This window comes from Mercenaria mercenaria, chromosome 5, assembly GCF_021730395.1.
Source record: "Mercenaria mercenaria strain notata chromosome 5, MADL_Memer_1, whole genome shotgun sequence".
Classification (NCBI taxonomy): domain Eukaryota; kingdom Metazoa; phylum Mollusca; class Bivalvia; order Venerida; family Veneridae; genus Mercenaria; species Mercenaria mercenaria.
The window spans coordinates 26,019,250-26,163,428 of NC_069365.1; the positions used below are offsets into that span (position 1 = coordinate 26,019,250).

Sequence of the window (144,179 nt, forward strand, 5' to 3'; positions counted from 1 at the left end):
TTAGTTTAACCTTAACAATGGTGAATGTTATCAGAAAGCTATGCATAACTAAGCTAGAAATGTTTGTGTCCAGTACATATACATGCTTTGACTAAGACCTCTTTAATTATTTTCACATATAAAACGCTCAAATTTAACAAAATGATAACATATGTCCCTTAAAAATACAATTTTTAAAATTCTGATTCCCTGTTCATGCTTCGAGAAAAAAAGCTTGACTGGAAATAGTAACATGTTTATAAATGGTTTCATTTGGTCAAGTGACCTAAATGTTATATACTATTTCATGATTTAACTCAATTAAATATTTTCTTCTATGCATTTGAAATAAATGAATTTTACCGTTTTTCGAGAGAAGAGGGTTTGCAACCGTGCTCAACATAAAGATAAAAGGCACGACCTCCCAAAATAAGTTTTGAACTTTTCCTCTCTTCGGAAGTTCCTAACTCAATAAACTAATTGATGAAGATTGTGTCAATATGAATCATTATGACATCTCATAAGCATTTTTAAAATCGCTAAAAAACAGACGGATTTGAAAATAATGATTAAATTCAGTCTAACTAATATTGCTGTGTCGGAGACATAACAATCGTATATACTGTACTGTGCCATTCACGCTTCGACTTGCTTTATTTCAGGTTACATTCTTTTCCCTGACAATGAATGAAACAAGTTTGTTACTCAAGTAAGTAAGTAAGTAAGTAAGTAAGTAAGCAAAGTAAGTAAGTAAGTAAGTAAGTAAGGACTTTATAGAGGCCACACATTGGGTTTATCAAATATTTATCAAATTCGCTATTTCAGAAAAGTTCAGACACTGAATATAGTGTATATTGGCAGAAACATTATTGTATTAACAAAGGTCTTCAGAATAATCTTCACATCAAAGCAAGCTGGTTTTTAACAGAAAATGGGTTGTTGTTGTTGGATTTAACGTCGCACCGACACATGTTAGGTCATATGGCGACTTTCCAGCTTTAATGGTGGAGGAAGACCCCAGGTGCCCCTCCGTGCATTATTTCATCACGAGCGGGCACCTGGGTAGAACCACCGACCTTCCGTAAGCCAGCTGGATGGCTTCCTCACATGAAGAATTCAACGCTCCGAGTGAGGCTCGAACCCACATCGATGAGGGGCAAGTGATTTGAAGTAAGCGACCTTAACCACTCGGCCACGGAGGCTCGAACCCACATCGATGAGAGGCAAGTGATTTGTAGTCAGCGACCTTAACCACTCGGCCACGGAGGCAGAGAAAATGGGTGGACCGGTGGTCTAGTGGTAACATGATTGACTGTCAATCCAGAAGTCCGTGGTTCGAATTCCGGTTTAGACACTGGAAATTTCTGAGATAATCTTGAGTGTCTCCCACCTAACTTTGGGGACTGTACTGGTTCTTCCCAGGAAAGACGGTTTCGCGTGTATCGGTGCTATAAACCGGGCACGTTCAAGAACCAGAGTGTCTATCCTCAAAGAGCTAGGCAAAGTTAGCCGGACAAGTCTGTATCTAAAAGTTCTGGGGGCTTTATCTCACTCTGTCCTTCTGGTCAGATCAGTCTGTGTCTATGCTTGTAGAGGTTAGATTTCGCGCCCTGTCTGGCTGCGTTTGCTATATGTACATGTTTATCATTAAAAGGGCGCTATGTAAATCTGGTAAAATAATAATAATAATAATAATAATAATAATAATAATAATAATAGTAATGATAAAATAAAACTCAAGCATACATTTAGTTGCAATTATAAGTGTACAAAACTCGTATATGTTTGAATAAAACAAAGACAGTTTATCTGATAAAATCAACTCAATCTAATATTTATTTAATATATAGAATGAAAAGTTAAAGCGAAAGATATATAATAACATTTAACGATTGCTTGTGCCCTTGTAAACAATGTTTGTTTATAAGCAATGGTTTATTCAGACACGTTTTAACGAAAATGACCCAAGCTTTTAGGTACCCTGGAAACTTGTTGACTGCTTTCTGCGCAAGAAGCAGTTAGAGCCAGCTAACCTATCACAATTAGCCCTACGAGACTCTGTCTAAATGCAAGTTGTTTACTATCGGTAGTATTGCGCGGTATATATGCCTATTCACTGTGTTTGAACATGAATTACAGTCATAAGTATAACGCCAGTTGAAGAACAAATTCTAAATCAAAATCAAGGTTCATCTCATATATGGGATTAATTGTTATTGTTTTTATTGATTTGTTCAAGAAGTTATTTTACGTATTTACTGTTTATTTGTGCCGTGTTCCTTGTCTTTAAAGTGAATTCGGGCAACATTACGCAAAACGAGAGATCTTCAATCCCATTTAATTTTAACCGGGCAGTTGACTAGCTTTTAAAAATCATAACCTTATAATATTTGACTATCACATTCGTTTCTTACTATTCCCAGTCACACGATTGGAGCGCTTGACCTAGTATGTTGGAAATTTTAGTTACAAAATTGACAAAGCGTTTCATTGCACTGAAATAAAGCGATGCAACACATTCTGCAGATGAGAAATGATTTTTTGACTTTGAGCGTTTTAGAACGAAACCCGACAACACATTTTGCAGCTCAATTCATCACTTAGCTTTTACTCAGATTTTAATAGCTTAACCTGACCACGCCAACACATAGCACTTAACTGTAATGTTTTTATATATTTAATAAACACCACTGCTATAGTTTCATACAGTTATTTACTATTACTCTCGCTGCGCGACTATATCATTAGGCGGGAAAGCATAAGGTATATAAGCATGTAATATGATACAACACTACGTAAACACTGATACGCTGGAACAAATACAAATTACGATAATCACGAATTGTAAGCAGACTGACATACTCTTTAAATCAATTTAACACATCGACATTGCCTCGGGTAAACGGATTAGAAAATTGTCACTATTCTTTAGTATGTAAATGAAACAGATTTATTTCATTTTGTTTGCCTAGTTATTTGTAGAATATAATTTACCTTATAATTATCACTTGTTATGGTTGTGGATTTGAGTATCCGGTTCGGTTTTGGAAATTCGGAGAGATTCCTTTGAGCCGAAAAGTTCCATTTGTTTCTAGAAAACTTCAATAAACAGAATCCATTTTATTTCCACTTTAACACCGAGGACCAAGAGAAAATCATTTCATTTGTGGTATGTATTTTATCTACAAATAGACACTTTTCATACACAATCCTTTTAATAGAATATATATATTCTGATAACTATCCCGGAAGTTTTACATTTCCACTCCTCTGACACGTTTAAATACATTGTGTTTTCGTATTTTTGTATAGTGTTTTCGGGCAGGGGCCGAAAGTGCGACATTACGATTGCCCTATAGGGACACCAATGTACGTGTTTATCATGAAATAGGAGATATATTAAACTGCTATGATATAAAATGATACATCAAAAGCGGGAAAATTGTAAAGGTGTTTCTTAAGCTTTATTTATTTATTTGAGTTTTACGGCGCACCAACACAGTATAGGTTATATGGCGCCAAACAGGACTACAAATTTTGGTTTCACATCTCATTTACATCGAAATAAAAACATGAGACGTGGAATCAAAATTTGCATACCTGCTGGAATCACAGAGTTAGACCCTATTAGTCGCATCTTACGATCATGTAAGGGTAAGGCAGTGGTTCCAATTATTTCAGACACAGTCCAAGAACCACAAGGCTTAATCTACCAAAAATGGAAAACAAACATATTAAATATAAAGGGGATTTCACTTTAACTTTGAAAGGGGTTAGTTTCAGGGCAAGTTTCTTTTTATGCCCCCGAAGGTGGGCATATTGAAATCGCACTGTCCATCCATCCGTCCGTTCGTGCCTCCGTGCGTCCGGTATTCTTGTCCGGGCTGTCACTCTTCCATCCATAACGGGATTTTGAAATAACTTGTCATAAATGTTCACCATAATGAGACGAAGTGTCATGCGCAAGACCCAGACCCCTAAGGTTAACATGGTCTGTTTCGTGCCCGGTTCATAACTTTGCCATCCATGAAGGGATTTTAAAAGAACTTGGCATAAATGTTTACCATAAGTCGACATGTCTTACGCAAGACCCAGACCCCTAGCTTCAAGGTCAAGGTCACACTTACAAGTCAAAGTTTAACAGGGTATGTTTTGTGTCCGGTCCATAACTCTGCCATTCATGAAAGCATTTTGAAATTACTTGGCATAAATGTTCACCAAAATGAGACGACGTGTCATGAGGTCAAAGGTTAACATGGTCTGTTTCTTGTCCGCTTCATAACTCTGCCACTGATGAAGGGATTTTGAAATTACTTGGCATAAATGTTCCCTATAATGGGACGACGTGTCATGAGCAAGACCCAGACCCCTATCTCCAAGGTAAAGGTCACACTTAGAAGTCAAATGTGTTTATTGTCTGGTCCATAACTAATGAGACGACGTGTCATGAGCAAGACCCAGACCCCTATCTCCAAGGTAAAGGTCACACTTTGAAGTCAAATGTGTTTATTGTCTGGTCCATAACTCTTTTATCAAGGGATTTGAAAATAATTTGACACAAATGTTAACAATATTGAGAAGATGTGTCACACTTATGACCGAGGTCTCTTAGGTCAAGGTCACAAAATAATATGTGAGTTTTTGCGAATACAACTGTGGCATTCTTGGGCCTACTTCGGGGGCAATTGTCACCAATAGTGAAAGCTCTTGTTTCATCAGCGTTTTCCAGTTGCATGAGTTTTGATTGAGATATTTCCTATTAAATGTCCCAGACACCTACATCACAAATACGTGTATTTACATTTTGTCACATTTAGAACAAAATATAGTAAAATATTCAGACCATAATACAAAATAAAGCTCTGTTTTAATGATTAGTAAATTCTATTTATCTTTATGCATTGTGTTGAGCCTTCTTATGACAGCTCGACAGAGCCGTCAAAATGACTGGAACGTTATACCTGCGCTAGGGATGACATTGTGTCAAGAAGTAACATCAATAAAACTTATTAGCAAAATACTCGAACGCTTATATAAGGTCGATGACTAACAATCAATTGCATAACATAGCTATGGGGTTGAGGCTGCTCCGGTATTACGTCAGAAAGCCATCAAGGCCAAACCTGCACAGATGACATTTAAAACTCATGTGCGTATAATAATTTTGCATAACAGTACTCGTCTCGAGTAGGCACAGGGCATTGACGGAACTAGGTCATGATTATATTGGCATTTTTCTGTCGGTGTCTTGACTGAAGCCGGCGGAAGTAGTCCTGAAAGGGCGAATGGACCCTTAATGAACATAAACAAGAACAAACGAACGAACGATTCTTGCATAAGATTAAGAATTCAATCTAGGTCATAAGAATGATTGGTTGTAAACAACTTAAAACTATTACATAGCACAACCTAGTACGGTGGGAGTACTATTTGTTATGTAATAGTCAAGGAAAGGAAAACTATACTGCAATTGTATAACTGGTGGAATGGTGAAATAAGATGCATAATAAATATGTTACACAAACATATAAAACATGACTAAACTGATATTCAGATAGCAAATAACTTGGAACAACAGGTATAAAACAAATAGCATCTATAAAAGTTCTCCATAACACATATTCACTTGGCGATAATTTATCCAAATTAGATATATACTATAGCATGTTTTTTTCAAGAACATCGAAAGGTCTAAAACCGTGTTAAACTTGTATGCTTGCGATAATTCACATGTATTTCTTATTTTCTTCCTTGGGCAACACCCCTACACAACAAAGGTCCCCCTTCATGAAGGTACAAAGCAGGCCATACAATATAGTGCACATATTTCCCGCTTTTTGTGTAGGGTTTGTATATATTTGTATCAAAAAGAATGTTTTCAGTAACATCAGGAAAGTCAACATGTATAGGTGGTACGTGTCTGTACATTGACCAACAGATATTCATACACTTCTGAATAAACGCTTTTACAGACTCCATGCCTGTATCTATGTTTTGTTCCTCCAGTATGATCTCAGTTCCAACCTTAAGAAAAACAAAACTAAACATACGTTATAAACATAAAATCAGCAGAAGTACCTTCTTAATCTAAGAAAGAAACAGTTTATTTGTTTTACGAATGTTTGTTAAAAATTTCAGAACTTTAAAGAATCAGTATGATATTGTTAAGAAGGCTAGATAACAACCATAGAAAACGTCATAGTAGGGTTTGACGTCATTCACAGATCGTAACAATAACTTTAGCGGAACTAGTATACAGAAACATCAAATTGACTCCATGATTACAAACGACAAGAACGAAACAACACTGAATCCAATACCTTTTCTACTTCGCATGACAGCTGTTTTTCGAAAAAACGTCTTATTACCATGATAACATATTTCTGTTCCGTGTTTAGTTCCTGCTCAAAATTTATCCTGGCTTCCCTTTTCTGAAGTATTAAGTAAAGGTTTTGAGGTAATGTTCCCTACAGATTAAGATCACTTCATATTGATGTACAATACAGCGATAGATATGGTGAAATAAAACAATTTTTCAGATTGAGGAAATATAATTATGTGAACTATTATTAGTACCGCAAACAATAAAGGCTACATCGTATTTGTCATACAGTTGTCAGACATTTCTTAAGTTTATGCATTTAAAAAGTGATAATATATCATGTGAAGACCATTCCTTATTAAAATATAACCCGACGTTATACTAGTATTTTCAAAACAAACTATTAAAAGTCTTATATTAGTCTTTGGTACTGCCTTTGTTTCACCACTTGTATTATCCTGCAATATAGGAGAAGGACAATAATAATACGTGAATGTAACTGGACTTGGACTTGCGTGTCTACTTTCATCTCCGGTTAGTGTAACTGTTTTTTTTTTTAAAGTTTTCACTCGTGGATTTGTAAGTTTAGTTTAAACATATTGTTCTTTAATAATAATACTTGTACAAAATTTCTTATGATAATTATGCATATACATTATATGATAAATCAAATACAGCAAAAAGGTTGAACCACAAGTTCTTAAACCATCAGTAATCACTGTTCCAAAAGTATTTCACGCAGACATATAACAGCTTGACGATAATAAACAGAGTAATTACAAAGAAGGAAATTACGAAACAGAAAATTGTTATTGTGTTATTGTGTTATTTGCACATCAGCAACGTTATGGTTTTGTTTGATTGCTGACTTAAATATTTGTACGGCCTTATCTTTTGTCCTGGTATATATATATATATACAATGGTATTGACAAATATTTTCTATGTTTTAACCGAGAGGTCTAGTTCTTGATCTTAGTTTTTAAAGACAATTTGAAAAAAAGAATCCATAAAAACTGACGAAGTATCTAGATATGGTCAGTAGTGTTTTACATGTTTTTGTTTCTTTATTTTGATCTATCTGATAATAGAATAAATATTTTGTCATCAAAAAGATCTCGAAATAGTCGATTTTACTAATCAGGTTCAATTTGTCTCTTTACCTCCCATATTTGGCAAAAACAATGAAAACACAGAAAATTTTGGCAACCGCATCGAAAGATAAGTGTAATAAACAAATTATATTTCATCAATATTTGAAGTACTTCATCTGAAAGTGTATGATAAATATTAAAGTTTCTAAGTTATAATGAAAACAATTTATTTTTACCAGTGCAATTCTCCCCGGAACTTCATCACATACTTCTGACGTTTTTTCCACATCATTCAGTTCTTCGCAGACCTGAGTGTTGAATGTAAAAAATCAAATAAATTGCATACAGCATTGAATAATTCCTGTCTTTGCCTGCACTGCGTTCCATTCGGAAGTGATTTTCAGTTTGACAGAGATTTTTTAATAGTTTTCAAATTAGTACGTTTCCTCCTTTACATCTGTTTTGTGAAATGGGCTTTTTGCATACTTTCCGCATACAAAACCATTAGAGAAATAAAGGTCGTTGTCAGATTAATTTGTTTATCTGATATATTGATAACGCAATATATAAGCACAGATAGTGCTTGACTCCCTTTTCATGCTATCATTGCTATAATTATTGTTGAACTGCTCTTACGCGTAGTAATAGGATTTGGGTCTTTAGTGGCTGATTTAGGTTCATTATGTCGATAGCTTGATTCCAGCATCACACATTATGTCACATACAATAAGTTAAGGGAACCAGATATTTAGATATTTGGAAGAGCAAGTACTCGATGTAAAATATTATGTATACATTTGGACCAACCAGAACACGTTCTATAAATATCACCAATCAAAACGCATGTCTGCCAAGGTATAAATAGGTAGATGGATGACAAAGAGTTCATTCTGTATCCAGCGATCGAAGAAGACATATCGAGCATTCAACTAATGACTTATCCCAGTACGTTGATGAGGAAGTTACTGCAAGTACACTGTCAGGGCGGATAAATTATTAAAAAGGAAACGTTTGAAGTTCACAGACTAATAAAGAGCTGCAGAACTTCAACAAGGTTTCGATCTATAGGGCCAGCGCATAGGAGTTTTACCTTAAGGGTAGTTGAATGCTATAGAGGATAGCAAATATAGGCTAAGCATCGGAGAGCTGAGACAGAGACCCAGAGTTTGGTAATCTACTGAGATAGTAGGAGAGTTCCAGCTTATAGACGGTTCAGCATTACTGGCGAAGTACAGCCAAGGCATCGGGAATACACCTATATGGTAATTGAATGCTACATATGATAGCATATAGGCGCTTAGCATCCAGGAGTTAGGGCAATCATTTTGAGGCGCAACTTCAATTAAGAGGACAGAGGCCGAGCATCTATGCGATAGGACTCGTAAGTTGTTGATTCAAAGACATTGTCAGACGGGAACTTCTACAAAAATACTAGTCAAGTTTAGAGTCTCCAGCCTTTGGGAATTTGAGCTAATTATTATTAATTGAAGATTGTTAGTTTGAAACATTAGTGATTTGTCTGATCTAGTCACTGATGTATAGGATATGCCTGTAGTATTTGAAATTACCACTAAAAGATTTTATAACGCTTGAAGAAATAGAAGGGAACGAAAAACAGAAAATGACTCATCTACAGCGTTTGTCTTTTAGCTTTCTGCACTTAAATCAAGAAATATTGCATCTGGAATGGAATGTTATCAAATAAGATGCTCGAGGTAGCGGTAACCTATATTTTCTGACAAAACACAATGTAACCTAATATTCTCTCTCTATATATAGAGCAAATAAAACTAATTTTCACTAAACTGAAAATAGAAATGATAAAAATTGAGTAACATATTATCTCTCATCAATATTTCGAAGTATTTATTTGGAAAGTATGTAATAGATAGTACTATTTAGAAGTTAAATGAAAAACAAACTGTTACCACTGGTACACGTCTCCCAGGCACTTCATCACATACTTCTTCCGTTGCCCCGACATCATTCAGTTCTTCAGAGACCTTATTGATTATAAAGAATAAAATAATTACTTAGTTCAAACAAATCTGAAACTACCATGGTAAGACGGTAAATCATTTTCACAACATTAATAATAAGAATACTAGATCAATACTGCCTATCACATAAAGTATTTGTTGTAAACACACAGTGATAGTTCTCTATTTTGATCATGCGTTTGTTCTTGCTCGGCCATAGATTTTTTTTTTTATTAATTTCCCAAAGATCCTACCAACCATGTTATCAGTGTTTGAAAAGGGGAATTTTTGGGTTTGTCTTTGTGATGTATTATCTTAAGCAAAGCTAATAAAATAGTTCTAAATCGACACAATTGAAATTGAACGCGATCATTGCTAAACAAGCATAAATCTTACCAATGTTTGTCTTCCACTGATTGTAGCAGTTGCTCGTTTGATGCAAGTTTCTGTATTTTCTTTGACTACTTCTACGGCTGCCGTTGATTTGCAGAATGTAAGTGTGCAGAAACTTTGTTGAATTTTTTTCATGTGATCCGTACAAAGTTCATCGCAAAGTCGATTTGCACGCTGAAAAAAAAAACAACATATGACACATTAACCAATTTCGCAGGAATAGTAAAAGGTTTACTGCAACAACTAAAATTGAAAATATCTGTTACCTTTATTTGACAAAAATGTTAATACAAAACACAACATTAACGTCACGCCGACTTGCTTTTTCAATTGTGTAAGACTAGTCAGGAGTTAGGCACCACTTCTTACTTAAAACACCAGAATCAATAAAATAAGAAAAAAAAAAAAACCAAAACATACTGGACGAGTACAATTCAGTGGAGCAATCAATAAAGGTGATCCATACCCCACTTAAAAAAGCTTCTTTGTTTGTTATGATCATAAATTATACTCACTGCATCCTTTGCAAACAATACTATGTGACGAATGTGAAAGTTCTTGTTTCATGCAATTTCTTTAAATGTCTAAAGTTTGAAATATTAAAAAATGAGAAAATGTAAGGTAGGATGACAAAAAGTAATTTTTCGGGATAAAATTATGTTTTCCCGCTCTTCATTTTCATTTGTTATCATCTTATGTTGTGTACAGTTATATTTAATTCTCTTCGGCCCTGTCAAAGATACTGCCTAAAGGTATAAATCTGACAAAATGCAGATAACTTCTTCATTATTCAGGGCAGATATTTTGCTAATAAGATTATTAACTGTACCTTTAATGTTTTCATTAGGGACATTCCAGTTTTAAAGTAGTATTCCATTCAGTATATGAAAGGCTTCTATCTCAAATAATAGAATGCTATTAAAAATGTGAAAAATTGAGTACCACAAGTGACGATGAATTCCCTTCAGTGGTTTTTATGTCATTCTCTTTAATATCAAAGATTTAGTACAATTAGAAAGAAACAGAATATAATACAATACAGAGTAGGCAGTCAGAGCTACATATATGTTATGTCAACTTTCTGTATGTTCCAATGAAATACTTTCATTGTTGTCTGAGCTACATAAGAAAAACAATATTTTATTTTCACATTGTCCAAGGAATAGCCTGAATTTAAGTTAAATGGAAATAATTTTGTCACAAATAAAACTAAATAAATTTAACTTTATGTGTGTAAATACAATAGGGTTATATTATTATAACAGTAGCTCGATCTTGGATGCTGTATTCGGCTCAAGTGGATTTTGCTAGACTGGATCTCACGAGGCGCGTAAGTGCCGAGTGTGATCCGTCTTTGCAAAATCCTCGACAGCCGGATCTAGCTAGTGTTGTAATGACCCTTTTATTATATACCTCGACCCTTTTTGTTTGTTGTTTTGTAATCGCACAAAATCTTAAATGTATGTCGATGTTAGAACAGAAATAAGTGACTATGTCGTGTGCGCTATTTGTAGACTGTGTCAGGTCATGCATATCAAATGAAATTCGTTCGGAAACATACAATACAAAAGGTACTATACGTATTTTTTCTGCATATTCATATTTACTTGTGAAATACCGGCTCTTTTTTGACAGGGTTTATATAGGCACTGTAAAATCATTTAATTTCGTGGGCACGAAATTTCGTGGTTTTGGTCAAAACGGCAATTTCAATGGGGATATTATTTCGTGGATTTCAACTTTTGAACATAAAATAATTGGGAATTGTACTTGTTCATTGGGATTAAATTTCGTGGATTGTCTTAACCACGAAATCCACGAAAATTGGTCCCCCGCGAATATTTATAATTTCACAGTATGTTATAAATTATCATCCCAAATATAAGTATTAATCCAATTCATGAATATTTTTCAAAAATATTGAATGGATTTATGTTTTCGGGACATTTTCTAAGTGCAAAAAGGGAAGTAATTTTATGAAAACAAAAGTCAGAGTTATTGTATCGACCTTCTTTGTATACATGGACCTGTTTTAAAGGTACACTGCAATATCTATATTGAATTGTAGTCAAAAAAAGGGGAAATACTGTTTGAAAACAAATGGCAGAGTTATCGAACTGGATTTGTATACTAAGATATTGTTCTCAAAGGTCTTTCTTAAGTTTCAATCACATACATGAATAGGTTTCAGAAACATTAAAAGAAATGACAATTTTGGGTCATTTTTTCAAGTCAAAAGGGGGACTATTTTTGTCAAAACAAATGCCACTTATTGAACATGGTAAATGAACTTGCCTTATGATCCAGCTAGCATATTTTTCACTTTAATGTAGAATCTATAGGGTTCCGGAGATTTATAAGGCACGGGACGAAACGGGACGGACAAGACGGGAAAAACTGATTCATAAAGGCCTGCACAAATACATTTTGGTTGGGGTATATCTTGTATTGACAGTACAATAATAGATAATCTTTTTATTGTATGCTTATTTAGTAGCAAAACGACGATCTGACGGACACGGTACCGTTCTTTAAACTTACACAAACATATCGCTTAAAGCGTTTGCTGGTGTTGATTTTCATGTTGATACACTTATATCGCTGGGTTAGAGTCATATGTGAATATCTTACATTTTTTTTTTAATTTTCTTTATTTGGTTTTGCATTTTTCTCTTTGTCCTGTATCATACCTTATTATGTCAAAATTTTGGAGCCATATTTCAAACACTTTTTTAGATATTAACCAGTAAGTTAACGCCTATCTCACAAACATCTGCTTGCCAGATATCAATAAATCCAGATACTAATCAGGTACATTTTGTCTCTTTATTTCCCCGAACTTTTACAGCAGAATTAAATGTGCAATTTGTTTGTTTTGTCTAATGTCATCGGCTTTTTATCGCACATAAAATATGCGAATTATAACAATTTCATAAGGATCATTGGAGAAACCATATGCTATTTGTAGCAGTACATTGTAAAAAGGGCATTACAAGTATATGCCGAGTTGTGCGACTTGATCCAGAAATATCGGTTTGTGTTGTATCCAATATAGAAATATATTGGACGATAACATGATACAAATGCGAATCGTTGATTGGAGGAGAAAAATAGGTATATAATATCAGTTAAATCACTCGAATACATTGGTTGATATTTAAATGGTTTCACTGTCTTAACTTAAATTAAATGGCATTTGTCTAAAGGCAAATAAAGTTTAAATAATAACAACACAGGATAAAGCCTTTGAAGACATCGATTCAGTAAAACACTATTACGTTCGAAATCCAAATGTGGAAAAATGTGAAATGTCTTTGGGAATGTCCAGTTATTTAAGCACTCAGTGGTTTCCATTCGCTTTTATGTTAGATTTTATGTCCATATGCACTTTTTCTCTACATAATACAAGCAGAACACATAGAAATAGAAATCACAAGCCAAATCTCTAGGAATCTAGTGCCTGTCGTGGATGGAATGAATACTGAAGCAAAACTTAATGGGTTCGTTGACGTTGATTTTTTTTCAACACTAAACGATTCATTGGTTCATATTATCAATGATTTATATATATATATATATATATATATATATATATATATATATATATATATATATATATATATAAACAAACAAACAAACAAACTCAGTTGTTAAACGTAATAAAGATAAAACCACTGACGTTTGTATCGGTAATTAAAAAAAAATAATCCGAAATTCAGTGAAATGAACAGGAAAAAGATTAATTCTAAACAATTAGAATCGACAATGACAATATTTAGAGTAAGAAATTAATTTAAAACAAAAGTTCGTGCCTTCAAGTTTGGAAGTGGAGAAATCTAACAATAAAAGGAAAAGTTCTTCTCCGTATTTATGTGCGAGATAGAAACAAAAGGCATACCTGAGAAAACGGAGTTTCTATGAAATAAGAAAAGATCGTTAGTTTCAAGAAATACAGTAAAAAGAAATAAAATACGTCTTAATGTACCTAATACAAAAGTCATATCTTTTGCCTTTAGTATAAAAAATAGCATATACAATTTTGAAATCAGACGCACAAAGCTGGAATATGTTCAATAAACATATTTTATCAGAGAAGGACATATTTTATAATCATTCTGTATCTACATCTTTTTTTAAATATTATGACAAAACATGTCTAAATACCCAGATTACCCGTTTTAACGTTCAATCAGCGGGTCATTTATTGCGTTTTTCTAAAGTGTTTTGAACCCTACACTGTCAAAGAGGTGCTAAAATAAATCAGTTTGGCAATCATAAGATACATTTTCGGCGCAAAACACTGTGTTATACGTCGTTTTTAAGAAGCAATTTTACTCTATTTAATGATGTAATCTATTCCTAAAGAAATGAGAAGAAATTTTTAATAAATTAGATATCAAAACAAATTGGTTAACGGAGAAGCCCACCCTGAAAAAAAAAGAGTATTCTGAATGAATACGAAAATATTCTTTTGCCGGGTCTTACGAACAAAGCTGTATTCATCGGAAATAAATCTTATGTCTTGTAATCAGTTGCGAACACGAGAAATCTTAAAAACATTTGCACAACATATCAGTTCAGAAAAGCTCAGTACGGAACTAAAATTGGAGAACGTATTAACTACAATAATAAGTGGAATGTTATCTGTAATAACATATATAGATCGTTTGCATCTTTAAAAGCGCAGCAGTTTTCAATGAAAATCACTACACAATTTTGTTGATTGAACCTAATGTGCAACTCTGATAGATAAACATTCATACATCTAATCTGGAACTGTATCTCTGCATTATGTGCAACACTGATAGAAAAAAAACTGACATATCAGTTTTGGAATTGTATCTCTGCACAATTTACAGTTTTGACAGAGAAATATTAATGCATCTGCTTTGGAACTGTATCTCTGCACTGCATAAATTGCAACTCTCATAGAAAAACACTGATAAGTCTATGTATTAAAGTGGGTTCTATATGACAAAATATTCAGAAATTAGACAACGAGAATTAACTGTCAAGCATATTGCATTAGGATATACATATTAAGTCTCAAATTTACCGCATACAATTACTTTTGACACAATCATATCTGGAAGTACCGTAATGAATTTAAACTTCAAAATCGTCTATTCCACTAAAATCATTATTCTCATTTTTGTGTAGAGGTATAAAATATCACATAATGTATGGAAGGAATCAGAAAGAAAACCTATATGTTGTTAGGTTAATGATGGATAATGAATTTTATTGATAATGCGTATGTGTATTTAAAGGGAAACAATTCGTAGATAATACTGAACATTCGCGTTGTACACTATGTGGTCTGACTGGTTGTATATAATGGATGTAATGATCATGTTTTTTTAGTTTTTTTAACAGTTCTTGTTTTACTTTCGCTACAACAGCAGGCCAAGGGAATATTACAAATAGTTTGAAGTATTGTGTTGCAGTTGTTAAAATCCAAATAAGTCTTCTGGAATTATTATAACCTTTATTTACTAGTATTAACAATAACATGTCTAGAAATGGTTCTATTTATATGCTTCGCACATATAGTGAATATCTATACATGTTCATTTCTTTAACTGTTGTATTGTTATAATAATTTTACTGAAAATAGATGAATATTGAAAAAATGATCAACAACAATATTTAAGTATTGAAAATAATGACAACAACAGCAACCGAATTTATTTATTAATTGTTTTGGAATAGTTGCATGGACGGAAGGACAGAGAGAGAGAGAGAGAGAGAGAGATAGCCCCAATCATTACAAAGGTATTCCAACTATCTCTTGAAACAGGTCAAGTCCCAAAAGACTGGAAAAGAGCAGTCATTGCACCAGTTTACAAAAAAGGTCCAAAATCCAAGGCTAGCAACTATAGGCCCATATTCCTAACATGTATTGTCTCTAAATTAAGGGAACATATTCTTGTCTCAAATATCATGTCCCACTTTGACAGAAATGATCTCCTTAGCCAATATCAACATGGCTTCAGCTCAAAGCATAGCTGTAAAACACAATTTATCAGCTTCACACAAGAGGTATTTGACAATCTTAAAAATGGCCAACAGACTGATGTCATCGTCATGGACTTCAGTAAAGCCTTTGACAAGGTTGACCACCATAAATTGACTCATAAGCTCGATACCCTGTGAGTCCACCCATTAGCATCCCAGTGGATCAGGTCCTTTCTCAAGGATCGTTCCCAAAGAGTAGTTGTGGATGGCTTCACCTCAGATGAACTTCCTGTTTTTGCCGGGTTCCACAAGGATCAGTCATTGGCCCTTGTCTCTTTCTAGCCTAAATAAATGATCTCCCAGAGTCTATCAAAAGTAAGTCACGTCTTTTCGCTGATGACACTATTGTCTATCTGATGGTTAAATCCTCCCTTGATTCTCAATCCCTTCAAAATGATCTTCATTCCCTGGAAGCCTGGGAAAAGGACTGGTCAATGGAATTCAATCCAGATAAGTGGGAGGTGTTTAGGATTACTCGAAAGAAAAAACCTATCATCTACAATTATACACTCCATAATATATCACTAAAAACTACAGAAACTGCTAAATACCTTTGAAAAGATCTCAGCTGGTCAAAACACATTGATAACATCACATCGAAAGCAATTAATTCACTTAGATTCATCAAAAGAAAAGAAATGTCAAAATAAACAACAGAGTAGTAAAAGAAACAGCTTACAACACCGCCCACAGCTTGAAAAGAGTTCCACTATATGGCACCCTTGGCAAAAGTCCCTCATATATATACAAAATTGAACGAGTACAACGATCTGCAGCTCGATACGTATGTAACAACGATGGTCAAGCAAGCAGTGTCACCCAAATGCTTAATGATCTCAACTGGCAATCCCTTGAACAACGCCGCATTAAAAATTCCCTTATTATATTTTTTAAAATAAGGTACAGTCTTATTGCAGTTGACCATAACCACCTCACACCTACAAGGAACCTGAACTTCTTGATCACACAATCTCACACGCAATACCATTCAAATTCCTTTTTTCCAAGAACTATTCGTTCCTGGAATGGTCTCCTCCTACATATACAGTCCAGCCCCAGTTTGATCCTATTCACTGAGAGGCTGGCAATTGTAACTTTCTAATCTCCATCTATATTTTATCTTAGTAATTGTAGTTCTCTTTAACTTTGCACCAAATGAGCTTGCTCATCTTTTAACAGTCCGTCCCACACAAAGCGCCTCCCAGTTATAATCAGAATTGATTGTTGGGTAGTTAAATGTAGATGTAGATGGTACAAAGTCATTTAGATGTAGCCCCTCCCCAACGAGTACGTTTGATTGGAGTAAAATCAACTTCAGTATATTTCTGAATTTGTCATATACTTACACGAAGATTCAGCCTGTGATTCAGCCTGTGACAGACATTTCAAAGATATCATGCTTCCAGAAGTAAGCTAATGTATTAATAATAAGAGTAAATGGAATATATCAAAGTAAAAGTAATTACGGTAGGCGAATGATGAGATACTAAAATATATCAAAAACACAAAAACACGAGAAACGAAAAATGAAAAGAACTATTTGCTTTTGCGTTTGTGGGTGGATTGGAGGGTAGACAGATAGACGGACACTCAGATGTATTAACAACGTTTCTATATTCCCCATTAGACTTCGCTGCAAGGAATAACAAAACATACTTAAGAAAGACAAAAAATCAGAAGCTTGCCATCTATTTTTTATGATGGAAGATACTTTTTTGAAAATGATATAACAAGCTATGAAATGCAGTTCGTACTATTGGAATTGTGATGTCTACGACAAGTGTAAAGTACCATCAACTTACGATATGTACTTAGTCTAACTGAAAAACAAACTCGGTGATTAGTACAATACGGGGCATAATTTCATCAAAATGACGACAAGAGTTAATGGACATAGGTCAGTTGATAATATCATGGCAAAGACGCGTTGTGATGTGTAGTTATTGAGATTCTAGCTGACAACAATAATTGTTTGAAAATAGCTAAGTACGGAAGCGGCCATAATTTTATCAAAATGACAGCAAGAGTTATGGAATCTATGTCACTGGGTAAGTATTATCTTGGGGACGTTTTGTGTGAAGTTTTAATCAATTTTAATGAGTAATACCTGAAATAACAGCTCGTTCAGAATCGTAATCAAGGCGTTTGACGCCAAAGTCACGATGAGCAAAAACTTGTTTCACTTTTACATTTACTTTAACTCCGATATTAAAAGTAAAAAAAAAAACTCTATAAAATCACCAAGACTCATACGAATGATTAACTATGTCTATGCGGGTGACATCTGGATAAAGACTGAATGAAATCGAAAGCAAATACATCGCCTTACCATTACAAGTTCGAGCATAAAAGTAGCCTTGTCTTCTTCTTTTTCGATCTGTAAGTCTTCAAAAGCATCCGTCCATTCGTTATCATACAGCTCTGCAAATTCCTCTGCTAATTGTGTTGGTCGTTTCTCATTACTGAGATCGGCTATGTTTGGATTGTTGTAAGTCAAGTTTGCGCCTGCTACTTTACTTAACCTAGACAATATAATTATTCGTAATTAGTTCACACCATTGTGCCGTATTTCCTTCTAGTAATTTGTAAATTTATTTAATATTTGCATTAATTTTAATTCTAAAGTATTGTATTGTTATTTTTTCATATGTAAAACATTGATGTTTTGTTTTAGTCGGTGGCACTATCTTAGTTCAAAACAAATGAAGACATCTGGGTAGAGCTCCTATGTTTAAGACAGATCAAATGTGTATGACTTAGACATAACATTCCTCTTTGACACCTTTCAGTAAATGACTGACAAATATGTTACTCCATTAAAAACCGTCGCAGTTAGAGCATGTTTATATATACCTACATTTTCATTTATTGTACTTTCATTGTAAAGAAGAAACTTTATTATCTTGATGCTCTGTCGAAGAGTTTTAGGACTTTTCAACTGTAGACGTAATCGGCATCATTATGTTTATATGAATCATGTGCCGAAGTACTATACACTATTTACATGGCAACTCTTTAATGTGTTTTTGTGTTTTTTTTTTAAATATATAGCATCTCATTAAGCTAAAATATTTTTTATCTGGCGTAAATGGGAGCAAATATGTACTGTAGCGTTACTAAGTACATTGTAAGAAAACAAAATGGACTTCAAAAAGTACCTGTCTGCTTTTAGAAAGACAAATAGATTCAAAAGTGTTTACATATTATACCACTCCAAAAGCTATTTACATCCTTTTATACCTTAAATATCTAAAACAAATTACGTACCTTAGTAATAACTCTTGTTTTTCTTTTGTAAGTGATCTGTTTTCTTCTTGCAATGACTGAATTTGTTTCACTAACTCACTGTACTGGTAACTTAATCTACCGAAATTATCACGTTCTGCATGTATCTCGCGACTGAGGTCTTTCACTTTCTTTTTATGTTCGCTTTCATCTTTTATTACCTGTTCTTTCGTTTTCTTGATATGTTCATGGAGTTTTATTATGTACTTTTCCTGGTCAGCATTGTTTTCTTCGACTTTTTTCTTTTCTCTGAAAATTAAACCGGTGTACAGTGTTTTGATGCCAAGAACATTATTATGTTATGACAGACTATGTGCTAGCCGTGCATATTGTCAGTCATCCATAAAGAATGCACCCGTTTAATTAATCCGCTCAAAGCAAAGATTAACTCTGTGCGACCTCACATGAATCAGAAGCATACATAACCTAAACGGCCAGCTTGAATGCAGCTAGAGTTAGGCTAGACGTTTCTTTATCATTGATAGAAATAACATAATCTAAATAGATGCAACCTACGGAATGGATTGATAATTCATCTGCGACGTTCATGGATGGAACTGTTTTTAAGCGCATGAAATTTTGATATTGTTACGATAATGATAAGCAGTTTGATTTCAGGACGCATTAGTGTAGTGGTAACACTGTTGGATTACGTAACCAGAAGCCGTGGTTCAAGTCCCCGCTCCTCCAACGAAAAATAACTCACACTGGGATAAGACGCTTTACACCAGGCCAGAACTGGGAAAGCTTCTGGAATTAGAGTGTCTTCTATACCTTAAACATACAAACAAACAGAAATATTCTTATAACTCGGGAATGGGTAAGCGGGCCTCCAAACATCTCGAAAAAATCACAGTGAATCGGAACAAATGTTTTAGCGACCTGTTGTAAAAACTAAATTCAAATACTCAAAAGTGTCAGTATATGCCTCGGATGTCAGATGTTTCCGTGTTTGAGAGCTGCAGACCTAGACATTTTAGAAATATTTTCAAAATGAATTTTGTATAATAAATGTTGATTCTACGGAAGCGTGAAAGGGCCATCAGATGCTAATACGTTTTATTACGTTACCTCCACGGAAAGGATATATTTCATTTCTTTGCATAAAGGAAGCTCACAAAATTGTTTCAACTTCTGTCATCTAATAACAAAATAATCCTTTTGAAAGTTTAATCTGAAGCCATTAACACAACTCATAAAACATAAAAATCAATGGCAAGGTTCCAGCAGAAATGGCTGATGTTCCCAAAACGCAGCCTCCCAAAACAAACCCAACAGCAGCGTTTGTTTGGGTATAGATGATAAACATATACATATAGATTCAGAGGCAAAGTAAAACAACGTGACAACAAGGACAATACAATCACGTTGAGGAACACAGCGGGACACCGGTTTGGAACATTAAACATTTATGTGCAATTCATTGAAAAGTCTCTTTCATTTTATGATCATTTTTATCACTGCACATCTTTGATCTTGCAAAAATATGTACACACTTTTTTATGATTTATGTTAAGAGATTGTGGATAATATTAAAACAATAAATACTTGAATTCTGAATACTTCTTAAAAAACAATATCATAGAATGTTCTAGAGAAAATGACACAATAGCTTTATGAAGATTAAAATTAACTGGGCTAGAATGCATAATTTTCTTCTGTGAAATTACAGACGTTTATCATGCCATGTCAGATGCAAAAAATTTGTAGGAGGAATCCGTTGTGATTATATAACAAGGGAGCCATGATAGCCCTGTATTGCTCACCTGACTCAAATGGGTACATGTTGCTTATTGCCAAATTGCTGGTTTGAACATATGATTTATGAAAAAAGAACGTTTATGATTTTACGCATTCCAGGATGTAACATTATGGAACATGAACTTACATCATCAATGCATGGTGCAGATATCATGATATCGTACGGCACAAATAACAAAGATTCAACAGCTTAAATTCCACTTCACGGGAAATATTTAGTTATAGACTAGTGATTCTATTATAGAAATTTTGACCTTGACCACCAAAACGCATGAAATTATTTTAAATTCGGACCGGTATATCAGACTTTTTTACCTTTTTTCTAGATGTGTCTAAGTAAAACAAGTGACCCAAGGACGTAGTAAATTTTGACCCAGATTTAAACACGTTTTGAAAAGCATTAGTAAACAACGTTGCTTACCAAATACCTCACGGCATTACAGATTAAGACGAAAATATTGTTTAATTTAGTTTTCTGTAAACGTCAATTTCTATCCCAGATGAATGATCTGAACAAGCTTGGTAGAGGACCACAACCCAATGCTACCCTCACCATATTTTAGCTCAAGGTCTTTAGTGATTTTAGACAAGAACATTTTTAAAACAAAATTCAAATATGTCTGTGTAAAGAAGTGAATCCCAGGCCTGTGCCAGTTTTGACCTTATGGGCAAGATTTGAAAAATAATAATTCTACATGCCAAACAAGCGTGGACAATTTTGACCTGAGGGGCATGATTTGAAATAAAACCTTATAGAGGACCACATGACAATGCTACATACAAAGTGTCTACGCTCTGGGTCATGTGGATTTAGACAAGAATATTTTCAAAATTTGTACTATTTTTAGCTATGGCAGCTAAGTTGATTAGTCAAGCAGAACCATAGAGATCTCGACAATCTGACTAAAGTACTTGATCTTCTAAACGAAGATCTGAGAACGACCCATTCACATTCGTCTTCTGTATATTTTGGATTTCCAGTATTGCTATTTTTATTTTATCAAATCAGACTTGTTCGAATGTCAAAGAGTAAGAAAAATGTGCAGTTATTCTAGGGCTCGAACCCGGGACCCCTCGCTTACAAAGCAAGTGGCCTACCGACTGAGCTAGCCGGCCATCTGATACATTTCAACATAAGAATTGTAAATATCAAAAGTCAAGGCTACAGGTAGATTTGCAAGATGTTGTAAGTTAGGCTCTGATTGGCTAGCTAAAGGGTTGTCAGAACGAGGCTATGAATAGGTCGTTCTCAGATCCTATGCGTAGCGTAATAGGAGATGCACTTCAGTCAGATTGGAGATCTCGATGTCTGGATGTTTCTGGCAAAGTGTAGTGAAACGAAAAAGCGGTTCATGAGAAGAGGTTCAAAGAAGCACATTGTAAAGGACGGACGGACAAATGGAAGACGGATATCTAGCGATTCTAAAAGCACACCATGACATGCTTACGTAGAGTCATAAAGTAACAGTATTTACCGTCTGAAGTTGTCTATCAAATGCCTTTTTTTCTTAAATTCTTCGTCTTTATCTGTCAGTTTCTGGTTAAGACTGCCAATTCTTCAATAGATTAAATTACAGAGTATAACATTAAACATCTTCTGTTATTTTTAGAGACATGGTTGTCTACTGATACCATAGGATTTAATTCTTTTTTAAGATGTTTATGCTTGTGTAAACCCTGCCGAATAAAGCACACATTGCATAAAGCATCAATGGGGTATTATGTTAAATGTGCGCGTTAAAGGTAGAGTTTACACATACTTGAACACTTAGAAAAGATCCTTACAACTCTAACTATACATATCATATTTCTGCAACAGCTTTTCAATTTATAATGATTTCATCATCAAAACTTTCAAAGTTTCCAAACATTGAATAATGAAACCAAGTATAAAACTTATATGTTGCGGATTAGGACATTAACAATTACAAGTCAGTCATATGATTGACATATTAACAGGGGCATATTCTCTGTGATTATAGCATAAAATCTGTGTTTTCTTATCGGAATCTGTATTGAAATGTCTGTTATATCTATCAAAATTATATCTAAAGTTATAGTAACCAGTACTTATTGCAATACATAGTTCACAGATAATACAACTTACACCTTATTTGCTTTTTCCATTTCCTTTATGTGTTTTTTATTTTCAAAATCATGATCTTTTTGCAGTCTACTTTTTTCTTGCGTCCATGACTTCTGTTCTTCTTTTAACTGGTTTTCCACTCTAGACTTCTGCTTTGCCATATCATTATATCTATTTCAGAGAATATTCAATGCAAACGTTAACGTTTTAAACTAATAAAAACTTCTAAATTAAAAGATGAACACTGCTGTTTACTAGGGAATACATTCAATTTATAACTCACTGGAACTAAACACTGATTCTCTGACTCTTTGATATATGTAGTTATGTACATGTATGATTTACGCCGGAAAGCAACATTTTGTATACATGCACTTTTGCGTTTAATACCTCTGCCTAAATTACCTTTGTCGTATTAATATAAGTGTTCTGTCGTCTATGAATGAATGATAAAACTGACTCTTAACCCCGTCTTACAACTCTTGTTTTCCGTTTGATTAACAAGTATTATTTCATGCACAGGGTCAATTATAACGCACCTTGAAACGATAGTTTAAATTTTTAGAATACTCAAAGCTGACTACAATAAAGGGGCTTACAACAATTATTTCATAATATTGCAAATTACTGATTTATTTCACTTGAGCTGAGGGGTAAAACTAAATGTTCATTAAACTCAATAACGAGTGTGGCCGCAGTTTGCGTCTACTACAGGTTGGTATCCTGTACTTCTACACGTTTATCAGTGCTTGCACTAACTGTGCCTTGTTGTGACGTCAATTGTATTCTTGCCGCTCGAGCCGGTACCATACATGCTCAATAGCGGTCAGAACTGGCGCACACGCTGGCAGGATTACTTTATTTGTTTGGGTTTAACGCCGCTTTTAACAGTATTTCAGTTATGTAAGGGCGGGCAATTAATATAACCAATACAACCCTGTTCTCCGAAAGTAACTGCCAACTTCCGCGCATGAATCAGAGGTAGAGGACAAATGATTTCAGACACAATGTTTTGAGCACAATGTTAGTGTCGCTTGACCCAGGAACTCCGAATGTGGCACTAAAAACAACATGATGCCACGATTATCTCGAATAAATGGAACGACAAACCGTTTCAAGATTCCGTAAAAGTATTGTCGAAGCGTCAGATTTCCTTCAACCACTGTTTTACGTGTTTTGTGAAGCCATGATAAACTGGCCCACATCATTACACTTCCCCCTTCAAAATGTGCACTCTGTCTGACGTAAAAATCCGCGTAACGCTAATTTCGCTGACGCTACTCCTTACGCCTCCCATCCAGGATATCTATGCAAAATCTTTACTTATCAGTTAAAAAAACACCTTTCCGTTGACTTTGCATCCATTGTGGATACTGACAACACCACGATTGACGGTCATGTCGCCTCTCTGGTGTCAATACGAAGAGCTCAGGGTTAAAATACCGACATCTTACAGGCCAGACTTCTGTGCATGGTATAGCGACAAATGCGTTGTTGGTTTATCCCCCATCTTCCTGGGTGTTTGAATGCATATGGACTAATTGGCTTTCATGTTGAAATGAAGCCACTCTTCGACGTTCTGGACTTAGACGGTCAGCAACAGAGCCGTTTGATTGTTATTCGACTTACTAACCGTACGAAAGCGGAGTGAGTACAATGCACATGTTACTTGCGACATGCTACGTACGATATCCCGTTACAATACCGTCGACTTCATGACGTTGGTCGTCATTCCAGAATTCCATTAAGTAAATGTAGTACAATTCTCTTGTTGGCGTTTTTATAGTCCAAAGCAAAATTGTTAACTGTCACCATATGTACATTTATTTATTCTATTATGTACATGATTGCCAGTCAAATGATGATTTGCAGGTGTTTCATAAGACTGGGTCAAGAGCAGCGGATTATCTTCAACATCGCCTCATGGTATTGAAAATCGTTCAACAAAATTATAATCAAAACATAAAAACGAGTTTACAGGGGTTATTTGAAGGCGCTATCTATGGTGGATAATTTCTTCCATAGTCATCCTATCGTTCTGTCACCATCGCTAAAAAGCAATATTTTACCGTTTTCATTTTGTTGTTGATTCGCTTTTTCGCTTCTGTAACATCATAACGAAGGAACCTGTTTTTGACTTTTTTGTTGCCTCTTCTTGTTCACCCGTACCAGCAACATAACAAGAAATGCCGCGCGACAGAACTAATTAAATGGTGATACTTATGTACACACTGAAACGGCGAGTTAAAACTGTCGTCCTTTCATTCTATTATAATGGCAGGGACAAAGCACGAGACTACAAAACAACGAAAAATGCTAGATGTTTCTCATATTTTAATTTATTCTTTCACCACATTTACACAGTCGGCTAGACCGACATACCGATATGTAACAAAATATTGATTTGTCAGTCTATTGCTCTCCCGTTACTGTGTGCAGGCAGTGTAAGGTAACATAATAATTATTGAAAGAAAGAACAATATGTTCTGAGGGTAAATTTGAATTTTAAGGCATTTACATATATGGGAAAAACATTCACTATGAATATATACCTAAATTGGTTAAAAAGACAAATGTGTCCTGACAATCAATAATGTATTTTTTTCAAATTTGTTAAATCACACATGTTTTGGCAGAGGCAAAAAAACAACAACAACAAAAAGACACAGCGATAAATTCGTCGCTTTAATCTTAAGTCTTTTTCTACAAATTTGATGTTTTCGACAATATTGGCTTAACGATTCAACGCACCACTCCTGATTGAAAAGAAAATGTTGAAACTTGTATGGATCGATGATAAAATTGTTTAATATTGTTCTTAATTTTTATGACACTGGCCTCCAGATCGCTCGACAATAAGAAAAAGAGATTTTTAAATATCTGGAAATTAATGATATATTTCTTAAGAATGCTTTGAAATTTCATTACTGACAGACTATATGTTATGGAAAGACTTGAGAATTAATTGTTTTTACTACTTTTTACGATGAAAATCGAAAGGCGTTTGTAACGCTTTACTTGAGCTAAACCGCATCGATTATAAATATCTATATTTAACGCGCATTGAACTCTAACTCTTCAGATATTTACTGGTAACGACAGTGGAAGTCTTTATTTTTATTGCCGAGGCAGGCCGTGTTCGGTTCCCGACGCGGTCATTGTTTTTTCCTTGATTTTGGCATTTTTAAAATAATTTAGAAACAAAACCTCATACTCTAATGTTCAAAAATTCAATTTGAAAGAAAGATAATTTTTAGCCAGAAATCTAGAGGTCAATGCCTTTAAAGAAATTAAAAGAAAAACAATTTGGACATAGAGCAGAATGACAAGATGATTAATTAAAAAATACACATCAAGTGTATTTATGCAGATAGAGCGACAGGCAACAAAAGAAGACTTCACCTGAGACAACGATTTGACGTTGTTTTAACGCAGTGTCAGTAGCATATAAAAAGCTCAGACAAAAGTAAATATTTCTTTTCTATACCGACCAAAAAACATAATGTGTCCGAAATCATCCAGAATACGTAGACATGTGATTTGATATAAAATAAAGAGACATGTGAGCGATTTACGTACTGATTATGCTATATCAAAATTGCTTATAATTCTGAATAATTTTCAAATATATATTACAAAATTACTAGCATGTGATATTGTAGATTGAAACGTACCTAAAACGTATCCATGTCAAATATTAAATTATAAACATGTCAAAACATGGGCGTCGCCATACTGAAATCGCACCTGCAACTTGTGACGTCGATTTCCGATTTCGTCATAAAGTACGTTAAAACATAATTCTCCTTGGCGCGGTTCATATATATATCTATAGCCATTCGCGGCGAAACTTTAAAAATGTAACATTAAGTAATTTCCTGGCGTTTCAAATAGTGAATGGTTTATTCAATCTTCCTGAGAAGCCATCCATCTTCCATACCTTTAAAGCCAAAGTTAAAGTTCAAGTGGTGACAATACATTTTTCTGTATTTCGGTGGTACTTACTTTAAAAGTCCTAAAATAATTAAACTATTATCGTCAGTCTTTAAAAATTTTCACATTTAAAACACAACACACGTGTATTTTTATGTTATTGATTGGTCATTGAGCTGTCACAACATTGCCGCATGTACTGGTGCATAATCCCCAATTTGTATACACACGCGACTTCACGATACGGGTAAGTATAAATTTCGCAATACTACAGAAATATTTCCGGATTTCAGGTTTTATTTACTTTGCAAGAGACTAGTATTAGATTGTTGAAAATATGAATGACATCATTAACTTTACCCAGCAGGTATCCGTTACTAAAATATGTCTAGATCCCATTCCATTATTAAATGGTGTAGTATTAACAAACCACGAGCAATTGTTGCATTACTACTCCATGATATGAGATATCTAAAGCATCAAATGACTTGGGATCTTAGACATTTAGGTTACCTTTATTCCTGGATGAAATGTATGGCAAAAGAATAGTTTTCGTCTGTAATAATAGTTTTGCAATACAAAATCAACACATTTTATTTCCTCGGTTTTCTTACTGGAATCCCAAAATGTGTACTGTAACTAATAAATGGGGATCCAGAAGCTAAATCTATGTTTTGCAAATCCATTTTTATGTCATCGCCGTCTAAGTCGTCCTTCTTTAGCGATTGCTTCAGCTTCAGCTTCATCTGTTATGTGTTTGGTGTTAGTCGATTGTTGTGTTTCATATAGCTATTTCGCCTTCGTTGTGTGATGACTCTCCCAGAAATAACCAGCAGATTGATATTACATTTATCATATATACGTAGTCCCTAACTATTTTGTCACATCTATTTTTCTATTTGCGATTTCCATTCTGGTTCCTTGTTCAACTCTTTCTGTTCGCCTACGATCGCTTTTTTCTTAAACTTTATCTCTTTCTACATGCCCTTTTGGGTTGTAATTCTCATTATTTACAGCAACAGAATGCCACTATCCATCAAATAATATGGTAATGTAGCAGTGATATGGAGACCGGCTTTATGTCACATGCAGTAAACAGGTTCTAATATATCGCGCATGGTTCTCGAATCTTTGTTTCCTTAACAATAAGATGTTGAAACCATATTATTGAGTACTTTTGAACCTGCATTTTTGTACCATGGACGGAAAAAGCCCAACACATGCAATTGCTTCCGATGATTTGCATGTGTCATTCCCATCGTGTTTAATCCGCTAAAACTTTTCACTCAAGCTAGTTATTCGCCTAGGATTGTCCGTTTTATACAGATTATTTGCAAATTTATATGCCCTTTTATACAATTCACCATTCCTCTTTACGAAGAAAAATAGTATAAGATACAAGTACACTAAAGATGTAACAGTAAGAGCGTTAGTTTTCGATTGACACTGCGAAAGATATTGTGACTGAAGATTTTTGTGCAAATACAAAACTGGGCATTTATATTCAATAGCCACGTCTGAACTTCATAAGTCATGGTCTTTCCTGAAGCTGTCATCAAGTGATACTACAATAAACGTACCACCTTTAAAGGCATCCATTTAAAACAAACTCTTCTTCACAGCAAATTGTGTTTAGAAACAAAAAGCTCGCCAACAAGCGTTTGTTCAATCAGTTAGAAATACGTAGGCTAGAAATTCGGATACTTTCCCACTCACTGGTTTACTGGACCTGCCGCAATTCCCGTTTTGAAATGTTACTGATGTCTCTTTCAACTATTATGTCTTATTAGAGCAAATATAAAGCTTCCCGTTGTTTTACCAACAATTTTCCTATCTTGCTGCAAGATTGTACACATGATATTTGTTAGAATTGTGGATACATCGAAAATCCTGAAGTGTGTGATGTAAGTTATATTTTCTGAAAAAAATTAGGCCTTTTCTTTGTACAAGATCTTTTGCATTTCGACATGTGATGCGACGTTAAACCTAACAAAAACAAGAAAAATGAGTTTTTTCATTACGCATCTTGTCATTTATAAATACCCATTCATATCATGTACATAAGCGATGATACAACTTATTGCCATTGCATATTTACTGTATTTACAATCTTGTTCTCCACATCTCTCTATGAGCTTCCTTTCTTGTATTCATTTTTCTTTCTTACAGCTTTCACTTCAAATATTAATAATGTCTGTAAAGCCTATCTCATATTTTCTTCAAGCTTTTCTTTTCCTCTTGACGCAATTCTTCAATAGCGGCATTTTCTTATTTTATCACAGATCGTTTTTACTAGGGTATGGCAAGGTTGCGTTGCATTTGTTGACGTTTACTTCACCAATAGTTTGTATAACACCTTTTTTTAGTTTCTTTCCGTAGAATGACAAATAACATCAATACCTTTCAAGTTCCCTGGACAGTAACTTTATCATTTTGATAACTCAGGAGAGTATGGCTGTTTACTTGACATGATTCTTTGCCAACCGTACGGATCAAAATTTTTCAGGTCACTTTTGACGGCATAATAAATTCATTTCAGATAAAAAAGGAGCTTAGTTTTTCCTTTACTTTGAGCAAGCGCAACAAGGCCATGTTTTTCAATCCGCACATGAACTGAAGGGGGAAATATACCCCCTGAAAGCCAATTTTCCAGAATATTTAACTCCGGTTTGAATACCACATTTCACAGGAATGTTTGCGTGAATACCATAATAATGATTTAATAACATCTGTAAATGGTTGATACGCCATGTTATCGAATGAACATTTCCCACAGCTTACAGGTCTGATTTCATCCAATCATTTATCCTTCATCCTATTAAGGACATTTGATCAAATAAATTTTATGTCACATTCATGCGATATTTCGCCTTATATGAAAAAGGTATGTTAAATAGTCTCGTAGATGATGGCCCTGATGTACAGACAGCAGAAAATTCAAGGATCACATCCAAAGTTTTTTGCCGAAGTATAAACCATTTCTTATTTCAGCTGTGTACGTCTTCTGTTGATAGTTTTAAAAGATAATGCTGAAGATCTTTTGCTTCTCATCTTTTACATGAAACGGATATTAAAGCAACCGTAAGAGGTTTTAATACTAAAAACTGGGTAAAACATTTTTTTAAAAGATTTCTTATAGGAGGTAACACCTAGCTTTGACCTTATCCAAAATTTATAAATCTTTTACGCGAATGAAGTTTGCTAAATGTCGGATATAATATTTAAATCCGTCTTATTCTGTGCTGGCTGTTTCTTCCATTCTCCTATCATAAAAATAATATTGCATGTCTTATAAACAGATCTTCGAGCTCTTAACATTTGCCGATTTACTTATGACTGCAAACCAAACTAAGAAAAACGTTCACCTGTATGATCGAGATTCGTGTTTGAAAGATACAACCGTTTACTGATATTTAGCTGAATTGCGAGACTAAGAAAAATCAGGAATATCTGCTCCCTATCAAAGCTTTTTAAAGGTACTCCCTAGGATAGATTATCTATGTCTAGCCTAAATACAGGCATTAAACGAAATAACTTTGCTCTTCAGCAGTATGAATGTTAAATATAGTCTATAACAATACATTTCGGCCATAGATTCACGAGAAATAGCAAGGAGCAGCAGATTCTTTCATCGTTTTGGTTCCCGATCTCCAACACGTCAAAAACCGTTTTTCACCCGATTGAAACGCGCGGTGTCACTTTCTACGAAAGTTCGTAAAGAAATCGAAGGGCAAAGAGTATATGTCTTTTTAAGGAGCCTGTCCTTGTCTTTGTTCTATGAAATTCCATCAAGTAATAAGAAAGTAATGCGTAAAAATGTTACCTTAGGCTGAGGGGTGTTTGATACAAATTCTACTCACTTACACAGCATTTGGTTACGCGGTAAAAGTTATCTATAAAATAGGTATGTCAATCACAAACGAACCGACAAAACTGAAATTCTATCCCAAAATTGTATAAAACTCCACCGTATACTTCAACAACTCTTATTTATGACCCAGTTTTCACACTCTGTTAATTTTATCTTACGTTGAAACTGCCGTATACTATTGATTTTCATTCCCTGTTGCCGTTAAGCTACTTTACAGTATTATATCTACTACCGTTATGTTTAACGGCGTATTGGATATGCAACAAAAATATCCCAACTTGCACAAATATTTGATTGTACAGACGAATGCTGATGAATGTTATCCCCATCAAAAGTTTTCTCCTAGCTTTAGCTTTTCAATTGTAGTATGTGAATAAGACTATAGCCTTGTTACTTATAATGGCAGTATGAGAGAAGAGTCTGTAATAACATTATAACTATTTAATGATATTTGAAACAATACATACTTTGCATTCTTAATACTCAATGCAGACGTTTGACTGTCACATGATATACATGATCACAAATGAAACAGTAACAAAACACAATCAACTTTACCGCAAACCTCTATCCAACTGCACTTCATAACAAGAAATATCTTTAAAAATGATGGTCGGCGAATTGTAATAAGGAAAGAAGTTTATGAATTTTTCATCTAACATTCATCTTTCATCCAACATTTTTCAAATTGCAAAACTAAACACCGCACTTTAACAATTTAAATGGTTCTCTTTTAATTTTTCGCAAAGGTTTCGTACGGTTGCAATTTTGTTTCGTTTATCCTTAGACGAATAATTACAGCAGTAGTTTGATGAAGATTCATGAAGCGGTTCATGAGAAGAGGTCATTAAACGTGTTTATATTTTTAGCTAAATTGGTCCCTATCCCCATTTGTAACAAAATAGCAGGAGACCTTACGATATTGTTACACATCGAGTTTGATAAAAATTTAGTTTTAGTTCTAGCAGCCCCTAAAAGGGGTCAAATGTCCCAGCTGAACAAAGTTGGCTGCGGGCCTAATAAAGATGCTACAAATCAGGTTTGATTAGAATACATGAGAAAAAATCAATTAAAGGATTTTTTTATTTATTATTTTTATTTATTTCTAAAATAGGCCAACTGATCCCGCTTTAACAAATGCATATTCGCTATTCATGAATCTTTGGACAATGACGTCACACCTATAAAAAGTGAAGGTCAAGCAAAACATACATTTGTAATAATTTCTGATTCATAAGCAAAGTTTGACCGTAGTCATATCACATAGATAAACTGTATGCAGCGTACCTTCATTTCAGTGTAATGAGATTCAGTCATTATATAGCATATATATAATAAAACAGATTTCAACTGAGTTCAATATTTGCATACCATACTAAAGAAAAACATTCATATATGACAAATCAGTTAAATAATTTATAACAAATATATCAAAGCAAACATGCACTCATTTTAATATGCAATCTGAATAAGTCACAAAAGCAAGAAACCTTTTCATATACAGACGACAATTGTAACAAGGAAAATCTTTTAAAAAGCACTTCTCTACATAAAAGACTCTTATCATACCCTTATTCATGTGATACGCAGACCGTATTCAGCTCTTTCTTTAATTTGATATATGTTGGTATTTGAACAGGTTTTTATCATATTTATTAAACTTACTTATCATTTTGAGATATATCAATATTCTTGCTAAATATACTGAGCCAAAGTTAGCTTTGAAACTGTGAACAGCGTCGTTTAGGATAAACGCTTTGTCTACATTTCACTCAGCGTAGCACAATCAACAGAGTGAAAGAAATTGACACTCTCGTCCAATCAGGCAGAGTGTTGCATAAATCTTCAATTTTGATAAATCATCTATAATGCGTTATCAAGTAGTTTGATTTGCAAACTGAAGTCACGTGGCATAGGTAACGAAAACGGATTTAGACGGCTTTCGCCGAAAAATAATTTGTAAATCTCATTAATTAGTACTACTGGAGTGAAGATGTCTCGCAGCCATGTTCACGTACTCGGCACAATGAAAGAAGAGATGTAAAGCATGAAGTGAGTAAGATGTTTTGCGGGGTTAGCAATCTTAGACTCATTTTATTTATAGGATATGACACTACAAACATTTTACCTTTAAGCATTATGCATTTTCCCTTTTGCAAAAGAGTTCAGAACAATATTATATTAATTATTTGCTTGCCGTTTTGTGTTTGTAAAGGGGCAAAAGAACAATAAAACAATAACTTTGAAGCCTTGTTTTGAGCTGCTGTCAACCAAACAACAAAACAAGGAAGGCAAGCAGCACAATATCATTTTCTCATTGTGGAGGATGCGAGAGACTACAATAACCAAAATTAAAAGTTATATTCAAGTTTTAGCAACCTTTGTAAATGGCGTTTTTACTGTACTACTGGGACATTTTTTTCAGTGTGAAAAGTCTGGAGCAACAGTTGAAGACGAACTTTTCCCTATTCTTTGCTTATCTGTGTAACACAAATCATCTTAAACAAAATGGATTTGTTAGTAATAAGTCCATGCTGTCAGTCAGTCTCATGAGTCTCTCTAAAAGATACTAATGCCGCTAATAATGCAGTCAGTTTCCTGAATACAAGGCATGTTCACTTAAAGTAGTATCAATACCTGTTATAACAACAAAGCAAGAATGAAAGTGTTTTTGTTTTACATTTCAACTGATAAAATCATTAAAAAACAAAGTCTTATAAACTGTGATACATACCGTGACTGTAGTTGCTCAGTTTCTGATTTTAGGGTTTTGACCTCAGCATTCAAATTTTTTACGATTTCACAATATTTAAGATTCTCTTCTTCCATTTGATGCATTTTATATCCAATTTCAGTTTCTCGAATCTTGTCTTCATTGAATTTGCATGTGAGAGAATGCTTGGCCTCATTTAAGTCAAACTTGAGCTGTTCAGTTTCTTTGCTATGTTCACAATTAAGCTTTTTAATTTCCATGTTCATCGATTTGATATGATCATTTAGACTTTCAATGTGCTTTTTGTTTTCCTCATTCATGTTCATAAGATGACGGCGTTCACTGAAACAAAGGACGGTTGTAGCATACTAACTGAAGCGAAATAATGTCGCCAAACTAATGCGACAATATGATTTAAGTGCTATTATATTGTCAAATTAAGAAATCAAGCCTTGGTAAAATTAATCTGATACTATCTGATCTATTAAAAGTAAATCCATGGTAAAATTTGAAAAGTGCAAACATTTCAAGCTTTTTTAAATAGTTCCATACGTTGCATAGGCTCACGTCTAAACCAGGGAAGTGAGTAATATCATGCTGATAGTTCTGAGTGAGTGAGTGAGTGAGATGGGTTTTACGTCAAATCGAAGCAAAATGGCCATATATATAGTTTTGAATTTTTAATATAACAGTGCCATAACATAGTGAAGAATAGTTTTAACCGAAAAGCTTGTATCATATGCGTAATTAAGCTTGCTATCGGTCATTCATACGAAGCTTCTTATTTTTAAAGTCCGCCAATACTGTAGGAGAGGTAGTGCGGGTAATTAAAAAAAACATAAAAGGGCCATAACTCAGCAAACATTAATCGGAGCGGACTTCAAACCAATCATGCCTGTGAAGTGTCAGTACAATGCGGTCTGTCAGGGTTTTTTTAGAAGAAGCACAGACAAGCTAAATAAAGACAGATAACCAGGCTGACATACAAAGGTAGTAAAACAAATATTATATTTTATTCACTCACTGACGCACGGGACATTGAAGCATGGTACCTACCTGGAATGACTTTTTTCTGACAGTTTGGTCTCGTTTATCAGTTTGACGTGTTCTTCTTGTAGTTTCATCATTTCAAGTGACAGAAAATTGTACCTAAAAACATTAACTCAATGTGTACAACAAAACACATTTATACAAATGATATAACGCGAAACAATGCGCCATATTTCATTCAAGTCTCACTTGTCAAGACACGTTACGTACTGTACATAATTAAAGAATTATAAATAGATTTTTCTAAAAGAAATAAAGAATTTTCTTAAAGAAATATAAGACACTACTTGAACCATTTGAATAATTTTAAACAACTTACTTAAGAAATATTATCCTCATCAAAATTAAAACTATTTAAGAACTTTTATCTAAGGATTGTGATTTCTTCATATCCTACCATCGCAAATCACCCAGTTATCAAAGTGTTATCCTACCATCCCAGTATTGCCATCCTACAATATCCATCCTACACTCGTATTTACCACCATCCTGTCATTCTACTATTGCAATCTTTATATCGTCATCATATCATCCTACCATACTACCACTGCGCTTTGATAATTGGGCGACTGGCATTATAAGGATATTAACAAAACATGTCTGACACCACAAACGAACACGCAATGTGAGTGAATGGATTTCGCTTTTTGGTGTGTGCTTAAAGAAGACGAAGGGCGACGTTAGGGCGGTGTTATAGTAGGATGATGGGATATCGATATCTGCATGGTAGGATAGCAACAATACGATAGTGTGATGGATATATATGATCCTATCGTTCTTCTATAATTATTCTACTCCGTCATACAATGACCATCCTAACATTTTAGAATCGTAATTGAAGATATTAAACTCAAATGGACTTAAATATATGTGGTTTGCAAAAATAAAAACCTAATCGGAATTGCTGCACACGATGTGTTTTATACAAGTAGAACGTATCCCCTAAGTGCATATATTATTATAAGCTTGAAACAATTGATCTCGTCTCCTGCCATGCGTACATTCGTCTCAACTAGTACTCCACCTTTGACTATCTTCGTCGAACTACATGTCTGCCATTACTTAGAAATGAAATTTATTTTTCGGTGTTCATGCTAAATGAACGACAGAATAGGACTGGCAAATCCATGAATCTTATGTTCAATTTGCTGGACCTACTCTGTCGTTCATTTCATTTCTTATATTTACATTATTTTTCCTTTCCAGTTGTAAACAAGATTTTATTTTAAATTGCACACATTTTGCTGCATTTAACATTAAAGTCAGCTTCCCGGCAATTCTGTTCACCAGAAGGAACAACTGCGACGTCTTACGGAACGTTCTCCCTGACTATACGTGGACGTCGTCAAAGCAGCGGTCAGTTTTCACTAAGCGGCGTTGACATAAATTACGCGCCTTTGCTTTTGCTGTTCATACGAAATGAACGTCATAATTTCCTATGGAAAAGAATAGGGCGATCGATTGCAAAGATCTTTATTTGAAAAGTATGTGGTATATGCACTTCCCATTTTCAATAACTTGTAACGAAAGCATTACCTGTCTTCTTTTTGTTCCAATGTGCTGCAGAAGTCATCTTCCTTGGCTGAGATCTCTTTTTCTAAATCGTTTACCCTTTGAAGATAATAACAATTAGATTTACACAAAATACATTGATAATATTTTGGAATTAAATGCTTTAAATAAAATTAAGATATAAAATGTTATTAATAAAGTATTTCTGCATGTTTGCTACACTTGACGTCATGACCTTCACGTCAATTATCCGGACCCTAGAATAAAAGCCATACCCGGCCTACGGACACGAAAACCAAGTCGCAAATTAATGGCAAAAATAAACAAGAATGAAGATGCAATAGAAAGACATGTTAAAACTCCTTTGCTTACTACGAATACAAAATGCATTCAAACATGTTTATAAAAGAATGTAATAAATTCAGTTCAAACTCAAACTTTAGCACACGTACATGTATTTAAATGACTATGATAGAAAACAGTAGAACTTTTAGAATTTTCATTACAATCGCTGATCTTATATGATACTTTTTGAAAAATCGGGGGTTCTTCAAAATCTGATACATATTTTTTGTAAACGATGGTACGGATGATCTACTTCACAAGACTATAAGACAAGTCAGGGGTAATAAATGTTAATCTTACCTTGTGTGTGCCTTTTGCAACTCATGTTTTAACTTTGCGGCAAAACTATAATACAAAAATGATTAAGGTCGAGATAACCTGTAACATTTACCCGTCTTTGGTTAAAACATGTAAAAAATATATTATTAAGTAATATGTTAAATGATGATATTTATGGGAAAATATTTTGAAACATTTAAAACAGAAAAAGTGGAAACTCCATAGGTCGCTCAACACGACAAAAACCAAAATGTTGCAGACTCGGTTTGATTGGGCCTGTTTATAAGCCTTACAATATTTAAATACCATCATATGGTCAGATTAGATTGTATCGGTGTTATCTGATGCTTCGTCGAAGAAAGTGCAGAGGTACGGACGCATAAACAATTAACGGTAATAGATCATCTTTGATCTGAAAAGATGATCTGTAAAATGTGTAGCCATCTATTTTATGTTTATATGCTCAAGCGTTCATAATCCTTTAAAAACGAATCAGTGTGTAGCATATAAGAAAGTGAGTGTAATCTAAATACCTGTTAAATTCGGCTTCTATGACTTCTATAGATATAAGCCTGTAAAAGATGGTAACAGACAAATATTCATTAAGGCCCTTGGTTGAGAACATGCACAAAAACTTACAGTAACATGTCATATCTGCAAGTGTTGGTATATCAATGCGCAGCGCAAACGGACAAAGGGGTCGCGATCACCTGGCATGCCCTTAGGAATGGCAGACACGGAAGGGCTATATAGCACCTAAGCATTACCTATCAATGCTTTAGACAAAGTTCAGCACTGCGAAAACCGGAAGCAACTGGTCTAGCCCTCATGTTGTCGAGTCCCGCCCCGGTCACCACAACGGAACGACAACACGACAGAATGTTACTTTGTCTTATCCATGTATTTTCATATGACGTCCTGCAACCAATTGAACAGAACAAAATAGGGCGACATGACAGAATGAATTGTCGTGTCGTTGTCCTACTTTTGTCAAGTCCTCTCGCAGTCGCATCCTTGTATTGACAGGGGCGGCAAAAAATACAAAACGACAAGATTGATTTATCGTGCTGTCATTGTTTCGTTCTGGCGGGGACGCCAACAAAATAGCACGACCTGGGAGAAACGAACCACCACATTTTACTATCTGTAAACAATTTTACATACAACGTGTAATTAGACAGGGTAGATCTATGCCCATTTAAAAATTCATCTGATAAATAAATACGTCTGCATTTATTGTTAAATATTAGTCAGCATGTTTGAAAAGAATTTGTTTACAGAACATGCTGTCGGGCATCAGTTGCCCCCTCCTTTACAGCACTTTCTAAACCGGTCATTTGCCCAGTGGTTAAGGTGTCCGCCCTTGGATCGGGAGGTCGAAGATTCGAGCCCCATGGGGAGCGTTCGTCCGGGCATAGTGGTAGAAGTTGGGAGGTAATTGGTACGCACAATAAAGGTGTCTCATAAGCAAAATTGGATATCCCTTTCAATAGGGGTGACACAATAATAAACAAGACCTTAACCTTTCTAAATATAAAAATGTATTATTACACATCTTTTATCTCTGCCTGTTTTAAGGTATTTATAGAGAGGAATGGGGTTTTATTCTGATAATTATGATGAACTAATAGTTACTATAAACTAGAAATTGCTTTTGTAAAAAAGCGCATGTCTCCCCCAATGCAAAGTCCTATAGGCAAGAAGTCAATAGGGGTCAGAAGCGAAAGTCAAAGGGACACTGATAGTTGGCTGCAATAGGGATCATCTACTTGGCATGTCCAGTCATCCCGCTAGATTTCAACACTCTTGGCCTAGTGGTTCTCAAGTCATTGTTCAGGCTCCTGTGACCTTGACGTTTGATAAAGTGACCTCAAAATAAATAGGGGTCATTTACTCTGCATGTCCAACATCCTATTAAGTTTCAACATTGTAGGTCAAGTGGTTCTCAAGTTATTTTCCAGAAATGTTCAGGCCCCTGTGACCTTGACCTTTAACCGAGTGACCCCAAAATCGTTAGGGATCATCTACTCTGCATGACCAATCATCCTGTAAAGTTTCAACATTCTGGATCAAGTGGTTCTCAAGTTACTGACCGGAAATGGTTTTCAATGTTCAGGCCCCTGTGACCTTGACCTTTGAAGGAGTGACCCCAAAATTGATAGGGGTCATCTACTCTGCTCGTAGAATCATCTTATGAAGTTTTAACATTCTGGGTCAGGTGGTTCTCTAGTTATTGATCGGAAATGGTTTTCAATGTTCAGGCCCCTCTGACCTTGACCTTTAACGGAGTGACCCCAAAATCAATAGGAGTCATCTACTCTGCATGTAGAATCATCCTACGAAGTTTCAACATTCTGGGTCAGGTGATTCTCTAGTTATTGATCGGAAATGGTTTTCAATGTTCAGGCCCCTCTGACCTTGACCTTTAACGGAGTGACCCCAAAATCAATAGGAGTCATCTACTCTGCATGTAGAATCATCCTACGAAGTTTCAACATTCTGGGTCAGGTGATTCTCTAGTTATTGATCGGAAATGGTTTTCAATGTTCAAGCCCCTGTGACTTTGACCTTTGACGGAGTGACACCAAAATCAATAGGAATCATCTATTCTTCATGACCAATCATCCTATGAAGTTCCAACATTCTGGGTCAAGTGATTCTCTAGTTATTGATCGGAAATGGTTTCCAATGTTCAGGTCCCTGTGACCTTGACCTTTGACGGAGTGACCCCAAAATCAATAGGGATCATCTACTCTTCATGACCAATCATCCTAGTATGAAGTTTCAACATTCTGGGTCAAGTGGTTCTCTAGTTATTGATCGGAAATGGTTTCCAATGTTCGGGCCCCTGTGACCTTGACCTTTGACAGAGTGACCCCAAAAACAATAGGGGTCGTCTACTCCAGCAGCTCTACAACCGATGAAGTTTGAAGGTTCTAGGTCTAATGATTCTCTAGTTATTGCTCGGAAATGAAATGTGACGTACGGACGGACGGACGGAAGGCCGGACGGACGGACGGACAGGACAAAAACAATATGTCCCCACCAGAGGGGGGAGACATAATTTACAGAATAGTTCTAGTTGATATGCTGGTTAGATATAAATCATTTTTTATTCAATTTCGGTTCCAGTTTTCTAAAAATGGTATACTATACTCACTCAACTTTTGCCTTCTTGTCGTCGTTATTACCCGCATCCATACTATCGGGTCTTTTGACAGTTGTCTAACAACAGAGATACGTGACTTAAATTCTAAAGAAAGAATAACATTGTTAAGGTATTCTGACTCTAGATTTAGTAAATATTTAAAAATAAACGAAAGAACCAAACGGAAGAAATATCGATTTTGTTAAGCAATGCAATCCATGATGATAGGAAAGACAATCTGAATTGCATGTAAACACTTGTAATCAATTTATATTTTAAACACAGAAGTCACGGTTAAGTAACTGTTGCATAGGACTAGTCCTTTCAACTGTGTTGTCCAATTTGACCTCAGGACAAGCTATACTTCATAAGAAGCTTCCCTCCTTAGAGGAGATGCGCACACTGTCTTAATGTTCAGGTCGGAAACATATCTGATGAGTTACTGCCCTTTGACTATTTAACATTACGAAGGAAATGGGCACATCTGGTGCAGTTTTTTATCAACAACTACTTGTTAGGATATGATAAAAAAACAACATGTTTTTAACCTTCCCCACTTAGATTCAATATATTCCGCTTTTGTGCTTTAATATGCAATAATCATATTTCGGGGAGCAGCCATTTGTTTAATCGATATCTTCTTATTTCTTTTATTTGATAGAATAACCTAGTTTTTATAGTCTGATAACCCAATATCAGGTTTGCCCGAGAGTTTATTTAGGTAAATAGTTCAATATTATATGGCCAAAATAATGACACCCAACTTGCTAGCAGTCAATTTTTTGGCGATGACGTATGGCGCACAACGGCCGACGAATGACAACAGTCAGTAGAAATGCTCACCGTGAGCACATTTGCTCATATAAACAGAAAATGAAATTATAAAGATTTCATCAAAATGTCCTCACTAGTTTGTACATCTTTAATTTTATTATGTATCTAAACCGAAAGTAGGCTCAAATTATAGTAACATTTCACCGCCGCTGATAAGAAGCAGGTGATTAAAAACAAAATAAATCCAATATTTTTTTTTCATTCTTACCTGTTGTCGTTCCTATCCATATTACAAATGTAACATATGACCGATAATGATAACAAGGTTAACGTTAACCGAAAGAGGAAGTATAATTAAGTCATTTCAGATATTAATATGTATACATGGTTCACAGGTCAATGATAAGATTTGATTTGTGTAAAGATTTTAATTGTTAGTTTAGTTTAATGATATACAATGATATTGTGTAACGTTGTAAACTGACCCCTATAGAATAATGACCCCCGGTCATTATTTTATATAGAATAATGATCCTTTTCTATAAAACACTGACACTCCTTATAAAATAATGGCCCCCGCCCCCCAATTTTTATGGAACAGAATTAGGGCAAAAACTGCATTGTGCTTTCGTATATCCAATCTTGGGATTTATATATATGCATTTGTTATTCTCCTGATCACATGCTTCCTTCGGACGTCCCATTTTGCATTGTTACATGATCATTTGTGCATACTATGTTTACTTGTTCCTGTCTGACATTCATACATGCTTAATTGTTTCATTTTAATATAACGATTACTTCTTCATTAGTCTATGACATTAACTTGCTTTCGGTCATCTTGCAATGTGACATGCATCACTGGGTGTATTAGCTTGTGGTTAACCTAGACACACCTTCCCCATGTTTTTATGTTGTCTATTTGCTGATGATATGGACAGAAGTGGCTCCTGGACAGGCTGAATGTGCTTACTCGTACGCATGAATAGCTAACAAAGTTTTAAACAAACACAATCTCACTTGGCACATTTCAGAATGCAGCATAGCACTAAGCATAATGAGGTTACCATAATGTACATTTCTCATTATGATACCAGAGGGCGCTTTTATTTTCGTGCTCGGAAGCTTCCGCTAAGTCACGGAAAAAAAAACGACACTGCGCATTTTGGCTATGTGTCCGGTGACCGGACCTAAACTGTTTGATTTGTCTAGGCGTCCGGTAATCAAGTTCGAAAAGGCCTGTGTATCATCAAACATGTACGCATCTTATTTATTGCATTAAGTCAACTGAGATACCATCCGTTTTAGCTCGACTATTCAAAGAATAGTCTAGCTATTCCACTAACCCTCGCGTCGGCATCGGCGTCACACATTGGTTAAAGTTTTGCACGCAAGTACATAAGGCTATCATTTAAAGGCATATATCTTCGAAACTTAATTTTCCTTTTTCTAAGTCAATTACCAACCTCACTAGGTTAAGTCCTATAACTCTGACATGTATTTTGGCCAAAGTAAGCCCCCTTTTGGACTTTTGAAAATCCTGGTTAAGTCTTACATGCAAGTTACTGTCTCCAAAACTAATGCAGATATTGAATTGAAACTTCGCATGTGTCTTTTCGGTTATAACACTAGGTGACAGCATCAAGTCCCATAACTCTGACATGCATTTTGGCCAAATTGTACCCCTTTTGTACTTAGAAAATCCTTGTTAAAGTCTGGCGGGCAAATTACTATCTCCAAAACTAATACAGATATTGAATTGAAACTTTACATGTGTCTTCGGGGTTATAAAACTAGGTGAAAGCATGAAGTCCCATAACACTAACATGTATTTTGGCCAAATTACCCCCACTTTTAGACTTAGAAAATCCTGGTTAAAGTTTTGCTTGCAAAGTACATATAGCTATTACTTTGAGGCATATAGCTTTGAAACTTATTTTTTTCTTTTTGTAGGTCAATTACCAACCTCATTAGGTCAAGTTCAATATCTCTGACAAGTATTTTGGCTAAATTATGCACCCTTTTAGACTTAGAAAATCCTGGTTAAACTTTCGCGTGCAAGTTTCTGTCTCAAAAACTACTGCTGATATTGAACTGTAACTTCACATGTGTCTTCGGGGTTATAAAACTAGGTGATAACATCAAGTCCCATAACTCTGACATGTATTTTGGCCAAATTATGTCCCTTTTTAGACTGAGAAAATCCTGGTTAAAGTTTTGCATACAAGTTACGACCTCCAAACCTTAAATGCAGATTCTGGATTGAAACTATAAATATTTTAACATTTAGGGTAATATTCCTGCTTCTGTGACAACAATTTGAATAGTCAAGCATTGGCTGTTTTACGGACAGCTCCTGTTAAAAGCAGCATTTAAAAGCAACTTTTTGACTACTTTAATTGTTAATTATGTAATATGAGTGTTGCACTTAAAAAGTGTCGGTTTTGCGGGTGATACCGCGTTGGCCGAGTAAAATTTTAGTCGTAAGTTATAAGGTAAAAAATTAATACTGATACAGATATATCGCTACATACAACATTACCTCTCAATTTAAGGCTATCAAAAATACTCTCGTCTGCGTATGGGGAGAAAATTAATTCAGTTGACATAATTTTGTTGTGTAGTCTATTTAAAGCGCGCTATAAATATCTGCTCATTACACATCAATAAAGGTAGTGTTTCGAAAACAATGCTTATTTCAGAATATAATTTGTCTGTCCGGTTACCGGACGTGTAGTCTTAACACTCTCGGTACAGTTCGTGTGTTTCCGTATTTTAGTACCAGGGGGTTATCTCTACTTGAACAACAATTTGAGAATGTAAAAATATATGTTGTCACATCGCATCATAACCCACAGCTAAATTTATATGTAAGCATCAAATCTCCTTGCATTTAAACATTTAGTGAACCCTTATTTTTTTCATCTATAAGCATACACCTTTGACGCTCCAAAGAAGACACAATGCAAGTAACCACTAGCTAATAAGATGAATGATGGACGTAGTTTGTCAGATTATAGCATATCCGAAAGCAACATGAATATTTTAGAAAAACGAAGCAAGCACAGATAATTTCTCAGAATTAAATCAGAAAGAAACACGCAAACATAGGATGCACAAATGGTTATGTAACAAAGCAAAATGGGATGTCAGAAGGAAGCATGAGAACATGAGAATCACAAATGCATACATGTAAATCGCAAAATTGGATATACGAAAGCACAAGGCAGTTTTGAAGGTATGTTTTATAGATTTTATCTATAAAATATTGACCCCCACCTAACCTATTACTAACATACTCTTTATCAATTCAAATCACTGTCGTATTTCTATTACTTATATTTGTTGTTGTTGTTTCTGTTGTTGCTGCTGCTGCGTCTACAGCTGACACAACAAGGTTGGCCGGTGGTCTAGCTGTACACGCTTGGTTGTCAATCCAGAGGTCCGGGCTTCGAATCCCGGTTCAGGCACTGGAAATTTCTGAGATGCTCTTGAGTGTCTCCCACGTTACTAGAGGCCTGTACTGGTTCTTCCCAGGAAAGAAGGCTTTGCGTGTATCGGTGCTATACACCGGGCACGTTAAAGAACCAGACTGTCTATTCTCAAAGAGCTAGGCTAAGTTAGCAGGACACGTCTGTATCTAAAATGTTCTCTCTGTCTGTTCTGGTGGGCTTTATCTCACTCTGTCCCTCTGGTCAGATTGCTCTGTGTCTGTACTAGTAGAGGATGAATTTCGCGCCCTGTGTGGCTGCGTTTGCTATATGTAAAGCGCCTTTGAACGTGTTTATCATGAAAAGGACGCTATATAAATCAGGTATAATAATAGTAACAGCAGTATATCTTAGAGGCCCCGCTTAGAAATAAACGTACATCTATTGAAAAATTAAAATATTAATTTAAAAGGGTTTTCATTTGAATTATCGTTGTTGTACATAAAGAGAAGTATCACAATAATAGAAGATATACCTAAGTCGCTATAAGGTTACTATAGAAATAGAGAGAACCGATATCTAGGAGGGAGGATAATTTGGTTTTGTTTACAGTGTATTATCATCTTTTATTAGTCATCTGAAATGAGTCTGGTCATGTTTTCTTGATAGCAATTGAGATCATCCTTTAGAAATAAAGCACTTTTAAATATAGCATCCTTTAGAAATAAAGCACCTTTATAAAGCAACTTTGGTGAGAGATTTGGCCTACGGAAAATGATTCAAACCACTTGTCACAGTGATTTTGCTTAAGTACTTGGTTGGAGTTGCCGGGTGGTTAAGGTCGTTGACTCCTAATCCAGCGGCTCGGGTTTGATTCCCGGGCGGAGAAGCTGGAAATTATGAAACACATGTTTCCCACTCAACTAGAGGAGTTCTGGTAAGCAACCCAGCGCTACTGGATTGAAACCCAGGCATCCTCGCCGCCTGAAAACTAGCAAAATTCTGGCTATCTGAAAAAGGGCGTTAAACTGAATATGAATAATATGGATATGAGCAAATTTATAAAATAGAAAATAGGGGTCTTGCCGTGATTTTTTTCACAAACAGCAATTACATTAAGATTTTGTAACGTTGAAACTTGTGTTACGCCGGATGACGTTCAGGCTACTTCAGTGATGCACGCGATGAAAATATATGCTTCTACCGCATTTTTTGAAATATTTCACGGAAAGAGCACCCTTTTTATTTCATAAACTAGTTCGGAGTTTTCACAGCAAAAAGACTGCGTAAGTCGTTAGTAAATTGTTTACCGCCCATCATAGTGATATTTTATGAAATTTCCGATTGACAACACTGACATATATCATTCTGTTTCCCTTGTCAAGAGCATGCGAATGTTATTTTTGAAATTAATCCAGCGAAATAGATAAGCCATTTTTCACTCCAGATACTTCAATTTTTCATTAATTGTACGAAACAGTATATAAAATATCTGAATTGTTCAAAATGAAGGAAAGGTGTCCTTGTATATGAATACCAAATATCAGGGCAAAACGGTATCTTTACTTTTCGATCATTATTACGTCGACCGACGTCAAAGAATACTGGCAAGCCACCTTAATTCACTCTATTCTTCGAATTGCGGCATAACAACGCTTCTTAACCACCTATCCCGGTTGAAGCCGAATTACGCATCCTCTTTTAAATATTTACCACTTTTGTAAGTCTCGGTGGCACAATGGTAGCGCGCTTGCTTATTAAAGCGAATAGGTCTCCCCAAAGGAATAATTTTTCGCCGTTTCAAACCTTTGCCAATAGAAACAGATTACCTAATGGAAAAAGGGTTCATAGAGGAATCCTTTTGCAACTTGGAACCCCTGCAACTTTCAAGTCAAGGTACACGGTAGAACATACTTAGAACATAGATTACGAAACTTCTGCTTTAAAAGGTGCATGCCTTTTTGTTGAGAACATCTTTTAGATCTAAATCTTTTTGTTACCTATAAAAGTTTTATGCTTCAAGTATTTCAATAGGCTCAAGTTTTTCTTTTCGAAGATATTTCCAAGATTCTTTAACAGTATCTTTAATTTAGTACCTTTTACAGCCTCGTAATTTTGTGACATCGCATTCTATGCAAGGTATAACGTATAATTATGTTACGCATACATTCAAATAATTATTAATTTACCTTCTGTACAATGTAGTGTAAGCATTCTGGAACTTAAAATAAGGGTGATTTTGTCCGAAACTTTAGAGGAAACATCATTTTGTTATTGCATCCTACATATTTCGTAATTGCCTGGGCTCGCTGTTGGCGGTAAAATAGTTTATTTTCTGGAGTGCAAGATTGTTAAAAAGCAATTTATACGTGGAAAAGCAAAATGTTTTATGCTACCCCTGAAAGTGATGTCAAATACCCTTAACCTTCATTATGTCACCTATATATCACTCATATACACCTCCAAAAATAGGCGAAAATGGTATGAGGTAGCCCAGTGGTTTTATTACCTACGACGTTCCTCGTCATTAGAAATTATTCAAATTTCAGTATATTGTTAAAGAGACATCTTTCTTTCGATTTTGGGTATTTCTGTTATTTTTAGCCGTATTTAAGTAGAAAAAGTTAACAATTATATCAACACAAGGCATTTGTTTTTGGATTTAACGTCGCACCGACACATGATAGGTCATATGGCGACTTTTCAGCTTTAATGGTGGAGAAAGACCTCAGGTGCCCCTCCAGGCATTATTTGATCACGAGTGGGCACCTGGGTAGAACCTCCGACCTTCCGTAAGCCAGCTTGATGGCTTCCTCACATGAAGAATTTAACGCCCCGAGTGAGGCTCGAACCCGCATCGATGAGGGGCAAGTGATTTTAAGTCAGCGACCTTAACCACTCGGCAACGGAGGCCCCCCAATATAAGGCATAAAATATGCAAATTGGTTGTTGGGAAGTCCCACGTTTTATGACCTGTGACGCCCGTGCCAATACGATGTTGTTCAAATTGCAGCATAATATTGAAATATAGTCATTCCCCTAGAGGTTTGGGTGATTTTTGTCACTTTTCAAGAGCTTTTAAGTTACACGTGTTGAGCAATTATTATACCCATTTATAACAGTCAAATCATTGCAAAATATGTTAACTAAGTTTCTGTTACGATATCCGCCACGATTTACATATAAAATGGTTATGTGTTTTTAAAATAAACTATGGAAGCCGGGACAACTTCTTAGAAAAAACAAGGACTGCATCCAAATGACAGCCATATAAGAAAAGAGGGAATCGTAAACTATATATGGATACGGTAAAGTCATTCAAATGTATCTGCAGAGATATCCTTTGATTATACAAGATAATCAGGCAGTTTTCATTATTTTGGAAAACGAAACACGTACAGTGAAACGTATTTGGGCTGAAGTTCTAATTAAATGTCCATTAAAAATATCAAAGGAATTGTTTTGTCCACATTTTGAACCTCATCTTCGATTGTATCCCATCCGTCATGTAGAGTGCATTTCTTCAATTTTCAAAAGCTAACAACAGCGGTATACATTACAAAATTGTTCATTAAAGTACACACCTCTGGTATTATTAATAATGACTTGAAATAAATTTCAATATAAATCACTTTTATACTCTGAATCTCGTAACATTGAAGAAGAGGAAATGACATGAAAATACTTTGATATTTATATAAACTGTTCAATGTGAGTCACTTATTTCAGGCCGAGAAATGTAATGTTGTAAAACATAACTTATATAGTGTAGATACGTAGCAACATGTGAAATTTTAACCTACTTTCGTTTTTAGCTCGACTTTTCGAAGAAAAAGTAGAGCTATTGCACTCGCCCCGGCGTCGGCGTCGGCGTCGGCATCGCCGTTGGTTAAAGTTTTTGATAAAGTCAAATATCTCTGTTACTATCAAAGCTATTAACTTGAAACTTATAAAATATATTTACTATCAAAGTCTTCACCAGAAGAAACAATCCCCATAACTCTGATTGAATTTTGACAGAATTATGCCCCTTTGTAACTTAGAATTTTTGGTTAAAGTTTTTGATAAAGTCAAATATCTCTGTTACTGTCAAAGCTATTGACTTGAAACTTAAAATACTTATTAATCATCAAAATCTACACCAGAAGAAACAATCCCCACAACTCTGATTGAATTTTGACAGAATTATGCCCCTTTTTAACTTAGATCTTTTGTTAAAATTTTTGATAAAGTCGAATATCTCTGTTACTATCAAAGCTTTTGACTTGAAACTTAAAATACTTATTTCCATCAAAGTCTACACCAGAAGAAACAATCCCCATAACTCTGATTTGAATTTTGGCAGAATTATGTCCCTTTTTAACTTAGAATTTTTTGTTAAAATTTTTGATAAAGTCAATTATCTCTGTTACTATTAAAGCTTTTGACTTGAAACTCAAAATAGTTATTTACTATCAAAGTCTACACCAGAAGACACAATTCCCATAACTCTGATTTGAATTTTAACAGAATTATACCCCTTTTTAACTTAGAATTTGTTGTTAAAATTTTTGATAAAGTCAAATATCTCTGTTACTATTAAAGCTTTTGACTTGAAACTCAAAATAGTTATTTACTATCAAAGTCTACACTAGGAGACACAATTACCATAACTCTGATCTGAATTTTGACAGAATTATGCCCCTTTTTAACTTAGATTTTTTAAAAAAATTTTTTTGATAAAGTCAAATATCTCTGTTACTATTAAAGCTGTTGACTTGAAACTAAAAATAGTTATTTTCTATCAAAGTCTGCACCAGGAGACACAATTCCCATAACTCTGATTTGAATTTTGACAGAATTATGTCCCTTTTTAACTTGGAATTTTTTTTACTGGCAAAGCTCTAATTCAGAGTCAAGCACTGAGAAAAGTCGAGCGCGCTGTCTTTCGGACAGCTCTTGTTAATGATGGAAAATAACTTAGAAATTGTTCTGAAAGCCGTACCACTTTGCTCACAATTCTGTTACCAAGGCTCGTCTGAAAGCATTTTTATTTCGAGTGGCCAACTTTCCCAAGTGTGATATCGTGCATTTGTTACCAATGTGTGTGCAAGCGGACAACTATTAATTATACTGTCATGTAACTTTGGAATATGTGCTGGTCATTTGTGTCTTTATTTGCTCACCATTAACAAGTTGTATCCTTTGTATTCATTGTCTGCTTGTTTTAGTACATTCATTAATGTTAATTATTTATGTTAATTGTAATAATTGTAAAAAAATACATACATACACTGCTGTAGAGATCTGCATAAAGGGTTGTATTCTAGGAACGTTGTATTTTTCAGTAAGGAGGCTTTTGTGTGAAAAGAATGTATCATTATATGTGCACATTTATGATGAAAACATCAACGGGTCATAACTTCGGCACGAATTCATGAACAGAACCGCAACTTTTTGCATCCCCCTTTACTTTTAGTTTTCGTTGCTCCGCCTTGTTTTGGTAGCCGAATCCTAAGACGGTACTTGATTGTTTTTCATACTTGTGTGGGTGCGTTTGTATGCTTGTGAGTATATAACGGTGCCCTAGTATTTTGTTATGTGTTGATTGGTCGTTTTTCTATGTTATTCAGTTTATCGTAGTGGTGTGTTTATCTTTGGTAAATGAGTGTCTGTGCTATTGTGGTTTACGTTGTAGTGTGACTGTTTTTAAAGAACATGGCATTCCCTTGTATATTCGTCCTTGTTTAACTTTCCTCTTCGAATTCCTTTCCCCACCCCATCCCGATCCCATTTTGCCTCTTACATGTACCATTTCCTTCCCCTCCATCTATATTTAGCATAAATTTATATGTACTTGGATGTTTGAAGCAACCCGTCTGAAATGTTTTTCCATTACAGCTTCTTTTTGTTGTTGGCCTACTATGCCAATGCGTGGCTCTGGGGCTGTGCTCTGTGCTTCCGGGAAATCTACCCTTACCCGTTATCTTTTTAGAATCAGTCTAAATTCCTATTTCTTGAAAGCAGCACTGGTATTGTATGATAGATTAACCTTTGTACGGTTTGAACCAATAATTTTCCTATTTTAAGTTAATGAGTTATCATTTTTGAAATTGTTAAGATAGATTTAATTGAAATAAATAAAAGGTAGCTCCCCTGTTGGGCCTCATGTGTTGGTCTATTCAAACCAACATATCGTATCGTATATGTAGTAAATTTCTGATCCAGTATACTTTATAATACTTAAATACAAACTTTCATGCTTTCTTCATAAGAAACATCTTTTCACACGCAGTTTTGAAATTAAACATACAGTAAATTCTGACTGCCACCCTTTTTAGTATGTATCTTGAGAAATAAGAGTATTTTTAGTAAACTTTGTATACTTGTCAATACCAAATGGTTGTTTGTCTATGCTAGTAATATATTATCCATGTTTAGAGCATACGAAACGTTATTTTATAGATAAATTTCAATTTAAAGGGAAAATTATTTTTTATATAATATTTTTACCTCCAATTTTTAAATTGATTTAAAAGGAGGTTTCAGGGTAGATATAGCATGTCTCCTCCTCTTGTAGAATTTGGGATACCTTAAAGTAATTTCATGCAAAATTTGGTACTTTCTTCACAAAGGGGAACATCTTTGCCAATCTGTGTTCCTTATTATACTCGCTAAAGAAGGAGGACTCTTTGAATGAGCCATTTTGCGACTGCCATGAATTTTTTCTGCGCCAGTCTGTATACCTAAATTGTGACCCTTGCGTTGCTGTATTATGTTGAATGTTCAATGACCAGTAAAGACACTTGACTTTCATTACTATGTGCATTTCTGTGTAATAACATATTCATGTATAAGAAATATAAATTTGTCAAACAAATGTATTAGAGAAATACTGGGAATCCTTTTACAATTGTTAGATATCTACTGAATGGGTTTAATTATCAGTTTCTTTATTTTATGGGTCTTTGAATGAGTCATTAGATTTGAAAACATGATTATGTCATAATTATACTGTTATGTAACATACCAAAATGATCCATTGAAGGGCTTCTCTTTTTTTAAATAAATCTATCGCCCTAATAAATACAGATATGTAGGTGGACCTAAACATGTGAATATTTTTACTCTTTGATATTTTATACATAATATCCATGAATTCTGTTTCTTTACTTAAGTTTAATTCAGTAATATGATATTTTTACGATTGAAATAAATTAATTTGCCCTTAAAATGTGACTTTTAATTATTTCCCTTTAAAGGACCTCATATTATATTCCTCAGTTTTGTATATTGAATGTGTATAAAATATAATTGAATAAAATTTGTGTAAAGGGTTATAACGGGTTAAGTAATGAATTATCATTTTAAAAATTGTTATAGACAGATTTCATTGAAATAAATAAAAGGTAATCTAATCTAATTGATTTAAAAGGAGGTTCCAGGGCAGCGTGGCTCCTCCTCTTGTAGGATTTGTAATTTCATGCAAAATTTGGAACTTTCTTCTTAAAGGGGAACATCTTTGCCAGTTTTTCTTCCTTATCATACTCGCTATCACATTTACTAGATAATCAAAAGACTACTCTTATAACAAAAGGACATTTCAACAATAAGTGATCTCCAAAGTATTTTACAAAACTATCATAGCTTACGTATTTGGTTTCCTCTCCTTGAGTGAACTGTTTTGTAGACCACCGTCCTATATGATATACATTTATATACCAAATTGTTCAAAATAAATACAGGATTTTCTGGAGAGGTTGATACGTTTGGACATATACTAGTATACTAGTACCGAGTTTTATCCTATGGCCTATATTGTAATGAATAGAAAACATACACAGTTTTATAACGGCATTTTGCTAATATTCTATTAGCAGACTACCTAGATATGTCTTGTAACAATTCCACCTCTGGGATTGGAGAATGATAGTGTTATTTATAATTATTACTATTATTGATACTAGTATTATTATGGGGTTTCAATATGAAGCTGAAATAATTTTATATAGTATGCATTTATTTCAAAAGTATGGGCCACCCTTTAATTGTTTTTAAATAACACAATAAAGTCTTTATATGACACCATAAAAGTAGTGCTTAGTGATGAAACATAAACACGACATGCTCTGACACATTTCAAAAGCAGATTTAGTCTTCTCTCATCTTAAACAGAACGCTTTCATTGGAGCAAGCACCACTGCTGTTATTAGTTACATCAAAAATGTACTGTAAAATGTACTGTAAAATTATCTTTATCAGGTTTTCCTAAACCACACATAGAACTGATTTCAACAAACACACATCTTTGATTGTTTTTGTATTTTAAACAATATTTACAATATCCCTAATTTCCCCATTGAAAATGACGTTCTTTGTATGAAACGAAAAAAAAATGGAAAGAAGTCAAAGTAACTAAAACGCCTCGAAACGATTATGTGCCGCTGCTTCGTCGGCGCCCTGCATGTAGTCAGGAGGAGGTTGCTCTGTCTGGTTAACGGAAATACGAGGACACAGATTCTAATATTAAATACCACAAGAATATGGACAATTGATAAAACATCGTGTTAACAATAAAAAGGGAAACAAATATAATAAAAATGCCCATCATACTTTGTCTTTTATTTCGCCTGAACTCAAAACAAAAGCAAATCATTTCTTAATTGCTTCTAACCATTTCTATTTACTTCGTTTCTGGATATTCTAACCTAAAACACAAGGACGGTGACTAAGACCTTTGCACTAAATGTCTAAAATCTACATTCCTGAAATATATATGTCTCAACTTCAACTGGAAGATTACAAAACAGAATTGTATAAAATCTGGAAAGTAGATCACCCGTAAGTAGTCTGTTCATCAGCAGTAATGGAAAATGCAACACTGACAACGACCCCGAGCATAGGCGTAAGCAGTAATCAGTCTTCAAATCTAAATGAGTTGAAATCTAAATACGGAAATAAAATTTTCATTTAATGACAATGTTATTGCAAAACTACTTTAATATTCTCATCCCTGTTGTTATGGGTTTCACGCATACTATCAAAAGATTCTCTGCCTTCTGTATACAAACGCAATGAGTCAAACGTATAAGATTTGCAAAATGTTTTCTATTATTATAATTTCCACGATCATTTTGTGCATTTTGTAATCAAGGGATTAACGCGGTGGCGATAATTCTTATAATTTTTTAATATGTGTGCGTCAGGAGCGTGATTTTGCGATCATTATTAACCATTTGTTTCTTTTGTTGTCGTTGTCTGTTTATTTCACTTTCTTTGTCAAATTTTTGATTGAGTACACATCCAAACAAACAGCTCAGTCAAAACGGAAAGCCAATCCTACTTGATCCTTGGAGGATGACCAAAACGAGCAGCAAGACTCCGACTCGAACTTTAAGTCGGCCATTTTCCGTCAAGTAACTTCGCTAGCTAATTCCGAGGTGAAGTTGTTTGGAAGAAGTACTTGGAGTGACTCAAAATCAACTCTAATTAGCGGAATACACACCTGTATTGACTTTTTTTGTGCCGAGTCACCTGTAGCTTCGAAACAAACAAATTTTATACTCCTCGGAGCACACAAAAAATAAATTTGATGTACTGATATGTGTAACAGACACAGCTTTCATGACAAATGATATTATGATACTTTTTATTTTAAATTAGAAGAAAATATCGGGAAAACAACTTTGCTTTTTTAATGGCTCATTATCCACAACTTCTTACTGAGTATCTTCTTGTAGCATACAATGAGTGACTTTGTTTATAGTACACTTTATTTTTTGAAGAGCATTCAAGTCAAGCGTGAGAAATGCATGTCTGTAAACAGAAATGACGTCATGTCATTTGAAAAGTGCATCGACAGATCGAATTCCAGTTTGGTTTAACTATATTTAGCGAGGTATATTTACATATTTCTCGTAAATTTCTTTCTTTGAATCTTTACCTATATATATATATATATGTAGAGCACACAGCGCAACTATCCATTTATTTGATTTTGTCCTGTTATACATGAAAAAATACAAGAACCTACTACATAAATATAGTTCGTTGTGACGTCATTTATGGCATCAAACGTCATTTTACAAACCCGGGTTGTGAGACACAGTTTCAAGTTTACAAGTATTAAAGAAAAAGCTTTCTGTCATTTTCACCTATTTCTGCAGCTGAGGGTGCTGCCACTTTGATAGCTGTTGATTTCCTAACTACTTCACAGATTTTTATAAAATGCATCGAAGACAAGACAATAATTGATTTTCTCATCAAAAAGCATTTGTCAGAAATCCTTGATACTTGCCAAAATGTTTTTTTTATGAACCAAATGTGTAGGTACCGTGCACGCTAGAGTCCGGGCGAATTCGTTTAGAGACCGTATTGATTAAGAATAACAGACGTGTTAAGACGAAGAAAGCACTCGTATTTTGCTTCGACATAGTAACATCGAAATTCCAAACAAAAATGCATGAATCGAGCGATTAACACATTGTGTACGGTATCAAAGTGTCACGTGGGAAGCGATTGTATCTGAATGCATTATGTATCTTTTCACTTTGTCCTAATTCAGAAAATTTTTACTTATAAAAATACTAAAGACAGATGCACATGTTTTATTATGAAACATGTAAATTTGAAGCAAGTCTTTAACATCAAACAAATTCTTGTATATAATATGTGTAAACTTCAAGCACACATGTACAATGTATTTGCATAAAATGAACGTAAACCACTCAAGTCATGTCCGTTCAAATAACACACGGTCAATCTAGTTTCACTGCCGCTATTGATTAAAGGGTGTTATATATCTGAGCACTCCAAACTTATTGAGACAATAGGATTACAACATCAAATTAATATGAATGAGCGTTAAATCATAATAGCGAATTATTACGTGTTTTGCCAGTGTCAACTATTTTCATTTTCGGTTCTTATGCTTTTCCTTGAGCTACTCCTTTTGCTAGCATGGGCCCATCCTTATGAAGATAAACTGCCGGCCATACAATATAATCCAGAAGTTTCCCCGATTTTGTGTATGGTTTGTATTTGTTTGTATCGAAAGGAATGTTGTCACCCACATCTATAAATTCAACATACACGGGTGGTTCATGTCTGCACATTGACCAGCAGATGTTCATGCACTTCTTAATATACGAAACAACAGTCCCTTGTTTCTGCTGATCAATACCTAGTTCCTGTACAATGATGTCACTTCCGGCCTGAAACCAAAGATACGGAATTCTACTGTTTGATTCATTTAATTTATTGCCATATTTTTCTGACGTCTTAAACATGAATTAATACGTCCTCAATCGGGCAAAACAAATTGGATTGAAATTTGACGTAATTGTTGTCATTTTAAGTTTGCCAAAAATAAATGTTATTGCTGCTGAATATAAAATAAGTTTTTCATAATAAAACTCTGTTAAAATTCAAAATTACGAGTTGTTTGTGTCAATGACATCGTTAGGTATTTAAATGGAAATCAACAAATAAAACGTGTTATTCAATTTATTATCTCAGAATACTATGCCAACTGGTTTTCAGAATAAAAACTGTTTCGCTGTATTATGCTATTTTCTCCAGAATACAGATTTTGTATTATACATTACATTTAACATTGAAAAATAACTAAATAATGTTATACCCTTTCCACTTCTTCTGAAAGTTGTAATTCAAAAAACTTCCTTGCTTCCATAATGGTTTTCTTCTGTTCCTTCCGGAGCAGTTCGAAGTCTGATTCAAGTTTCATCCTCTAAAAACAAAGTGATATAAAGTTTCAGTGCCACTATTCGGATTGATGTGATATGAATAGAAGATACACATGTATCATGTTATTATTTTAAGGAATCATCTTGTACCATCTACTGTCATGTTACCCACATACTGGACAGCTAGAACTAAAACAATATCTTTTGTTTGCCATTTCATTTAAGGATCTGTATATTACTAGTATATTACTATTGCTTTGAAATATGTTTCTAAAATATGCCTTACCTTTCGCTTTGGTTCTTCATCGTCGTTTCTTTCCTGACTCTATAAACAATTCAAGATAAGTACATGTAAATAGAGATGGTTTAATAATAAAATGATTAATACCCTAAAGTGCCGCATTGCCATAGGAAATGAAACATTTGGTTTTAGTAGCATAAGGGCGCATAACACTGCAAAATAATAATACCCTAAAGTGCCGCATTGCCAAAGGAAATGAAACATTTGATTTTAGTAGCATAAGGGCGCATAACACTGCAAAATAATAATACTCTAAAGTGCAACATTACCGTAGGAAATGAAATATTTGGTTTTAATAGCATAAGGGCGAATAACACTGCAAAATAATAATACCCTAAAGCGCAACATTACCGTAGGAAATGAAATATTTGGTTTTAGTAGCATAAGGGCGCATAACACTGCAAAATAATTAATACCCTAAAGTGCAACATTGCCATAGAAATGAAACATTTGGTTTTAGTAGCATAAGGGCGCATAACACTGCAAAATAATAATACCCTAAAGTGCAACATTACCGTAGGAAATGAAATATTTGGTTTTAGTAGCATACGGGCGCATAACACTGCAAAGTAATAATACTCCAAAGTGCAACATTACCGTAGGAAATGAAATATTTGGTTTTAGTAACATAAAGGCGCATAACACTGCAAAATAATAATACCCTAAAGTGCCACATTGCCATAGGAAATGAAACATTTGGTTTTAGTAGCATAAGGGCACATAACACTTCAAAATAATTAATACCCTAAAGTGCAACATTGCCATAGAAATGAAACATTTGGTTTAAGTAGCATAATGGCGCATAACACTGCAAAATAATAATACCCTAAAGTGCAACATTACCGTAGAAAATGAAATATTTGGTTTTAGTAGCATAAGGGCGCATAACAGTGCAAAATAATAATACCCTAAAGTGCAACAATACCGTAGGAAATGAAATATTTGGTTTTAGTAGCATAAGGGCGCATAACATTGCAAAATAATAATACCTAAAATGCAACATTGCCATAAGAGATGAAACATTTGGTTTTTGGAGCATAAGGAAGCATAACACTGCAAAATAATAATACCCTAAAGTGCAACATTACCGTAGGAAATGAAATATTTGGTTTTAGTAGTAACCTATATGCGCATAACACTGCAGTGCCTCAGCTAACCCACGTTAATGCAGTTTTACTGGATTCAATAAAAACGTTAAATATATTTCGCGACACGAACTTCTAAAACTTATACGCAGTAACAAATCTGGCTATGTCAAGTGGTGCATAACTCTTCAATACCTCGACTGGCCTTAAGTATGTGACGTTACGCACATCTTCACCTTATGGTGCTCATGGAAACGACGTATCAAAACTGTGGAAATAGTTCACGTTACAATATCCAGAATACCAATAAAGCCGTTGTACACATTCCGGCTAAGTTCTATGTTCTAACTGCAATGTTTGAACTGACCCAAAGTGATGATTTGTATTATGTTTCATTAGAATCCCTTCAAAAATGTTGCATTGCGGTATGAGTAATGTCTGCTTTGGTATGAAATGCCCATTTGTACATGATTCCCTTTAAATCTGCCTCAAATCATATATGAGTTTTTTATACAGAATGAGCAGTACATGGATCATTAATTATTAAAATTAAACATAGTCAAAGTTACAAAACGGATACATAGCTAAAATTCTTCAGACTCGTTTACATATTTATGTGTCTAGCTATATATTTTTACAAATGTATAAATGCAAGGTCATCTTCCTTTTGAACAAAGGATCATTATCATACTTAAGAAAAGTAAAACAAGATGAACCAACTTAAATTCAGTCTGAAAGTTGGCGGTTTTACCAATGGAAATTACTTTATTTATAGCTGTTATAATATATGTTAATCATTGGTTGAAATGCTGCTTTTTCCGAAAACTGCATGTTTGACTTTTTAGCACAAATCTCTAGCGTGCAACAAAGCAAATACCTGTTTAAATATTAATACCTGTGCATTGGAAGTGACTATTTCTTCCCGTCGTTCATTTTCGCCTGATCCTTTTAGCTGAAAAAAAAAACGCATTAAAAAAACCAACAACCGATTATTCATTTTGTCGCCCGTGGGTTTTCAGTTGACTCTGACTTATTTTAGGGCGTTTCAAACGCTTCCATTTCATTAGTCGCTTAATAATCAGGTGAATATCTTTGTACCAATCTCGAGGCACGTTCTTTAAAGACATATTTGTATCCAGACCGGTATTTTATAAGATTTTACAGAAGCATAAAATACCACCAAAAAATAAATAAACCATTACCGATTCGGTATTATTTGCAGTGTCTATATCCCTATTGTTGGTTTTAATTTCTACAATATTTCCGTCCATGTCAGCTACAAAACGGGGCGCAAGATCAACATTTGGTTTGATCTAAAATATGAAACATAATGATGGTTGAAATATGATTACTTATTTATATAGATGTGCAAAACACATGCCTGATTCGGACGTTTGTTACGGTCGGTAACAAACACGTGGAATATACACTGAGATATGGCTTTAAACTCATATTTGTTCCTGCATATTATAATGAACCTTTTTGTGTTTCAAATGTGCCTTCTTTGAACGTATCTCTTGTTCATTTTTCTTTAGAGTTAAAGACGATGATACTACAGTATTAAGTACAAAACAATTGACTTAATTTCTCTCTTATACCCCAGTCACACATACGGCGCGGATAGCTACGTATAGCCACGGATAGAAACGTAGTTAGCCGTATCGGTCCGTACCTGAGTCGTACCTTAAAATAGTAACCCGTATCAATCCGTACCAGTCCGTACGACTCAGGTACGGATCGATACGGATTACTACATTTCTATCCGTAGCTAAACGTAGCTATCTGCGCCGTATGTGTGACTATGGTATTACATCCTAAGCAGAAACTGAACGCCTTTCGTGTTTGGATTAAGAAATAGTGTACACCCGTATTTCAAATATGAATGACATTTTGACTCGAAATAAGATATAACAAAAGCGTATCATAATTAACTTAAACCTAACGAACTGACCATAACGCGCGAAATGATTTTCTCTGACTAGGTCCTCGTGAAAGTATTACACGGGAGGTATACCCTTTTTGTCGCTATTTGCTTCTTCCATACATTACATTCTAGTCACTCCGGTACATGACAGGAGTGTGTGATAGATACATCAATTGACTCAATGAACCTAGTTCATATACACAAGTGACTTAGGAAATAATTCGGTCAACTGTTTGATGATTTCTCCTCAAAAAAAGAATCACGAGAGACATCAATCAGAATAGCCTTCACGCTATTAATGTTTTTACAAAACCAACTAAAACAAAAGCATTTTATATTGTCAAAGGGCAACTTACATTTTGTGGCAAGGCTGGTCCCTGTACGATTTCAACACCTCTACCAGCAGTTTCTGTCAGGGTGTTGTCATTCTTTGCAAAAATGTAAACAAGTTAATAGACAGAGCAAATAAAAATACCATTACTGACCGACATGAATACATTTCATAGTATGACCTACAGGGCTAAAGGCGTTGCTAAGAATTTTATAGGAAATTTTGGATCATTTTTATTTATTATCAAAAAAACCTATTTAACTTTTTGACCCATGAAATCTAATTTTCGTATCTGAATATATCATAAAGACTGTTCGGAATTTTATAGCTCAAAGTGATTGAAATTTACAAGTATAAAGTAACCCATATACATATTTGTTTTGGTTATAAATTCAGAATAAATTGCGACATTTAGAAATTAACCAAGTTTCCCTAACCACCCTTTGAGCTGTTTTGATTATATGAATGATATCATAACAGAGAAGATGCGAAATCATACATGTACATGAACGCGAAATAATGCCAGGAAGGGCTCTTGATAAGAAAGAGGATCGTAGGTCAAGGGGTTTTCCTTATCTTGAGCAGAACCTGCTATTGTTACGGTTTTTATACAAACAGTCACTGTGACATTGACCTGTGACCGACATATCTCTAAATCAATGTAGGTCATTCACTCCCGGTGGGCGATGGGATGGACCTGTAAAGAGTAAGAATCGTAGGTCAGAGATTGCTGAAGATACTGACCTTGAACTTTGACAAATTGACCACAAAATAAAACTGTCATGCAAAATCTATCAGCCACAGGTCTAGTATTACGTTTAAGGGAAATATATCAAGAAATTCTCCAGAATTTGTTCGAAAACTGTTTCTGTTTTAACAGTCATTGTGAAATTTACGTTTGACCCACTAACCTCAAACGCGTTTACCACCAATGAGCAATGTACATATTAAGTCTGAGATTCAAATTTCAAAGCATTTTTATGTTATCGAGTGGAAATGAAACTGCCAACAGACAGCAGATGTAGGCCAAGGGTCTCCCTTCTTGCGTGTAGAAATGTCATACAATGTTGCTTAAATGAATTTGACCACCTTAAAACATTCCAGCTATTTGCAGTAGAGGGTTAAATATAATCATTCTTTAAAGCCAAAAGTATTGAACATTGCGTCATTAGAAGGCAATGTCAATATATACGTGTCAGTATCTTTAATCTTGATTAGCTAAAATATTCTTACGTTGTTAAAGAACTTTGTCGTCGGTGCTAGGGGTCCTGAGAATATTGTATTGCACATTTCAAACCGAGTCTGCTATTCCTCTTCTTGGTTGCATTGTATGCTTCCAAAGGATCTTTTTTACAGATTTTATTGTATCAAATGTAAACAAAACCAAAAGGGACGGTTGTTACAGTGATCATAATATATGATTTGAATTAAAAACATATTTCCTCATTGAATTATTTATGTTGTGCACATGATTTTCAAGAGACAGCACAAGGTTAAACTAGAATAGAAATCCTTGTTTTTAGGTCTTGATTATGTCAATGAATTATATACATTGACAATCTGAAGAAGGAAGTGTAACATATTCTACTATTCTAAAGTTTTACTTTGTTAGTACAATATAGGAAAAATTATACCATAAATTACGGAACCTTTACAACGCATAATTTGTTTCTGTAAGTTGTCCTGCCAGTAGTAGAAGGTGCTATTCGTTAGGGTGAATAACATGAAAAATCATTAATTTATATGTAAATCTAACTGAATCGAAAGTTTATGATATGTTGGAATGGCAGCTACTAAAGACGGACCATGACGAACGGACAGATGTACCGAATTATATATTGACACCCTGGTAAACGATATGTAAAGGAAATATAAAAGGGAAATGTAAGCATAATCTAGCGGGGATGGATATTATGCTAGGTTTCTGTATTTATAAACTAAACTGAAATCATAGGTGTTGTAACTAACCACGATCGGCCATGGTTTATTCTCGTGACCTTCAACGGAAGATTTTGGAACATTGTATAATATATTTTCGTCATTCTGCATAAAATGGTAAAAGAAATGGTACATTTAATTGAAGAGTATCACAAGAGAAGCAAGCAAATTATAACTTTTGATGACCATATTGTAATCTAGCTACATTGCATAGTATTTCAAAACAAATCATTGCAGTTATAACTTAAAAAAAAAACATTACTAGCTATATTAAAACAATTTTCTTTCAAATGCTAGAGAATACAAAATAGATTAGCGTATAATATGGACAGCTACACTTTAGCATCATGTACAAATCTTTGATAATTTTAGGTGTACATCGAGCATTGAACACTAAAAACAGACTGCATCTGGTTTCATTTTATATATATAATACGTGTAAAGAAATTTGATTTTTAATCAGTCTCTCCCCACCCCCACCCCCAGTATGGCCATTTAATAACAAAACACTATAATGAAGAATGTAGGCATGCATCTAGGTCTGCAAGTTCGTTTCACGGACAATATAATTTTTGAAGTGTCGTAGGTTTTTTTTGTAACGTAGTCTCCAATCAACGTATCTGTTTAAGAGAATTCCGCTAAGCCAATGCTTGAAGAATCGAGGGGTGTTTTACATTTCAGTACCTCTCAAAAACAGACTCAGTTCAACCAAGTCAGCCAATAATTTGCTTGGCTGTTTCGTAAGGATATTCTAATAGTCTCAGAAAACTGACACATACCCATTCACTAGAGCCTGCTTCTTCATTTTCAGATCCATTTTGCGGTTTACCTAAATCTTTCACAGCTTCCAAAAGGGTTTCCTGAGCTACATCTGGACCTGTCTAAAATTTGAAACAAGTCACGGAAAGACGTGGATAAATTTGAACTCGGATGATGAAATGATATATCGTACATAAACTTATTAAAAACAATAATATATATTTGGAAGATGCGCTTAAAGAAATAATTTGCCCTAAATATAAATTTATTTGTGTGCATTAACAATACTGTGTTCAATGTTTGAATTGCAACACACAATCAAATAACAATATTGTATTGAAAGAACACAGTATTGCTGTGTTAGATGAAGATTGTTTTTAACAACTGTTACTATATATAACATTTATTTCTGACTGCTGCACAACGTGCATATTTTATGCAATTAGCCAAGTTCAACGTAATTGTGGTTTGTTCTAGATTTAATAATCAAGTCTTTTACTGAAACATGAGCAGGGTATATACTGTTTAAAAGTTTTTCTTTGTGTTTAATTATGCTTGTAGAAAAGTTATATTCTTCTAAATTTTACTGAAATTGCTACAACATATAAATAAAACAAAAGGTTAAATATAGGAATTTATGTTCTCGTGAGAAATAGATAAGTGCCATTTTTCAGCAGACGTTCACTGATGGCAAATATCTCATGTACACATACTTACATGATTAGTTAAGAAATGAAAATACTAAAGCATAAACGCAGTGTTATGGTTTGGTAATTTTGATAAATCATGCGCATATAACTATTGACTTACTAATTCGATCTGATCTATTATAAAACAAAATTATATAGACATACACACTATGTAAGTATGAATAGGATGAGCGAAGAAATATTGGTGCTATGGTGTAAACATGGTGAAGTATAACTTTTTATAAGGTCCACAACTCGACTAAAATCAATCAACCAAACAACTAGTGAAGTATATGCAACTAGGTCTGGTACTAATCAATCATATAAAGCTTCATTCAATCCCCTCAGTAGTATTGATTAGGTAGTCCGGTCAAACTTTATAAAAATGACATTTTATCTCCGCATAAAATAAACCAACCGAACAATGCTGAGAAATTGCAAAACTAGCCTTGGTACCTAACCAATATTCAAAGTTAGGTTGAAATCGTACAAGCAGTTCCAGCGACAGACAGACGAGCAGACAGACAGACATAATGATTTGCATTACATTCGTGTTGTCTGGTTCTGAGTCTTTAGCAAACGTTTGAACTTTGTTTCTATATTATTTCTCTAATCTATATTTGATTCCAATTCAATGATCTCACCAGCGACTAGTGTCAGATTAAAAATTAGTTGTAATCCCAGTGGTTCTTGCAATTGATAATTAAACGAATCGCTCTACACTTGGATGAAATACTACAAAGGCATATTTTACAACAAAATGTACCTTTGAAGATGTTCCTGGATTAGGCTGTGTGTTGAGAGACATTCTACCATTTAAATGTCCCTTTGGTACGTGTGATTTAACAGTTATGGAAGAGAAACTCTGTTTGATAGATTCAGCATGATTTTCCGATACCTCGTTGCATAGTTCATTGGCCCGCTGAAAAGTAATATGTTATCTTTAATAATGTGATTCCCTTGGACTATTGTTTTAGGCAAGATATAATTGTGTTATTATCATAACGTTTTAATGCGTGAGTTATAACTAATACAAAGTCTGAACGGCATTTCATAGTACTGTAGAAACTAACTTCATAGATTCTACGTTTAATGAAAAATGAGAGAATACATGAAATACATTTAAGTATGTAGGATCAAATTTGTTTTACTGTTAAGAATGTTTTCATACTCTGTGAGATTGAAGAACATCAGTGTCTAAGACAAAAGAAGGAACAGAAAATAACACAGATCACCGCACTCGATTTTATTTTAAAAGGCATTTTCTTCACCCACTAATATTTCTGATAATAAGTAAAATTGAAAACATTAAATGAAAAGTATGTTTTTAAATCTATAATTATTACAATTCTAATGTTATGAAGTTAAAAATATTTTGCTGTAATAGTGACATATCATAATGGCTCCAAACTGAAAGAAAAAAGTTGGGGTCACCTTGCATCTAAGAGATATATCTAAATACGTTTAAAAGTGGTGAATGTTGATAATGTTAATTCGTTCTGTTTTAATTTATACGAACTAGCTTATATAAAGTGCTATGTTGAAACTTTTCATTCAGTTACATGTTTTGTAAGTATTGCATATTAATACCAACATGAGATTATTTCAACTGGCATGCTCTTTTTCACTATTATGATACTGGCATATATTAATTGTGGTGATAAGTATAGAATATATAATGATGATGAAAGTGACGATAAAAGTGATTATGATAAAATGGAGATGGTGATCATGAAGAATTATCTGCAAATGGTATAAAACTAATATTGGTCGTTTGATAATAACGATTAAACTGATGATACTAGTAATAATGAAAAATATATTATCAAACTGATGGTGAATATGAAAATAATGATGGTGGCGACGATAATGATTATGAATGGGGATTGTAAGATCTTCTTGATTGCTGTAATTTTGCATTGTCTCTTTAATTTGATATGTAGAATAATTCATGATGCACACAGTGTACGCAAAAAGACGACAGAGAAAAGCCATTTTAGAGAATACAGATAATACATATTGTCAGAACACAAAAAAGATAAGTTATAAAATCGATAATGGATTACCTTTAATAATTGTAACATAAATGCTGTTATCCCTTGTTCATTCTCAATGTTTGCTTCCTCAAAGGCATCTGTCCATTCATTATCGTATAATTCCGAGAATTCCTCGGCTAACTTTGTAGGTCTTTTTTCATCACTGAGATCGGCTATGCTCGGATTCTGGTATGTCAAATTATCTCCTGCACATTTGCTCAATCTACAATGACTTAATCCGATCATAACAAACATCTATATAAGAATATATAACGTATGGAAAAGTTTAATTTTGACTGTAACACTGCATCTCTCATATTCAAGAACTAATGTATAATGTCGAACAGGGATGAGAAACTTCTCGAGATCCGTGTTTTCGAGCGATATAAGGAAAACGATCGGGGACGACATGAACTGTTCGAGTCTAGAATGACCATTGTTTTGAATTTCTCAAGTAATATTCCAAAACTTTTTGTAGACATAAGTAGTTAATTTTGTGATCGTCAAGGCTTTAATTTGAACACTGCGTCAGTATTTCAGCACAGCGAAACGAGTTGTGTCAAAATGAAGGACAAGTTAAACTGCCTGTAGATATATAACAATCGGCGCTAAACCTATAACAAACGAACGTACATATACCTACACATCATCACTTAGTATTTGTTTCGGCCAGAAAAAGATTAAAGTTTATAAAAAGGCATGCAAGAAAGAATATGTATATAAAATTTGATCACAAAATCAAACCACATCATGATCAATAAAGATAGTCTGAATTCAAGTAACTATAACTCAATAGTTTAATGGAAACTGTGAAATTACCATAACACGTAACAATACCTCATCAGAAGATTTTTCTTTTCCGTATTGAGTGCTTCTTTCTCTTGATTAAGGGCTGTAATCGCTTCTGATTGATTAACATTTATGTTGCGCAAGGCTGCGTTCGTTTGTTGTAATTTCTTCAGGTCATTTTCTAAATTTCCAATATTCATTACATGTTTCTTCAACATAGAATCTTTTTTGACGCTGTCGCTAGTAAGACCTTGTATTTTCTTATCCTTTTCCTGAATCAGCTTTTCGAATTGATCTTTTTCTCTGTGAAAAAGCAAGGAGCATATAAACTGCATCGGTAAATGTTGTTAAATTAAGTAATTCACATGAAAATGTCAAATGTAAACATTTTTAAATAGATTATTTAAAACTACCCATTTACCGTACGTTCAATGCAGCATTTTGATACAATATTTAAACGAAAAAAAAAAAGGAAATAAACAAAAACAAAACAAGAAAGGAACATACAATTTGTACGCTTCCTGGACACTCTTTACTTCTTGTTCGTTGGCTATTAACTTCTCCACGTATTCCTCTTTCCTGAATGATTAAACAACTGGGACAACTCAATAAATAGTTTCAAGAGTACAATTTGTATTGTTTTTGAGAAAAAACTCTAACATATGAATGATGAAACGGCACTTATCATATAATTGAAAATAAATATCAGTTAGAGAGAGAGAGAGAGAGAGAGAGAGAGAGAGAGAGAGAGAGAGAGAGAGAGAGAGAGAGAGAGAGAGAGTGGATTCTGAAAAGGCTAGTCATTAGCATACTTTGATTAATTAGCGAAAGCATCTTCCTTCAATTTAATGGAATTTTGTTTTGCTTTTATATTTTAATATTACTTATATCATATCATTTATGTGTGCTACGTGTGAAAACACGTACGTGTCTTTGTGTTGTGGTACGCACTTTGTAATGCGAAGGATTGTAGTTACAGTTCAACTTATCGATTACAGAAAATCCTCAATGTTTTCACCTAAAATTATCCAAAAGAAAAGTAAAACTGAAAAGTAAATGTCTGTACAATGCCTAGAAAGATATACTAAAACGCGCATAACATTATATCATCGATACATTTCGCATCTAATCTATTGACTACTTGCATAAGGTTACATTCCTTTCAGCTTGCAAATGAGATATGAAAGTTTTCGCCTTTAAGAGGTTTCATCTTTTCTGTTGTTTTCAGATAAAACATCTATTGCAATACTGACCCATCGTGACGAATCGGAATTATCAAAATTTAAATTCCCATATTCATATACAGTCATGCATATTATTTGTATTTGCAAATTATTTGCGATCAGCTTTTTAAAGTCAGATTTTTTGATTAAGTCGTGTCCGGCTCCTTTTGTACTGAGCACATATATTGATATTAATGAAAGGGAGTAAAACTGATATTGGCAGTGGCGAATAATCTGCGGTTTTATATCAATGACTTCAATACAATACAAGTGATAGTAGTGGAAAATTATAAATAAATATGACTGTATTAGGGTAAAGATTTTCGAACCAGTTTTGTCTTTTTACGGAGACGGCCATTATTGGAAGGGTATTATTTCAGGACAGGCTTGAATATCTTTATTTCGAATTATTATGCTCTAAACGTTGAGAAACTTTATTCATTTTCTTTTGATATTTTATTCGGCAAATCATCAGATTCCAAACTGCATATTGTGATACTTTTTGGATGACCTTACAGCTTAAAGCGGTATTTTTTTGTTTATCCAAAAAGTTACATACATTTAAAAATATCATTTATCTTATGCTAACTGATGAAATACTGCGTTTTATCGGTTAGATGTAATCCATATCACTCACTGCTTTGCCGATCTACTTGTACGATGAGTATGAATTTTAAATAATTTCCTTAAATAAGGATGAAGATTTTTGCTGCATTTTGTTTAATCCTCAATTCAAATTATCTTACTTAATGTAGATTTCATAACGTTATCCAGAAAGAAGTAAAATAAAATAAAACTTTATGTCGTGTGCGTCTTTAACGTCACAACACGCCTAACGTCATGTTCGTTTACGCGGGTCTGCTTCCCGCGCTAAGATTAAAATGTAATGCAAAATGCATATATGTCAACAAAATTAAGCGTAAAATAAAAAGAAAATATGTTTGTTTTTCGTGAATGTGGAATATATCCTATCTCAAAGTGAGTAAATGTTCCTAAAATCTGGTAGAGAACTACAAGACAATGCTTCATACCAAATATCAAAATCCTAGGTCGTATTGTTTCGGACAAGAAGATTTTGAAAGCTTTTTCCTATATAAGTCTATATAAAACTTGGGACCCCCAGGGCAGGGCTTCTTTTCACCCAAGGGGTACAATTTGAACAATTTTGGTTGAGGATCATAAGACAATGGTACAAACCAAATATCAAAGGTCTAAGTGTTGTGGTTTCAGACAAGAAAATTTTTAAACTTTTTTTCCTGTATAAGTCTATGTAAAACGTGGGACACCCGGAGCGGGGCCATATTTGACCCTAGGGGGATAATTTGAACGATTTTAGTAGAAGACCACTAGATAATGCTACTTACCAAATATCAAAGCCCTAGGCCATGTGGTTTTGTACAAGAAGATTTTCAAAGTGTTCCCTATACAAGTCTATACAAACCATGTGACCCCCCGGGCGGGGCCATATTTGACCCTATGGGGATAATTTGAACAATCTTCGTAGAAGACCACTAGATGATGCTACATACCAAATATCAAAGCCCTAGGCTATGTGGTTTTGTATAAGAAGATTTTCAAAGTTTTCCCTATATTGGACAAGAAGATTTTTAAAGTTTTTCTTTTCGGTTGCCATGGCAACCAGAATTCTGCATGGAATTCAATTCTTTGAAAGCTTTTGAAAGAGGGAAACCCAAGGATCATTTCTGTGAAGTTTGGTGTAATTCTGCCCAGTGGTTTTCAAGAAGAAGATCTTTTTAGAAATTGTTGACGGACGACGGACATTAAGTGGTCACAATAGCTCACCTTGTGGTGACAGGTGAGCTAAAAAAACACCAAAGATTTTGCAGCAGTTATTACAATCGGCTGCTTTAGTCAAATACGCATTGAATATATCTTTTCAGAGACATTGGTATTTTTTTAAAAAGTCGTTAACTTTAGGGAAACGGTCTTTGACTTCACCCTGACCCGAGTCAATGGCGAAAATGGAACTTAGAAGACAGGTATTTATTTTTGAAGAAAAGGGAATGGCTATCGTTGTATTTACAGGCATTGCCTCCACTGTATGAGTGTGTTCAGAACAGTTTTTTTACCGGAAATAATGGCGTAATGTCACTTTTTCATCAAAACGTACTTGGCATACGGAAACGAATATCATTTTATGAATTAATTTGCAAAGAGTAAATTAATAAAAACATCAACGTTACTTTTTTTCTAAATAAAATAGTGATATTGGAAAGGTATATGTTTAAATCATACTCCTGGCTAAGTTTAGATACATCGGTCTTCAATTCTGAAATTTCTTTGCTGAGTTTTTCAGTTTCCTTCTTTAGTGTATCATTTTCGTCAGGTAGAACATTTTGTCTGAAATATGGGACAAAAAATATCCACATCAAAGCTACGTTTAGTAGTGTGAAACATTTTACTTTCATGTGGATCAAGGTGACGTGTTAATGACCATTAGTAAAATGCAAATCTTCTACAAAAGGATTCATAGCGATTTAAAAATATATTTAAGTGACATTGTTGTCAAGAAATAACATTTTTATAAGTTTTACTATCAATGAACTGGCTCAATACTTCCTAACTTAGCATTTAGTACCTTGACATTTTCTTGAAGACTCGATGAGCTTTGATGAAAAGAACATTTTCGTTTCTAAATTTGCTATTTACTGAACTGTGAATTAGATTAGAATAGTTTAAAATATAAGTTTACAAAAACATTATATTTTGATACAAAAATATGATTACCTAGTGATGCAATTACATGGTTCTTGCTCTGGTTTGATTCTCCTAGCTGCTTCTAATTGTTCTTCAAGGCTATATGAAACAAATTTAATATTTACTAATTTGCTAACAACAACACTAGAATTTATACCATATAATTACAAATATCAATTACGCATGCAAGCTTTCACAATATTTTGCAAGCCTTTGCACTTTTTTTTAAATCATTTGAATATACCAAGTACAATTGTTTGATATTCAGCTTTCCACCAACATATAGAACAGCTATAGCTATTGGTTCTACTGAAATCTGTGTATCATAATTTCAGGAAACACATAAAGGCATAACAGTTATGAATAATACTTTTGTAAAGTTTAGAAATAACTGATGAAAGATATGGTGTGCAAAGGCAGATATAATATGGAGCAAGTACTCGCCAGATTTCAACACTTGATTTGTTTTGCAAGATACGAATAGTCCCTGAAAGAAACCTCGACATTCAAAGGTCAACAGTACAAGTTACAAGTGGTTAATTTGCAGCAAGCTATACCAGATGGCTAATACGTTGCAATTATAACCACATTCTATTAATCTTCCTCTGAACTTTTGACAACATACGCATTGCAAATGGAATGTATTGACCTCGGTCTAATGTACAGCCCAAGTCTCCATGTCAAGATTCGACCTAAACGCATGTATACCATATAGACCGATAAAAATAAACAAGTTAAACTTTGTTTAAACAAAATATTCACTTGAATAATGTCCGTTATCTTTTAATCCCGCTGTTGTTAAAAGGTTAAACAGAAACAAAGGGATTTTTTTCATATGATCAAGTTTATTCTGCCAAATTAAAAACATGCTAAGAAGAGGTAACCCACTTTTTTTTCTCCTCTTCAAGGACTGTACACTTTACTTTATATCTGCAAGAAAAAGTAAGCGCGTCTGCATTTAAATAAGTACACCACTGCTATCAGACAATCCATTCTGTAGTTCAAGCGATATACGTGCTAGAACGTTTTCTATGTATCATAGTTTAACTGATAGAATTGCAAACCAAAAAGACATATTTCAAAACTTTCAAGCTGTATATCTCGAAGGATTTAACGAAAGCTGATACGTTAGTTAATTCATAAAATAATTTGCTTCATGTTCTATCTTCTTGGTATAAGCTCAGTCTAAATGGATTCACTGGTCCCAAAGTGCTAGAAAAAATGCTACAAACCTTATTATTAAAAATTGTCAAAAATCTGACCTGTATTTTTGGTTTTTATTTTTCTTCCCAGATTTTTTGTCTTTTTCCTTGCTATCTTCTTTGCTATGCTCCTTTTGCTTATGCTGTGACTTCACAATGTCGCTACAATGACATGTTGTCATAAACAAAAGCATGTTACGTTAACTCAGATATATAAACTAGACCTTGTGATTTGTTTAGAAAAAACTTATAATTTCATATCAGCATCAATGTCACTTATGTACCAACATTATCATGAAATGTTTCGAGCATGACTGGATTTAAAACACACATTTTCATTTATCGCATGTTTTTTTTTTCATAATTCAGAATCAAAACCTGATTACGAAGTAATATCAGTTAACTGAGCTTGCTTTTTCAAAGTTTTGAGTATCAAACAAAAAAAAAATATTTAATTCATTTCATTCAAATCAAAATAAGACACGCACAAACCTCTCAGAATGTCCTTGAAATTTGGTGTTGTCGGCAGATTCCATTGATACATTCTGTGCTTGTTCATCATCTGGTCTAAAAAGAATATCTTATTTCAACATACATTCATATTTTATCAATCTTTTGACTTTTTATGTTAAGAATAACATACGAAAATAGTATGAGATTTATATACTACACAAGTATGCGAAGGACTTAAGATATTTCCTATTCATATTGCCTACTCATTAAGTAAAACCTGAGCTAGGGCTAGACTTCTGAAATAGCGTAATAAAGATAGTTAAAGATCAAATTCTTTATATATTCGACTAAATATTGCAAAAAAGATGACTTCGTAGACATTGCTAATTTTCATTTCTATTGAAATATGAACATTAGTCATTTTTCCGTTTAAAATATTTTCCCCCCAGTGACGCAACAAAATAGTTTTCATGTCTTTGTAAATAATGATTAAATACGTATGCTGCAAAAATGGTACTTGGTCACAGTGGAGAAAGTGTTAAAATTTGAAAAAAGTAATACATACAGGGTGTAAGCAAATGAATTTTACATAAAACATTTTGACATTTATTGCACGTGTTTCTTAAACCTTACATATCTACAGCTTTATTCATTTTTGTTGATATTTCAAGCATAGAAAATACTATAATAAATACATAGTTAACATAGAAAGTCAAGCTTGAAAGAGACCGTCGATTGAGTGTCATCAGGACTGAAACAACTGCGTCTATCACAAGTCATGAACCAAGCAAGTGGCTTAGACATATACAACGTGATGTATATGCCTTCAACCTAAACATGACAAAGAGATGTATACGAACTTCTATGGGAATTGTGCCACTGTGGTGCAAATGCCTTTTTACCCTTTGTAGAACACAATTATGGCGCACCTAGAATGCATTTTAAGAACACACTTTGCTTTAATTCGAACCAAATAACCATTGGATCCAGCATCCTCAACTCTAACAAAACTACACCAGACACCAGTTCAGACGCCTTCTAAACTGACCCTGATACCTTCTGAACTACCCTGACGCCCAGAAAACTAACACTGACACTCCCAGAATAAACACCAATTCGCCCACATGTCTGAAACGTATTCCAAAGACGACCTAAATACTAGTAACGACCTCCAAAGAACTGACACTGGTACCCAAAGAATATCTATATAAATGTTGATACTAGCTAGTGAAGTTCTGTTCCACTGACATATTTGACCAGTCGGTATTTTATTACAACAGGTATCATTATGTTGTTTAATTTATTCTATTTATATTGGAATAACAGAAAACACATTTAAATGTTTGCTAGGCATTAAAAGTATAGGCTAAATGTGCATGATTCTGTGGCGTAGCCGCTTTTATTTAAGCACAGCAGGCATGGGACTACAGATAATGTAGGAAACTTAAAAACTTAACAAACAAAAATGCAATATTAAGGGACCTTGAAAAGAGCAAACGATACATCTAGAACGTGCCCAAATGTGTCATAAAATGCTAAGACCCAGGCACCCCTGGACCCACATGCATTCAATACCCTATAATATCCGATCAATTTGTACATGTGTCAATACAGTTTAGCAAAAGATGCTAAGAAAACAGACAATAGGCTAAAATCGTTGCATTAGTTATCATGGGCGCTCAAGTGAACGGAACTGAAGTACAGAAGTGAGCTAAAAGTTTAATTTTTCGCTTTTCAGTTATTTCAAAAATTGTTAATTTAACGGAGAACCTGCATTGTAAACGTTTATATATTTATTTAAAACATTTACTTTTAAGCATATCTACTATGTTCTGCATACGATAATCATAAAGCTATCGTGAAATTTTATGGACTTTCGCGAAAAAAATCAATATTTTCGCGAAAAATTGAATACACTTTCGTGAAAGTAGGAGAAAGTTTTCGTAAAAATATTATCTGGTTATCGAAACTATATGTCGAAGTAGTGCCCTGTACTGCATAAAGATACTCAATAGTCCCCTCGGTGGAATGAAGTGTGTTATACCCACTTTTTTCCCCGACTACCACCCTTAGAGTGTTTTAAACTTATAGATATTTAATTATAACATTCAGATGGGTTACTAAATAAATATATTTTTAACTCCTTTAATTATTTCTGTTCATTCCGTATCTATTATCATATGCAATAGTTGGCACTATCGGGATTTTTTATTTTCACTTTAAACAAGAGATTCTTTTTATGAAAAGTTTCAAAATTTTCGCGAAAACTATGTGCTTACGTGGATGCAGAAGTATGCTACCACACATTTCTGAAGTTCATGGGCTTATTTCACTAAAATACACATTTTACATTTTTTTCCAAAAAATATGACCCTTAGTCACAAACTGTTTGAATTCCAAGAAAACGAATATTACACAAAATTATTTTTGTGACATTTTGATAGGAATATAACTTATTTATGAGTATTTGACGCCATTACATAAAATTATCGGTTATTTAAGTCATGAGATGGCATTGAAGTTTTTGCAAAATTTCTAGCATAATATTTGATGTCATTATCCTGATGAAGGCGGAACGGTGATGTGATAAAGTACTATATACAAAACTTTTATACGTGCTGTTGTTTAAATACTTACCACATTAATGACATTTCAAATATATGAAAAAGCTTGAAAACACGTTCCTCACATTTTATATTCGATTATATTGTAAGTGGAATTCGGGTTTTACACAGGTTTATAACACAATTTTGTACTCGAGACGTATCATAGTTCTAGTAAACTAAGGCGGAAAGCATTATTCATTGTCATTGAATATATTCTGAAAAAAAAATCAGCAAATTCGCCATTTGCAATTTTGCCAATAATTTTCTGAATTAAAGCATACAGCTATATCAAAATGATAGTAAAAAATCAAAATTCCAACTATATGAATTTACGCAAAGATATATTTTCATTCATTTTATTACCACTGCCCATTTTGTAAAAGTCACAAAAATACACATTAGATTTGTTTATAGGAAACAGATGAATACCTTGAATAAGGATACAGAGGTGATGATTTAAATGTTTTGATATGTTAATTTAATGTCATACAGTTATCGAATGATATTTTCCGATATGGTACAACGATGGCATTGGTTTGGTTTTGTTGCCATTCTCTCCTCTCATAACGTTTTTCGCTTGCTTTTAAAGTCGAGACATTAAAGTATATTTTGTGAATATTTTTCAAAAGTGGGATTGTGTTCTAAAATGAGTAAAATTACATTGCTTTTTTATAGAAGAGAAGTTGAGTACACAATGTTTTGATGAAGTTGCAATATTTCAAAAAGTAGGATCACAATTCCAAACATAGTAACTGGACATGGAAGCCCTGATAATTTGCACATATTCACTTTATTTTCATGGTAAGTTTCATATCAACGTCAATAAAGGCCAAAACTCTATTAAAAGTAATTGAACATGAATATGCAGCAAATATGCGAATGTCCACAACATATGAATGCTGTATACTAAGATAATTTTCGTTTAAAAAAAAACTGAAAACGCATTTGTGTTCATAATATTCTGATAAAGTTGTAGTATAACAAAGTCCCAAAAAGGGTTATAACTCTAATCGGACATGGAACTCAAAAGTAATAAACGTCTATAACTCCATAACAAATAATTGGTCACGAAAGCCCCACAAGTACAAAAATGTATACGCATATCCACATCATTTTTATTGATGTAAACCAAGATTATTTTCAATCGGCAAGAAACTGTTGAGTTCACAATACTCTGATGTAGTTGAAGAACCTAATAACTCTAAATCATGATAATAGGACATGGAAGTCCTGATAACATGCGCATATCTACGCCATTTGAAGGACAAATACCAAGTTTTATTACATCTGGATTGAAACTGTAGGATGAGTTGAAAACACAATGTAGCTGTGATATTTCAGAAAAACTAAAAAAGGACCATATCTCTAAAAATAACAGTCGAACATATACATGTAACTACTGTATTTATGTGCATACATGCTTATGATCAGTTTCATTTCAACTGGATTGAAACTCTAGGAGCAGTTGAGTACTCAATTTTCTGATGCAGTTGTATATTTTGTTACTCCATAGATAAACACGAAAATCAAGATGGTATTCGCATATCCACTTCTTATTCATGATGTATACCAAGTTTCATTTCAATTGAATGTTAACTATAGGGGGAGTTGAGTACACAGGACAGTGTGACAGATAGACAGACAGAGAGAGACAGACTTTCTTACGAACAGGCATTTATTTGGTATTTCTTTTGTTACAAAGTGACAAAGCGTATCTAATAAGAGGAACGAAACTAATATAATTTCCCTTTACCAAGTTTTCTCAGACCCAATAAATGTACTTTGACGGACGAACAGTTAAAAAATAATATGCCTCACGGGCATTCGATACCGTGGACATAAAAATGTATATTTTATTTGTTTGGTTCCTGAAAAAAACCTTACCTAACAAATTAATTCATTTAAGTTTTATGTTTGTTTGGGGTTTAACGCCGTTTTTCAACAGTATTTCAGTCATATAACGGCGGGCAGTTAACCTAACCAGTGTTCCTGGACTCTGTACCAGTAAAAACCTGTTCTCCGCAAGTAACTGCCAACTTCCCCACATGAATCAGAGGTGGAGGACGAATGATTGCAGACACAATGTCTTTTATCAAATCGTCACGGAGAACATACGCCCCGCCCGAGGATCGAACTCAAGACCCCGCGATCGTAGACCGACGCTCTCCCTAATGAGCTAAGCGGGTGGGTCTCATTTAAGTTTTAACTTCCTGTTGACTAAGCGGCACCAATAAATATAAGTAATGCAATTACTATACATCTAAAAAGCTACATTGTCACGAATGTCTTTAGAGTCTGTCTAAGACATGACTTCCATTGTAACGCACGGAGTAATAATGGAAATCAACGTAGTGTGTAAATGTTATCAGACGTGGGACTATTTGTCGGCTGTAAATGTTTCCTTATGTTTAATGACAGAACATCATGCAAATATTGCCAACAGAATTTTAGTGTCTATATTATCATTATTAAATATTTTAATGCCTAACATTGGATGCTAGGAATGATCCAGAAATGTTAGACTTGATCATATGTATGATGCTTGTAAAAGATACAATGTTGGCGCCTTTACGGTCAGGTAATGCAGGCATCGTGGAAGATATCCTATCGTAAATATTGAAAGCATGTTCTTACCCAAAGTCCTTGCTATTGTCTGTAAATTTCCCTTCTTCTTGTGACATACCTTCCTCTTCTGGACAAATCTTAAATGAAACATTATATTATTGAGATGCTATAATGATGCGCTGTACCTTAAAATTTTCTCTTCAGCTCTACTTCCTCTCCTTGAATTTGTCTTAATATGTCTTGTCTTTTTGTTTTCAAAAGCATTCGATGCATGTTATGGATTTACTTGAAACTTTTAATGAACACTTATTTCAAAATGTGATTCTATGGAAAACTTATCATATTTGATGGAAAGAGTAAGAGAACATAATATGCCTAAACAAGTCAGAAGTCTGAATTTTAGTCTGAACGCTTTTAAGGTAGTACAAAACCAAAATAACAATAGCATAATTTCTTTCTGTAAATGCTTATTCATATAGTCCTGTATAACTTTGAAATCTATTGTGTTCAAAAGGAATTTCGTTGCTGTTTGTATCTTTATTTTTTGCAATATAGCTTTATAAAAATTATCAGCGGTTGTAAAACACAGATAGGAATATCCGGCTCTCGGGGTAACTATTTTGGTTGCACATCGGTAATTACCTTCAAATTTGGTCAATCAATGAGGTCAATATGAAAATTTATACATTTGGAAACTTATAATCGACTGAAAGCTATATCAGGCCGATAAATCTTTATATTTACAGAATTTAAAATGTAACAGTTGTTTTATTTCGATCTAATCGAAACATATCTGCATGTCATTACAGAAAGCAGTTATGGACCTGCCTTGTCAAGATTCAAAGTATCTTCACACGACCTAGTCATTGAAACTGGAAGGTATCTTAAACACACAAAAAACACCCAAGATTATATTTAACATTTACTAAAACGTAAGCCAGAGTAACGAAACTTGCCATGATGCTTTCATTCAAAACTTTCACAAAATGTCCAACATACACCTAGAGGCTGGACATATAGAAGTCGTGTTGACTATTGCCGTGAAATGACCGTTAATTCACATATTTGAAATTCATTCATCACACATTTATAGTTACAAACCAACCCAAACCTTTCGATTTAAATGTTGCTTTAAAATATTCAGAATTTAACGATGATATTAAAAACAAAACTTAATATCATCGCCAAATTTATTATTGTCAAGCCGCATAATACCTGTGAAATGTTCATGTTATATATCTTTCTATGTAAAGTCACCTTATGATGCAAAAGACATCTGTGACGTTTCAAAGCATTAGTGTGTTCATACAGCTACACACCTGGTATGATAACAAAGCTTATGGCTTTAATGAAAATAAAATAAAAGCTAAATGAAACAGACTGCAAACAGAAAATGTGTCCATGCATAATGCTTGTAAAATTAGAATCAATAATTGACCTATAGTAAAGAAATTTCTACTTACTAAATAGCCAAAGAATGTACACGGTTGTTTAATTTCCATGTAAAATTACATGACGGACGATTTACTTCCTTTTTCGGTTTAATGTCGATTTGCTACACGAGTCAAAGTAAACAGATTATATCTCCGTTACCGAGAAGAAATCGACTTCCATGTATATACCTGTTTGCATACTTTAAAGGTGGTTAATCAGATTTTGAACAAGTAATGGATTTATTGAGAAGTTTAACAAATGATCGTTTACACTTAATATCTATTATTATTGCATAGTGCGGCAGTTTTCGTTTGATCTTTGCAGTATGTTAAACATGGTAACACACATTAATACTACAAAATCTGTGCTGATATTTTACAAAACTGTTACGATATATATCAACACAGACATCTCTATAGAGTTTCATTAGGAAAATACTGTTGTGATATATATCAGCACAGTACAACTGTTCCGATATATATCGCAACACTTTTTCTCTATCGAGGTAATATTGAGCGAGTATACTTTTTTCCTTTCAAAGAAAAGATGATTTTAGCTTCAATTTACAGTTCACAGCTAGAGAACGAATTATCACAAACACCTACATTTATAAAGTAAAAGAATAAATAAACTAGAATATTTCAAAAACTCTATAGTTATCGCCAAATTCAGAAGTACATGAAATTATGAAATTCTGAGATTTCTCAAATGTTTCTTTTTCTTTGATTTTTTTTTTACAAACAGAACAACATGTCTTACAATATGTTTGGCCAATGAAATGCAAAGATTTAAAACCAATGCAGAAATCTGTTGGATACTTTTATCTGGGGAACACATTTTCTAAAACAGAAGTTTTAGTTTTCAGTCAGCGAGGCGCAGAAAGGGAATCAAAAGAGTAAAAATAATAATAAACAAATTTAAATGAAAATAATATATAAATTTTAATGATAGAACTATGCGATGAAACAGTTATAATATGTAATGCTCGTGTGTTACGAGGATATATCATAGCTAGGGGTACATCTCGGTATTTTTCTCTGCACATATCTACCGGCCTCGACGATATTTGCAGAGAAAAATACCCTCGATATACCCCTAGCTCTGATATATCCTGGTAACACACTCTCACACATACTATAACTATTACTTTTTAAGTTGCGGGGGTATTCTTAAAATTTGAATTTAATATCGTGATTGCCCAACAAGGATAGCGTTATCAATTCTAGTATAACTTTTATGTAAAAATTGAATGAACATAATCTTCCTCATAATTTATATGACAGCAAGTACTATTGTATTGTATTTGTCAAATATTTAGATTAACAAATACTTATTTAGCTGGTATTATTATTATACCAGATTTATATAGCTGATGTTGTTTTTTAAGGTTTTTATTACATCCCTGTACCTATTTTGTTTGGACAATACAATAAATTAGAAATAAGTCAATTCTGATTTCGAAAGCTACACCACTGTTTTAAAACTTGGTTAATACTGTTGAAATATTCAAATATATATTGTATATCAAAATCATATGTAGAACAAGACATTGTCTTGAAATCAAGAGAAATAGTTCACTTTTTTAAATAATCTATAATGGGAGTGATTACAAAAGTTACAAAACATATATTTTAAACAGGGATTTAAATCTAAGTAATGGTCCTTATTGTTTATTGTATAAAATTCTCACAGAATAAATATCATAAAATATTGCTTGAATATGATTGACCACCTTTGAAAGGACAGACAAACTTGTATTTTCGTGGAAAAGTCATTTTGTACCGTGGTATGTTACACTAAGCGTAAAATGTCGTACGCTCCAGGTAGGATGTCGTGCAATCAAGATAAGATATTTTGCGTTTGGTGTAGGATGCTGGGTGCTCCTGATAAGATAGTGTGCAGTCGATATAAGTTAAAATATACGAGTAAAAATGTTATTCGCTGGAAATAAGTTATTGTGTAATCGAGTTCAGATGTCGTGCCTCGATAAAAGATGTTCTGCTTCGGAAACACGATCAAGTGCTATCGAAATAAGATGCCGTGCCCTCGAGATAAGATGCCGTGTCCTCGAAATAAGATGTTGTGCGCCGGTGATAGGATAATATGACATGCACACGAGATAAGATTGTGCGTCGAAATGAAATATTGTGCGATCGAGATAAAATGTCGTGCCTCGAATTATGATGTCTTTAGTTAGAAATTTGATCTCATGCTGTCGAGATAAGATGTCGTACCTTCTGGTTAAGATGTCGTGCGTCGGAGGTAAGATGCCGTGCGCTGGAGATAAGATGATGTGCGCTGGTAAAAAGATATTGTGCAATCGAGATAAGATGTCGTGCCTCGAATTATGATCTCTTGGGTTAGAAATAAGATCTCATGCTGTCGAGAAAAGATGTCGTACCTTCTGGTTAAGATGTCGTGCGTCGGAGGTAAGATGCCATGCGCTAGAGATAAGATGCACGAGATAAGATGATGTATGCTGGTTATAAGATATTGTGTAATCGAGATAAGCTGTCGTGCTTCGAATTAAAATGTCTTAGGTTGAAAATAAGATCTCATGCTATCAAAAGAAAATGATTTGCCCTTGAGACAGGATGTTGTGCACTTGAAATAAGATGGTGTGCGCTTTAGATAATTTTTCTTAAACAAAAGGGTCTTAGATCAATCAATTGACTTTCCAATCTCAGACAGATATAAATACACATTTTGAGGAATGTCAAGACCACTTGCAACCATATCTTTTAACTTATCAAATAGGAATGTTAAGTATAAGTAACACTATTTTAAGTATAAGTAATCTGATAAAATGATAAAACTGTATGCCCGATAATACTCTATAAAACAAAAAAAATATTTGAGTATCGCTACTGATTTGGCAGTTGTAGTTGTAAAACTGTAATTAAAGAATTCATTCTATATTATAACAGGTTAATGAAGGTATTAAAATGTTTCATGGATAACATAAATGTAAACTGGTTAAACAAGATCAATCAGTCAAAATAATGGTACAGTTTGTAACAAATTGAGACAGTGTACATGTCTGACAATTGACTACGCCACATTGTTTTACTATAAAGTAATAATGGTACAACACATAAGCCATGAACCTCGGGTTGCTCAGTGAACACAATGCTCACCCATCTTCCGCAATACCAGTAGCTTCAGTGATTCAGTGGATTGCATCCAGTGAAATGTTTGGTAATTTTCTTCATGAATTTACATCAGACATTACCTGTCGTTCATCTGTAAAGTATACCTACACTAGAGATCAATTGTTGAATATTGGATATACAGTATCAAACAATGGCGGATTAGGAAAATTAGACCTTGCGGCATACAGGATTATAAACTTACACAATTTATCCTGTAAAAAGAAAACGCATAGAAGTAAACGAGGTAACACTAAAAGTAAAATATTCCTAAGCAAAATGGTATCAACTCTAAAAATGTGATATACCCTAAGAAATACAATTAGTATAAAATATACGCGAACATGTATCGTGCATTACTCTGAACTGTAGATCTGTTGTGAGCAAAGATGATTGTGTGGACCAATACCTCAGGGATGAGAAAATAGATTTTGCTCTTTTGACCGAAACTTGGTACTAGGATGAGTTACAGCATCAGTTTGAAACTTCTGACTTGAACCAGAATGGATATAAATTAAGAGTAAGAAATAGAAAACATCAAAAAGGCGGTGGTGTTGCGATCACTTGTAGAAACACGATCAATATGCAAAGGATAACTCACAGCACTGTTCGAAACTTTGAATATGGTATTTGGAAACTCGTTTTCAAAATTTAACCATACACGTAGTGGGTGTGTATAAACCTCCGGCCCTATCGACTGGTAATCAGTTCGTTGCTGAATTTTTTGATCTCATCGAAAATATTTTACCACATTATGACACTTTACTTATAATGGGAGTTTCAACTAGCAAATAAACGATGACATCAGTTCTATTACAAACATCAAGGACTTCTCGTAGCAATGGGCCTGGAACAACACGTTGATTTCAGTAATCATACAGGCGGACATAGCTTGGATCTAATCATAACTGAGTCACTTAATGGTGTTCATGTAGAGAAATGTGAACCAGGACCATTTTACCTGATCACTGTGTTGTTGTTATAGATGTTAAAAAAGAGACGATTACTAGTAGGAGCGTGTCATTTAAAACTTTTAGAATTAGAACGAATCAGAACTATTCAGTGCAATAAACGTTGATTCACAGAATATAGACAAGTTTGAATCGGAAATGGAGGATGTCATGAATAAGCAAGCTCCTCTAAAAGAAAAAAACTATAATTCAGAGAGCACCCAAACTGTGGTTCAATAAAAAATTGCAACACCTAAAGCAACAAGTTAGAAAGTCCGAGCGTACATGGGGGCGTTATGGTAGAACAGATCAGTTTGTGTCGTATAAACAAGAAAGAAATGAATACAATTTTGAGATAAAACGTCAAAAGAGAAAACACTCAGCAGAAAGATAGAGAATACTAAAGGTGTTTCCAAGACTCTACATGATTGGTATCTGAGCTAACTGGTACCTCATCTGAAAACCCACTGCCTCTTATAATAATATTGGCCGAAAACTTTGATGACTTTTTCATGGTAAAAATCTCAAGAAGATACGTCAATCCCTAAATGAATACCAAACGTTTGAACCTCAAGTTAAGAATGTACAAAATTTAAAAAAATTTAGTGAACTGACTCAAGATGAAGCGAAAATCTCACTTATGAATTGAATACTACGTCTCCAGAGTTAGATATTTTGCCAACCCGTACATGTAGATGAACTTCTCTCTAGTATCACTAAATTGGTGAATTTCTCATTACACAAGGTGTTTTCCCTCTGAAATACAAACAAGCAGTTGTTAGACCTCTGCTAAACTAAGCCGGTCTTGAACTAGAACTTTCCAATTATCGTGCTGTGAGTAATTTATCATTTCTATCAAAACTTATTTAGAAAGCTGTTGTTTACAGATTAAGCAAAGTTGTTTACAGATTAAGCAAACATGTAAATCAAAACAGTCTTTTGCCTAAAAATCAGTCTGCATACAGGAAATACCATTCCTGTGAATCGGCGCTACTTCGGTTGGTCAATGATCTTCTAAGTGGTATGGAGAAAAAAGGAGGTCACAGCCCTTATTGCGATTGACTTAAGTGCGGCTTTTGACACTATCGATCACGACATTCTTCTAGATGTCCTAAAAGCACAATATGGCGTCTGTGATACAGCTCTTCAAAGGACAGACTCCTATTTAAGGCCTGGTACATGTAAGATTAACATCAACAATGTATATTCAACAGACCGCCATCTTGAATGCAGTGTGCCCCAGGGCAGTTGCCTTGGTTCTTGACTGTATCTCATCTATGCTGGGATTATTTTGATGTCATTTCAAAATCCATATCAGTCTACGGTTTTGCTGATGATCATAGAGCAAATAAAAGCTTTCGTCCTACATCTGTTCCCGTAGAATCACAAGCGATTGGAGACCTTGAAAGGTGCGCAGTTATAATCAATGACTGGATGAATAGAAACAAACTGAAAATGAACACTTCCAAAACTGAATTTATTATGTTTGGTAGCAGACCTCAGTTGAACAAATGTTTTACAAATTCAGTTAACACTGCTGGTGATGATGTTAAACGTGAAAGCACAATTAGATCTCGGTGCATTTCTTGACGAAACCTTGATCTTTAAAAACCATGTAAATCGCAAATGTCGTACAGCCATGTTGAATTACCTACGAATTAAGAACATCCGAAAAACGTAACAAAGCAGCCAGTGAAATTTTAGTTTTGTCTCTTGTAGTTATTTCACATCTGGATTATAACAATGTCATACTGTATGGTGTAGCTAACTGTGAGGTGCGTTAGATGCAACGTATTCAAAACATGTGCGCAAAAACTGTGCTTAACAGGAGGAAGTTTGACAGTTCTAAACAAGCATTGTATCACTTACATTGGTTGCCGGTGAAAGCAAGAATTGAGTTCAAGATACTTTCTTTCATGTATAGCGGTCACACTGGCAGAGCACCTCTATATTTAACAGAATTGCTTATTCCCTAGTAGACAAGGTTTGAGATCGTCTGAAAATTCTGAGTGTCGTTATGTTGTTCCATACAACAAGTGTAAAACATTCAATGATAGAAGTTTCTGTACTATTGGTCCAGAAACTATGGAATGAACTGCCGTTAGAACTACGCAAAAGTAAATCACTTGACACATTCAAAAAAAATCTTAAGACACCGTACTTTAGAGATTGTTTTAATTTTTTTTTATAACTGTTTATCATGCGAAAACAGCTGGTGATACTTCTTAAGGTATTAGGCCATTTTTTCTCTTATTTTCCTTTTTTCTAGTACTTTGTACTTCTTTCAAGACTACTTATTGATTTATTGTACAAAAATGGAAAAAAAAGTATTTGTTAAGCGATTTCTTGCTGTTAAAAGTGAATTTAACAGAAGGGATAGGGTTAGACATCTTTAAAAATACTGAGTTACATGCGGTACAAGTTGTCTATTTTGCCTTCTTTCTTTCGATTACATATTTTGGAAGAAATGTAAGTAGGTTTTACTTTTACCCTAAGGAAGTGAGAAAAATTCAAAACAGACCCGCAGGATTTAACCTTAATTTTTCAGTGTTTGAGTTAGAATTATGTCTCATTTAATCCGTTTACTCGAGGCGCCCTAGAAAAATTGATATTGACAGTTTTATTTTAAGTTTTAAAATTGTTTACCAATAGTTTGATGCTTCTTTTATCATACTGAAGAATTGGGTAAAAATCGATTCTATTATCTTTCCTTGTTTATCGAGATCAACACTATACGTAGTTGTCTTTCTTAGATTGTCTAGCTGAATATCGATCACTATCAGATATTTTAGCGAGTGTTGCAAACCGTTATGGTTCGGCTATCTCCGCTTATCATATCACGGGAGGTGCCGATCATAAATAACTAGGATACTGTAAAAACGTGGGAAGGGGGAATTTATTTTACACCAATTTTAAGTACCGGTAAAATAACAACAACTAATATAGTCATCTTTATATTTACAAGGTTACATACAATGTAACAATTTGGTTTAATTCTGTTTTTCATTAATGTAAAATACAGAACGGAAAAATAGGAGACATTATGTTATTTTATTATTTTATTTTGCATGGTATATAAAATATGATCAATCATTTTCAATTATAATAATAGATGTGAAATACGTTTTTGTTTTTTGTTTTTTTTTTGTTACATTCAATGGAATTTTAATTGAAATGAAAATTTAATTAATTAATCAATTATTTGTATTTAATCATATTTAATGTGCCAAAACTAATTTTGCTATGTAATGAACATTTGAAAAAACATATTGTCATACACTATTAACACTTATAAAATAAAAACCAGAAAAACAAACTAACAAATATACTTTACGATGTAAAATGTATCTATTTATGACACCAGGGCCTGTTTAATAGGAAGTGTGACCTATTTGCCCCCGAGCCAGTCATTACGTAATAAAGTATGTACGAATTATGAATTCCCAAAGTTTCTCAAAGGTTACTGACTGACTGATTTAATAAATGTCAGATTTTTAAAGTCTTTTAAGAAAGATTTAAGATAATGTGACATTGATGTAGTAGAAAGATTATTCATAATAATTATCACGTATATTAGGTTACAGACCACCAATTGTTTTCCCATAGACTTACATTGTAACATTATGGCGTGTACGGCCTTCCATACATCGAAACATGTATATCTAATTACAAGTTTTTCAAGAACTATCCTAGTTCTACCAAAATATCGGACGAAAAACATATGAATAGTGATACTTTATTTAAGTAATTTTCGTGTGAATGAGATGACCCCCTGTTTACATCATTGACATGGCGGGAGAAATTCGTTTGATAAAACTTTTTTTCAATACACATAAAATGTAGCAAATTTTGTCAAAATGTATAATAAAATACTGTAAATGCAGTGAAAAAATATCAATTTTGAAAAAATAATCACTTCCTGGGTTTGTTTACATGACTGACCAATCAGAACGCACAGACGTTACCTTATTCCCAGGTATACACTTACCTCATTCCCAGTAAGTTCCCTGTACTTTTTTGAATTGGTGGTCTCTAACCTATAGATGAATGTTTCGTGTCACATTTTCCAATTTTACAGTGATATTGTGAAACATGATCCAATACCAGATGTCTTACAAAGTTTCATCAAGAAATGTTCAGTTTTAAGAAAGATATGGACAGTTTACTGAGGTCACCCCCGTCGATTTATATGCCCAGACTCGGTCCCTGTCGTCGTCAAATTGCAATTTTTCGTGAAAATTTCACTTATCTGCATTTGATTTCACTTGGAAGCTGAAAAACGATTCATTCCGTAAGAAATAGAAATAAGGTCTAATAATTTTGATCATTCTCTAACATTACAGAGATAAAAATGATCCTTTTTCGCCCAATAGCTCAGATAAAAATGGGCACACCTGTTAAAAAAAGAGGCCAAAATTTAACAAAAATCAAATTTCACGTTTATTTTTGCACGAAAACGTCTTTCTACATCATTTACAACAGATTTGTGGCCATTTACATTACCTGTGATGGCTTCCAACGAAAGTCATGTTTCAGCTCTATTATAGGTTAGAGACCACCAATTGTTTTCCCATAGACTTACATTGTAACATTATGGCGTGTACGGCCTTCCATACATCGAAACATGTATATCTAATTATAAGTTTTTCAAGAACTATCCTAGTTCTACCAAAATATCGGACGAAAAACATATGAATAGTGATACTTTATTTAAGTAATTTTCGTGTGAATGAGATGACCCCCTGTTTACATCATTGACATGGCGGGAGAAATTCGTTTGATAAAACTTTTTTTCAATACACATAAAATGTAGCAAATTTTGTCAAAATGTATAATAAAATACTGTAAATGCAGTGAAAAAATATCAATTTTGAAAAAAATAATCACTTCCTGGGTTTGTTTACATGACTGACCAATCAGAACGCACAGACGTTACCTTATTCCCAGGTATACACTTACCTCATTCCCAGTAAGTTCCCTGTACTTTTCTGAATTGTAGGTATTTAAAATATCCCCATTAGGTACCCGCATCAAATGAGTTTGCAAAAGAGCTTCGAATTAGCGAAAGTCTGTCTGTCATTAGATTTTATTAGGTTATGTGTTGGACGTATATATTTAAAGTAAACACATCATATATACTGACAGAAGAAAGCTTGTAAATATCAATTATAAATTGATCCATGATGTAGCCAGAATTCATAACAGGCCAAAACATGTTTACTTGAGTTTTCATATACTTTATCACAGTAACATAGTTAGAAATGAAGGCACAAGCAGTGGTTAAAACGTTCATTAGCGAAGAAATGAACTTTAGAATCTAACAGAACAAAAATACAAAAATGTAGTAACAAATAGTTCTCCCTTATTGGTTTACCTTTTCTATTTTTTCTGACAGATGCTTTTCGACTAGCTTTTTGGCATCCATAATGATTTTCTTTTGTTCTTTTTGAAGCAGTTCTTCGAAGTTTGATACAAGTTTAATTTCTTGAAAAAAAGTTAATTTCACGACATTACCCTATTTTGGTTACATCTATAAGACCATCATATAGAAGAAACGTAAACAATATATGTTTTTTTTCACAAAAAGATATTGTTATATATGTGAATTCAAATGTTAACGTTATTTGTTTATGCATTAGCTATGGCTTTGATTATGTAGTTGCTTTAATAAGCTATGGGATTTCCCCACACTATTTGTAGTATTAATGTATAGAACACAGTCGGATAGTTTTAATATATGCATATGATAAATACTGTCACTGTTGCAAACCAGAGAAAATATCATTTTTATTTTTCACTGGAATGGAACTACATCTAAATGCGAAAAATAAATGATAAAGAAACGGAAAATATACTTCAATAAAGATATAAACACAAATATAAAGATATACACTCCGCTGTCTTAACATGTAAAATAATACTGATATGAAATGCACCTACTTTAAACATTTTTCAGCAGAAATCTAGTGACGTCATTACGTTGTTGCGCAATTCATGTGACGTTGCGCGGGTAAAATAAGTACAATTAGGTGAAAACATTGAAAACAGATAAAATAGGCCATCCTATTAATCTAGTGAATGATACTTCGGTCTCTTTATAACTGTTCTATTTTTACCTCTAGCGGTCCTTTGAAGGAGCCAATAGCCCCCATTTGCAAATATTTGGGAAGGGACCTTATAATGATACAGACCCTGTGTGATGCAGATGCACTCAGTGGTTAATGAGAAACTGTTTAAAAGTATAAATACATTTAGCTCTGGTGGTTCCAAAGAGGGAACTACGAGCCCCCTTTGAATAAGTTTTACAATGTTTGGTGAAGATCCATCAAGCTGTTCACGAGACGAAGTCGTTTAAAGATACATAATTTTCTACTTGTAAATTTGGCGGCTCCTAAAACGGACTAGGTGCCTCCGTTTGAAAATCTTTAGAAGCAGAACTTACAATGATGCTGCAGAAAATGTTTGATGAAGATCCATCAATCAGTTCATGTGAAAAGACATTTAAAGATATATCTATTTCTAGCTCCAGTGTCCCTCAATAGAAGCAAAGCGCTCTCATCTGAACAAGTTTTAGAGGAGCTATAGAGCAAGTTTGATGAAGATCCATCCAGCGGTTCATGAGAAGAAGAATTTTGAAGGTATTTCTATTTAGTATTTACTCTAGCGGCTCCTGAAAAACGTAAAACGCCCCCCTCCCCCTATATGAACAAACTTAACAGAAGACTTTACATTGATGCTAAGGATCAAATTTGTTGAAAATCTTTCCGGCGGTTAATGAAAAGATGTCGTTTAAAGATATTTCTACTTTTAGCTCTAGCGGCCCCTACAACGGGTCGGGTGCTCCTATTGAATGGATTTTGGAACTTAAAAGAATGCTAGATCAAGTATAATGAAAATCTATGAAGCGGTTCAAGAGAAGAAGTCGTTTAAATGTTTTTCTATTTTTAGCTTTTAGCCTTTAAAAGAGGACCAAGCTGAAACATTTGAAGAACAAGAGGACCATGATGGTCCTGAATCGCTCACCTCTTCCCACATGACCCAGGTTTGAGTATGACGTTGTTTTTTCTATTATTTGACAAAGTGACCTAGTTTTTGAGCTCATGTGACCCAGTTCTGAACTTGACCTAGATATTATCGAGATAAAAATTCTGACCAATTTTCATTAAGATCAATTGAAAAATATGGTCTCTAGAGAGGTCACAAGGTTTTTCTATTATCTGACCTATTGACCTAGTTTTCGAAGGTACGTGCCCCTGTTTTGAATTTTATCTAGATATCATCAAGGTGAACATTCTCACTAATTTTCATGAAGATCTCATGAAAAATATGGCCTCTGGAGAGGTCACAAGGTTTTTCTATTTTTATACCTACTGGCCTAGTTTTTGACCGCACATGACCCAGTTTCGATACTGACCTAGATATCATCAAGGTGAACATTCAGATCAATTTTCATGAAGATCCATTGAAAACAATGGCCTCTAGAGAGGTCACAAGGTTTTTCTATTTCAAGACCTACTGACCTAGTTTTTGATCGCAGTTGATCCAGTTTCAAACTTGACCTATATATCGTCAAGATAAACATTCAGACCAACTTTCATACAGATCCCATGAAAAAAAATGGCCTCTAGATAGGTCACAACGTTTTTCCATTATTTGACCTTCTGACCTACTTTTTGATGGCACGTGACCCACTTTCGAACTTGACCTAGATATCATCAAGATGAACATTCTTACCAATTTTTATGGAGACCCATTCACAAGTATAGCCTCTAGAGAGGCCACAAGGTTTTTCTATTTTCAGACCTACTGACCTAGTTTTTGACCGCACATGACCCTGTTTCGAACTTGACCTAGATATCATCAAGATGAACATTCAGACCAATTTTCATACAGATCCCATGAAAAATATGGCCTTTAGAGAGGTCAAAATGTTTTTCTATTTCAAGACCTACTGACCTAGTTTTTGATGGCACGTGACCCACTTTCGAACTTGACCTAGATATCATCAAGATGAACATTCAGACCAATTTTCATACAGATCCCATGAAAAATATTGCCTCTAGAGAGGTCACAAGGTTTTTCTATTATTTGACCTACTGACCTAGTTTTTTATGGCACATAACCCACTTTCGAAATTGACCTAGATATCATCAAGGTGAACATTCTGACTTATTTTCATGAAGATCTCATGAAACATATGGCCTCTAGAGGGGTCACAAGGTTTTTCTATTTTTAGGCCTACTGACCTAGTTTTTGACCGCACGTGACCCACTTTCGAACTTGTCCTAGATATCATCAAGATGAACATTCAGATTAACTTTCATACAAAGTAGGAAATGACAGTTAACCTCAGAAAAAAAATTGATCTTCCCTGACATCGAACAGACCAACTTAAGGCCAGACATTGTCATCTGGTCCAGGAAAGACAAACGCATGGCGATCATAGAGTTGACAGTTCTCGCTGTGAAGAGGCTTATAAGCGTGAGCGGCCAAAGTACACAGAGCTCCAAGAGCAGTGCAGAGAGAGAGGATGGAAGACATGACTCTTCCCTGTTGAAAATGGGTCGAGAGGCTTCCCAGCACAGTTTTACCCATTATTGGTCTCAAGGTAAAGTATGCCCACCCGCTTAGCTCAATAGGTAAGAGCGTTGGTCTACGGATCTCGGGGTCACGAGTTCGATCCTCGGGCGGGGCGTATGTTCTCCGTGACTATTTGATAAACGACATTGTGTCTGATATCATTAGTCCTCCAACTCTGATTCATGTGGGGAAGTTGGCAGTTACTTGCGGAGAACAGGTTTGTACTGGTACAGAATCCAGGAACACTGGTTAGGTTAACTGCCCGCCGTTACATGACTGAAATACTGTTGAAAAACGGCGTTAAACCCAAATCAAACAAACAAACAAGGTAAAGTATGCACATCATGGCTTTATGGACTGGGCATGACTAAGATAACTTTTAAAATTCTTCCCATGTGTACAAAAAGTATGAAAAAATGCCGAAATTGGAATTCACTTGAAACCAATACATGTATATGTTTGATGGGAATTTTATGATGAACAATGGGCAACACTGGATGTGTAGCCCAAATTGAATGATACCACATGTTCATCTTTTAACTGTTACCCAGTCATTGCAGATATATGTGTATATTTTTAAGGATCGCTGCAATACTTTTGTTCTTATCACCAGTGATTGATTATTAGATGACACTATTTTAAATATTACCTTTCCAAGATTTATTTACACAATCTTACTGTCATATCGGCTGTCAATTTTGCAAACTGGTGCAATACAGAGCCTGAAAAATGTTTTCTTGGTGTTTTAATGGACAATTATAATAAAAAGTCTTTTATGAATTCATGTTGCATTACAGTGTAAAAAGGGCTCCTAAACAGTGAGGAAGACCCGCTGAGAAATTTTGAAATCAGTCTGCAAAAACTGAAGCGAGCGGAAGCTGATTTTCAAAAAAAAAACATATTCTTCTTTTAATTTGGAAAACTAATGGAGCGGGAAATCCGTTAACCAAGGTATCAATTTGTTGTGGCTTATTCTAAAATCTTACAGTTTTTTTCATTTTTCAGATTATGGAAATAGCCCTGACCACAAAAGGGGTCCATTTTACAAATGCAAGAGATCAGTGTCAGCCTTTAAGTAAACGCAGTGTTTAAAACTTGTTTACTTAACATTTTGCTGCCCAATTAAAAATATTCAATTTTTTTCTGTAAATGCATGTGGATGATTTTTTCGATAATGAAATCTTTGATGAGGTCGTTCCGACTAAATACTTAACAGTTTTACATGGCCTAACATTTAAAATATTGGTCCTTGTTTTCGCTTTGTTTCTGTACGAAGTAAAAACTATTTCTATATCTCTTGATTTGTTTGTTTTGGGTTTAATGCCATTTGCAACAGTATTTCAGTTATGTAACGGCGGGCAGGCTATATCACTTGACGGCGTGCATCACAGTATGGAATGAGAAACTGTATATATACAGCTCTGCTGTTATCTTTGCCAATTATTGACAAATAGTTGGTGATATAAAAAGAGATATCAGTCGGATGTAAATTCATTGATAACAATATAGGTCAAATAATCAGTGAATCTCTAATGACTGCATTACCCATACAAAGTGTAAAATTGTATAAAAACGGAAGAAGACGACATTGATTGCCAGTAAATTGAGTTCCGTTTGATGTATAGCAAACTTACAAGAGAAGATTTATCTTGGGATTTTTTTGCGACTGCATAATTACGTTTACCGATGCTAAAGTATAATATCAGCGTCCGGCAGAAAACTTTTATTCAGATTGACAATTTAACAAATATCAAAGCTTTAAATACTTACAGCAGTGCTCCTAATTTAGTTTGTCGTAAACGTTACCATAACTTCTCATGTTAGCTTCCAGACAAGCGCACATTTTATCTGGTTGATTACAGCTAGTTTTGATTCAGATTTATATGTAATACTTATTTAAAATACACTTGTTCTAAAACAATATTTTTACATGTAGAGTCATGTATAAACTAAATCGAAAACGAAAGTAGAAAATGTATGCGTTATTACTTCTAAATCAATGCAAGGTGACTTGTATACATAATATATAAGACAATACAATAAATTATCTACTTGCCTTTAATATTGACGTACTGACGAAATAAATCCAATAAATAAATCCTATCTGTATAATTTTATTTCCTGTTTTAGGTGTACCAGGTAGTCAATCACGGTACAAGGAAACGATATCTGCTAACGATATAACGGTATAAACTATTTAAACATCCTGTATTTTTTTATCAAACTGATTTCCCGGTTCAGAAGACAATGTCTGTATCAGGTTGTTTTTTTTTTTGTTTGTTTGTTTGTAAGCTTATCTATAGTCGCCATGCGACTCCTCCAGAAAACGGTTAGTAATTGTTAGTTGGTGAAAATACGCCGATTCCAGAAGCTTCACTGGTTCTTAAGCGTACCAGGTGTACAGCACTATTACACAGGATTTTTATCTCAATGTATGTTATTTTAGTTGAGGTCACGATCACTAGGACCACTGCGTCCGCTTTAAGTGTCCATATCAAATGAAGTTAATTGATTTAATATACAAAATGTGTAATGGTAGGTTATCTTTTCTATAAGACATTTAAGCCAGTCAAGAAGATCTTACTATTATGTTATCCTTTGTCATTATACATCCAAGGAGGGTTGTATGCATATAATGTTATTGGTAATATTTAACAATATGTATCATTATCTCTCCCCCTACAGGTTTATTGCATTTCTATTGGTCAAAAAACGTCACTAGATATATTCTATATCTTGAAGTACATTTCAGATATGAATTTTGATTAAAACAAAATGGCTGCCACATCGCAAAATTGAATCATGTCAAATTTTAAATTAGCTCCAGATATAGATATCGTTTCCGAGAGTAATTTTGGTGTTTTCTTGCCGTTTTTATTTCCTTTTTATTTTAGTTCAGGCTCGTGAAGTTGGACAAAGTTTAGCCGTTAAAGCGGAAATAGAAGAGCATTAACTCTGTATGGAAGACATGGCCGTTGAAATCTTGTTTTAAAATTAAATCATGATCGTGAAACAAAAGAATTAGAATATTTGATACACAACAGTTTGTTGTAGGATCATTTACTCTACGTGTATAATAAAGGAATTATCGGGAATTGGCGCGCTTTAACGTAACGTAAATGTCACATCCTTGCAATGTTTTGTATGTAACGTCATTGTTAAAAAGGTATCGAACCTGGAACAGCGTCGTTATTACTATATATTCCACTATATCTAAGACATTGGTGCCGTGACCAAAGAAATGAAGCAGAAACTACTTCAGATACGAGAGACACAGAAAGCCGTCATTACTGCCCATTGAAAAAGATTGAAGATGTAAAAAGTAGCGATGTCGACATGGTGGAATTCGACACGATTCTTGAGGCAGTAGAGACCAAGTTCAAGTCACTGGAAGGTACTAATGAAAAGATACTAGCGCAAACTGATGGCGAAGATTTACTAACTGAGATGACGGAGACCGATGATTACATGCTGAGCGTAAAAACTCAGATCAGAAGTCTTCAAGCTTTTAAGAACAACCACAAATCTTCCACACCATCTATCCAAGTCGCAGCTACCGCCAGTATTGATGTCCAGCCTACCAGGCCCAGTATCCAACCTACAGGGTCCAGTTTCCATTCTTCCGTGTCAAGTCAGCAGAGGGTATCAGGTCTACAGATTTGTATCCCACTGACGTCTGCCCTGGAGAACCATTTAGCAACGCAAGCGCCCAGTCACAGAGTATAGCCACAGACAGAATACAGTATACATGCCAACCTGTAAGTAATGCTTCTATTTATTGTACAAACTCGTACAAACTTTTCCATAGACTGCCGAAACTTACGCTCCCTACTTTCAACGGGGATATTTTACGTTGGCAAACGTTCTGGGGCTCATTCGAATCCACCGTACATCTGAATGTGCAAAAGTTCAGCTACTTGCAATATCAGCTTGAATCTGGCACAGCCAATACTATTGAAGGTTTACTGCTGACCAATACCAATTATGCTCGAGCGATAGATTTACTGAAAGAAAGGTATGGTCGCCGACAAACAAATTGCCCACGCCACTATGCAAGCCCTTCTTCGTCCTCCATCCCCGACAAATAGTATCCATAGCTTGCGCAGTTTCTACGATAAGATGGAATCGTACATCCATAGTCTAGAGTCCAATGATCAGTATCAGGACACGTACGGCAACTTACTAGTTCCCATAATATTAGATAAATTACCAGGAGAAGTACGACGTAACCTAGCCCGAGAGCACGGCGACGGTGACTGGCAGTGACTAGATCTACGCAAGGCAATATCCAGGAAAATAAACATATTAGATGCAGGCGGTCCTATAAGTCATCAGCCGGAAGTAGACATGTATGGGTCAACAGCTTCGTTTTATACCGGTACAAAGACGAAACGAACTGCGCCAGTTTCTTCCAACCCCACGATTCCCCCTTAAAGATTAAATAGAAACCCAGTAAAGTGTGCCTTCTGTCAGGAATCACACAGTTCCATAGATTGTACCAAGTACACTGACGTCGCATCCAGACTAGCCGTCGTAAAAAAAATCGACTATGTTTCAACTGCCTTGGTTTACACATGATGTCCAGATGCAAGTCGCGTCGTACATGTCAGAAGTGCCACAAGAAGCATCACACTAGTATTTGCCTCCCAGAAAACGCCCCGTAAGCTAGTAGACCTACACAGACTCACAGTGACCCAAAGGCACCAGCTCAAGCGTCCTATCCCCAACCGGAAGTTACGATGCACGCATCATCAACCCAAAAATCCCTCCGATCGTACATAACACAGTCGTTAGCGCAAGAATTACAACTGCCAAGGGAGACAACCGTGACAATTTGTTTGTCGGCATTTGGAGGGAGGAGTGATGGAGTTCAGCACCTTGATACTACTGTATGGAGATCAAATTGCCCCTTCAACATTTTTGAAATCGATAGAGTTGCACGTTTACGTCACAAAAACGGTGAAACTGAAGCTATATTTGGAGTAATCCTGACAGGTTAACCCCGCCTCATCCACAATAAATTATTCATTCACCTTGTCGTGAATCTTTTTTTCTTTATCTTGACGTCACACAAAGCGCGCGCTCTGACTCTATCTTTGAAGTATCGCCGTACTTGCATACCTTGTAAAGTGCAATAATTAAGGTAATATTAGATATGTTGTTTTAAAAGTAGAATATAGAATATTTCAACTACGTTTAAATGAAAACAGCGTTTTTTGTTTGTTATGACAATTATTATCGACGAAATTTCCAACCACGCAAGGTATACAAGGTTTTGTAACATTGAACCTTCAAGCTGCGCAACACTTGTAGATCTAATTGTCACGGTGTATGATTAATCCTATATTGTTGGTACAAAAATCGCCTCTGCAACTCACTGGTGCGTACAAGCACCTAACTTTTCCTATTATTTTTGGATAAACAAGGTGAGTCGGACATGTAGTGGCCTTGATTGTCATATCCATAAAAACTGGTTTATTTGATATTCAAACTTTTGCAGTCTTCCGTAGCTTAACTGTCGCAAATCTAACTCCATTATATATCTGTTTTTTACTTTATTTCATTTTTTGGTGGGGTTTACGTGTATGTGAATTTATCTACTATTTATTTGAAGTCGTTTAAACACTATTTTAGTTATTTACATACAGGCAGTTGATAAGCCTTGTATTCGGATGTCTTCGTTCATGGAAAGAACCAGTTATGGACTCACATATGTCAAAATAATTCGACGTTTAGTTTGTTTTATATATTTTTGACGGCCACTCTAAAAGGCTGATCACTACCAAATAGAATGTAAGCCTCCGCAGGTCTAGTCACAAGTAGTCCAATATAAATAGTACTGATCTTTTTTCCTTTCCTAGTGCATTTTCTCGGCAGCAACGTGCTTACTTTTACCCTACCGCGTTTCAGTATGTATCACTTTACATTCTATTGAAATCGGCATGTTCCTATCGCATGCTAGGTAAAAATGGCGGCGTAAGAATTTAATGACCAGTAAAGAGAAATTGAAAGAAGCGAAAAGTAGTAAATTCAGCGGGTTGTATTTAACGAACTGTAGTTTTCTTATATAAAAGTTAACACCCCCTTTTCTTTTTGTTTTTCTAAAGTAGCGATCTAGTTCTTTATGGGAATATAAGTCTCTGAAAATCTGATATGCTAGAAAATGTCGAAAAACCGTTATGATGTAAGTAGATTTTATATGAATTAAAGAACAGCTGGATTTAGTGGTGTTCAGCCTATTATAGGCTGATCACTACCAAATAGAATGTAAGCCTCCTCAGGTCTAGTCACAAGTAGTCCAATATAAATAGTACTGATCTTTTTTACTTTCTTAGTGCATTTTCTCGGCAGCAACGTGCTTACTTTTACCCTACCGCGTTTCAGTATGTATCACTTTACATTCTATTGAAATCGGCATGTTCCTATCGCATGCTAGGTAAAAATGGCGGCGTAAGAATTTAATGACCAGTAAAGAGAAATTGAAAGAAGCGAAAAGTAGTAAATTCAGCGGGTTGTATTTAACGAACTGTAGTTTTCTTATATAAAAGTTAACACCCCCTTTTCTTTTTGTTTTTCTAAAGTAGCGATCTAGTTCTTTATGGGAATATAAGTCTCTGAAAATCTGATATGCTAGAAAATGTCGAAAAACCGTTATGAAGTAAGTAGATTTTATATGAAATAAAGAACAGCTGGATTTAGTGGTGTTCAGCCTAAAAGGACCAAAATAATTGAGGATAAATCACAGTACACCGCCATGTAAAATTGTTTTATCGCTTGCACATATGTAGACTATAACGTTAATCGTGTTAAGGGGAATTATGACAATTTTACATAAATTAATGAGATAATGAATCGCCCTTTTGATTAGTCTAAATAATGAGATCTCGGGTAGATATCGACCAGTCAAAAATTATAACGATATTTAACTCTTGAGTACAATTATTTGGACTACCTTTAGATACATGTATGGTTTAATTTAAATTTATCTCATATTCGCAACAAAATCAGCATTTAAACCCAAATCTAGCGATAACAATTTCTTTCAAGCGGAGAAAATAACTCTGTTCCCTAGGATCGCGTAATATTAGTTAGACAAAGACTCACATATTTCGTAAGAAACTGCCGACTTTTTTCAACTAAAGAGGCATAGTCGGTTCCGGGAATCTAACTTATGCCCTTCAATCAATGATGAGCGGATCCAACAACTCGAGTCAGTCGCGTTTTATAATTATTGTAAAAACAACTAAACACGAGATACATTATTTAAAAGAAAAGTCTGCAGCAAAAGGTACTGAAATTTAGGCAGAAAAGGTCTGTAATGTATAAGAGGGTGTCTTTTGTTCACATCCACGCTACCTAAATGTAGTGTACATTGTGGCAAAATTTTAAATGAAGATTAGATCTAGTATTAATGGAGCGTGATAATTTATTTTAGAATTCAAAAACAGGTAGAGCAGGTGTATTATCCGATAAGTGGTGTGAATTTGTATTGTAGTATTCTTAACTCTAAATACGATGCATTATTCCATAACAATTTTCTAGTCTAGTGGATAGTGTGTCGAACCTTTATTCTTTTTATGTTTGTACGGTGTCGGTTCGAGCCGTTCTATTTTTTAAAATATTTTGTACTTATTCTACTTTTACAGGTCTTTTTTATATCGTATTTTGTATTCGTACAAGAGTTTTCTTTATACATTTTGCAATGTTAATAAATTCGATGTCTATTCTTATATGAGATCCTCTGAAAAATGTCAATATTAATATTTAAGTACTCACTACAAGTGCACGGGAAAATTCATGATACAAATAGTTTCACCTGTATTCCATCTCCATGTAAAAAAACACATGCTGGAAAAGTACAAAAGTAGCTCGTCTTATATTCGAACCAACACCGTAAGCTTACAAATCATACATGCTAACCACTAGAGTGCTAACCACTAGACCACGCCGCTACTTACATCAGACTTGCGATATAAGATATTTGTCATAAAATGTGTCTCCCAGATTCCCTATTTCATTGTTATGGATTGATCCGGTATTAGTAAATAATGGTCACAGTTATCGTGTGTTGTTAATACATCTGTTATATTCCGGTTAAACACCCGTTCCAACAATATTTAAATAGCATTTCTCGGTCATGCAGCCAATGTAAACAAGTCCATTTAGTGTATTTTACTCGTATCGGAAAGGCGGAGTTACCTGTATAGACGAGATCCAAAAAATAGCTTCAGCGTCGTTGCTTTTGTGACGTAAAGGTAAAAGTCTATCGATTTAAGAAAAGGCGAAAGGGCAATTTGATCTGCAAACATTAGTACCACTACGATCTACCTGATAACAGAGTCTAAGCAAAAGATCCCTATCAAAACTATTATTGTCCCGACCATAGCAAATCCCATTACTAATCACCTGAAAGATTCCAGGGTTAATTTACAATACTTACGTCGTCTTAAGTTAGCCCATCCAGTGAGCAGTGACAGTTGTTTTAACATATCCGTACTCATCGGCGCTGGTTTCTACTGGGATATTGTTGAAGATGAGGTACGACGTGGAGATGGTCCCACGGCAGTAAAGTCCAAGATTGGCTACCTATTATCCGGACGCTTACCTGATTCGACCTGTAGAGATTCTACCCAGCATGCACTGACTTCCCTTCTATACCGATTCCGGTACAACAGATACGCAGTTACCACAGGCATTGAAAAGGCATTTCTTTACGTGGGCCTGCACGAGAGTGACAGAGATGTTACGAGATTCCTATGGCTACATAACACTAACGATCCCTGCAGTCCCTTGATTACCTATCGCTTTAAAGTTGTGCTATTCGGGGCTACATGTTCGCCATTCATGCTGAATGCGACCCTCCTCAAGCATCTAAGTTTGCACCCGAGCCTCAAAGCAGCTACCATTATAGAGCGAGACCTCTACAAATGAATTAGACATCTTGAACTACTTCTGGGAATCCAGAACACTGATGTCCAACGTCGGCATGAATCTACGTTCCTGGACCTGTAACAGCGACAATTTACGTCATACCGCAAGTACCGTCGGCGTACTCGACAGTGATGAGTTTACCAAGGTCCTGGGCTTACGTTGGAATCCCACTAATGACATGCTGTCATTTCCTCCAAGAGTTATTCCCCAACTTGAAAAAGTGACAAAGAGAGCAGCTTTGAAGTATACATCCAGAATTTATGATCCACTAGGCCTGCTTAGCCCTGTAACTATCAGAACCAAGATTCTACTACAAGATCTATGGAAGAAGAGTTATGACTGAGATGTCCCGTTACCAGAAGATATACAACACATATGGCATACCCTTAGCCTCGATTTGAATTCTGCACAGACCATGACCTTCCTAAGATTACTGCTACCTACCGTTATTTCCGGAGTTGACGAGACCTCAGGGCAGTTACACGTGTTTGTAGACGCCAGTACGGCATCATATGGAGCCGCAGCGTACATCTGCAATAGCACCGACTCATAACTTGTCATGGCGAAGAATCGAGTGGCACCAATCAAGAAACCCACACTACCACAACTTGAATTGATGGCCGCCTTGATTGGTGCAAGACTAGGTTCCCATCTGCAGAAGTCACTCATGGTCTCAGACATTACATATTGGTCCAACAGCCAGATCGTCCTACACTGGTTGAAGTCATCGAAACCTACCAAGAGATTTATTACCAACCGAGTATCCGAGATATCTAACTTAACCCCAGGGTCGTCAGCAGATAGTAACCTAGCAGATCTACTTACCCGAGGCATCACTGCAGATAAGTTCCTGAGTAGCAGTCTATGGAGTACCAGTCCCTCCTGGTTATGTGACACTAGTACGTGGCCTACTTGGGATTCTACACAGGCATTGATGCAAACGACCAGTGAAGAGCAGACGACATTAGATGATAATCCTAACATACCCGCCAACCAGCAGACGACGTCTAGCCAAGACATTAGCATATTCCAGTTGGTTGACATAACCAGATTCAGCAAATACAGCAAGCTCCTTCGCGTTACGGCTTACGTACGACGATTCGTATACAATTGCCGAACTATTCAACATAGAATGTTAGGTGTTCTGTCTACACAAGAACTACAAGATGCTGAGCAAATGGTTTTGTGAGATGCTAGTAAACAGCTTATCCAGATGAAGTTACCTACCTGAAGTCCCCTACGTCCTGCATACCTCGTCCAACGCTTGTGAATCAGCTACAGTTGTTTCAAGACGGTAATGGCCTACTTCGATGTGGTGGGAGAATCCAGAATGCCCCTGTGGCTGAATCGACGAAGTTTTCTTACTTATTGCCTAAGAAACACCTACTTACCCGCCTAATTGTACGCACGCCCATGTAAAATACCAACAACGCTACAGTAACCAACATTCGTCAGAAGTATTGGATACCGGCCATTAGACAGTGTGTGAACGCCATAACCCGTAAGTGCGTGACATGCAGACGAGTCATCGAGAGACCCTACAGTGCCCCGATCCACCACCGTTGCCAAAGATACGAGTTGAAAATGCACATTCATTCACAGTCACAGGTGTTGATTTTACCGGAGCCATCCAAACTAAGAACAATACAGGAACCACATCAAAGGCATACATATGTCTCTTCACGTGCACAGCTACACGAGCCATACATTTAGAAGGTGTCACCGACCTATCAGAATCCACATTTATGCAAGCGTTTAGAAGGTTTATCAGCAGAAAATCCCTTCCTAAAGTCATGGTATCAGACAACGCTACGACATACCAGTCTGCTGCTACCAGTCTCAGAAAACTGTTCCAGTCTGCATCTGTTAGAACATCACTGAGTGAAATGGGTACAGAATGGCGATTTATACCTAAGAGAGATCCCTGGTGCGGAAGATTCTGGGAAAGACTCATTGGCCTGACGAAAGTGACCCTTAAGAAGATTATTGGACGAGCGTACGTTACCCTGGAAACCCTTCAAACCATCACTACATAGTGCATGATTAACAATCGACCGCTGAAGCACGTTCCATCCAGTCCAGATGATCCTAGACCACTGACCCCAGCACACCTGTTGTATGGCCGCCAGACGACATCATTGTCATATTCCAACGACATTGATGCCACTAACTGTGATGTAACATCAGATCACACATCATTTACCAAGCGAGCCCGGATACAGCAGACGCTCAAAGACCACTTTCGGCGCAGATGGATGTCCGAGTACCTGACAGCTCTTCGTGAACACCACCAGAAGACAGGATGTAACGCACAAACGATAAAAGTGGGTGACGTTGTACTAATCCATGACGACTCTGCGAGAATACGATGGAAACTTGGCCTGGTAGACGAGTTACTCACTGGAATGGACGGGTTAACACAAGCAGTCAAACTTAGAACTACTACAGGTGTGACGACACGACCAATCGTGAAGCCTTACCCTCTAAAAGTAAGAAGTGTACCCACCACAGACGATATCACTGACGATGTGTGAACTATAAACTAATGAACTTTCATATGTGATGCAATATTCATGAACTGTTAAGTATTTATTCTGATACACGCGATTTATTGTGATTAAGCAATTTTCTTTAAAGTGTAAAGTATCATTTCATGGCCCCGAGTATGTCGGGAATTGGCGCGCTTTAACGTAACGTAAACGTAACCTTGCAATGTTTTGTATGTAACGTCATTGTTAAAAAGGTATCGGACCTGGAACAGCGTCATTATTGCTATATTCCACTATATCTAAGATAGGAATTAACAGGAAACAGGATGAAAGCCGAAGTTTCAAGACATTTCTGACATCGTTAAATCTGATGATTTTCGAAAGCATAGACTGAACAGAAAGCTTTTTGTGTTACTGATCTAAACCAGTTCATAACCTTTGTAAATGAGCTTTTGTGTTTTATGATAACAATATTTTTTCTTTTACATATTTTGCCCTTGTCAACATATATAGAGGATATTTGTTTGTTTCAGTGTAAGATCGAAATATATTTCACCGAGTGAACACTATAATTAAATATTTTCACGAGTGGCGCAGCCACGAGTGAAAATGTAAATTATTGTGTTCACGAGTGAAATATATTCCAATCTTACATTGAAACAAACAAATTTTCTTTTTATTTTATGTATTTTCAATGGTTTTAAACAAATTATGTCAATTTTACCCGCGCAGCGTCACGTGCATCGCATCATGACGTCATGATTTCATGACGTCACGATATCTATAGCGTATAACTTTCAAATAGTCCTATGACGTTTCCAGACTTCTTTTAGATTATTTAATGATGGAACGTATATCTTCATGATCCTGTAAATATTAATTTATATCTATGTCTTTACTGAAGTATATTTTTCATGAAATTTTCCATTATTTATAATTCATATTCTTTCGCATTCAAGTGTAGTTCCGTACCAGTGAAAAATAAAATTGATATTTTCACTGTTTGAAACAGTGAAAATATCAATTTTATTTCACCGATAAATTTCAGTATTTCATTGAAAAGCATAAAATAAACCGTATTATTTGCTTTGTTCCAAAAATCTTAATTTTGAGTTTTACATTTAAGATCATTATATGTCAATTCTTTCAAAATATCCCTTTAAAGTGTAAAGCTCAACAAACCAAATCATGAATAGCGAAGTCGTTTTTTTTTGCCGGAGCATAAGTGAAAATGTTATAAATGTAACAAAAGCAAAACCGTTCATATATTTTTAATGAAAGTAGATAAAACGTATCCAAAGAAAAACAAACACATTCCAGTTTGAACATTAAAGAGTTTTTGCATTATCTCGTTTACCTTTTTAATTAAAATATATGTATTTAAAGCACTTCTTTATTTCACAGAAATTCAAAAGATTCCAGCAGTTGCACCAGGTATTGGAACAATCAAAGCTGTAAAATAGGGAAACCTTCCTGCTTCCAGATTCTAACTCTGGTTCTTTAATGAAATATCTCACATGACCATATCAGTATCTATCAGGATTCATTTGTAACCGCCCGCTTAGCTCAGTAAGTAAAATGAATAATAAGTCTACGGATCGCGGATCGTGAGTTCGATCCTCGGGCGGGGCGTATGTTCTCCGTGACTATTTGATAAACGACATTGTATCTAATACATTAGTCCTCCGCCTCTGATTCATGTGGGGAAGTTGGCAGTTACTTGCGGAGAACAGGTTTGTACTGGTACAGAATCCAGGAAGACTGGTTAGGTTAACTGCCCGCCGTTACATGACTAAAATACTGTTGAAAAACGGCGTTAAACCCAAAACGAACAAACAAACAATCATTTCATTCCAGCCCCAACTGGTCGGTCTAAAATGTCTAAGGTTTCAACATTAGTTTATAATGTAAAGCAACCAGCATATTTATACAGTAGTTTTTAGTAGTTTCACGAGTTTGGTGTACATGCACGTTCGACAATGGTATAATCTGAAATAAAGTGAACATTTTTAAATAGTTCTGCAAGTTTGATAAAACGGAAGTACTGACATAACGTCATTTATTAGGATAAAGATGATTAAAGCCTGGACTCAGTATATGGAAACGAAAATTATTTCATGAATCAATGGCGATTCGTGAGTAAAGTTAGTAAAACGACTACGTTATTATCTTGACACATTAAATGTTTCTGAATAATGTCTTAAAATCAGCCTGAAATGCGCGACTGTAGGTACATATCTTAAAAAAAAAGAAAATAACAAGCACATTGACCTATAAATTTTATTTTACCTTACTATAGCATATATGTTTATTTACACATTTGGGAAGTTTCAGTTATTATCTACATTACAGAAAAAAAAATACATTTGCTAAAATGTCATCAAATTGTGATGTTTCCCATAGACTCTCATGAAATTTGCGTGAGGTCTCTTCCAATCAGTTAAGCAAAGAATTAACACATCGCCCTATCTTTTTTGGTTTGCCGAACTTTCTAAGTATATTCTGAAGATTGTATAAATCATAGTTTAGTAAAGTTCTATATTGCAGGAAAACTATCAGAACGTGCAGAACTACCTTAAGCTGTAAAACCAAAAGTTCGATTATTGTAGCCCAAACACCACAGTCGGTCAGCATATAAAACCCAAACTCCCCTCCAAGGCATCTACCATCTGTAGCATCAGCAATACCATAAACACTGCCCGATGATCAACATTTGGGGGGGGGAAAAATACAAAAAAAAAAAAAAACAATAGCAGTTTCGAATTCACGACAGATTGATATCCCCCCTACATCCAAACAATAAAATTAAAAAATAAAGCTATGCATAAATGTGTATGTCGGGGTCAGGCTAGTTATGATAGTCTCCATGTCAGCTAGACCATTGGGTAATTCAAATACAACATAAAAGAAGAACATGCGTTTCATCTAAAATCATATAGTTGTACTATGAGAATGTTTGTTTGTTTGCTTTGGGTTTAACGCCGTTTTTCAACAGTATTTTGGTCATGTGACGGCGGCAGTTAACCTTACCAGTGTTTCTGGATTCTGTACCAGTACAAACCTGTTCTCCGCAAGTAACTGCCAACTTCCCCACATGAATCAGAGGTGGAGGACTAATGATTTCAGACACAATGTCGTTTATCAAATAGTCACGGAGAACATACACCCCGCCAGGGGATCGAGCTCACGACCCCGCGATCCGTAGACCACCGCTACCTACTGAGCTAAGCGGGCGGGCTATGAGAATGATTGATAACTTTTCTCAAGGCAAAACTAAATTGTTCAGTTTTCCAATCAGTAGAATTTAGAACTAGAATTATAAAATAGTAAGATGTGTGCTAGACAATAATAGGGAAAAGTTAGATATAAGCAGCTTTAGGGGTCGACCAGTTGGTTTTTTCTTTTTTGAAAAAAAAAGAATATTCTGTCTGGATTTGCTTGAAAAAAAGCCACAAAACATTATGGCTTTAATATAATGAAAAATAAATTATGGTTCCCTAATCACTGAAAAAAAGGTTTCCGGTCAGATTTTAAACAAAAATATTTCCATAACTCTGAGAGCAATATGCATTGCTTTACATTGCTCTTAGATTTAATAATGACATAATATGGTTGGTATGTTTTATCCATAACAAACGCAAAAAGCACTTGTTTTACATTTTTACCATCAGTAAAAAAATCAGGAAATGTTGTGTGAATGCAAATGATAAACAATAAAAGCGTACAAAATAGTATGAACATCATAACAAATACGAATAATACCGGGATAATGATATGTTCCGCAACCTTTACATCAGGATATGCCCAGTATAAGTCTTAAACCACTTGACTGTAATGAAACAAATTGTTTAAATGCAACTAAAGCACAACAAACTCAGCATTTTTTGTGATGCTATGAACACTTCTTTTTCTGGGAATGTCACAAAAATACAACAAATTAAAAAAACAACAACAGATTTTAGCAAAAACCCATTCACACGACTACAGCTGTTAATTCTAGATATATGAAAAGGAATTGGACTTTATCAAAATTAAGGTTAAAACACAATTTCAAGTGACTCCTCTTTAGTTTACAAAACAGTCCTTTTCAAAATAGGTGTTAAAACGTATATGGCAAAACGCCCCCTTTTTCTTTCCCTTTTCTAGCCTCCCAGTTCAACCATTCCACGATCATGTATCAAATTCATATTATGACATAAAATGTCTCCCTGTAAGTATAACCTGTAATAACTGTGCTTTATCTTTATATTGAAATAAGTCAATGAAAATAATATTGAAAATCTAGTTACAAAACGTCTTTTTTTCCCACATTATTCATCAGTGTCACAAAGTACGTGCATTTTTGATATTTTCTATTTTTTTTTTCATCAAAAAGTATGGACGAGACACTGTTTGAGAACAAAAAAGATCATGGGAAAAAGACAGGAGTAACATTTCGTAAGCGCAATAACATTTAACATACTTTCAAATTTAATGAATTTCTCAATTTTTGTTTCCGTTCTTTCCCTGAGCAACTCCTTTACATAATAAAGGTCCATTCTCATGCAAATATACAGCTGGCCATACAATATAGTCTATGAGTCTGCCTGATTTTGTATACGCTTTGTAGACACCGGTATCAAAGTGCATGTCACCTTGTTCTTCTGGAAAGTCGATTTTTACAGTAGGTTCTTGTCGACACATAGACCAACAAATATTTACACATTTTGCGATATATTTCAGAACTTTATTCTGTGGGTTATTGTAAATGCGACTTTTCCTCGAAATTACGTCTGTAGCAATCTGAAAGTGAGTAGACAAGAATAAGGAATAAGTATCAACTGCTTGAAAATCCCTAGGTGGTGTATAGAAACATTTCTGCATACTTCTTTGAACTTACATCAACAAGTACTTTAATGGTTTTACAAATGTAATAGAGAATATGACTGTTAGCTTTCAGAAAACTTGTTTCATTAACTTATTTTAATCAACTGTTCTAATATTCGTTTTTAATGATATTAATTGTAATTCTATAAATAATTCAATCTAATCTGCTGCAAAGTCAATAAAATGATGATAATTTTTATCAATTACATCTGAGAATTCTATCTTAGCTGGATAAAGATGACTTGAATTTAAGTCTAAAGACGATTCTTAGGGAGCATAAATCATTACCAAGCAAAACTGTAGCACATTTGAAACAACCAATCACGTTACTTTGCACCAGCTTAAGCAGAACTCGATAATTGGGAAGGGTCCATATGATCCCAGAGGACAAGAAACAAGAAATATCTTTAAAAATGATGGTCGGCGAATTGTAATAAGGAAAGAAGTTTACGAATTTTTCATCTAACATTCATCTTTCATCTGCAAAACTAAACACCGCACTTTAACAATTTAAATGGTTCTCTTTTAATTTTTCGCAAAGGTTTCGTAGGGTTGCAATTTTGTTTCGTTTATCCTTAGACGAATAATTACAGCAGTAGTTTGATGAAGATTCATGAAGCGGTTCATGAGAAGAGGTCATTAAACGTGTTTATATTTTTAGCTAAATTGGTCCCTATCCTCATTTGTAACAAAATAGCAGGAGACCATACGATATTGTTACACATCGAGTTTGATAAAAATCCATAACATTTTAGTGGTTAATGCGAAGAAAGGCATATCTACTTTTAGCTATAGTGGTCCCTAATAGGGCCCAAGTTCCTATATAAATAAATTTGTAAGAGGACCTTATAATGATGCTCCAGACCAAGTATGACAAAGATCCACCAAGCTGTTCATGAGACGCTGTATAAAGGCATTTCTAGTTTTAGCTCTAGCAGCCCCTAAAAGGGGTTAAATGTCCCAGCTGAACAAAGTTGGCTGCGGGCCTAATAAAGACGCTACAAATCAAGTTTGATTAGAATACATGTGAAAAAATCAAAGGATTTTTTAATTTATTATTTTTATTTATTTCTAAAATAGGCCAACTGATCCCGCTTTAACAAATGCATATTCGCTATTCATGAATCTTTGGACAATGACGTCACACCTATAAAAAAGTGAAGGTCAAGCAAAACATACAATTGTAATTATTTCAATATTTCTGTTTCATAAGCAAAGTTTGACCGTAGTCATATCACATAGATAAACTGTATGCAGCAAACCTTCATTTCAGTGTAAAGAGATTCATTCATTATATAGCTTATATATAATAAAACAGATTTCAACTGAGTTCAATATTTGCATACCATACTAAAGAATAATATTCATATATAATAACTCAGTTCAATACTTTATAACAATAATATCAAAGCAAACAAGTACTCATTTTAATATGCAATCTGAATAAGTCACAAAAGCAAGAAACCTTTTCATATACAGACGACAATTGTAACAAGGAAAATCTTTTAAAAAGCACTTCTCTACATAAAAGACTCTTATCACACCCTTATTCATGTGATACGCAAACCGTATTCAGCTTTTTCTTTAATTTGATATGTGTTGGTATTTGAACAAGTTTTTATCATATTTATTAAACTTACTTATCATTTTGAGATATATCAATATTTTTGCTAAATATATTGAGCCAAAGTTAGCTTTAAATTTGTGAACAGCGTCGTTTAGGATAAACGCTTTGTCTACATTTCACTCAGCGTAGCACAATCAACAGAGTGAAAGAAATTGACACTCTCGTCCAATCAGGCAGAGTGTTACATAAATGTTCCATCTTGATAAATTATCTATAATGCGTTATCAAGTAGTTTGATTTGCAAACTGAAGTCACGTGGCATAGGAAACGAAAACGAATTTAGACGGCGTTCGCCGAAAAATATGGCGACATTGAATCTAAGAATCTATAAAGGAGACGACTTTAAACGGCCACTATTCTTTATCAACAAGCTCTGCAGGAATTAAATTTAACATAAAGTCGGAAGCATAATTCTCAGCTTGCAAATATTAACAGGTTTGATTGAATCTATTTATGAGATGTAATGACATTTACCCTCATGACTTGTAAAAGATTTAGACATATTTCCTATTTGTGTGTAATGTTACTGAAATGCAGTTTGAATTCGAATAATATTTTATATACTTTCCTATGATTTCGAAATGAATTAACGGCATGTTATATAGAAAATGTTCCTACTTACCGTTTCGAATCGATCAGACAAGGTCACTTCGACAAACTTTCGTAGCTCCATGATTGTTTTCTTCCCGTCGGTTGGGAAGGTATTGAAGTCATAGATAACTTCATGCATCTGAAAAATAAAGAATCTATCTACTACTCGTTTAACGGCACTTTATTAAACCTGTGTACAAAAAAACACAACAGAAGAGTAGTTTCAATTCGACCTTTTAAATACAGACAGAAAGCCACTGAAATGAATGTAGTCATACTTTGTAAGTAGTATATAGAGATTTGACCATACAACATCAACGTGAATAAAATCCAAGATGACAAAAGACTAAATCCGTCCTAAAATCGATTGTGTTCCACCAGATAAAAAAAACCGGTAAAGTTATTACCCACATTTGTGTAAATGGTTATATAAAAGATAAAGCATATGCACACTTTCAACAGTCATTAAAACATAATCGTTAACCAAAATCAATGATCTGCGATTAAGAATGTATGACACCGAGTGAATCCCCAGCAAGTAACGGTAACAAAAGGAACAATATGTAAACTATAACGTTCTGTTAAATAATATAACACACATGTTAATCATAGACGCACATTTGCAAGGCATTGCATCAAGAGAACCAACAAAGGTCTGACAAAGTAGGTCCGAAGTCAATAATTAAAGCAATTAGCACTGAAAACAGTATTTCACTGGGTCTTTTATCTTTCTCCTCAGTCAAAAAAGGCTGTCAACAGGTTGGACACAAAAGAAATGCGGTTCTCGAAATTAAGAGGTTTATCCGCTTTTACATTTTTAAAGCACAATATTTACTATACTTTTAAACCAAATCCAGTACGATAGAAAAAATAATAAAATACAGTTAACCTTTTTAAGTAGGTTTCATCTCTATGTACTTTAGAAAAAAATCTTATATGTCGCATCTACTTTCTTTGTAAGAAAATTTTATTCTCAGTGAAACACCAAATTTGCTTTATAATGATAAAGGCAAGTAGTTCATGCAATGTACCATATAATAATTAAGATATCTTATACTTACCTCCTCCGTCTGCAGTGATTTCTCGTATTTATCTTTATCACATAATTGTTCAATTTTGTCAGTAACCTTTAATGAAAACAGAGAATAACAGCCGTATGTGAACAGTATAGATGATGTTTATTGCATAATTCAATTATTCAAAACAAAAGCTTATTTGAAAACTCTCTGTCATCATAGCTATATAATTAGAATCACGACGAGTATTAACATGTTATAATTTGTCGTAAGGGTCAGAGGTGGGAAAACATACTTCGTATTTGTCCCCTGCAACATCTTCCAAATTCTGTTTTTGTTCAATATCAGTGTCTTGAGGAGCAAGCTAAAATCAGTTAGTACATTGTTATAAATACAATCTTTTGTAATATAAATGATAATCATATGATAATGATACTGTCTACTGAAAAGTGATCGTGCAGTTTACAATCATACTGAAATGCAGTCGAAGGCTTTATGCTCTAAGCATTAGTTGTGTACAGTTTAATTAAACAATTAATCACATTGAAAAATCTAATTGCACATTAAAATAATGAATCAAAATTTGTTTAGAATGCAGAATAGGTTTTTGAATTATATCTATATATACAGTTGTACCGTACCACAGAAGGACCATGAGGTTCAGCATGTTCTCGTGATGTGTTTCCATTCGAACTACTGGTTTCCTATCAAAGTGTAAAAAGAAAGTAAAGATATATACATCAAACTTTACGATTTAGTAATTTTCAACCACTGTTGATATTTTGCAAAATAAGATGTGATTGGCTCAATTTAAAACCAGTTATATTTTATTTTCAAACTAACATTTAAGGTATATGTTTTACTTTACTTTTTTATTCCCTAATTAGTATTATATTCCTGCGGAACAAAGTTACACAACATGTGATTATCATAACATGAATGTTTTTGTAACGTCTTATGCTTGTCTTGGAAATAGTTAATTCTTATGTTGCTAAAATGTTTTAAATAAGTTATTATGTATATAAACGCAGGATGTGCAATGTGACAATATGCATGTTAACCTCTCACTATGACAAAAACATGAAAAAGAAGGTAATAATATCACCTCTACATGTAGAGCTACTGCCTTTTCTTTTTTATCACTGACATTGTTCACTGGTTGTGCATGGTGCTCTTTGGGTTGTCTTCCAAAAGGATCGTTTACAGATATCGTTAGCTTGCATATACTAGTCTTTATTTTGTTCATGTGCTCATCCGAAACTTGATGACATAACTCATTTGCCCTCTAAATTTGTTTCAAAGAAAACATAACATGTAATTTTCAATTATCAACAACAATCAAACTGGCATAAGCTTGATTAATTGAACCATATGCAAGCGGATTAACTCAAGTCCGCTCTAAACTCAAAGCTGAATATTGCTTGGAACTGTCAAACCTTTCAACAAACCATTATTATTCCTGATCAACAAATAATAATATGATATCCATTCTTTAAATCGATTTGCACATTTGTTAGACGAAACATAAGGTTCAGAAATTATTTATGATACGGAACATATATGCGTTTACTGTACACTTATTTAAACAACGGGATCATTGACCCTAAAGTGCTCACCTGTGTACAAGGCTTCAAGTGCGTTTGTATCGAGTACTGAGTTACACCAAATACCAAGGTATTAGCTACAGTTGATTCAGAGAAGAAGATTTTCAAAGTTTCTTATATAAAAGTTTATAGTAAGTGCATGTCAGACACAGGGGTGTGGCAATTTTACTTTTGACCATAGGGCAATAATTTGGACAAAGGACTCAGATGTTTAATGAAATAGAATTATTTTAACTACATGTACTTTGAAAGAAGGGCTACCCAGATATCATTTGTGTAAAATCTAATCACTGGCATTCAGTGGTTTTAGAAGAGATGCTGTTTAAAGGAATTGTTGATGAAAAACGACCAGGAGGGTTCCGTGTCCGAGTAGTTAATCTCGCTGACTTCAAATCACTTGTCCCTCACCGATGTGAGTTCGAGCCTTACTATGGGAGTTGAATTCTTTATGTAAGGAAGCCATCCAGTCGGCTTACAGAAGGTAGGTGGTTCTACCCAGGTACCCGCTCGTGATGAAATAATGCACGGAGTGGCACATGGGACATTCCTCCACCACAAAGCTGGAAAGTTGCCATATGACCTATAATTGTGTCGGATCCAACAAAATAAATGAAGAACGACCACGCCCTCTGGCGGCCATGTTTTGAGACGAATATGAAAATTTATAACACTGTTTGTTGAAGGTCTTACATTAAGCATTTGCGTAAAATTATTCTAAAATCGGGCAAGCAGTTTTTAATTTCCGCTATATACTAACAGGGAAAAGAGACCACGCCCCAGGCGGCCATGCCTTTTGACGAATCGGTATAATTTTAAGAGTCTTCGTAGAGAGTTACATAAGAACCATTTATATAAAATTATTTCAAAATAGGACAATCGGTTTCGGAGAAGATTTCGTTTGAAAAATGTTCTATTTCTAGCCCTGGCAGCCTCTATGTGCAACCAAGCAAAATTATTTGAACAACTCTGGTTGAAGACTGTACAAGAAACATCCATGCCACGTTTCATTAAAATCAAATCAGTGGTTTTGGAGGAGATGTCTTTTTAAATACAAATGTTGACGACGGACGCGCGCACAATGGATGACGGACATAGCGTGACCATGGGCATTGCTCAGGTGAGCTAAACATAGATCTTAACAATAATTATAGAAATACAATATTGAAGAGGTATCGTATTTTATATAAGAAACTAGCACGTATGATCAAGGAAGACTTTAATACTGTTTATTCACCTTTAATAAGTCTAACATAAATGAAGCTGTTTCACGTTCATCTTCAGTTTGTACATCTTCGAAAGCATCAGTCCATTCATTGTCATACAGCTCAGCGAATTCTTCTGCCAATTTTGTTGGCCGTTTTTGATCGCTAAGATCGGCGATATTTGGGTTATCAAGTGTGAGTTTCGCCCCAGCCAATTTGCTTAACCTGGATTTTCAACAAATACATAATTATATCAGTTATAACTACAATATAAACACATCAGTAACTGTTAGTACTATATTAAGCATATACAACTAAATTACTAACAGTATGAAGTGAATAAATTCGCAAGTTTACAATCAAATTGAAAAAGAACGTAATTTTCCTAGTCCTTATACATGTTTTTAGGTTTCACGTTAGGATATTTAATCGATTGAACACCAGGCATAATACTATCACATGTTATCCTGTTGTCTATTTTGTTTAAAGAATCTAAAACAATCTTTTACTTTAATTAAAAGGGTATTAAATACCGTATCAAAGTTTTGCATTAATACAAGAGAATATTGTACAAGGATTTCTTCTTGTTATTGCGAATCTACTTGTGCAAAGATCTTTGATACCTGTTAACAATAATTAAACGGAATAAAGAATATTAAATATTTAACCCCTTACTGTTAACTTCATATGGTTGCGTGAGACGTCGATGATGTCAAATTGTTATGATATATATTTGTACCCAGTTATTTAAGTACAGAGATAGTACTCGTCAATCGTATATTAATGTCTGTAGAAGGCCAAGGTATTGTTGGTGATCGAGACCGGACCGAGCCTGCTATTATTCTTCTTGGTTGCATTCTTTGATTCAAAAAGATCTTTTTAAAAATTTTATGAACTATAACAACAGCAATCTTTAAGTGCTGTGTGGCGGATGTTAAAAATCTCCCCTTACTTGGATCCAGCGTTGTTATACGTATTTTCTGGTCCTTTGGGATCGTTGAGTCCATTTAACATATGTGTAATAGAGTTCCACTTAAACCGGTGGTAGGGGACGTGAGAGGTGTTGCACAGTTCATTACCTCTCATGAACAGACTGAATCAAACCGTGTCTGCTATTTTTTTCCTATTGCTTCCAAAAGGTCTTTTTACATATTTTATTAAAATACAAAACCGGTTCGAAAAAATCATGAAACTACCAAAATCATGTAATCAATGTTTTGTATACGATCATTTTCACTTCTCTTTATTACAAACATGACAGTAACCGTACTTAGCGTATTTCAAGTATAATGCAAGATATCCAACGATACACCAGATAACGCTAACTTCCTGAATGAATTATCTAAATGTTTGAATACCTACTATCACCTTGACCTATGAGTGTATTCTACTATGCTTCTAAAAAGGCAATTTAAATATCCATCTACGAGTAACAGTTATAAACACGACATGATTTAAAATAATTAATCTTTATGTGTGACCTTAGAGACTTGAATTCGACATATCTTGTTATATTTAACGTTAGTACCAAACTATTTAAGCAAGAGGGCTATGATAACAATACAGCGCTCAATTGAGTTACACCGCTCCAATAATTGTCATAAATGGCAGATACAGAAACTAACCCACCCATAAGCGGTTATCAATTAATGCGAACAGATACATTTAAAAATTTTGTGCTCACTATTTCAGATTCCAGTTTCCGTCAATATAAAACTTGTCAGATACTGCATCATCGGTTTTTAACCAAGTTTTGACTTTGACAGTCATTCTGACAAATTTCCAGGTAATTCAATAAAGAAATGTGGCCGCTATAGAGTCTTAATAAGGGTTTTCCTTGATTTCACTTGGTGAATTAGTGTTTGAAAAAATGATATGTCAGTTTTTATCGTTGTCAAAATGTTATAAAACAATCAATTTCTCCAGGAGTCATGTAGATCAGGCAGATAATATGAGCATTTCAAGTTGTTTTCCTATACTTGACCTTATAAAATATTGGTAACCAAAGATGACCCCGTATTAAGTCTTATAGTGACTGCATACAGCCAAACATTTTGCCTATGTTTCATGTAGATCTAGTACGCAATATTAACTGAAGTGTGGTTTTATTTTTTATACCGAAGCAGTAGTTTTTGTTTTTCTTCTCCAAGTTGTCTTTTCTCATTTTCAGCTTGCATTAATTTGTCTTCAGTTTCAAATTTTCCACTTTCAGATTGGCTCAGCCTATTCTCAAGTTCAGCAAGTTGATCTTTAAGAGCCGGATGGACAGCCTCGAACTGCCGTAGCCTCTCAATTTCTTTGGCTTGTTCCTCCTGATTCTTTTTTCTTGTTTTGATTTCTTCCTCATATCCAGTCATAACTTTTTCCAGATGGTTTTCCCTGTCTCTATTACTTCTTTATCATTTGAAAGAAAAACTAGTAGAAAATAATTCAAATCAAGTGTAGTGGACAACCTCGATAGATATCAAAATCGTAAATAAACATATGGCCTATAAGATGGTGAGATAAAATGTCTAGGTCCGTGTGCTACCTTCTGATGTATTTTCTCAAGAGTAAATTGACCTGCACATTTCAAGATGGTTTTAAGAGATTATTGAGAATAATCTAAGGAGCCAGACGTTTTGATATCGTATTTTATCATAAATACATAGTAACGTTGTTGTATTAATAAATTTATCCACGGATTTCCATAAGTTATGAAATAATTTTTGTTTTCGTATGCCGGATAAATGACGCTATACCATTACTTCCAGTTTATCAAACGTGCAGAACTACATTAAATGACTATTTTTGATACCCCTAATCCAGAAGTTGTTGTCTTCTGTAATTCTGGCGACATCAGTTTCCAAAATAAAAGTAAACGTTTTGCACGCTTTTCCTTTGAAAGAGAATCGTCATTGATACAAGTCAGCATGCTCTAGCAGAACCTTTTATGCCTGAAACAGCCATCTACTTAATTGTGCGTTTATTAAACACTTGAAATTCCTTTGTTCTATGTTCCTTTCAATATAAAAACGTTTACAAAACACCTTTTTTCATCAAAGTGCTTCCATGTCATGAGTCTGAAGCATTTGCTCATTTTTGTTCAGATCGCATATTTTTAAAGAAAAGGAATGTCTGCAAAAAAGTTGCCAAAACGCTTACATCAAACTTAAGTTTGGCATCATGTTTGGAACTTGTAGTCCTATATTCTATTTTAATATTCCGTACATGAGTTAACACAAGCAACACGAGAATCACGGGCTAACCAGAGTCCAATGTTGGGAGGGTAAGAGACGCGAAAAAAGCATGCAATAGGAGAAAAGCGTGCAGATCTACAGAGTACTTCATGATCATACAAAAATTGTTATTAAATGCGGTAATATTAATAAAACCGTACGAAGTCATGACCGTTTGTCGTCAGTGGTTTAAACTTTCCTCCCCTTCTAGTTTATTAGTTATGTCATTAAAATAATGTTTTAAATAAGACATTAGCCTCAAACGATACAACATGTAAAATACTGGACGCGCTTCGGACAGTCCAGCATTATACGTTATTTGTTCGTTTTCGTCTGATATCCTTTACCAACTTTGACAAATCAAAAAGGCACGTAATGGAATTATGACATAGTCTGAAAACTTTTCAAACTCCTAACCTTTAACACAATGCATACATCAGATCTTAAGCAATATTTATGAAAGTGTCATAAACACTATATAGGTCGTGTCTGGTAATGGCTAAATTAATTATACCAGAGTTGTGGTCATTGAATTAGTCAAAATTTAATCACAATTTTAAGCATTTGTTGAAATGAAAAGGAAAAATATATTACTTTAGAACACATCATGATGAAACAAAGGATGTAGGTAAACGAACTTGGTCAGAAGCATACTTGCATGAAGCTCTCTAAGATTTATTGAATTGTTTTTGGGGTTTTTTGCCAAATTATTCTAGAGAATTTGTAGGCCAAGATCACGTTTCATGACTGTCTAGTTTAATAGATGCCACATATCTTTATAAGACTCAAAAGCATAATATGACCCCATAGAAACCGTCTCTCTCACCATTGAATATAACCTGCCAGAAATGTGCGTTACATATATCGTGCCATTATTCTAACTATTTGACTGTTCCCTCATTCAAATGACTACAGTATATAAAGTTGAGTGGACATGAACTACTTTGATCTCACTGTTCAGCCTCGACATTGAATCACAATGACTGATGATTTTACTATCGCAAATATATGTGCCAAGGGAATAGAAATATGTTGAATAAGCTAAAAAATCAAACATCAAAAACAGATACAATCTTTTTCATCATAAGCTATCAATCTTAATGTACGTCTTCAGCATTATTTTTGTCAAATGTTTTTTATTAACTTTCTATGTGATTTAATCCCATATTATATAATGTAAGAGATTCATTAAAAAGAATCCAGATATATATAACAGACAACAAGATCCATGTCAGTTAATGTTTTTATTACATTTATATTTAGAAATTGTCTCCGTTTCAAAGGTACTAGGATGATCTGATTTCTGACAGAGTTACTAGAATTGTGTCATAATCATAGACTAGGGTATTTAAAAGGCACTACGTTTATTTGCATCGCAAGATAACGTCAAGTTTTAAACAATATAATGATCTAAATCATTAATTTAAAAGTGAAAATTAAGGTACGAACATAAAGCAAGTCACTTTCACTTATTGGTAGCCACAGTTAGCAGTACGCATAAATCATTTCTGCATTTCATGTAAACAATTACATAGTACTAGATATAATACGAAATAGTTACGCAATTTGATAAACTATCACAGCTGTTATAAATACCGTGTCAGCATGATATAATACCCAGTGATATGTCACTTAGTTATTGAGATTGTAAAAGTTAAATTATTCAGTAAATACGCTTTCAGAAACAAGTGCGTCTGTGATGAGCCTGGAATTCAAAATTAAAGGAATATAATCTATTTTCACGTTTTGTGACAATTAGCTTGTATTATGAACAAAACACTTTATCATTTTTTGAATTATGATATTTGTTTGGACGTGATCTTAATTATAAATGCATTATTGACACCGGGCAGGATGTAAATGAATAACTACATGAAACAAGTGTTGCCATTATTTGTAAAGAAAAGAAAACAAGTAAAAATATCCAAGAGAGAAGGTCACGTTCCAAAAACGCAGCCATCCCAAACGCCAACCCAGGACGCAGAGGCGCACACGACCAACACAAACGCTCTCACAAAAAGCAACCTAACTAGAACTAAACGAACAAATAAAGGAACATAGTGAGCACCGCCTTAGAACGGTCAGTGGCAAACCACCACTTGAAGCTTAAACTGGTTTATGGTGCACCTTACCTAACTCTTAACCCCACCCTGTTACAAAGTAACAGGACATTGTAAATAAGTGAATTACTAACATACGCAATAGCAACAGAAGGCATGTTATGCAAAACACAAAAATGCTCTTGTATATTTATATGAAAACAATCCTTATGAACACAAAACGCATGTATTGTTAGAGTGATGTTACAAAAATGTATAGCGGATAAAGGGTATGTTATCTTGCATTGTTATGGTGCTGAACATCTTTAAATCTATAAAGAGACATTCGATTGAAATATTTGTTACCAGTATAAATGAATCTTATACTGAAGTATTTTCATTTCTAAGTAAAATATGCTTGTAGATATTTCTATTTATTTCGAAGTTTATACAGACAGCAGTTTATAAAGTAATACACAATGCAGCTATATCAATATATCATATATAAGTGCAACTGTTAGTCACAACTTTAATCAGTTGCTTGCCTTAACATTGCTGCCTCAAACAATACATGTACTTTTAATTATTCATATTTCAGAACTGTTTTCAATAAGATTCAGTATCTGCCGAAACCAGTAAGAGTCTATCTGAATGTTCTGAATAGCATTCACCTTTAACATATACAAATGTATTACAATCCTTAGTATAACGTAGTGTTTAAAAAGGTCTCACTGTTGTTATATTTCCTGGTATGGTCCTTTGGGATTATGGAGTCTATTTAATTTTATGTACACTGCTATTCCATAAACCTGTGCCTGAGGGATGAGGGTGTTGCACACTTCATTACCATCCATAAACAGACTCTATCAGACCAATCTTTTGTTTGGTTGCATTCTAGTATGCTCTCTCTTTTAAATAATTTGTAATGTAATACCTAGGTTTATAATCGGATAATTAAGATTTTAACAGTACATTTCAAAAGTCAGACAAAACTTGTCAACTCTACAGTAGCTTCAGGGTGTAAAACATCCGTTAATATCCAAGTTTAATTACCAGGTGAACAGGAAGTGAAATAATGTGTCTGCTGTGTTTTCCTGTATAATCCTTTATAAACTCAATATATTCTGTGGTCAAGGGAGCTTGCCCAGGTGACGGGCAAGGGACATATCGTCCCGCTCTCATGAGCTGAAACTTAATAAGCATTGTAAAAGCTAGTTTGTAATACATTTATAATTAAGAAATGCTGTTAAATAGAGCAGTAAATAGAACTGTTTTAGAAGGCTAATTAAACATTGATTATATCTGTGAAATTAGACTGAACATTTATAACTAACTGTGCATCGCTGTCTTAAGAAATTAAACTGTTAGAACTGTCATAAATCGTGTTGTGTTTAAAGTCAAACTTCAGGTACACTACGCTACAAACTTAAGTATCAGAACAGCAGTATTTAAATGCAATGTGACGGCTGTAAAAAGTTTCCACGTACTTGAACTCTGTGTTATCATAACTGCCGATTTGCAATCCATTTAATTTATATGTATGACAGATTTCTACTAAAGCCGTTGGCAAGGGCGTAAGAGTGCTGCACATTCCATTACCTCTTATAAGTAAACTCAATCCAACGAGTGTGCTATTATATTGCTTGGCTGCGTTCTACACCTGCAGAGGGTCTACTTATAGACTTGATCAAATATTTCAAGATAATTGATATATCTTCTGTTCTTATTTCATCAAGCAAATATATATTTCTAACATCATGTTTCCTATCACTTCTTGAAAACTTAAATCTAACAAGATATCCACTAGTAAGCTTGAAAGCAAAGTGCTATTGCCTGTGTGTTAGGGTTATTCTTTAGGGTTAGGTCCTCATCTATGATATTGACTTTGAAGCAAAGTCCTGTATAATCATACTTGTGTAAGATTATTTGGAATCCATTAAAATTGTAAAAAAATGAGTGTTTCGGACTGACTAAACAGTTAACATACAGGCGGGTTTTGTGATTATTCTGTGCATCCAATATGAATCATGATAAATTTGAGTCTTTGCATTATATGTTTTATTTACTGCATGAATGACTTCATCCATACATTTATGATAAAACTGAGTGATATGAATTGGGTCTATGTAATATCTACGTAATGGAATTCCGCTTAAGCTGGTGCTTAGCTGGTGTTTTCGGATACCTCTCATAAACAGGCTCAAATCAAGTCTGCCATTATTTTGCTTGGTTGCATTCTGTGCTGCCAAAAGATCTTTTTACAGACTTTATTAATTATAAATAGCTATGTGTCTTTGAATGATATATTGACAAAACGACGGTTGATCAAGAATTACCAAGACTTCATTATAACGCAAAAAAACAGAAAAGATACTTCAATAAACTCACTTCTAAAATATACAACATTTACTCATTTTATTTACAAAAAACTGAAGCGTGTGTACCAAATATTGACAGCGCTTTTAAATAAGAAATAGGTAAGGGTTTGAAACTAGGAGCAAGTGTCGTAGTGGCGTTGTAATTTCTGTCTTGAATTCAAAATGCATGTTATGTATTGTAATACAGTTGATGTCTTATATTCTTAAGTTTTGATAAGCAAAGTACTATTAGTAAAATATATTGTAAAAACTATGATGTATATATTCTAAAGTTTGTTAAGGAAAGTACAAAACTATGTATTGCTTTCTAATTTCTGTGAAGACAAGCATGTAATGTCGAAATTCCGTATGTGTTACATATTAACATAAACCATGAATCCACTTACTTCCAAAAATGTATCCTAGCAGATATTTGATATATGTGCATTTGAATTCGAAATGAACTACACGTATTTTAGGTTGCCCCAACTCAGCGTTTACTTGTTACAATTATAAGAAAAGATAATTCCACAGAACTACTTAATTATATTTGCAAGCACAGAATAGATAATATATGAAAGTATATGCTGTACAATTTTCAGTGTGGTATATTGCTAAATGAAATTCTATGAAAAATGTCTATGTAATTCTGGATTGCGTTTCCTAGCAGCTTTTTAATGTTGTCTTACTGTTAAGTCAATCCTCAATGTATTGATATCAATGATTTAATATTTTATTTTTTCATATTTTTAAAACATAAAACCAAATATAAAGGTAACGTATTCAAAAGTGTTGTTAGAAAAAACACTACTAGACAAGTAGGTTTACATATAATTAATGCATAGTAACTTTTTTTTATATTTAATAGATGTATTAATACAGTATAACTAGTGTAGTGAAATGGTAACGTAACTAAATCAATATCAAACAATATAATGCCATGAAAAGGTTTTGGTAATGTTTTGTAGCTAAAACCATAGTGATTTATATTTAGAATCTGTCTAAATTTAATATCTTTCTAAGTAATTTGAAATAATCAAACAAGTTTTGTGAAATGGTAACGTAACATTGGTAAAGTATGTTACATGTTGATTCCTTCTTCAATTATGTGTTTTCCTAATATTTTCATACAATGCAGTTCCTATAGTCATAAATTCGTTCATATTATGTATAAAATAATAGACAAGAAAAGTACATGTTGGGTGACTTTTGACGGGGTCAATTTACCCCACCCGCCTGGCCTAGCCTTTATTTCCTTATATTGCCAAAATGTTATCTACTTTTAATTTACTGGTAAAACCAAAGAAATGAATGAAATAAAACTACAAAACAGTTTTGGTAATACTTCATAGATAAATTGTCTAGAAAAAGTAATTTCAATGTATTGATAAGAGAAAAACTTACAATTTTCAAACTAATTTACCAATATAAAGTCAAATGTGTAATTGAAAGTGTATATTTTCTACAAAAACCTTATTTGGATATGCAGTCAAACAATTTTCAATATCAACAAATGATAAAACAAGAAATATTCTCACTTTCTAAATTCTAGAAGACTCTTTATAAACATGGTACAATTATCACACAGCTTGGTAGCCATTGATTTTGAGGTTTTGGTCTCGATCAAACATTAGGTAAGGTATCAAACTATAATCATGCAAAGTGGTTTACTTGTAGAATAATCTGAACGATTCGGCCAATTTTGAGCTCTAAGCACTCTTACTAGTAATCAGTACCTTTGCAGAAGACAGAGCAACAAGGAAAGCATCCTTAAGGCCCCGACGAAACAGGCCAGAAGACAGAAAACAAATTAGCTCAGTCACGGTGGATTTAAGAAATACCTGTCATAGTCCTCTACCTGTTCCGTCAGACACAATCAAAGAGGAAAGTGTAGTGTCAAACCGTAAAATGGCTGAGCACCAAACATGTGGTTTGTCTCAAAACAGTTTGTCATAACCTCTTATAATAAAACGTTTAATAGTTTTACTAAATACAATTGGAAAATGGCTATGATCCAAAATCTTACGAAGTTTGTAAAATCTGGTTTTGATATACCTTCTCACAGATGTGTCTTTAAATTACTATTATATTTTAGAACCAAATCTGAATTACGATACTAAAATTTAGCAAAGTATTTACATAATTTGTAATAAAGGTACCCTTGCAGAAGAAGCATATTTGTAATATATTTATTACGTTCATTGAAATCCTTAGCATAACTGAACAATCTTGCAAACTGAATTAATTGAGAATATATCACATAAGAACATCCCCATCCAAATGGGGGAATTTACAATACTAAGATTGAAATCACCCCTCTTGTCAGAAATGTTGGTATGTATAAAAATTCATAAATAAAGAGATGTAAATCTAGAAATGAAGCCGTGGCATCCGAATTGTTAGCTATAAACGATAAAACTAAAGTCACATCTGCTCTCGGACGTTTAATTTAATTTCCTGCGCTTTGTGTACATACTCTACTATAAGAAAGCCTCATTACCACGAAATGCGCCGGTGCCTTCAGGACGGATACTTCTATCCGATTCGTAAAAACAAGGATGGAAAGCCACCTTCTAAAAACGCAGCCTCCCCAAACGTAAACCCGGCACGTGGGCGCGCACATAGCCAACTTACCAACACGCACGCACGCACACGCACGCACGCACACACACACAAAGTAAACGCACAAGGACAAAACAAACAAATAAAGGAACACAGTGGACCCCGCCTTGGAACGGTCAGTGGCAAAACGACCACTGAAGATCATAATTATAAAAATAGGTTGATCACAAAAAAGTATACATCAACATAAATTTCATTTTAAGCGTATTCTAATTTTGTAAGCCATTTTCCGATTACTTTCCGATTTTTATTGTCACAATTGTATATCTAAATGTATGTTACACATACAAAACAAAAAGCCTTAATGAAAAAATGTTACTTCTTATTAAACATTTTACTGCTCGTTCTCTCCTCCATAGCTTTTAGAAAAACAAAATATGAAAATATTCCTGAAATATCTGACTCGTTGACTACCAGGTTCAGTTGCACACTACGGTGCAATGAAAATTGGGAATTTTATGCCAAATTTAAACGCTACGTCCTTTCCGCGATTTTCAACCAAGCTCACATTGTCTGTTTGTAGGATTTATTTGCAGCCTTTATTTACTTGTTTCATAATCAAATAAATTTTCGTATTTGGTTTAAGCCCATTTCAACTATTTTAATAATACTAAAACACAGTTTTGTTCAAGCCCGACTAGCCACAGAGCTCCATGAATCGGGATAATTGTCAACTTCTTACGGAGAGCCTGTGCCTACTGGTTAGAAACTCTAAAGACACGTTGTGTAAGCAGACCGTCGTGACATAGAGAAATGGCGTAAACCCAACACAATTAACAGTTAACAAATGCATAAGTGCAACAATTTATTGATTTCTTGTCCGTACACTTTTAACGTCTGACGTTAACTTCATCACCTTTTGACTGTGCATATTTCGACCAACTTAAAAGTCAGATCTTTGATGCTCGATTGACGGGCGAATGCTCCAACCAGTGTGTCATTCGGTCCGGGGACGGGGTGATTATTGACTGGGTAAATTAGACTATTTTCTTTTTCTAATGGTCAGTTGTATTTGAAGTTTCAAAACTGGAATTACATTTTGTATTTTGAAATCTCATATTTCACATATTTGTTAAACATGGTTTTAAATTAAAATGTTCATTGAAAAAGATGACGAAAACACTTGTAGCCCATTTTACCTTTTTGTTTTGTTCTTTTATTCTATGTAAAAAAAAAAGATATGCTTGTATTTTTTTGTTTCATATGAATATAGCAGTTAGTTGTAAAAACACGAAACTTCATCGTTATCGCTACCCTCCCGTTTATTCATATTGATAATGTTTTACTTTTTTTTCGGGTGATCCGGGTTCTAAATGTTTACATAAAAGTCTGGAAATAGTACCGATCTTTCGTATATATCTTATAATTCAGTTCATGCATATCAGCCGGTTTTGTTTAAACTAAAATTAAAGAAAGATAACGATTTATGCGGCCGTATCCAGCTATCATATTCTCGTTATTCAAATTTGAAAAAAATACACATACTGATAAAAACGTATTAAATGTGAATACGGTCAAATACTGACAAAATATTATCCATATTTTACTCTAAACATAAATAAATACTCTATTGCTTCAAGGCGTTCATTCTAGCTAATATCAGGAAATATATTTAAAATAGGCAGCAATTATATCCACTCTTTTTATGAACTACACGTACATACTTAATTGTTTAATTATGACGAAAAACTAAATGAAATCTTTAGCATACAAGCTGTTTACTGTCAACAGAATGCAAAAAGGTGGCGTCGTCAAGCGTAATGTTTGTAGTTCCGCTAGATGGCGCTCTATTACGCCTTCCTGGCCTTAAATGGAGCTCCCTTGGATAAATAATATCCACCAATTGAGCATAAAAGGATTATCCATATTAAGAATGTTATCAAGATATCCTGATGTTTTACTGAATGCAGTTAGGGCCAACATAAAATTTCTTTTATAACAATATGAAACAAATCTGCGACAATGGGTGCGCAATTTGTTCCCATTGAAATACCAGATACTGAAAACTGCATATCCAAACCTGACGTAAATATTTTACAATAAAAAGGAAAGGTATTACAAACCTCGACACAGGTCCACATAGTGTCGTTTTTAAAATGCAGGTATTAAAAAATACTTTATCAAAATTGCAAGCGAGAAAAGTAGATTTTTTTCCTGGCAGAAGTCTTATGACTTAGGGCAGTTAGTTTTACATTTATTGAATCATATGGTAAAAAGGTATACAAAATACAAAAAACCGTATGTACTAACTGAAAACACCTTCTTATTATTAATTCTAAAGTTATCCAGGATTTTGCCAAAATATTTTACCGACCAACATAAGTTTCTACCAGAGTTTTTGCATATAATTTATCACAAATTACTAAAACATTGTTTGCATGTTAGAAAGGTAAACTGCGATATAATTTTGTTATATTTAATCTCGTATCGCACGAGTGAGACAGGGTATACAAAATACGCTAGGTGTCCCTCGTTTTTCAGTTACAATTGAAACATTATTTCCAATGCAAAATATCATTTGTTTTGTGCTTGAGCATGCTCTTATTATGCCCCTTTCGAATAAGAAGGGGTATATTGTTTTGCAGATGTCGGTCGGTCGGTCTGTATGAGGACCAATCCGTTTCCGGATGATAATTCAAGAACGCCTAAGCCTAAGATCATTAAAGTTGATAGGGAGGTTGGTCAGGACCAGCAAATGATCACTATTGACAACGAGGACAATAGGTCAAAGGTCAAGGTCACTGTGACCCGGAATAGTGGAACGGTTTCCGGATGATAACTCAAGAACGCTTGGGCCTAAGATCATGGAAGTTTATAGGAAGGTTGATCATGACCAGCAGATAATCCCTATTAATTTTGAAGTCAGTAAATCAAAGGTCAAGGTCACACTGACCAGGAACAGTTAAACGGTTTCCGGATGATAACTCAAGAACGCTTATGCCTAGGATCATGAAAATTGATAGGGAGGTTGATTATGACCAGCAGATGACTTCTATTGATATTGAGGTCAATAGGTCAAAGATAAAGGTCACATTGACCCGGAACATTTAAACGGTTTCTGGATGATAACTCAAGAACTCTTGGGCCTAGGATCACGAAAGTTGATAGGAAGGTTGGTCATGACAAGCAGATTTTTTAGGTTGTTAGGTCAAAGGTCAAGGTCACAGTGACCCGAAACAGTTAAACAATTTCAGGACAATAACTTGAGAACGCTTGGTCTAGGATGACGAAACTTGATAGAGAGTTTGATCATGATCAGCAAATCAGTCCTATTGATTTTGCTAAAGGTAAAGGTCACACTGACCCGGAATATTTAAACGGTTTCCGGACAATGACTTGAGACTGCTTGGGCATAGGAACACGAAACGTAATAGGGAGGTTGCTCATGACCAGCAGATGACCCCTATTGATTTTGAGGGCAATGGATCAAAGGTCAAGATCAAATTGACCCAGAAAAGTACAACCTTCGTGTACAGTCATGACAAGCAGATTTTTTAGGTTATTAGGTCAAAGGTCAAGGTCACAGTGACCAAATCATTTCTGTTCCTTGTGCAATTACTGAATGCATCAAGGGTGCATTTCGTGTTTTACGAGCTCTTTTCAAATTCGTATTAATGTATTCTTTGTAAAATGTAATAAACCTGCGATTTAATCCAATACATGTTTTTATCATTCCATAAAAACAGTAATTTTATGATGAATATTCCGCATTTCATACTATTTATTCATTAAAATATAGGTTGGATAATCAGAAGCAGTATATACATTTACGGTCTTTCCAAAAGTATCCCGGATGGAAATTTGCCATATACAAAAATATTTAAAGTATGCGACTTTTTACAGATTTAGTACTAGGTATATCATATAATCATATAACCTCCAAAAAGTAGGTCTGATTCGATTTCTAAATTATATTGTCCAGATGTTAGTTTATAGATTTATCTTCAATGGTGTTTTCCAATTCGTTTGATACAATTGCAACACTATTTTGTAAATTGCAAAGGTGATTTTCTACACTATTATATAAGATCGGGCCGATTGCATGAATGGCAGTGAAAACAATATATTTTTGACGACAGACAAACACCAAAGTGCTGTGGAGAGCTCAAAAGTCTGAATGTTATCTATTTGAGTAACTTTTCCCTAGAGTGAACACTGATACCATTCATCAATAATTTTGTTAAACTTTTCAAAATTTGATATTCTACTGCATGCAAGAATCATGGATTCTCCCAGGAACATTTATGTTACAATCATTCAATTAAAAAGGCATCATGTTAGCGAAAAAATACTATTATCTAATGGTTTGGTTATTTTCCTTTTCATGGCAGTAGACACGGTAGCATTCTTCAGAGTCAGGAATTGTACCGATAACAGAAAAAAACTGTATTGATGTAATAACAAAATAGAAATAACTGTGATGATAAATAACAATAAAGTTTTCCCACCGAGCTGTATAGGAAAAGTATGGCTATTTATATAAGCATATTTTACTTGTATCCAAAAAAATATCATATAACATAACTTTAACATAACATAACATTAATATGTATCTTCATGTCTAATTATTGCAACAAAACAGGCTGCAAATTACGTCAAAAGCTAGTTTGCAACCTCAGTCATGAAGTGTACCTGCAATCTAAGAATTGCACGAATTAAACGATATGTAAAAGGAGTAAAGTTCGAACCTACCTTGATCAAACCATAATATCCGTAAAGGAAGTATATTTCACCAACAGTTTTCAAATTGTAAGTCCGTTATCAATCTGACAGTCGACTTTTTGTATAAGGGTATTATCTATTTTATCGCGTTTGGGACTTCAAATATATATCATTATCACGATTCAAACAACGCTTTAATAAAAAAGAAACAGAATAAAAAAGAATAACTTTAGCGAAAAAAATGAGATCCATATGATGCAATAAATAAATTACATCTACATCCAAATTTTGTTATTGTGGAATTCTTCAAAATAAGTTTGAAAGCTGATAAACTGCAAACTATAAATCGTTGATTGCCATGCATGTATACAAAACACTATGCCATCAAGTTCATTAAACCATTACCGATTCATACATATTATAATTATTCAACCATTAACACGATATTAGGTAACTTATACAGATTGAGCTTATACGAAACTCATTTGAGCCAATACAACATAAACTAGGGGAAATACGAAAAACAACAGAGCAAATACAGGATTCAAGCATTTTGATTTGTTCTAATGAGAGGGTCAACACGTAGATGTTACTTCTGGTACAGTTTTAAATAATGTTTACATCAAAGTTACACGGTTACAATACTTTCCAAATTTTTGACAAAATGTCTCTACAGATTCTTGTAAAAACGAAGTGTGACTCTAATCGGACGTACGTTGTCTATTATAATCTCTATAGACGAACACGAAACTTTATGCTGCTTCGGCAGTGCTATTCATACTGCAAGTTCCTGTAAGAACTTCTAAAAACGTTCATGATCTCAACAATACACTTTGATAGTTTGAATTATTCGTGCGAATAAAATAGACTAGGAAAATGATGTAGCCACAATTTCCGACAAGAATAAAACGAGACATGTAGATGGATAATAATAACTTGGTCGATTGTATCATCTTAATCATACATTTGTTTACAATTTTGCGTCTCGTTACCTGTGAAGAAATCACTTGCAGAATACCAAATATTACAGTCTCAGTTACAAAATATAAGAGTTACCCTCACTAGCAACAACCACCACTTTTTGTTAGTTTTGATTTATAGGAATGAAATAAGTTTTTGGACTCTAATATATGTATGTGTAGGTTACTAACCGAGCACGAGCGCAGGTATTTTTAATTCATGAACACCGATCTAAGAGGTAAGTAACTGACTTACACAACATCATTTTCATTTTTTAGTTTTTATTAATTAATTTATTTAAAGGTATTTCCTTCTCCACGTCAGAGAAAAGAATATTGCGGGAATTACTTCAACTTCAGCAGGTAAATTAAAATTCGTAAAATAATATTAAGAAAAGTTTATGAAAGTTCTAATTCGTCAATATAAATGCATTTTTATAAGCCGATTTTTTTTTTTTTTTTTTTTTTTTTTTTTTTTTTTTTTTTTTTTTTTTTTTTTTGATGGATGGATGTTTTCTTTGTTTCATTTAACAGAAAAACAAACAACGCACCAGTATGGTCTCTGTAACATCAATATTTCACTTTCTGAAGTTCACATTCTCATGAAGTGACATTTATCAATTATGTATCCGAAAATGGTATCGTCTGTTTAACTGTTTAACTGAATGAAAAGTCCGCAATTTGTTTCATTGTTTTTGTTGTTTTTGTTATTTTTTATCTTTTAATGCACAACTTCTCACTTCCGTTGCATGTTTATAAAACATTTTTCATGATAAACTTAGTTTCGGGCTCTGCATCTGCTGTTTCGTCGTGGTCGTCATCATCATCATCAGCAGCAGCAGCAGCAGCAGCAGCATCACCATCTAACAATAATAATTAAAATGATTATCTTCTTCTTCTTCTTCTTTTTTTTTCTCCTCCTCTCTGTTAAGTACTGAGCCGCGAATGTATCTTGTAGATGAAAACATGATGATCGTAATTCAAAGGTCAAAATATACAATATTTAAAAACAAATAAGTATATATTTGTAAATGCTACTTGACGCAGGTATTGTCTATTGTCCGTAAGTATTGACCTGACACTCAATAATCTTCGCCAGTATTTTCGGGAGGTTCCATTAATTTTTACGAAATATTTGTATCCTAAAATAACCAGTATAAATAACCAATGGTACGGTGGCATAGTGGTAGCTGTCTAACTGTCACGCACGATAGCACGAGATCAAAATCACCTCACACCATTTTTTTAATTCAATGTAATGTTGTTATTGGTGTTACTTTTACTCTTACAATATCTGCGTATCATATTTCACGAAATCTGATTGTTTTCTCTAGTAGATCAAGTATTCATTTTCAGGAAACCCTGGTGAGAAATGCTTTGTCTTTTTATCTAAGATACTTTTAAATATGTTTTATTCAACATTTTCCATAACGTCAGGGGCGTCGGAAGTGGGGCCGCAGGTGCCGCGACCGCGGCCCCAATAATTTGCCCAAAAACGATTTTTTGTAAATTCATAAGTTGGAGTCGCAGGTCCGCGGACCCAATATTTTGTATAGTATATTAAATTTTGCTTCGCGTTAAACAATACACGCTGTCCAGATTAGTGTGTTACCGTGGTGACGGTGACACGATCGGGGGTGTTAATTGGAGTCATACACACGTGTCCGTGATTGGACTTAATTACGCATGAACAAATCAGCATGTTTTTAATTGGCATGTCTTTAGTCAATCGAACGTTTAAGCTATACCCAGCCGCAAAGATCTAAGGTATTAACTTATAAAATTCAGAAAAATAATCATCATGTTTTATCTAATGAAAGAAGTAAGTGTTAAGATTTATCACACCGCTAAGATGTAAGGAATTAATTACATAAATTGTTTTTACTCAAAAAATGATATTTCAAACAAAAATAAGAAATGAATGTAACATGAATGATTATTGTTCAATACATTAAATACAAAAAAAACATACATGCATTCTTTGTATTGCGTTATACATTATTAATTCTGATAAGAGTTTATTAAACTTTATTTTGCTTATAGTCATGTAAATAGTAAGAAAATACTGGAGACTTGAGATGCGATTCAGTACCTTTAAAATGCACCAGAACTCGCCATTTATGATCCTGTTTTAAAAAAATTTCAGGGGAGGTCCCCCTTACCCCCCCCCCGTACTTACCCCCCCCCCCCCTCGCGGCCCCAATATCAAACACCTTCCGACGCCCCTGAACGTTTATAGAACAGTTTAGCAGCTACACGTTTTGTCCGCACAGCTATTTGCACATGTGACATTGTGAAAATTATACTGAAAAAGAAATGTATACGCTAATTAATTACGGAAAATATGCGGAATATTCTTGAATGTCAGGTCAATACTTACGGACAATAACATGGCATTTAATAAACTTTACAGTTTGAACTCATCTAACATTCTTTTCACGTGCTCAGGTATGGTACCTGTGCACAAGCGCAGGTATGGTATGATACCTGTGCACGTGCGCAGGTATGGTATGTAGGTATTCATTTTGGTTATTAACCTGTAGAAAACAATAGAACAGTTGAGTAAGAATGACAAATCAATTGTGTTTTTGAAAGTAAATATTACTGATAAAGTTTTATGCGGTGTTAAAGTCATTTCTAGATTTTGACACGTAACAACTTTTTCAGGTTTTTTGTGCAAAAGTGTCCGCAGTTAAATGCATTTTTCTGCTACATGTATTTGATTTATTTTTATATGACTTATTCATTTACTATAAAGGATCATTTCCCTAGTTTCTTTACAGAGATTACGAAGTCATTCAATATACATGGTACTATCACTTTGGAAAACAGTGTATAATTTCTAATCTGCACATTTTCAAGTCTTGAAAATCATACAGTATTTTAAATACCCTCTATGTAACATGATAAAATAGGTTTGAAAAGTGAACACGAGCATTTCAATTTTTTGTGGACACATTTTTTTTGGAAATTCTGAAACAAGGATTTGCAAGAGTTATCTTTCCTGTGGTCATTGCAGGTCTTTTTTATCATCTTTTGTATTTATTTTTGCTTTCATTCTTGCAAGAGTTTTCTCTATTCATTTTGCAATGTTAATAGATTTTATATCGATTCTAATATGAGATCCTCTGAAAAATATTAATATGTACTTAGTATAAGTGCACATGAAAATCATGATACAAATAGTTTTACCTGCATTCTTCTCCAGGTAAAAACATGTTAGAAAATTTAAAAAAGTAGCTCGTCCCGTATTCGAACCAGCACCGTAAGCTTACAAATCATACGTGTTAACCACAAGACCACGCCGCTATTTACATCGGTTTTGCGATATAAGATATTTGTCATGTAATGTTTCCACCTGATTCCCTATTTTATTGTTATGGGTTGATCCGGTATTAGTAAATAAAGGCCACAGTTATCGCGTTTTGTTAATACTGGTAATAGAAATAATAAAAACAGATACCGTATAGCGGGTTAATTCTGCGGGTTCTCTGCCTATTCTGCGGGTCGAGGCTGTCACGCAGAAATAAGTTCCGCACATTAAACTATCGGCAGAATTTTTTGACGCAGAAATAAACTTTGACATTTTGCTTAATATAATGACCCGTTATCTTTATCTCACGAGGTTTTCGTCTGCTGTCAAGTTATTCACACCGTATCGATTGTGGTTGACTGCTTTTGTTATTGTAACAATCTATTGTCCACGAATGAATGGTTACCGTTTCTTTCGTGTATTCTTTACAAGTGTATATCACAAAACACGCTAAGTTTATGAAAAGTAAATAAATTGTAATTTTTTCTACCAGCAGTGTTACATTTTTTGAAAATGTCTTTCAAAATGAATTACCGGTACTAGACCTACAGTATTTATTTTTAACTCTAATTTCTGATCATGCACGGTAATGAAAAGAAATCAGATTTAAACATAAATCAGCTGCGCCAACTTCACTGTCCTAGATTCCGACCTAGATAATGCCACCAATACATAACTGACGAGAACGATATGCATCTGAGTCGTTAATTATGACGTAGTGAATGTGGTAGTTATTTCCCATTCACGAAATTTACTTCCGCTTTATGCAAACCGCAAAAAGTAGTTCCTGCTTTTCTTGAAGGTCGCAGAAATAAAAAAAAGCAGAAATAACTAGGCCCATCTTAGGACAAAACCGCAGAATGTTTTGCCCGCAGAATTAATCCGCTATTCGGTACTACAACTTTAAGATCTTGTACTATAACATTTGATTTAATAACATTCATCTTATGGATTATTTTTAAACACAAACGTTTTCTCACGTACTTCCCTGATAATACAGATAAATGCGTGACAGTGTGCAAACATACTTTGATAAATGTCATCGAAATAGTTTTATATCCAGGGTGTGTGTCTTATAATATCCTAGTAAGAGAAAAACTGTTTTTCTTTTTTGTTGTGTCTTTTGTTTTACTTTAGCTATCACAGGCAGTCTATTGGACTAAGACCAAACATTTCTTTTGCCACACAGACGAATCATAAAAGACGTTCGATTGACCAAGCAGATAACAGACATATATCTGTGCCCGTAAACAAATAAATGTTTATTTGAATAAAACTGTCCTGTTCATCTGGATATAACTGAAAATATAATAATCTTAATTTAAAAGTGTAGGATAGAGATAACAGAAACTCAAATAGATAAACGACTTTCAGTTATGTTCAAACCCTTCTGAATTAAGTTAACATTTTAAAGAAGACAAAGTAGACATATTACTGAAAGTGACGAATGCTACCCCCACCCACCTCCGCAAACACCCACACGCACTGACACAGTACATTGCAATTTGACGCACACAATATTGCATAATTATGTGGACTGTTTGTCTATACACTCTATGTATATAGTAAAGTAACAGAACACAAAGTCCCATAACTCTGCAGAATATTTTTTTCGGAAAGAATATAACATGCGCCATGCAAAACTAATGTTGGTCTCTTGTGTGAAGTTTCATTAAATTGTGTGCAATAGTTCGAGAGATTAGTTGCGCGCAAGATTGCATGTGCAGAATCTATGTTTATAGCATAGTAACAAAAACGTCATTTAGCTAAAAGAACGTAACATACACCATGCACAACTAGTGTTGGTACTGATCACTTGTGTATATAGCGTATTAACAAAACACAATGTCCCGTAACTGTGCAGAATTTTTTCTTATGTTTATTGGTTCAGGAGATAAGGCGCGCTAAAATTATTGCATAAGCAGACTGTATGTATATAGTATATCAACAAAAAAACAAAGTCCCATAATTTTACAGAATATTTTTTCTGAAAGAATCAAACATGCACCATGCACGTGTAATGTTGGTACTGATCACTTGTGTGAAGTTTCATTAAATTGTGCGCATGGGTTCAGGAGATTAGGCGCGCACAAGATTGCATATGCACACTCTATGTACATAGGATAGTAACCAAACAAAACAAAGTCCCATAACTCTGCAATTTCATTCTCTGAAAGAACCTTACATGACCACATGACCATGCACCAACTACTTTGTTACTGATCACTTGTGTGAATTATTATAAAATTGTGTCAAGGGGTGGGAGGAGAGTTGGTGCGAAGATTGCATATGCAGATTTTATGTATTTAGTATAGTAACAAAAAACAATGTCCCGTAACTCTGCAAATATCTTTTCTGAAGGAACCTAATATGCACCATGCACAACTAGGGTTAATACTGATCACATGTGTTAAGTTTCATTAAATTGTGTGCATAAGTTAAGGAGATTAGACGCGCACAAGATTTTCTATGCTCGTCAAAAAATATGGCTGCCAGGGGGCGTGGTCACTTTTCTTCTCTGAATCAGTAATAGCTAGAGCCTTGATATTTGGCGTGTGATATCAGATTTGTAACGTCTACCATAATTGTTCAAATTATGGCCCTAGAGTCAAAAGTGTGTGTGGCATGTATAGACTCTATGTATATAATATAGTAACAAAAAAAATCAAAGTCCCATGACTGCAAATACTTTTTTTGAAAGAACCTAACATGCACCATACACAACTACTGTTGTTACTGATTACTTGTGTGAAGTTTCATCAAATTGTGTCAAGGAGATGAGGAATATTGGTGCGTAAAGATTGTGACTACAGACGGACAGACAACCTGAAACCAGTATACCTCCTTTACAACTTTGTTGTTTGAGGGTACAAAATGGTGCTCATAGTAAATAGTTTCGCATTAGATCTTTTAGGTTTGAAACAAGCAAAATTAGCATTGGAAGAACTCTAGACAGGTTCATATCAATGTATTCGCCGATGAAATCAGTGAAGTTTAACGCTGTAGAAAAAAGACAACGCATCTATTTCTTTAATCGCAAAAAAGTCCATAAAAATCCTTAGGAAGGATAAGCTGCAACCAAACAGTATATTGTTCTACCAACATTCCTGCCTGGCACCGGAAACAGTTGTTGGTTTGTGTTTAGATAAAATCAGTTTTCAGTCAAAAGTCTTTTATTATTCATTCGTCACTTTCAAGAAGATTCATCTTAAAACATGCTGTATATTCATATTTGCATATCTCCAGAGCTATTACTGTTCTATGACGATGTTCTTACTCGTCTATTTATGTCTGACGATTAGCCTATTTGTAGCATTCAGCATGGTGGTTGTTGTCTTCAGCCTGGAGAAATAGTTGGAGACGTAAGGGCAGCTGGAAGTAAACAAATTTTGAGAAGTGAAATAACGATCACATAGAGGATATTACACGAATGTCATTTCATATTGAATTTATTAAACGAGTTGAATAAAATGATAAAATGCGAGGCTCTGCCGGTACAACATTTATACATTCGTATTACACATTCGTATTACAATTATCACTCTTAAGTGATTATCTCTGACATGTTTTACAAATAAACAAGGTCATCCCATGACCATTTAACAACAACTATATGTTGAGTTTTCTCTCCAAGTAGGGGTCATAAAAATAATAATTGTATTTTGTTTTCGTGTGAAAATGGGAAAATTTAAATATAATTCAATGATTTAATTACCTAGGAATTACTTTTTCTTGTAGTGAATATTTTATAAAGTCTAATAACCATTAAATGGCAAGTGTCTTACAACAATGAGTTCGTTTTCTGCAACTTTACATGTGCAACTACACATGTAGGAGCTTAAGTAAAACTATGCTGAATATTTTGAATTCGGGAGTTTTTCGTTCAGAAACGTATTCATAGAAAGACTTTTAAATGGTTGATAAGCATGTAATTCAGACATATACGGATAATTTGGTATCCTTTGTATAAAGTTATATATGCCATAATTTACTGATACTTTTAGCTCAACGGAGCACAAAGTGCTCAAGGTGAGCTATTGTGACCAGTCATTGTCCGGCGTCCGTCGGCGTCCGGCGTGCGTCGTTCGTCAACATTTGCCTTCTGAACACTCTAGAGGCCACATTTGTCACCCAATATTTATGAAACTTGGTCAGAATGTTAGCCTTGATGATTTCTAGGTCAAGTTCGAAACTGGATTATGTGGGGTCAAAAACTAGGTCAGTAGGCCAGATCAAAGGAAAAGCTTGTGAACTCTCTAGAGACCACATTTGTGACCCAATTCTTATGAAACTTGGTCAGAATGTAAGTCTTGATGATTTCTAGGTCAAGTTCGAATCTGGGTCATGTGGAGTCAAACACTAGGTCACTCGGTCAAATCAAATGAAAAGCTTGTGAACACTCTACAGGCCACAGTTGTGACTCAATCTTTATGAAATTTTGTCAAAATTTTTGTCTTGATAATCTCTAGTAGAAGCTTGAATTTGGGTCAGGTGGGGTCAAAAACTAGGTCAGTAGGCCATATCAAGGGAAAAGCTTGTGAACACTCTAGAGGCCACATTTGAGACCCAATCTTTATGAAACTTGGTCAGAATGTTAGTCTTGATGATTTCTAGGTCAAGTTTGAAACTGGATCATGTTGGTTCAAAAACTAGGTCAGTAGGCTAGATCAAAGGAAAAGTTTGTGAACACTCTAGAGGTCACAGTTATGATACAATATCCATGAAACTTGGTCGGAATGTGTGTCTTGATAATTTCTAAGTCAAGGTTGAATCTGGATTATGTGGGTCAAAAACTGGGCCACCCGGTCAAATCAAAGGAAAATCTTGTGAACACTCTAGAGGACACAGTTGTGACTCAATCTTTATGAAAATTTGTCCGAATGTTTGTCTTAATAATCTCTAGAAAAATTTGAATTTGGGTCATGTGGAGTCAAAAACTAGTCAGTAGGCCATATCAAATTAAAAGCTTGTGAACACTCTAGAGGCCACATTTGTGATTCAATCTTTATGAAACTTGGTCAGAATGTTAGTCTTAATGATCTCTAGATTAATTTTGAAACTGGGTTATGTTGGGTCAAAAACTAGGTCAGTAGGCCAGGTCAAAGGAAAAGCTTGTGAACACTCTAGAGGTCACAGTTGTGACTCAATATTTATGAAACTCGGTCAGAATGTGTGTCTTGATAATTTCTAGGTCATGGTCGAATCTGGATTATGTGGAGTCAAAAACTAGGTCACCAGGTCAAATCAAATGAAAAGCTTGTAAACACTTTAGAAGCCACAGTTGTGACTCAATCTTTATGAATCTGGGTAAGAATGTTTGTCTAAATGATTTCTATGTCAGGTTTGAAACTGGGTCATGTGGTGTCAAAAACTAGATCACTAGGCCAGATCAAATGATTAGCTTGTGAACACTCTAGAGGCCACAGTTGTAAATCAATCTTTATGAAATTTGATCAGAATGTTTGTCTTGGTCAAGTTTGTATCTGGGTCATGTGGGGTCAAAAACTAGGTCACCCGGTCAAATCAAATGAAAAGATTGTGAACACTCTAGAGGCTACAGTTGTGACTCAATCTTTATGAAATTTGGTCAGGATGTTTGTCCTGATGATTTCTAGGTCAAGTTTGAATCTGGGTTATGTGGGCTTAAAAACTAGGTCAGAAGGCTAGATCAAGGGAAAAACTTGTGAACACTCTAGAGGTCACATTTGTGACCCAATGTTTATGAAACTTTGTCAGAATGTTTGCCTTGATGATTTCTATGTGAATTTTGAAACTGGGTCATGTGGGATAAAAAAAACTAGGCCAGAAGGCCAGATCAAATGAAAAGCTTTTGAACACTCTATAGGCCACAGTGGTGACTCAAACTTTATGAAACTTGGTCAGAATGTTTGCCTTGATGATCTCTAGGTCAAGTTTTAATCTGAGTCATTTGGGATCAAAATTAGGTCACATGGTCAAATCAAAGGAAAAGTTTGTGAAAACTCTAAAGGCTACAGATGTGACTCAATCTTTATGAACCTTGGTCAGAATGTTTGTCTTGATGATCTCTAGGATAAAATTAATTCAAAACTGCCTCATTTGGGGTCAGAAACTAGGTCAGAAGGCCAGATCATTCTGGTGAGCGATATAGGGCCATCATGGCCCTCTTGTTTCAAATGTCATACCGAAGTCTAATTCTATATTATCAATATCAATAGAAAATATCAGAAACTGGAACAGAGAGTTGAATTTGGTTTCTAAAGTCCACGACCTTTTATAATGATTAGACCTATAAAGAAATTTGATTATATCCAGGATCAGTTAGTTAATACGAATTTTAAGAACATGTTTACTTGATACTTTCATTACGAAATGACGACAGGATATGTTTGCTAAATCTTCATCGTTTTGTTTCAGAGAAACGCCCTCTTAGCTAAATTGCGAGCGTGAGTGCAGATCTACGGATCTCGGGGTAGGGACATCCCCGTGCGACGAGTTGACGATTTCATGAAAGACGTTGTGCAGCCCTCCACAACCCCCTTTGATTCATGTGGTGAAAATTGCATTTACCTGTGAATAACATGTTTTACTGCTATAGGATGACCGAGGAACACCACATTATGTACCATGATAATCTTGCGTTTGTTCAGCGAGGAATGGATAAAAAAACCTAACTTAAACGAAATCGTGGAAGGATAAGCATCTAACTGACTAATATTCTATAGAATTAAATGAGTTCACATGTACATGATGTATTGCTAAACGACTATATCTACTAATATATATGTACTTGTCTATTGTCATTCTAATTGTATTACCAGTGACAGCGTGTATGTTATTTATGGTAGAAAACTATGGCCCGCTTCAAGTGTTATCGATGTGAGGAGGCATGTACGTCAATGACAGAGATAGTTACTCACCGCACACTTTTCTATGAAGATCAGTGTTTAAAGTATCGTGAACTTGTGCTGGATGAAAAATGGGTATCGCTCAAGTGTATCCTGATATAGTGCCAAACGATTACCAAAGACAAAAGAAATCAATTGTTGTCAAAGATGATGTAGACATAGTTCAAAATAGTGAATGTCGAATAGGAAATATGAGAAGACCCCTTTAAAGTGACCCTAGTGTGAATCTCTCTCTCTGTCTCTCTCTCTCTCTCTCTCTCTCTCTCTCTCTCTCTCTCTCTCTCTCTCACTGTTTCAGAATTGCGTTTGCTTCAAGTCTTGTATATTTTATAGAGGTTTTATAGAGGTGCTAATGGAATATTTTGATATTGTATATATGGGACTTGATATATGATAAGTTATTAACTATAATAGTATGACATTTTTCAGACAGCTAGTAAGGGAGAAAAGTGGCAGTGAATGCATGGACTGACTGAAGGTGTGGGTCACAGCATCTATGGTTCATACATAAAAACACGAACTAACAGCTATGTGTTCGTTTTGTTGGGTATTTATCCATTTTAATTTCGTATTTTTCCAGCACTGTTTCCTGTATTAGTCGGTAATAATCCGCAAATCCAAACGCACATCACAATCAATACAGTTTTTAAGCTATAAAATCAATTTTAAACTTTGATACTGTTACACATTGTCATAGAGATGTTTATTTAACTAATACAGTTGATAAGTTTGGTATTACTGCATTTTCAGGTACTTTAAAACGGTCGGAAACATAAAAATGTTCATTTCGAAGACTTTTTTCGGGTGTATTTTATTTCATTCCAGCGACCTAAAGTGATTTGTCGAACAAATTATTTAGTACACAAATCATGCCACCATATAAGGATATTATCGCTATTTTAAAAAGTTTTACGCTAACATTGCACACAAACATAAAAAAAAATGTAAAAAAAGACAAGAAAATTAACTACAAACACCGTCTTTCCGTCACCCATGTTGGCAGTGAGTCAAGGACGCTGAACAGAGTCAAGATTATCCGGGTACATAGTGTGAACACTTGTTATATTAATTGCCCGCCGTTACTTGACTGAAATACTGAATGTTACGAACGTCTCCACATATGCTGAATATTGAAACTAGCCGACAAAGAAATATAGAAAGAAACCAGCGTAAATGTATTCTTTGTGAAAAGAATGATACAGAAGACTAGTTCATTTGATATTGATATTTCCAGACTTGTGTAAAAAACAGATATAACTATCAACATCCAAATATCACCTTTAAGATACAGCAAATGTCAATATTTTAAAGAAATTAGTTTTTGTTTAATAATCCGTTATAGCTAGCTGGAAGGCACACATTAACAGTTTATTGACCCTTTTTTATTATATACCTTCTTATTTTTTCACCTTTCGTTTTTCTACATACTTATGAGTATTAATTCTACACAATTTCTTTACATCCGCAATGCCATCAGCATTTCAGCACCGACATGCAAACAAAGCATTATCTTTTGACCCGCCGTAACGGCATTGCTACATGACATCGATATGAAGTACATTTAATATCTGTGTAACAGAATCCACTTAAGCTGGTGATATGGCCTAAAGGCACTTTCCATTATCTCTAGTGAACAGACTCAATCAGACCAAGTTTTCTGTTATTTTGCTTGGATGCATTCTATGCTTCCAAAGGGTCTTCTTGTAGGTTTTAAATTCAGAATGCGCGGACGTTCCGGTTACCCAGATTCATTATGATTCTGGCGCCTGAGGCACACTGTACCAGTTTAGATTCGTTATTGGCGCCTTTACGGTCGTTTTCATTCTGTTATGGCAATGTTTCTGTCAAAATGTTGGCAAGATTAGACATACCACATGTAGAAAAACTGGTTCCAAATCGTCTGATTCTAAATCAATGTTGAAGTAAGTGCTAGCTTAGTAAGTATTACATGTAAAAGCCAAGTTTGTGAAATAGTACATTATGTAATTATGTTTTACATTTGAAATGGATTGATTCCTGATTATATGGACGAGCAGTATATATCTTAGAAATTTCTTATGAAAGAAAAATGAGATCTAATACAAAAAAAAATAAAAAATAACCTTTTTCATTTTATAGGATGTAGTTTATCGTATACATTGCCTTCATCTGCACATGAACATTTACCGGCCTTTCAGAACTAAACGTATTTTTATTTGTGTTTTGCATCAAAAATGACGAGGGCAGGTAACTCTTTCTCAATATCGGTGACCTATGAGTTTTATTACATATTTTTGTTTCTTAGATGATTGTCCTTCAATATCCAAAGTTTGATTGGTAAAAATCGCCTATCTCATATACAGGGAATTCTAGCGTACGCCTTTGATAACATTTCTGTGTATAATATACCAAAATAGATCTATCTATAATCTACACCTGCCTAGGATTTCTAAATAATGTTTGTCTCACACTCCATCATTTTGCCGTTACTTTGCCATTTTATTTGAAATATATGTAAGATATTCAGAACCAAATTGTATAGCTTTTTATCATGTTTTACTCTGGTACAATTTAATGTACTATCTCAATCTCAAGGGTAAAGGTTGAGGGAAAAATTGTTAAAGGAAGTGAATGATTATCGATGCAATATCATTGTACACTTATTACTCAGCCAATATAAAAGCTTATTGGTCAATTTATTGTTCAAACATATTTGATGTTGTATCATTATATTAGATGAAACTCATGACACGGCTTCACCCTCGAACAATTCTCATTGACAAACACAGATTCAGATGTATTAAATTATTTTCAAATAACTATATCGCTATCAAAATATAGAAATTATGCGAATTTACACATTTGGAAATATCATGAGTTAATGTTTCTATAGTAATCAGCAATTGTGAACGTTCACTAATGTGTCTATTTTCATAACGTCTTCGAAGCTAAACGTAAACATGGTTGATCATCTGCCCATCACACTTAAATTCACGTAGTCACCAGTGTGGCTTGAGCCAAGTTTGTCTGTAATTGAAACAAAACGAATATCAACGACTGAAAATGGTGTTAGAATATGCCTGATCTAAAGGCATTGTAGAAAACATGTTGAATTGAACGTGCAAAACTACCTTAAAACAAAACAAAGGAAACTAAAAAATCAGCTACTCTTTATCATAATAATACTAGTTCTCTGTCTCACTTGAACATGAAATACAGACAATACAGGAGGAAAGCTGAATTGGCTCCAAATATTCAGACAACATTTACAGAGGATTATTGTAGAAAATTTACATGTTATCGTCATATTAAGTATGATGAACACGTCATTATGATGAAAAAATGTTATTCGACGAAGCCATGTAATTCTTAAATTATATTTATTAATAACTAAAAGGACGTGTTACCTTGAGAATTGTGTAAGGTGTCGTATGCTGATGCATCAGCAGGTGTCATAGAAAGATCTAGGCCGGCGTACACGTTTTTGCTTTCTGTTCTGAAAACATGTCAGTATGATTATAACCCTTCATGATTATTCAACATGTAACATACATAATAAAATGTCGCGATTTTAACAGCCATTTATGTAACGTGGTTATTAAACATAATGAACATACTCGAACAAGAGTCCGATATTACTGTGCTTGGTAGCATTCTTTTCTTCCAAAAGCTCTTCGTAAAATTTTATTATATCAAATGAAACAGGCGGATGACGTCGTAAATCTGTTACTTTTCTTTTTAAGTGTAGGTTAGAAAATGGGTTTCTTAAAGGCAAAGTATTTTATAATTTATAAACTTTCAACAAAATGCAACAAAATGTCTTTAATTCTTAAATAAATTCAAGTTATCAACTACGTTAAGCCGTTTTCATATTTTACAATACCTTGAACAACTATTGATTTAATATTAACGTTTGCACCAAACATTATGTTTAAAAAGGGTTATACCGTTTACACACCTGTTTGGTTTGATCCTGAATTTGTAAATCAAAACAACTATTATCACTAAAACCAGACAAACCACAGCAGCACCTCCAACCGAAGCTCCAATAATTGCTTTACCATTTTTACTGCTTACCTCCTGATGCGCATCACCATCTAAACGCGGAGCAAACTGTATTACTATATACGTTAGAAATAACAAGGCATTGTCATAATATAGGTCAACCTTGTGTAAAAAATAGTGTTTGTTTATTGAGTACGATTGAAAATGAACAACAACAATGGTGTGTTTGTTTAGACATGCTTACATACCGCTCTTTATGCATCAGGTAGTATACATGATATAAGTGTGCAAACAGGTTGCACATGGTCAATATATAGATATACAATTAGTATTCGGTGTTCGATGGTCTGACTCTCAATTTTCATTTCCCTTCTAAATGCTTCTTTGTATACCTGAGCTCAGTAGGTTAACACGTGTATAAATCTATTTAAATGTGGGCTATTGTAAGGATGGCTGCACTATTTGAATGTTGCTTTTCCTGTTGAATGTTTTTGTCCTTGTCTCTAAATACTAAAGGGAATACCATACAAGTCTTATATATATATTTATTAAGAGGTTAATATACGGCTTGGTTGTGCCTTCTAGCCATAATGGCACACCTAGTTTCATAATGGCCCGAGGGCATATCTTCATATGCCTCGTTAAATTATGAGTGCCATTATGTGCCATACTATTAAAAGGTCTTAATATCATAAGGCATGAATAATTTTACAAACGAAATATATTTAAATGAGCCTTGCATCTCGTTTTAAAGACATACTTCCTATCTCAAAATTCTTAACAATAATACATAATTATATAGTTTATGATTTACCGGCTCTATCATTTCATAAATGAATCATCTTAATTTTTGGTCCGTACTGCGATACTTACCGCGAAATGTTTTGAATCCAAGTAAACAAACTTTCTTACGTTAACAGGAATATGGTGTTTTGTTTTTAGTTTTGCCAGCTCGATTTTTGCAGCAGCAACTAGCGACTAATAGGGTCTGAACGTTTGATTTTGCTGTTTCTACAGTAGATCTAATAGTTTTTGAATCTGTACCTCATATTCCTATTTCGATCCTATTTTGCCTCTTCTAACATTTATTGTGTTGATGTGCCGTATGTGCAGCAATTATGTTTAGAACTAGGAGATTTTGTCATCAGGCTCTCCGATACTGTCTTAAAGAACGTACAAATGGATTTCTAATATCCATTATTTGGATGATTAGGACGTCTTGTAATTTTAAAAGGTGTCTAATTAGCCTATTAGCAAACATTATCAATTAATACAATTAAAGTAGAATCTACGCACCAGCAGTACAATGCCACTATTTGGTATACAATGCTTTAGAAACACCGGTTAAAAGAACAGCTAGAGCACGTGTCGTTCCAACAGCAGCACCAGCAGCAGTTTAAGCCAACATCACCAAATGGGAGTGA

General features: G+C 34.4%; 4 protein-coding genes and 1 long non-coding RNA gene across 10 annotated transcripts in view; 1 reads left to right on the forward strand and 4 right to left on the reverse strand.

Annotated features, from left to right (window-relative positions):
• Positions 1-1,875: 1,875 nt before the first annotated feature.
• LOC128556940 (putative leucine-rich repeat-containing protein DDB_G0290503) lies at positions 1,876-40,889 on the reverse strand. The gene is made up of 16 exons (XM_053542979.1): positions 40,810-40,889; positions 39,780-39,872; positions 37,153-37,191; positions 36,641-36,685; positions 36,020-36,094; positions 34,490-34,582; positions 33,455-33,775; positions 22,938-23,087; positions 22,306-22,386; positions 19,052-19,318; positions 18,114-18,306; positions 9,770-9,940; positions 9,323-9,397; positions 7,631-7,702; positions 6,300-6,410; positions 1,876-6,003 (listed from the first exon to the last, which is right to left on the reverse strand). The coding sequence occupies exons 2-16, from the start codon at positions 39,818-39,820 to the stop codon at positions 5,719-5,721; spliced, it is 2,019 nt and encodes a 672-aa protein (XP_053398954.1). The 5' UTR covers positions 39,821-39,872; positions 40,810-40,889; the 3' UTR covers positions 1,876-5,718.
• Positions 40,890-54,542: 13,653 nt separating this feature from the next.
• Positions 54,543-77,860, reverse strand: LOC123558255 (myosin heavy chain, striated muscle-like). Of its 6 annotated transcripts, none has more exons than XM_053542980.1 (18): positions 77,739-77,856; positions 76,345-76,412; positions 71,144-71,218; positions 70,712-70,813; positions 70,338-70,379; positions 69,480-69,548; positions 68,988-69,092; positions 66,016-66,087; positions 65,557-65,811; positions 64,750-64,951; positions 63,450-63,605; positions 62,015-62,116; positions 59,323-59,394; positions 58,245-58,355; positions 57,938-57,994; positions 55,943-55,981; positions 55,593-55,700; positions 54,543-55,164 (listed from the first exon to the last, which is right to left on the reverse strand). In XM_053542980.1, exons 1-18 carry the CDS (start codon positions 77,775-77,777, stop codon positions 54,877-54,879), a joined length of 1,962 nt encoding a protein of 653 aa, XP_053398955.1. In that variant the 5' UTR covers positions 77,778-77,856; the 3' UTR covers positions 54,543-54,876. The 6 variants fall into 6 exon arrangements, with proteins under 6 accessions (XP_053398955.1, XP_053398956.1, XP_053398959.1 ...); XM_053542981.1 differs by having other exon boundaries at positions 64,750-64,942; positions 77,739-77,851; XM_053542984.1 differs by lacking the exon at positions 62,015-62,116 and having other exon boundaries at positions 77,739-77,860.
• A 22,973-nt stretch (positions 77,861-100,833) lies between these two features.
• LOC128557278 (uncharacterized) lies at positions 100,834-101,355 on the forward strand. Its single transcript, XM_053544493.1, has one exon. The coding sequence runs from the start codon at positions 100,834-100,836 to the stop codon at positions 101,353-101,355; it is 522 nt and encodes a 173-aa protein (XP_053400468.1).
• Positions 101,356-103,063: 1,708 nt separating this feature from the next.
• Positions 103,064-115,126, reverse strand: LOC123556765 (uncharacterized). Its single transcript, XM_053542987.1, has 8 exons — positions 114,833-115,126; positions 112,747-112,939; positions 111,014-111,193; positions 110,550-110,612; positions 110,204-110,272; positions 109,954-110,019; positions 108,924-109,031; positions 103,064-106,590 (listed from the first exon to the last, which is right to left on the reverse strand). Exons 1-8 carry the CDS (start codon positions 115,069-115,071, stop codon positions 106,291-106,293), a joined length of 1,218 nt encoding a protein of 405 aa, XP_053398962.1. The 5' UTR covers positions 115,072-115,126; the 3' UTR covers positions 103,064-106,290.
• Positions 115,127-141,427: 26,301 nt separating this feature from the next.
• Positions 141,428-144,179, reverse strand: part of LOC123556701 (uncharacterized) — a 3,220-nt gene continuing 468 nt past the window's right edge. Inside the window, exons 1-3 of the long non-coding RNA XR_006687514.2 lie at positions 142,709-144,179; positions 142,158-142,246; positions 141,428-141,777 (exon numbers count right to left, since the gene is read on the reverse strand). The exon at positions 142,709-144,179 is cut by the window's right edge and continues 468 nt beyond it. This is a non-coding gene — a long non-coding RNA (uncharacterized LOC123556701). The remainder of the gene's footprint in view (positions 141,778-142,157; positions 142,247-142,708) is intronic.

What these genes read in the sequence shown, in the direction of transcription:
- LOC128556940 (XM_053542979.1), bottom strand. Translation starts at nt 39,820, where the DNA reads ATGGATGCGGGTAATAACGACGACAAGAAGGCAAAAGTTGA. An exon ending in ATAGAAGCCGAATTTAACAG is followed by an intron (nt 36,686 to 37,152) that starts GTATTTAGATTA and finishes TTTGTATTATAG; the next exon opens with TTTTGCCGCAAAGTTAAAAC. An exon ending in TCAGAAAAAAGTCATTCCAG is followed by an intron (nt 33,776 to 34,489) that starts GTAGGTACCATG and finishes CCTTTGTTTCAG; the next exon opens with TGAACGCCGTCATCTTATGA.
- LOC123558255 (XM_053542980.1), bottom strand. Translation starts at nt 77,777, where the DNA reads ATGGAAATTAAACAACCGTGTACATTCTTTGGCTATTTA. An exon ending in GTACATTCTTTGGCTATTTA is followed by an intron (nt 76,413 to 77,738) that starts GTAAGTAGAAAT and finishes GTTTCATTTAAG; the next exon opens with ATTTGTCCAGAAGAGGAAGG. An exon ending in GTATCTAAACTTAGCCAGGA is followed by an intron (nt 66,088 to 68,987) that starts GTATGATTTAAA and finishes TTAATCATTCAG; the next exon opens with GAAAGAGGAATACGTGGAGA.
- LOC128557278 (XM_053544493.1), top strand. Translation starts at nt 100,834, where the DNA reads ATGCAGACGAGTCATCGAGAGACCCTACAGTGCCCCGATCCACCACCG.
- LOC123556765 (XM_053542987.1), bottom strand. Translation starts at nt 115,071, where the DNA reads ATGACTGGATATGAGGAAGAAATCAAAACAAGAAAAAAGAATCAGGAG. An exon ending in TTATGTTAGACTTATTAAAG is followed by an intron (nt 111,194 to 112,746) that starts GTGAATAAACAG and finishes AAACAAATTTAG; the next exon opens with AGGGCAAATGAGTTATGTCA. An exon ending in CAGTAGCTCTACATGTAGAG is followed by an intron (nt 110,613 to 111,013) that starts GTGATATTATTA and finishes ACACTTTGATAG; the next exon opens with GAAACCAGTAGTTCGAATGG.